This window comes from Patella vulgata, chromosome 1, assembly GCF_932274485.2.
Source record: "Patella vulgata chromosome 1, xgPatVulg1.2, whole genome shotgun sequence".
In the NCBI taxonomy this organism is placed as follows: domain Eukaryota; kingdom Metazoa; phylum Mollusca; class Gastropoda; family Patellidae; genus Patella; species Patella vulgata.
The window spans coordinates 29,465,874-29,610,052 of NC_065879.2; the positions used below are offsets into that span (position 1 = coordinate 29,465,874).

Here is a 144,179-nt window from a genome sequence, read left to right on the forward strand (position 1 = left end):
CTGTTTTATGATGCGATTTTTTGTTACCTAGGGAGGAGTTGGCCTAGTCGTGCCTTCCACTAATTCGTACCACCCTGATGCCAGCGTTACTGGTAAGAATCAGGAGACCGGCGCAACCGGCATATAACTAAAATTAAAATACAAAATAAAATATGGTCAATGATGGAGGTAGACTGATTGCGTCTTTTAAAACATTCAAAGGATAATAGGCATCAACAAAATTTTGGAGAAAAAAATTCGGATTTTTTTTTTTTTGGGGGGGGGTGGTGCTATTTGTAAAACGAACATCGTAATGACCTTGACCTTCCTTCATCGGTGCTCACTTGGTCCAAAACTGCACACAGAGGACCAGGCTCCGGGTTACCTATTTAGGGTGTTTTCCGGTATTTAGGATGTTTTCCGGTATTTAGTTTTTTTCCGGTGTTTTCCGGTATGACCCCTGAGAAATTAATGTGCCCTTTTATTATGTTGGAATTACTATTATTACATTTTGAGTAGAATATGAGGAGATAATAAATGTTATTAGTCAATACGATAAGAATTAATCGCGTCCTATGTTATATTATGATATATTATGTTGATGCCATTGGTTATTTCATATGTAATCTGAACTGTATACCAATCTCAGCTATCAGTTTAATTTAGCTTAAACGCTTTAGCTCTAAAAAACGAGAGGAGTTTAAAGTAGAAATAAATGTGGATGTCAGGTAAATACTTTTATCTTTTAAGCTTAGGTCATACTGAATAGGAGCACCAAATGGGATTCCTCGATATTTTCCGTAATCTGATTTTCACAAAAATTAACATAGAATTGACGATACAGTTATATCCAGATATCCAGGTCTGTTCATTCTAGGAACTATGGTAACATTGGATGTGTCCACAAATAGAACGACCGTATTTGAGTTAAATAGTACATTTATCAAAATTCATGACTTTTCGATGGCAGAATCACCAATCCGCTGTGTGTGTATGTAAATTCTCCAGCAGAAGGCGACATTGTTTATTGCGTTAAAAGGAACTCCAGTATCTCAAATATGTGATTCTTCATATTGAAATTGCGAAATATCTGAAGCTAAAAAGCTTAGGATTGTTAAAATCAAACCATCTGGGAACTGGGTCTTCTACTAGAACATGGTTCTTACTTGCAAGGCGTTGTACATGATCCAATCTCATTAATTTGAATATTGTGATGTGCAGTCCCCCTTTAAAATATTAGTCAGATGATTGTAATAAATCCTTTAGGGACACGTTAGTCGAGTCGGTTGGTTTGGACTGGTCTTTTTACTAAATGATTATGGGTTCGAAACCAGGTATGAGCAATGACTTAGTGATGTACATAACATGGCTTTAACGTGATTATCAATGGAGGGGAGAAGTGTGGTTCGACTCAAATTGTGATTAATAAGTTACCGTCCTTTAGCTAAACGTCGATATGATTTCTGTTGATTTGTGTAATTCCATCACCACAAGCTGCGGGTTTACTCATCACTTGTTTCGTTCACGTGTAATGATTATTCCAATAGCTTATATTAATAATTTACAGCATAGATGACTAATCACATTAAACAGAATACGCCTTTACTGTTGTTGTTGTTGTTCTTAGTGTTTAACGTCCTCTTCCACCGAAGGTGAAATCGCAGACAAGTCTTACTGTTTTTCATTTTATCTTAGCGCACGCGCAGGGGTCTTTCCTGTGGGAGGAAACCGGAGTAAACACACGAGGTTCAGAAGGCGCCACATACGCTCACACCAGGAATTGAAACCACAAACAACCGCAAGCCAGAGGTGCCCCCCACCCCCCTGTAACCTAGATAGCATTGCATCTTTTGTATTTAGCTGTAATTCCTTTCAAATTCATTCAATATCAAATTGCCTAATTTAAAGCTAACTGAATATTTTTAGAATGAGTGTCGAATTTTCAAGTATTGAATTTCCTGGCCACTGTTCAAAAATTAATCATTATATACTCTTCAAAAAAAGTAGGGGATATTCAGAAACAATACAAAACTGCGGAAATGCACTGTGTTTTTATTAGTGGTAACTAGTGTATCGTAATAACAGGCCAATTGGCTAAACATGAACATAAACAGTTCATATGGGCGGCTTATGTGACGGCCCCATTTCACTCGCAAAGAGATACACTGTCAAAAGTGAAAATGGACGTTTTTGATTTTTGTCTTAATAATGAGTACTTGCTCCACCAATCCTCAGGCATTCAGCAATTCGTCGTGGCATGCTCCTAATCAACCGTACCATCACGATTTGGGGAAATTTGACCCGCTCCTCTTGCAGTGCCCTGGCCAATTCTTGCAGTGTTGTCGGTTGACGTTGACGAACACGTCTACCGATCATGTCACAGACATGCTTTATAGGGTAAAGGTCAGGACCCATGGCTGGCAAAGGCATATGGACAATATGGTGACGCTGGAAGTAGTCATTCATGAACGAACGAGGTGGGCACGGACATTATCATCTTGTAAGATGAAACGTCGTCCTGCACGTTGAGCAGGTAGTACACACCAGTGACCCTTCCTTGAACAATATGCAAGTCCGTTCTGCCAGTCATGGTGATTCCTCCCTACACCATAACATACCCACGCCCAAATATGTCATGCTGTCTGACGCTCATTTACACGCCTTCAAACGCGAGCACGCCTATCTGTGAACTCCAGAGTAAATCTGGACTCATCTGAGAACATTACACGCGCCCATCGACGATTACCCCAATTTCTACGCTGCCTACACCATTGACGCCTGTTTGCCATGTGCTGGCGAGTTAATGAAGGCACAACACGCGGTCGTCCCTTTTTCAAATTTCCTGCATGTAATCGATTTCTAATCGTCTGGGGTGTAAGTTTACAGAAAGCTGATTGACCGTTTGTCCTCGATTTTCAGGACATGTGTACGAATGTATCGATCCTTGGCTTGTGCAGTGGCTCTTTGGACGGCCTGAACGAGGTCTATCATCGACATTGTGCGTTTGCTGGTATCGGTTCCACAGTCTACTGATCACACGCTGTGACACATTAAGCATGCTGGCTACTGTTCGCTGTGTAGAACCCATTTGAAGCATGCCAATAGTACGTCGACGTTCATCATGTAGACGACGTCTCATTGCAAATTAAACGTAACAAACTAAAGCAAAGATACGCTAAACAGTAAATCTTATGCAAGAACCGATAGGAAAGCAAACATGGATAGGATAAACCAGCACGTGGCAGTTTTCATCAACCCTTCCTTGAAGTGTCAAATTTGACAATGAACCTCTCCCATGTGTATGGTGCTATTGCGTGTCGTATGTGCAGTTCATTGGTTCTGTTGGGGCGATAAGTTATTCATTTGTGAACGTACTCTCAAAGCATGTCAAGTGTCCAAGACTATTTATCATATTACAACCATGCAGGTATTTGCATTTCAATATCCCCTACTTTTTTTGAAGAGTATACATCAATAATCATTTAACAGTGATCGAAAAATTAAACGCTTGTAAATTGAACACTCATTAAAATTGAATGGTCAGCTTTAAACTGGACACAAGTACAAATTAGATGATGTTAAAGGGCCAATCCCGATAATATTTTGGAGAATAAAACTGGTTAATTTTGTGTTAAAACCACTTAAAATCCTCTACCTTAGGGCCGAGTAACTAATTCAATATATTTGATACGTTTTCAAACAACTTAAACCCGTCAGTCTTAATCTGGAAGTGGGGATCGGTGCCCAAAGCTGTATTATGCGGTGTCTGGATAAGATCAGCCTTTTATTTATAAAAATAATGTGTAGGTGAAATTTACCTTTCGTTATCAAGTACAACACATGGGTCATTCACTGTGTAAACCTCTAAAGAAACGGGAATCGATTATCAGGTCACCCAACGAAAGAACTGACCCAAAATCTTAAAAGGGTTACGTGTCCGGATAAGCAGTTTTGACGTTCACGCCCAAATGACTCAATATTTTGAGCTGACATTTTGAGACAGGGTAAATACACCATTTCTTTATATTTTGGCGCTTAACTTTCATACGTACTCGGACTTTTAATTTTGAGACCTTGTTCAATTCGGGATAGTCCCTTTAAACAAACATTTGATATTGAATGAAAGGAAAAGAAATTATTACTAAATACACAAGATTAAATGATACCATTAGTTCCCGACAAAACGAGCTATTAAATCATTGTAAGTATTTACATTTGTCTATTCATGCACGTCATCGTTTTAGTGTTTTAATTCCGGGATCTATTACTACATTAGTATGAAAAATACTTAATATTATTAATCAATAGACTCACCAAACCATTATCAATTGATATCGCATGCTATATCAGGGTTCGAGAACGTTGTACTAGGATGGATCACGATACATTGGACTGTAAGGAAACGAGTTTAACTGACCACGGTATGAATTGTTTAGACATCACCTTTAAAACATATAATCTCTCAGTTAAGCTTTATATATTTACAATACACCACTGCGATGGTGACAAAATGGCGTGAACTTAACTTAATTTATATAGTGAGAAATAACTGAGAATTGTTCTGAAGATATGATGGAAACTAACTGAAAAGCAACATGAATTTGTGGATTGGAAGTACGTTACTGTTGTTAAGTTGGTCTTCGAATCTGACTGGAGGAGCACATTATAACGACCAGTTAAACCTTCTAAATGACCTCTTTAACTCCAGTAGATATGATCGTCGTCTACGACCAGTGCTATATACTAATACGCCGATAGAATTGTCTGCAGATGTAGCGTATGGTAGCATTGTGGAAATTTACGAAGAATCACAGACCGCCAAGTTAGATTTGTGGTTGACGATGCAATGGAAGGATTCGTTACTGACGTGGAACAGTTCAAACTATGGTGGGTTATCCAAGCTTAATCTACGATTGTCCGATGTGTGGTATCCAGATATGAGTGTACACTTTGTTGTTGGGGATCCTAAGATAGCCACGGATGATACACACGTCACATTATCATCTGATGGCAGTTTGGAAGTTTTATTGTTGACTGATATTACATTTCGTTGCCTTTTAACAATCTCGAAATTTCCCTTCGATGAACAAAACTGTACGTTTTTCTTATTTGCTGAAAATACTTTAAAAGCAGATGTCTATTTTAAAAATACATCTATGAGTGCTAGAGAAATGGGTAGCGGTCAGTGGCATATAACGTCAGCAGAAACAAGAAAACTGGAAATATCTAACATTGCCTTTCTCCAGGTGGACTTTATGGTTAAACGCCGTCCCGCTTTTTACGTTATTTATGTTTTGATCCCAATGATTGCTACAGCTGTGATTAATCCTGTTGTGTTTCTCATTCCACCAGGATCAGGTGAAAAGGTATCTACCGCGGTCACTATACTGCTGTCGTATTCTGTTTTTCTCAGCGTCATCAGCAATGTTTTGCCACGAACTTCAACGTCAATCTCAATTGTTTCTATTTTTGTTGTTTCTACGCAAGTAGTAAGTGGTATTTTTACTTTTTTGTGTGTCCTCCATGTACGGTTATTCAATTCCTGTCACGTACCTCGGCTTCTGTTTTTTTGGATCAGTAAACACAATTCAGTCGGAAACGATCCATCTAGAAAAGAGTCTTGTGAAGGTCTTGTTGATAAAATAGACCGAACTTTGTTTAAAATCTTTTTTACATTAGTGATTGTTGCATCCACTAGTATGGTTATATATCTTGTGTCGTAATTTTAATTATCGTCGCGGAATTACGCTTTTACTTTGCAAGCAACTTAACCTGGACGATTTTTTCTTGTTTCCGCCCACTGTTGAGTTGAGTGGGGTGCAAAATCGCTTTCATTACTTATTAAAAACTATCCTGGATTCACAAAGCATAAATTTGCTCAAACTTGTTGAATGTTGACTGTGGTTGCTTTTTTTTTCTTTTAAATGTATTTAGAAACTTATATGAATTGCTTATATAATACAGTGTTATACATCCCTGTACTATTATTGTACCTTTACTTAAACCCCTGTTACATCCTCCCGCAATGACCTGAAAAGTATGAAAGGGCGACGAAAGCACGGTAAGGTTTCGGAGAACGAATTGGTGACGTACAGGAAACGTTCAAGGGTAGGAGAAGCGCACAAAACAAGCTCAGAATAACGCATGCCATGCGCAATGAATGAATTGCAAACATATTGAGAGCAGGGTGATAGCGCAGCGACTTTGATAAAACTGAGGGCTCAAAGAGCACTGTAGTGACACATTGAGAGCGCACACGATGATCGAACTGGGAACGCAAATGGTCGCAGTGCAGTGAGAGCATAAAAACCGACCTGAACGCACTGTATATGGATTTCACAATTGAGACCAAATATTATGGCAGTGTTTATTATACAGTAAAACGTATAATAATTCTTATAATTGCTTGACTGAGGGGATTTGGGTGGCGTGGGCATTAGATCATACGGTCTGTGTCAAGTGCAGTAGTTTCCATCACCGCTAGTATGTGACAAGGGGTATAGGGCCACCTGTCCAAACTCGTTGTATTTTTTTTTCGGTTTCCTCTGACTGCTACAGACCCCTACACGCAAGCGAATTATTAAAATAAAACTAAATCATGTGTTAGTCCCGAAATTATTTTCTGCCGATTGGGGTTTGTAATACGTTACGTTTATTATGTAAAGAAAATTTATTGTGGATACTTATTAAATTAAGTGGTACTATATTTTTATTTGTATTTAAACCCAAAGGGAGACATGGTTCATGGATGTGTATGGAACTCGCGAACCAATCAAAAAGAAGTTTCCTGGTTGGTTAATTCCCGTGTTGGTCGAGAAAGTTCTGGGGAAGAGGGGTGTCTGGCAAGAGACCGTGCAGCGAAATTTTTCCCTACATAATGTTGAACTCGATAAAATAATCAAAGGCAGGGGAAGAAAAGGTTCAGGACATTTAAAGAAACTTCGCTTTGACATTTTGAAAGAAATTTACACCATCTTCATCAACATATATTACTTTCCTCACTTGGAGTGGGCAATCAACACAGGGGAGCTTTGATGTAACTTTGGGAACAACCCAACCATCAACATATTCTAAAACTCCCACAATGCTTTATCAAAAGTAATTTTGAGTTTTAAGCTGTCATCGTCGTCACAATTTACAATTTTTAGAAGGGACGTTTTGTCTCGAGGTTAGCAATTTCCACTTTCAGGAACATAACTCCAGCATGGCTAAGCCGTGACCTATATGCTGTCCTGAACTGCGGAGCGGAATCATTATTGTTCCAGCCACCACATTGTATAGCTGAAAACAAAGTTTCCAAGTGAGTGTTTGTAAGTGAGCAGGTACCTGCTGCGGAAGGATTATTGTTCCAGCCACGACACTGTATAGCTGAAAACAAAGTTTCCAAGTGAGGGCTTGTAAGTGAGCAGGTACCTGCGAACAGGTGTCGGTAACAATTTTTCGCTTTGGTTCAAGAGACTTGTTATAATACAAAGAAAGCCAATAACACACTGCTTTCTTTTTCCATCACAAATTCTTTCTTTGACACATCGGTCATGATAATAAAAACATACTTGACCTACAGAAGGAAATACTTAATTCTATTAAAATTATCAGGTCTGATAGCAATGGGTGATCGACTGTTGAAAATATCAAATAAGTGGTCAACTATAGCAACAAATAAGACAATGCACAGGCAACTGGAGCATTTAGTGTTTACACTGCTAAGCAAACATTCATTTTCTGCATTTCAAATTTTAATGTGCCTGATAGTCAACTTATTTGCAGCATGAAGTCCTTCTCTGACCTGTACTGTAATTCTCGTAAGTTAACAATGTCTTGCCAAATGTGGTATTAAATTCCCTGTATTTTAGAAGATGACATGCATCAAAACACGCATGAATAACGCTTGAATTATTACATTGTAACAATATTGTTGACTTCTAGGAGAGATACCATTCTCTGATTTGTGCTATGTCCAACCATCACTAAAACTACAACAGATACATTGACTTCGTATAAAGCTTCTATAGAAGGTGGCTTCTTCAACATTTTCAAGGCTTCCGGCACCAATGTCAACAAATCCAGTCATATCTTGATATTTGGGATCCAAAATCAAGATGGTTACGTATTGACAAACCATGAAGCACTTAACTACATCTACTGTTTTAGATGCTTTTTATACGCCCACATTTTCATGTGGACGTAGATTTTCGCCGCCCCTGTCCGTCCGCCCACAATTTTTTGTGGACACTCTACAGGTCACAATTTTTATCCGATTTCAACGAGATTGAAATATAGTGTTATCTCCCTAAGAACTCAATTCCTGTCGATATTAGCATGTATCGGACCGTAACTTCATTGAATATGCCCCCTGATGTACGACAAATCGCATTTTTACCTTGTGGACCCAATAGGAGTCACAATTTTTATCTAATGTTGTTGAAATTTGAATGTAAGTTTATAACCAAACGATCCTGTCGATATTCGCGCATAACAGACCATAACTTCCTGAATTATGGCCCCTGATTGTACGAAAAATCACGTTTTCTAATTTTTGGACCCTATGGAGTTCACAATGTTATTCCGGTTTAAAAAAAACTGTTTGAATATATCACCGTTACACCCTAATGATGGTTGAGTTCGGATTTCGTGAAAATCGCACCAAAACTGCCGGACAAAATGGCCGCCCCTCGTCCGCTAATAGTGTAAAAGAAATATGGTATATCAAGGTTGTGGACTCTCTAGAGGTCACAATTTTCACTCGATTTTGATGAAACTTGATATGCATGTTTTTAGTCAAAAGATCTTGGGTCCTTCCGACATTCGCACCTATCGGATCATAACTTCCTGAATTATAGCCCCTGATCCCGCTACAGGTCACAATTATTATCCGATTTAAAGCGAGAATTTCATATTTTCTAAGAAAGTCAAAACATAATTATTTCTATGTCTTTTGCTCAATAGGTTGTCAACTCACTATTATACGATCATAGGTATCATTCTCCCACTTATAAATCCTTGACTCCGGAAATAATAACACAATTACCTCCCTTGTTTTTCTATTCTCCCCATGGAATAGCTATCTTCAAACGCTTGAATTTGAAGTTGAAAATGATATTTTTGCCAAAATTCTCAACTGGCAGTAGTGAATTATAGGATTAATAGGATTATTCTTTAACAAGGTAGGACTGTTTATAGATACCATCTATTTTAAGGCTTTATTTTAATACATTTTAAAAATATAACTTAAAAATATGAAATTGCAACTTTAACAAAAAGTTTGAATATATCACCGTTACACCGTAATGTTGGTTGAGGTCACAATATTGATTCGATTTTGATAAAACCTGAAATACATGTTGATAACCCAAAGATCTTGGTTCCAATCGATATTCGCGCATATTGGATCGTAAATTCCTGAATTATGGTCCTTGATTTTTTCAAAAAAATCACGTTTTTAGCTTGTGGTCCCTTTAGAGGTCACAATTTTTATCGGATGTGAAAGACGTGTGAATATATCACCATTACACACTAAGATCTTGGTTCCTGTTAATAATCGCGCTTATCCGAACGTAACTTCCTGGTTTATGGCCCCTGATTGTTTGAAAAATCGCATAATTTCTTTTCCTATTTTAAAAACCATTTAAATATATCACCATTCCACCATAATGAAGGTTAAATTCGAATTTCAGGAAAATTGAAATGTTACTGCCCAACAAAATGGCCGCTCTTTGTATGCAAATTGTGTAAAAGGTTGTAATACGAAGGTTGTGGACCATCTAGAGGTAACAATTGTTATCCAATTTTGATGAAACTTAAAACATATCTTTATATCCCAAAGATCCCAGTCTCTTTTTGAGGTAACAATTTTTATGAAACTTAAACATATCTTCCCTAAGATCTCAGTCTCTTTTGATATTTGCGCATTTCAGACCATAACTTTCTGGATTATTGCCCATGATTGTACAAAACATCGCGTTTGTTTTTAGCGTGTTCTCTATCCAACTCTTGAAAAATGTGGGTGTATCTTGCCTGGCAGCCGCTGGTTCTTTTAATATGTCTAATATGTCTAATACTTGATTGGCCAAACCAGGGTTTGATTGCACGTTACTTAGACATCTGTAAATAGAAATTTTACGATTTGTTAACAGTATAGACGTCATTGAGTCGGACATGTTTTCCCTCGTGACCTATGACGTTTCCCGATTCGCATAACCTATGACGAAACTTTGAGGTGGCCTTAAGAAATAGATCTTACCATGTTGAGGCCAGTGAAAATCATGTTTAGCATTAGAGTGTAGCGCATTCAATGCAAAGAGCGAAATTTTTAAACTTAGGTCTGCACCTCTCTGAAATTCCAGCTGCAAAGTGTACATTTTGTGTTTCACCCGAATGAGGCATATTTTCAATATCGGCGCTACAAGCATAGGTTCCCTTCTGTCCGTTCCAGAATGTATAACTCAACAAAGGTTAACGTAATAAGAGTGAAATGGAGATGAATGTCCACTCGACACAAACTAGGTCACACACATGGCGGTTACAGGCGGCTCTAATCCTTACCACGTAGAAGCGAGCAATCGAAACCACGCCATTTGACCCAATGATACACCTTGTGATCTTACTCTCGATTATCTATTTTATCGTTAAATGTTAATAACCCCACATTTTCATATGGACGTACATTAGCGTCGCCCCTGTTCGTCCGTCCACGATTTATTAGTGAACACTCTACAGGTCACAATTTGTATCCGATTTTGACGAAATTTGACATATAGGTTTATATAGATCTCGGCTCCTTTAGATATTGGCATGTATCTGATCGTAACTTCATGATTATGCCCCCTGGTTGTACGAAAAATCATGTTTTTAGCTTGTGGACACTCAAGTTTAGTTAACAATTTTTATCCGATTTTGATGATACTTGAAATATGATTATAACAGATTTAAAAAAAATCCTTTGAATATATCCCAGTTACACCATAAAGATGGTTGAGTTTGAATTTCGTGAAAATTGCGCCGAAATTGCCACAAAAATGGCCGCTCCCTGTTCGCAAATAGTGTTAAAGTATGTAATATCAAGGTTCTGGAGTTCTAGAGGTCACCATTTTTATTCGATTTTCATGAAACTTAAATGGGTTAATATCCTAACGATTTCGGTTCCCTTCGATATTCGCGCATAACCCTGATTGTACGAAAAACTTCCGATTTTAGCTTGTGGGACCACTAGAGGTCACAATTTGTATCCTATTATCAAAATCTTTTAAGTATATCACCGTTACATCCCGGTGATGATTGAGTTCGAATTTCATAAAACTCGGACCGAAACTTCCCAACAAAATGGCCTTTCCTTGAACACATATAATGTAAAAGTATGTAATACCAAGGTTGTGAATCCAATAGAGGTCACAAATTTTGTCCAATTTTGATGAAACTTAAAATATTATATATGTTTATACCCCAAAGATCCTACTTTCTTAGGATGTTCGCACATATCTCTATCAGACCATAACTTTCTGGATTATGGCCCCTGGTTGTACGAAAAATCATATTTTTAGGTTGTGGATCGTCAAGAGGTCACAATTTTTTATCCGATTTTAAAAACCGTTGCACCATAGTGTGAAGGTTGAGTTCGAATTTTGGGAAAATCGAAACGAAACTGTTCAAGAAAATGGCCGCTCCTTGTACGCAATTGTTTTAAAGTATGTAATACGAAGGTTGTGGACCTGCAAGAGGTCACATTTGTTGTTTGATTTTGATGAAACTTGAAATATATGGTCCGCGATTGTAGCTTGTTCTTTATCCATCTCTTGTAAAATTTGGGCGCATCTTGCATGGCAACCACTAGTTAAATCTCTCGGTTGTTCTAATCCAGGTATATCACCGGGGATTTGTGCCTGTCCACTCTTCAGAAAAACATACATGTCAAGTGTCTTTAACGTGCACATTCACATTATTATTAGAACCTCGTTTGTTTTGTTTTTTATCTCATCCACACGTCTACCTGGTTCTCCTTCTCGCACCCCTAACGAGGGACACCAGACTGGAAAATCTCTAGAAAAGCAGCGTGATCTCTGTATTATTTTACATCCGCGGTGGCTCAGCGAGCAAGACGTTCGCTCGCTAAACTGGAGGTGCCTGGGTTGGACACCCGTTGTCATTGGTGCAGGACAAAGGGCCTGTCAAGGGATAACGCCATATATTCGTTCGGATGGGACGAAACAGGTTGGCGTGCACTTAAAAGATTCCTTGGAAGGTGAAATTCGATATAAGAGTACCGTTCCCAGGTAAAATTCCCCCCATAGTACTCTTTGGCGTATGTCCGTCTTCATTATCCAAGTCGAAGCAAAAACGTAGAACATTCACCCAAAATGCCGAATGTGACCAACCGTTGATATTTTAAATGAAATAAATAGAAATGGGGTATAACGTCCTATATCGAATTCCAACTGTCAAGGGATCTTTTACGTGCACGCCAATGTGTACACGTGACCTCGGGTTTTCGTCCCATCCGAACTACTAGTCAGCTGTCCTTGTCAGGCCCTCCGTCCTGCATCACTGACAAGGGGAAACCACGCCGGAAAATCTGGATGAACTTTCTCGGCCAATGCAGGGATCGAACACCCGACCTCCAGACTAGCGAGCCAGCGTTTTACCCACTTGCTACCGTGATTCCCTGATATTTTAAAGGACAATGACATATGTGATAGAACTGGTTAAACAGATCTTTACTACGGTTGATCCGTAAATACGACATTATTATCTAGTAAGTACGACATAGTTATTTCGAAATAACGAGATAGTTATCACACAATTATGAGATAGTTAACTCGTAATTACAACACCATGTTAAGGTACTACCTGTCGTAATAAGAGCATGATATTAAATGGATATTATGCAAGAGCTGAACATGCCTTTTATAGGTCGCAAATGTCAAATCAATTAACCTTTCGTTTTCCACACTAAAGACGTGAGCCGTGAAATGTAAGCGTGGCAGAGGGAGCCTTGACGATGGACAGCGTCCTGGAAGGCCATCAACCGCAACAACTTCACCCGGGTGCATGACAGTTATGGCTGATCGGCAACTGACCACTGGATATATTGCCGGTGTTTTGGGCACCGCTCATAAGTTTGGAATGACAGAAGTGTCTGCAAGATGGGTACTTGACAGCGGATCAGAAACGCGTCCGATTCCTCTCGTCCTGTGACAATCTGCGCCGTTTTGAAGCAGATCCTGTTAATATTTTTGGTACAAGTTATAACCATGGATAAGACCTTTTCCTAAAAATGAGAAAGGAACTAGCCGGTCGTCATTTTCCTAGTAAAGATGACGCTGTCGTTCACTATTTTATGGTGACTGAAGAAAATTTATTAACCGGCATCCAAGCCTCGTTGGCAAAAGTGTGTACAACCATCGACTTTGTGCAAGTAAATCTCTGATCTGTACACTTCTTGACACATTTTCAATTGTCTTTCCTCTCTCACGCTCAAGATTGGTTTCCCCAGTCTCTCATTTGCAACATTTTGATCTGTAAATAATGATGATGTTTCATAGTAAATGATAGCTTTGTTCTTGGAGGGGTCGCGATCAGATGATCTAGATAATGTGACATACTATCGCACATAAGATTTTTTTTTTAAAAGTTGCACAGAACCTTTGTTTACAAACCGATTTTGATAAAACACTCAGAATAAACATCAAACAATTAATTGTTGACCATCACATTTTAAACAGATTTCACAGTTGTACATTTTCTTTTTAAAATATTCAATTTTAAGACGTCACTTTAAAACAAATTTTGGGTACCACAAGTCCACACTACCCAACAAAAGCAAAACAAGATCAGAAACTTATAAAAATAATAGTTTTTATAGTACGCAGTAGTATATAAACTAAAACAAAATCGCTTGGTAGTCTTAACACTTTTGCAATCGACTGTGAAATAAAATATTTTCGATTTAAAATGGATTCGGATTACCTATTTCGAACGCATATTGCAGGGTTATCTTCCAATTCAGGTTTTGACTTTCTCAAGTTGGTGAAAGGACTAAGGAGCAATCCTATCGAAATTCTGAATTAATGTGGACGTCGAGATGTATATTGTCGCCAGCTCTCTCTGAATGTCAGACGTTTCAGGCACAGCCTGTACTACTATGGGTCTTCTGTCAGACGTGGAGAACGGACGCGGGAAAACCGGTCGCCACATCCTACGTATGACCCATGCATCTTTTCTTACTACATATCTTAGTAGCCTTGTGAGCGTCTAAAATTTGTCCCTAGCTGTCTTTGCTTCCCCTTCACGTTGTGTATTTACATCTTACTGTTTTCTTAAGACGTATGCAACAGTTCGATTTTTATACGCCAACATTAAAATGTGGTCGTATATTGTCGTCGCCCCCGTCCGTCCGTCGGTCTGTCGTCCACAATTGCTTGTGGACGCTCTAGAGGCTAAAGTTAAATTTATACAGAGTGTTTGAGGTCGTGAGACGAAGAAGCCTACTGATTTTGAGCGATTTCCGATAATTACTGCCAGAGTTATGGCCCTTGATCACTTCAAAATATCTTGTGGACGCTCTAGAGACCAAAGTTAATATCCGATTGACTTTAAATTTATACACTGTGTTTAAGGTCATGAGACGAAGAAGCCTGTTGATTTTCAGCGATTTCCGATAATTACTGCCAGAGTTATGGTACTTGATCACTTCAAAATATCTTGTGGATGCTCTAGAGGACAAAGTTAATATACGATTGACTTTAAATTTATACAGTGTTTAAGGTCTTGAGACCAACAAGTATATTGATTTTCAATGACTTTTGATAACTTTAACAGCTAAATCCATGATATTAAATGTTTCGTACACTAAACATAAGCATGAGACAGAACTTTATAAAAACCAAACAAATTCTAATGATTTTCTGATATTACTTTATGACTTGATTCTCTTAATCCGATTTTAGTGTAAGCTATTATAAATTTTTCATCACCGAAAGAAAGTAAAAATATGCGACAACTCTTGTTGACTGCCCGGACGATTTAGCTGCTGTGGGCTTATGTTTCGATACCTGGCAACCTATCTTACATTTTATATATATCATAGCCATTAGCCCAGGTTAGGAGCAGAACAGTAGGACGTTAAATTCCATTTCATTTCATTGCATTGCATAGCCGGATATATGGATACAAGCATAGTAAAGATTACAATACTAAAGTCATCCCCAAACACTAGCCAGCCAGACTCGATGGGCCAGTCTGCTGATAGAAATTGCTACATCATTTCCCTTCTGGAATCAAGCTGCGGTCTGGCGATTGCTTACAAATATGATAGTTTTGTAGCTTGGGTTTTGACGTTCAATTATCCAATTGGTCAAATATGATGTAAATTATCAAAGAGATTAGTCAATTTAGGCTAATGACGTTGAAACCCACCCTTATATGGAAAATGGAAATATACCGAAGAAGGATCCCACAAGATATATGTTATCAACCTAAAATTGAATGTTTAGCACATTATGACTCTTTTTTTTATATAACAATATGTCATTCATTCACTAAGTTCATTTAAGTACATACTACATATATGTGAATCTAATAACTTGCCAATGATATTAATTGATACAGTATAATGCCATCATTAATTTCAAGAGCAAAATTTCTACAAAAAGTGTTACAAGCCCCCACCCCTTTAAATTGACACTTTGTATGAATTGACTTGAATCAAGGTTACTATGTTTTAATTTACTCCAGTTAATCTGTATTCAGTTCTATGACAATAAAACACAGCACTGAGAAACGGCAATACTATATACCGGAAAACACCATTTTATACTGAATACCGGAAAACACCCTAAATAGGTAACCCGGAGCCTGGTCCTCTGTGTGCGGTTTTGGACCAAGTGAGCGCCGATAAATGAAGGTCAAGGTCATTACGATGTTCATTTTACAAATAGCCCCCGCCCCCCCCACCCCAAAAAAGAAAAATTCGAATTTTTCCGAAAAATTGGTTTTACAAAAATACATTCCGTAGAAAATAATTTTACAGAGAAAAATACTGGAAAAAAATTTTGAATTTTTTTTTGAGAGAAATTTGGGAGAAGAAATTGTTAAAAAAAAATCTGAAAATTTTTTTTTCTTTGACCGTAGGCGATCGCTCGCTTGTATGTTAATGAACTTATTTCATCAGCGCTCACCTGGTCCAAAGCCACACACGAGGACCAAACTCCGGGTTTCTAAATAGCTACCGGAAAACTTAAAAGAGTAAACTGTGCCCGAGATTTTTTTAGAGAGCGCGCCGCTCCGGGAGGGATCATCGTCAGGGTGGGACGGGGGTGGAATTGTCCAGTCACGTGACGAACATAGATCTTCCGTCCCTCAAACCATATTATTTCCACAGTCATTGTCATTAATCACAAATTACGGGATGATATACGAAAATGCAGGTTTCCTTTGAAATAGGGCAAATGATACTTTTCCATCTACAATCCTCAGATCAAAGGATGCAAGTTCTTACACAGTGCAGCATAATTTGTGTAACAGAAGACATCTCGAATATCGATTGTCGGAAAAAATATTTTCTCGGGGACATTTTTTTCCGAATACGCATTCGATGTAAGTCTTCAGCCACCAGGAAGTGGTTAACATAGTAATGTTTTATTACGATAGTAGTACATAAAACAAATTGATTGCCCGAGGTTCTCGGGGGGAAAGTAGCCTCATCGGCTAGAGTCCTCTATTTCACAAGCAAAAACAACAATTGCTTCCTTGAAAATTTATCGATCAACCCTTTTCACAGACGTCCAGCTTACCACTTCCCGTCAATGCAGTAAGATAGAATATGTAGTTTTCTCATGGACAATTGGGCGAAAGTTGGGGTTTTCTCAAGGAAAACTGGAAGACAAGTTGAGGAAAAAAGCTCGAAAAGTAATCCAGAAAAAAATCCTGTGTGCGGCCCTCGGAATATGATGGAATATGTTGAATATTATTATGGTTCAAGTGATTATATTTGACCCTGGAATGAAAGTAAGCTCAGAAACAAGTAGATTTTTAGCCCTTCCAACGAGATGGATAGTTCTTGGAAAGGATAGACACTTTTCAGATTACAGCCTGTCCGAGAATTGCGTGGCATCCATTTCATTTGGTGATTAGGACACATCGCGGTTAAAGCTGGAACTTCAACTCGAACTATTCAGAGATTTATTAACTCGCTTTTGATGATACTTGCTGTTTTATGATGCGATTTTTTGTTACCTAGGGAGGAGTTGGCCTAGTCGTGCCTTCCACTAATTCGTACCACCCTGATGCCAGCGTTACTGGTAAGAATCAGGAGACCGGCGCAACCGGCATATAACTAAAATTAAAATACAAAATAAAATATGGTCAATGATGGAGGTAGACTGATTGCGTCTTTTAAAACATTAAAAACATAATAGGCATCAACAAAATTTTGGAGAAAAAAATTCGGAATTTGTTTGGGTTTTTTTTGGGGGGGGGGGTGCTATTTGTAAAACGAACATCGTAATGACCTTGACCTTCCTTCATCGGTGCTCACTTGGTCCAAAACTGCACACAGAGGACCAGGCTCCGGGTTACCTATTTAGGGTGTTTTCCGGGATTTAGGATGTTTTCCGGTATTTAGTGTTTTTCCGGTATTCAGTATAAAATGGTGTTTTCCGGTATATAGTATGACCCCTGAGAAATTAATGTGCCCTTTTATTATGTTGGAATTACTATTATTACATTTTGAGTAGAATATGAGGAGATAATAAATGTTATTAGTCAATACAATAAGAATCGACCGTGTCCTATATATGTTATATTATGATATATTATGTTGATACAATTGGTTATTTCGTATGTAATCACAGCTACCAGTTTAATGTAGCTTAAACGCTTTAGCTCTAAAAAAACGAGAGGAGTTTAAGTAGAAATAAATGTGGATGTCAGGTAAATACTTCTATCTTTTAAGCTTAGGTCATACTGAATAGGAGCACCAATTGGGATTCCTCGATATTTTTTCGTAATCTAAATTTCACAAAAATGTACATCGAATTGACGATACAGTTATATCCACATCCAGGTCTGTTCACTCTAGGAACTATGGTAACATTGGATGTGTCCACAAATAGAACGACCGTATTTGAGTTAAATAGTACATTTATTAAAATTCATGACCTTTCGATGGCAGAATCACCAATCTACTGTGTGAGTATGTAAATTCTCCAACAGAACGCGACATTGTTCATTGCGTTAAAAGGAAACTCCAGTATCTTAAATGTTGGATTCTTCATATTGAAATTGCGAAATATCTGAAACTAAAAAGCTTAGGATTGTAAAAATCAAACCATCTGGGAACTGGGTCTTCTACGAGTACATGGTTCTTACTTGTAAGGCGTTGTGCATGGTCCAATCTCATTAATTTGAATCTTGTGATGTGCAGTTCTCCTTTAAAATATTAGTCAGATGATTGTAATAAATCCTTTAGGGGCACGTTAGTCGAGTCGGTTGGTTTGGACTGGTCTTTTTACTAAATGATTATGGGTTCGAAACCAGGTATGAGCAAGAACTTAGTGATGTACATAACATGGCTTTAACGTGATTATCAATGGAGGGGAGAAGTGTGGTTCGACTCAAATTGTGATTAATAAGTTACCGTCCTTTAGCTAAACGTCGATATGATTTCTGTTGATTTGTGTAATTCTATCACCAAAAGCTGCGGGTTTACTCATCACTTGATTCGTTCACGTGTAATAATTATTCCAATAGCTTATATTAATTATTTACAGCATAGATGACTAATCACATTAAACAGAATACGCCTTTACTGTTGTTGTTGTTCTTCTTTGTGTTTAACGTCCGCTTCCACCGAAGGTGATATCGCAGACAAATTAGTCTTACTTTTTTTCATTTTATCTTAGCGCAAGCGCAGGGGTTTTTCCCGTGGGAGGAAACCGGAGTAAACACACGAGGTTCAGAAGGCGCCACATACGCTCACACCAGGAATTGAAACCACAAACAACCGCAATCCAGAGGTGACCGCCCCCCCCCCCCCCCCAAGCTTCAACTGTAACCTAGATAGCATTTCATCTTGTGTATTTAGCTCTAATATCTTTCAAATTCATTCAATATCAAATTGACTAATTTAAAGCTAACTGATTATTTTTAGAATGAGTGTCCAATTGTCAAGTATTTAATTTCCTGGCCACTATTCAAAGATTAATCATTATATACTCTTCAAAAAAAAGTAGGGGATATTCAGAAACAATACAAAACTGCGGAAATGCACTGCTGTTTTTATTAGTGGTTACCAGTGTATCGTAATAACAGGCCAATTGCCTACACATGAACATTAACAGTTCACATGGGCGGCTTATGTGACGGGCCCATTTCACTCGCAAAGAGATACTGTCAAAAGTGAAAATGGACGTTTTTGATTTTTGTCTTAATAATGAGTACTTGCTCCACCAATCCTCAGGCATTCAGCAATTCGTCGTGGCATGTTCCTAATCAACCGTACCATCACGATTTGGGGAAATTTGACCCGCTCCTCTTGCAGTGCCCTGGCCAATTCTTGCAGTGTTGTCGGTTGACGTCGACGAACACGTCTACCGATCATGTCACAGACATGCTCTATAGGGGAAAAGTCAGGACTCATGGCTGGCCAAGGCATATGGACAATATGGTGACGCTGGAAGTAGTCATCCACGACACGAACGCGGTGGGCACGGACATTATCATCTTGAAAGATGAAACGTCGACCTACACGTTGAGCAAAGGGCAGAACTATCGGTGCCAGGATGTGGTCACGGTAGTACACACCAGTGACCCTTCCTTGAACAATATGCAAGTCCGTTCTGCCAGTCATGGTGATTCCTCCCCTCACCATAACAGACCCACGCCCAAATCTGTCATGCTATCTGACGTTAACGTTAGCATGACGCTCATTTGCACGCCTATCTGTGAAATCCAGAGTAAATCCAGACTCATCTGAGAACATTACACGCGCCCATCGACGATTACCCCAATTTCTACGCTGCCTACACCATTGACGCTTGTTTGCCATGTTCTGGCGAGTTAATGAATGCACAACACGCGGTCGTCCCGTTTTCAAATTTCCTGCATGTAGTCGATTTCTAATCGTCTGGGGTGTAAGTTTACAGAAAGCTGATTGGCCGTTTGTCCTCGATTTCGCAGGACCTGTGTACGAATGTATCGATCCTTGGCTTGTGCAGTGGCTCTTTGACGACCTGCACGAGGTCTATCATCGACATTGTGTGTTTGCTGGTACCGGTTCCACAGTCTACTGATCACACGCTGTGACACATTAAGCATGTTGGCTACAGTTCGCTGTGTAGAACCTATTCGAAGCATGCCAATAGTACGTCGACGTTCACCATGTTGAAGACTCCTCATTGCAAATTAAACGTAACAAACTAAAGCAAAGTTACGCTAAACAGTAAATCTTATTGAAGAACCGATAGGAAAACAAACATGGATAGGATAAACCAGCACGTGGCAGTTTTCATCAACCCTTCCTTGAAGTGTCAAATTTGACAATGAACCCCTCCCACGTGTATGGTGCTATTGCGTGTCGCATGTGCAGTTCATTGGTTCTGTTGGCCAAGACTATTTATCATATTACAACCTGCATAGGTATTTGCATTTCAATATCCCCTACTTTTTTTTTGAAGAGTATACATCAATAATCATTTAACAGTGATCGAAAAATTAAACGCTTGTAAATTGAACACTCATTAAAATTGAATGGTCAGCTTTAAAGGGCCAATCCCGATAATATTTTGGAGAATAAAACTAGTTAATTTTGTGTTAAAACCACTTAAAATCCTCTACCTTAGGGCCGAGTAACTAATTCAATATATTTGATACGTTTTCAAACAACTTAAACCCGTCAGTCTTAATCTGGAAGTGGGGATCGGTGCCCAAAGCTGTATTATGCGGTGTCTGGATAAAACCAGCCTTTTATTTATAAAAATAATGTGTAGGTGAAATTTACCTTTCGTTATCAAGTACAACACATGGGTCATTCACTGTGTAAACCTCTAAAGAAACGGGAATCGATTATCAGGTCACCCAACGAAAGAACTGACCCAAAATCTTAAAAGGGTTACGTGTCCGGATAAGCAGTTTTGACGTTCACGCCCAAATGACTCAATATTTTGAGCTGACATTTTGAGACAGGGTAAATACACCATTTCTTTATATTTTGGCGCTTAACTTTCATACGTACTCGGACTTTTAATTTTGAGACCTTGTTCAATTCGGGATAGTCCCTTTAAACAAAAATTTGATATTGAATGAAAGGAAAAGAAATGATAACTAAATACACAAGATTAAATGATACCATTAGTTCCCGACAAAACGAGCTATTAAATCATTGTAAGTATTTACATTTGTCTATTCATGCACGTCATCGTTTTAGTGTTTTAATTCCGGGATCTATTACTACATTAGTATGAAAAATACTTAATATTATTAATCAATAGACTCACCAAACCATTATCAGTTGATATCGCATGCTATTTCAGGGTTCGAGAACGTTGTACTAGGATGGATCACGATACATTGGACTGTAAGGAAACGAGTTTAACTGACCACGGTATGAATTGTATAGACATCACCTTTAAAACATATAATCTCTCAGTTAAGCTTTATATATTTACAATACACCACTGCGATGGTGACAAAATGGCGTGAACTTAACTTAATAACGACGAGAGAATACTCTTCGAAACGTCGACTAAACACATTATTAGCTGATTTCCCAAAGTACGTATATTGTGAAAAATATTATTTTGGTTTTTTTTTCTGAACAGTTTGTTTAATTTATATAGTGAGAAATAGCTGAGAATTGTTCTGAAGATATGATGGAAACTAACTGAAAAGGGTTATAATTGGGCGATTTTGATTAGCCACATAATCTACTTTCGACTAGAAATTAAGCAACATGAATTTGTGGATTGGAAGTACGTTACTGTTGTTAAGTTGGTCTTCTAATCTGACTGGAGGAGCACATTATAACGACCAGTTAAACCTTCTAAATGACCTCTTTAACTCCAGTAGATATGATCGTCGTCTACGACCAGTGCTATATAGTAATACGCCGATAGAATTGTCTGCAGATGTAGCGTATGGTAGCATTGTGGAAATTTACGAAGAATCACAGACCGCCAAGTTAGATTTGTGGTTGACGATGCAATGGAAGGATTCGTTACTGACGTGGAACAGTTCAAACTATGGTGGGTTATCCAAGCTTAATCTACGATTGTCCGATGTGTGGTATCCAGATATGAGAGTAGAGTTTGTTGTCGGGGATCCTAAGATAGCCACGGATGATACACACGTCACATTATCATCTGATGGCAGTTTGGAAGTTTTATTTTTGACTGATATTACATTTCGTTGCCTTTTAACAATCTCGAAATTTCCCTTCGATGAACAAAACTGTACGTTTTTCTTATTTGCTGAAAATACTTTAAAAGCAGATGTCTATTTTACAAATACATCTATGAATGCTAGAGAAATGGGTAGCGGTCAGTGGCATATAACGTCAGCAGAAACAAGAAAACTGGGATTATCTAACATTGCCTTTATCCAGATGGACTTTATGGTTAAACGCCGTCCCGCTTTTTACGTTATTTATGTTTTGATCCCAACGATTGCTACAGCTGTGATTAACCCTGTTGTGTTTCTCATTCCACCAGGATCAGGTGAAAAGGTTTCTACCGCGGTCACTATACTGCTGTCGTATTCTGTTTTTCTCAGCGTCATCAGCGATGTTTTGCCACGAACTTCAACGTCAATCTCAATTGTTTCTATTTTTGTTGTTTCTACGCAAGTAGTAAGTGGTATATATACTTTTTTGTGTGTCCTCCATGTACGGTTATTCAATTCCTGTCACGTACATCGGCTTCTGTTGTTTTGGATCAGTAAACACAATTCAGTCGGAAACGATCCATCTAGAAAAGAGTCTTGTGAAAAACTTGTTGATAAAATAGACCGAACTTTGTTTAAAATCTTTTTTACATTAGTGATTGTTGCATCCACTAGTATGGTTATATATCTTGTGTCGTAATTTTAATTATCGTCGCGGAATTACGCTTGTACTTTGCAAGCAACTAAACCTGGACGATTTTTTCTTGTTTCCGCCCACTGTTGAGTTGAGTGGGGTGCAAAATCGCTTTCATTACTTATTAAAAATGTATCCTGGATTCACAAAGCATAAATTTGCTCAAACTTGTTGAATGTTGACTGTGGTTGCTTTTTTTTCTTTTAAATGTATTTAGAAACTTATATGAATTGTTTATATAATACAGTGTCATGCATCCCTGTACTATTATTGTACCTTTACTTAAACCCCTGTTACATCCTCCCGCAATGACCTGAAAGGTATGAAAGGGCGACGAAAGCACGGTAAGGTTTCGGAGAACGAATTGGTGACGTACAGGAAACGTTCAAGGGTAGGAGAAGCGCACAAAACAAGCTCAGAATAACGCATGACATGCGCAATGAATGAATTGCAAACATATTGAGAGCAGGGTGATAGCACAGTGAGAACGCACACGATGATCGAACTGGGAACGCAAATGGTCGCAGTGCGGTGAGAACGTAAAAACGGACCAGAACGCACTGTGTCGTGGATTTCACAATTTTCGGCGATGTCACAGCGCTGTGATGAAAGGAAAAGTGTGATTGGGGTTATAATGAAATTTGTTATTTATGTTGCTACGATAATAAAAATCTACACTACATTTTGTCAAAACCTCAAACACTCCTAACTTTGCACAGAATAAAGGATATTCATTTTTCATTATCTATTTTAAACTATAGCAAGACAATCAGCTTTTTATCTAATTCTGACACAATGTATTTTTAATTGAATGCTATGCGCCCTATTAATTTTAAAAGGATCTATTTGATGTTGAGACCATGGCTATTTTAGATGCGTGCATCTTTTATAGTTAATAAATCAACAATTAAATAAGCCGTGTTGAATAATATCACCATATTATGAAATCTACGAGAACATTATACCACACATAAACTCGGTGAAATCTATTCTTTACTTTTACTTTTCGTGTCTGACGGTTCTCGTTTCTACTGTAAAATTGTTTGATGTGTTATTTGAAATCGGATATTTTCTTTTATGTATAACTCCATCAAGCATTAATCCCATCCACCAACAATTTAACGGTCGATGTCGAACCGGAAGTCCAATTGAGACCAAATATTATGGCAGTGTTTATTATACAAGTAAAACGTATAATAATCATTCTTATAATTGCTTAACAGAGGGGTTTGGGTGGCGTGGGCATTAGATCATACGGTCTGTGTCAAGTGGCGTGGTTTCGACCATCGCTAGTATGTGACAAGGGGTATAGGTCCGCCTGTCCAAACTCGTGGTTTTTTTCCGGTTTCCTCTCACTGCTATAGTCCCCTACACGCAAGCGAATTAAGTGGTACTATATGTTTATTATGTCTAGAGTTATGGCCCTTGTTTCACTTTGTTGAACCTTGTGAACGCTCTAAAGCTAGAAAGTTAACATCCGATCTTTGTGAAATTTATATGCAATATTTAAATTCGGCTAAAGGAAGAAGCCTATTGAATTTCAGCAATTTTCGTTTATTACTTCTAGAGTTATGGCCCTTGTTTCAGTTTGTTTAACCTTGTGAACGTTCTAACGCCAAAAGTTATCATCCTATCTTTCTGAAATTTATATGCATTATTTAAATTAGTGAAATGAAGAAGCCTATTGGATTTCAACAATGTACGTTTATTACGTCTAGAGTTATGGTCTTTGTTTCACTTTATTGAACCTTGTGAAAGCTCTGACGCCAAATGTTATCACCCAATCTTTGTGAAATTTATATGCATGATTTAAATTAGTGAAATGAAGAAGCCTATTTAATTTCAATAATTTCTGTTCATTGCGTCTAGAGTTATGGCCCTTGTTTCACTTTATTGAACCTTGCGAACGCTCTAACGCCAAAAGTTAGCATCCGATCTCTCTGAAATTTCTACGCATTATTTAAATTAGTGAAACGAAGAACGCACTAACATCAAAAGTTATCCGTTGAACTGTATGAAATTCGCATGCGTCATTTAAATCAGTAAAGAGAAGAATCCTATTGAATTTCATCAATTTCTGTTTATTACTTCTAGAGTTATGGCCCTTGTTTCACTTTGTTCAACCTTGTTAATGCTCGATTGATGAAAGTTATCATCCGATATGTATGAAATTTATATGCATCATTTAAATTTGTGAAAGAGAGGTCTATTGAATTTCAGCAATTTCCGCCAATAATTTCTAGAGTTATGGCGGTTGTGAACCTTGTGAACGTTTGAATGACAAAAGTGATCATCTGATCAGTATGAAATTTATATGCATTATTTAAATTAGTGAAACGAAAAAGCCTGTCAAATTTCAAACATTTCTGTAGATTACTTCCAGAGTTGCGACACTTGTTTCAGTTTGTAGAACCTTGTGAACCCTCAAACGGCAAAAATTATAATCTGATCTGTATGGAACTGTCTTTGACAAAAGTGATCATCTGATCAATATGAAATTTATATGCATTATTTAAATCAGTGAAACGAAAAAGCCTGTCAAATTTCAAACCTTTCTGTGGTTTACTTCCAGAGTTGAGACACTTGTTTCAGTTTGTAGAACCTTGTGAACCCTCAAACTGCAAACATTATAATCTGATCTGTATGGAACTGTCTTGTAAAGGCCCCAAATTACCTACAAAGGAATAAATATGCGACAACCCTTGTCGACCGCACGGACGGTTTAGCTGCTGTGGGCGTATTTAAACCCAAAGGAAAACATGGTTCATGGATGTGTATGGAACTCGCGAACCAGATTCCGGTGTTGGTCGAGAAGGTTCTGGGGAGAGAGGTGTCTGGCAAGAAACCGCGTCCAGTCCGTGTATGCCAATAGCAGAATGTTATTAAGGCAGTTGGAATGTCCGCCTTCAATAATACGGTTGGCCTCATCTGTCTGCTGTACCAAAGTTACATAATCTATTAAGCCACATGTACTATCTACAAAATCAGGAGCAACTTGAATCCTGGTGCTCGGAAACCTGTCAATGTTAATAATTTCTTGTTCATTTCAAACTATAACTATGCCAATTACACATGATTATATCTGTCATCCACTGACTACCGGTGAGAGCTATGCCAATTACACATGATTTCCTCTGACATACGCTGATTACACACGATCTCGTCTGAAATACACTGATTATCGTTAAGAGTTATGACAATTACACATGATCTCGTCTGACATACACCGGTTACCTATCAATGGGTAGTGACTAAGACCGGGCGGGATGGCGTGTTAGAATGACCTAGTGGTCTAGAGTGTCACGTGCTTTGGTAGGCAGGTCACTCAGTGAGTAAGACATCGAACTCTAAAAAATGTTTGGACTGAATATAGTGAGTTTAGTTACTTCCTATGGTTAATAATTTCAATGTTCTACAGATTCCTATTACTAGTTTCTGGCCTCTGGGCCCGCTTGAACCTTTTAAAACTTAATCTTGCTGGTATATTATTTATTTTCCCAGTGTGTTCATAGCGTGCTGTGATCACTGAATTATGAATACTGGGAGAAATGTTGATGTGATATGTAAAAAGCGCTAATGTCAATCAATTTATTGCCTATATAGAGGAGAAAATTGGGTTAGGAAATTGTCTTGATTGCATCCACAGGTACCTTTGAAATTGAGGTCGACTGAGTATGTGACCTATTTTTCCAATGAGAACATTGTGATTGATAACACTGTTTACCAGAGTGAACCGTTGTACTTACCTTTCATTGTTGTTTCAATCCTTAATCAACCAATTTACACAACAGACGAAGGGATTTGTGAGAAGATGTCAGAATTTAAGGTCGAAATATGTGGCCCAGTTGTTAAAAACTATCATAAAACCTTCCGCAATTGTATGGACCTGACCAGACACGTAAAATGCCGCTTTCCACCTGGTCTAAATTCCCTACCTTGGGCACTAGCCTTTAGGGCAGCTGGGGGCCCCAAAAGCTTTAAAGTTATTTATAATAACCAACGAAAAGTATGCTTCTATTGTTACGATAAAAATCATCTCAAACAATCCTGCCCAAAAATCCAGTGTCGAAAATGTAAAGAATACGGACACCTTTCATAGAAACGCCCTAAAATATGGTACCAGTCGTGTAGAAAACTTGACTGACAGGTACATCACCATATTCATTGTTTTATCGAGTTTCTTCCTGTAACCCGGGGAAAACATGAATTAGACTGTTTTTATTGTTATATATCAATTAATGTAAAGACACTAACAATAGACTATATAAAGATATTTGATAATCTTATATTTTTTTTAGAAATCTCTATAAATTATGACAAAAATATGCCAATACCATTAATGCAGGGGCGGATCCAGAGGGGGGGGGGGGGTCGACCCCCCACCCCCTGCTCAGCTACATAATTTTTTTTTTTTTGTAAATCAAAACTTTTTATGAGAAGTTTCTCTACCGTGTCCTTTATCGTCAGATGTGGGAAAGGGTGGGCACTCAAAGCGCGAGATAATGATATAGACATTATGTGTGATATCACAATTGATGCTTTGCGCCCATGAAATTCAATCACAATGTCATTGTATTAATTCATAATAAAAATTGTCGTCAAACGCGATGTTGAATTTCCCTGTTTAAAAAGCTCAATGTGTGTGTATATACGCCATAATGACGATAGAGGCAATGCGTGGGGGGGGGGATACATTGTCTCAGGAACTTGGCAAACCCCCTCCTGCAAAAATTCCTGGATCCGCCCCTGTAATTAGTGATTGCTATTAGTATATATTCAAACATCGTAGTCTTATTTGCAGCCATTTTGTAAACTTTTTGTATAACCTGAGAGCATCTTTATTTTTATCTCATTGTAATATTTTATATCTTTTGTCCCGAAAAAGGTGTTTCACCATGATCATTGTGTTTTTTAAAAAGCACGTTATGTTTTACTAAACATGTTTCTTGTGTCTGATAAATTATAGTCTCAAAATTGAGAATTTATGCTAATGAATTTTGCCAAACATTTCATTGATAATATAGCTTTTATATGTTATTTAAGTTACAACTCATATTTAGCTCATTAATACAATATTATGCTAAATTGTATCTAATTTTATTAAAATTCAAATTTAATAATTAGATTCTAATACAATATGATTGGGTCATTAAATGTGTAGATATTCATAGATAATTAATTGTTTGAATATTAGCGTGTGACACATTGTTTACGCCTGTTGAAGTTGCGAGGGTTTTATTTTATTATAATGATTTCCTTAATGTAGACATAAACTCCGTACAAAATAAAGCCATTAAATTTTATTTGGGCGTTGGAAAACACACATCATATTTAGCAACTCGAGGTGACTTTAACTGGACCTCATGTTACACAAAACAGAAAATAGAATGTGGTCGATTCATGTGTAAACTTACCCGAATTAAAAATAAAGATCGAATAGTGTATCAAGCTTTTGAGGTCTCCAAACGAAATAAGCGAGGATGATATTATTCGGTTACTAATCATCTGCACGATACAGATATGTTAATTATTGAGGATTGTGGAATCTCTTCAAAATCAGCTCTAGATAGGGTCTCTAAGAATCTAAATGAGATTGACTCAGTTGAATGGACAGACAAATATTTGATGATCGTAAAAATGAGATGAACGGAAATATACTCCGTACTGATAGCAGCTTTAAACAAACGCCACGCACTGAACATTATGTGACACACCCCAATATCCCCATAGCAGGTACTCCGTACTGATAGCAGCTTTAAACAAACGCCACGCACTGAACATTATGTGACACACCCCAATATCCCCATAGCAGGTATTCCAGACCCATATTACCGTTATGCGAAAGAAAATGAAACAAAAACGCTCTTTTAGTGTGTCCGACATATTAGATATGATCTAACATCGGAAATCAATATATTAGATCATACCATCATGAAATGAACTGTGATCAAAGATTCACGTTCATAATGAATTGTGACTCGATTCAACAAAGCCTTGGAAATTACTTGTCTAAGATGCTGAACCGAAGGCAATCTCTGAAACGTTTGTGTAACCCGGACAATATAATAATATAGAATATAATATGCGCTGAAGTTTGAGTTTTAAGTGAAAAGTATATTTTATTGAATTGAACTAAAAGAATTAAATATGTTTTATGTAGTCGTGTCTCGGAGGTCAATTATGGCCGGAAATCATTCTAATTTTTTTTTCAACATATTTATTATGTTTTGTTTTAGCTGAATAGAATGATTTGTGGCACTTTAATAAATAAATTATTATTATTATTATTACTTAATGTAGACATATGTTGTCGTCCACTGCGTCCATTGTCCGTTGGTATGTACGGTGTGAGAACACAACTTCTTGGGAACACTTTTAAAGGTCAAATTTTGGCAGATTTTTTCGTTTGTACATGTGGTCGCAAGGACTGTTTTCCATTTTAAATATCAGTTACATCCCTTTCTACGCTAGGACTTATAAAATCTTGTGAATGAGTTTTTGGATTGTATATGAGTATATTTCCATTCACATGGTGGGGCGTGGTATAGTTATGTCTCGTTCACATTTTGTGAACATACAGTACATTTTTTATAAATATTATTTGTTCAATTCCAAACCTGAAAAAATTGGTTGTGAATACATTTTTACGTAAGATGAATATGATTATAATATAACATTGGTTTTGAATAGCCTGAAAATTATTTATATATGAGAGATATTGCGCACATTTGTAGGAAATCAATTAAAATGTTCTTGAAATATTTCACACATGGCTTTGGTTGTGAAGAGCTGGTGACTTCTTTAATTATACAAAAGTTTTTATAACCCTCGTATAGAGTTTCTTCTCGTTCAAAAAACAACAACAAAAAACAAATTATCTGTATAGAACTTCCAGGATTATTGCCCCTAACTGTACGAAAATCCCATTCATGGCATTTTGGGATTTTGATAAATGTTCAAATGTATACGCAAAGTGTGAAATATGTACAAAGTTTGTGGTCCCTCTACTAAAGCATGCCACAACTCACTACAGCTCAGAGGAACCAGGCGCCTGGCCACACTGCCCAAGCCGTTGGCAATCACTTCCAGGTCAATGTTTGGACCATCTACAGGTTTCAGCAACGCTTTCGGGCCACCAACACCACGGATGATCGCCCCCGAACTGGTAGACCAAGGGTTACCACAAGGTGACAAGACCGCCATGTTGTGCGACAGCACGTGCAGAATCCCTTCGCACAGGCATCTGGGACAGCACGTCAGACAGTGGGAACACACGGAAGACCTATCAGTACCGAGAACATCCATTGCCATAGACCTTACCGTCGGCCGATCCTCACGCCTCGCCATCGACGTGAACGTCTCCAGTTTGCCCAATAACACCAGAACTGGCGACACAGGCAATGGAGAACTGTTCTGTTCACAGATGAGAGTCGGTATTGCGTATCAACTGCAGATGGCAGGACCAAAATATGGCGTCGACGTGGCCAGCGTTATTCTGACCAATGTGTTATGGAAGAGACTCATGGGGGGGAGGTCCAAGCATAATGGTTTGGGGTGGAATCGGCCCAAACACAGCCGATGGATTGCGCCAGGCTTTTCTGAGAGTGTGGTTCCATGTGCCAATGGCGTTCATCAATCTTCTGGTCCACACCATGTACAGACGCTACGCTGCTGTTATTGACACTCGCTGTGCACACACCAGATACTAATGTATAGACTGTGTACAGACTCTAAACCTTCTCGTAATGTCTTGGTATTGTCCTGAATTAATCACTAAAGTGTCAACATCCTGTTCACAAAAACTTGCTTTGATCCATATTTAGTAAGTCGTTTTCTTGAATGATTTGATTAAAGTGCCACTCTGACTGTTTTTTATATCCAGGGATGCCGAACGTCAAATTAGTTATTTAATGTTATATTGCGAAAGTAATGGTAACGATCTCAATTTCGTTTTGTTTTTTTTGTTTTGACTATTCATATAACCGGGTTAATCCTACCTCACTGCACTGATTCCTAACAATAGTCTGTTGTACGTAAGTGAAATATGAACCCGGCTCACATTATGGCAGGAGCCGCGGTGGCTAAGTGGGTTGGTCGCTGGAGGTCCCAGGGTCGATCCCGGTGTTGGCCGAGAAACTTCAACCGAATTTTCCCACGTGGTTTTCCCTTTGTCAGTGGGGGAGGATGGAGGGCATGGCAACGACATCTGTCTAGTCATTCGGAATGGAAGAAACACCGAGGTGTCGTGTACACATTGACGTACACGTAAAAGATCCCTTGTCAGTTGGAATACGATATAAGAGTAGGCCGCTTTCCGGGCGAAATTCACCCGCATGGCACAGTCTTCATTAGCCAAATCGGAGCTGAACACTACGACGTTAAACCCCATTTCATTTCATTTCATTTTTCACTTTATATATTATGGCTGTTATTCTAGCAGTGGTTAATAATAGCCCTAGAAATAACACAGTGTGTTACAACATACCACAAACTCACACTTCCTATTTTATTAGCGTAATAAACTTTGTTTACTCATTCCATCAAAATGCATTACAATAATCATAATAACGAGTCTTACTGGCTCCAATTTCTTATGTTATGACCAGTTTAAGTTCACACTGGGTTTATTGATTTTACACCGCCATATTTATCTCTTACCACCAGCCGATCATACATTTTGTCCTAAATGTCATGACTGACAGTACGACATGAGTATATACAATACTGATATAATGGATTTGAAAACATGATCATATCCAGTAGACGTGGTACAAGGGTTAATCAGCGAACTGGATGTATGAGATGTGTTGTTGACGTTTGGGAAAGTAGGACGAGGGGAAATGTGTAGGGAGTGAAGTGCTGTAAATTTTTTTATGAGGGTGACCCTCCCACACACTCCCTATCGAGCTGCCGCTCGGTCTGCGCAGCCTCATGCCTGGCACATACTGTCAACATTGTATATTTTTCCGTTTCCGCCCTTCCCCCCCCCCCCCACAATATATATTTCACGGCTACGTTGCGACGGTACCAGCATACCCAGTTGTTGACACCCATTACATCACTCCTGTCTAACAAATCATAAAGCTGTGGTGTTACGGTGGCGGCATAGTATTTCACCGTAACACCACAGCCACTCTAACATTTTTTTTTAAATTTCAGTTTTCTGTAAGCAGTGAAAACACTATTTTGGCATTGTTTGCGGGGTTAAACCTAAAAATCACATTAATACACCTATTGCACGATATTGTGAAACTAGCTGACGAAGACAGCTCGGGCGGCGATTGTTCGACTCGGGGCTGCTCTGTCAGTATCTAACAAACGCATTTAGTTCGCTTACAACTTTTAAAAACCGAATGTCAGTATGGTATTTCTCACATAATTGGTTATCGCAAAAACAGAGTAAACTGAAAGCGAGTAATCTCGACTCAAACCTATAGTCTATAGCCTACTTACTACACTCGTCACTAGGCTTCCTATATTATTGTTTGTGGACGGTTTACTACTCAGTGATAAGCCTGCGTCGCAAAAAGAGGTCTCGCCTTTTATTATTAGTATAATGACTTCCTCATGTGCGGCAGGTTAATTTGCTTCTAAAAACACTGTTTTCCGTTCCAAAAAATACAAAAGTAATTTTCTACCAGATGACCATGGTTCTTTTCACCGAGACTAGATAATTTCTCTCGGTGTAAGGATATAGCTATGGATAAGTTCATACAAGGTCAATAAATCCGCGGTCACTTCGGGTCACACTGTTGAGAAAATAAACCGATGGGTTTGTTTAGTAGCAAATCGAGCGTGAATCAACTGAGTTTGTACTGAAAAATTTTTGAGTGATATGTATGAACTGTCTTCAAACATTCGGTTTATAATTAGCGATACACAGGTACAGTGGCAAGTGTTGTACTTCACAGACTGTTTACCTCCGAACTACCTCCGCACGAAATCCCCGATTTGGGTACTTGTTAAAAGAAAAAGAAATAGTACCTGTGCGCATGCCAGTAAAAAAACCTAAGAGTTCGCGCATAAAAATGCCCGAACGTACCAGGCGCCAGGTCATCTAGATTTGTTAAAATTGCTTGCAGATTTACACATCCACACGTTTAGACTTTCTTTGATATTTTTATAATGAGGTAATTATATGAAGTAAAACGAAAACAAATTGGCAGGGAGATGTTAATGACACCACTCATTGTTTCAATGAGGCCCATGATGTCTTCTTGTTGTTGTTGTCACACCGGTTATAATATCAATGATCTGTTGATAGAATTCATGTCTTGTCTTCCCAGGGGGCTATCATTTTGTATGTCACACGATTGGTAGCTGAAGTTCATTACTTTTTGGTTGTTTAATAGGGAGGTGAAACATGTAGCAAAATTAGAAAGGGAGCTAGGTTAGGTTGTTTCGAACATCGCCTTCAAAATTTCTACTATACGTCGAGTTTAATTTGACTTTTGCGTACAACGATCAAATTTCGTGCATAAATCTGCCAACCTCAGATTTCATAAAATAAACTGCTCAAGAAGACCCCCCTTAAGAACACCCCTTTATCCCCTGAGAGATGAGTTAATTCGACTTCAACGTACAACATTATTTTTTTCGTTAAAACTTGCACTATTGGTCTACTAGAACATAACACTAACTTAACAACGCGAAATCCCCTTCTATATCGGATAAGTCCGACAGAACGGGGGGTCTAGGGATGAAATGACCCAAACCGACGATTTAATTCGAGTTTTACGTACAACGATCAGCTTTCGTGCATAAGGCGACCAACCACGGATGTCATCAAAACACTGCTTAAGAAAACGCCCGACCCTTCCTTCCTCTCTTAAGAACACCACCTTTAACCCGAGTTAATTCAACTTCTAAGTACAACATTAAATATTTCGTTAAAAGTTTCACTAGAACATAACACTAAGAACGCGTAATCCCCTTCTATCTCGGATAAGAACGACAAAACGGGGTTGGGGGGGGGGTAGTGAAATGGAAATGACCGAAACTGGCGACTTAATTCAGCTTTATCGTACAAATATCATCCTTCCTTCCTTCCTTCCTTCCTTCCTATGTATAGACTTACGTCAGATGACTTAAAAAGAACTCCCTCGTCCCTTAAGAACGCCCCCTCAGAGATGAGTTAATTCAACGTCAGCGTACAACATTCACTATTAGTCTACGAGAATATAACAGTAACTTAAGAACGCGAACGCGAAATCTCTTTCTATCATGGATAAGACGGAAGGCAGTACAGGTAGTAAGAGTATTATAGCACTGCTCTCGGATCTGGGAGCTGAATTAGCTAATGACCCTGAAAGCTCTGAAGTCCATTCTGTTTCACCAAAATACATTCTGTAGGACTTCCCCCAGATGACATCAAAAGCACTGGTTAAGAAGACCGCCGACCCTTCCTTCATCTCTTAAGAACGCCAGCTTTATGCCTCACAAGGATGAGTTAATACAAATTCCGCGAACACCATTATTTTTTTCTTTAAAAGTTTCACTATTAGTCAGTCCACTAGAACATAACAATAACGTTATCCTCTCGTATCCTTATATTACCATTGAAGGTCCTCAATCCCTTTCAATTTCTGAATAAAATATTGTTTAAAAAAAAAAGAGTTCACGTGTTACGTTATGTGGCTTGCAGATAAGGGCGCTATCTCAACCTCGTGGATTTATTTCGGGGGCCCCGCCCCCCCCCCTCCAGGAAAGACCCCTGTGCGGACGCTAGGATCATAAAGATAAGACAATTTGTCTGCGATATCAGCCTCGGTGGAAGCGGACGTTAAATACTAATAGAAGCAGAACGGGTCGGGGTAATCTTCGTATGGAACGTAACAAAATCCTAATAGCGAGTTTCAGTTTTTCATAAGCGATGCACAATATGGAATGTCAATACTATGTCAATTTAAATTTAATCTGAAGGATCCTTATCAAATTTGGTCAACATCTACGTTTTCCTAAATTTCGGGTAAGCTGCTATCTTGTGCAATAGTTTTTTCAAGACATATCTGCTGTGTTGGCGCATTTCAGCGCTTTGCTTGGTAATCTTTTAAACCATGTTGCGTTGAAATCCCTGTCATGTTAGATTATAAAATCCTTTATAAATTAACAAAGACGTCGATGATTTACAAACATGTAAAAGAAACAATTGTAAATTCACCAGTTAAAACTAGAAGTCGAGTTTTCCACCAATCACGCGCATTTTGCTTTAAACGACAAACTGTGTTGTATTTGTTTGTCTACGTTTTATATAAAAACAGCTAAAGTGAATTAGTATACTGTTTGCAAAACTATTGTGACTCGCTTTAAATCTATTATATAGCCAATGGACAAATGGGATCAAACGTAATCACATCATGTTGGAATGGGTTTTGATAGCTTGTGGGATAATGTGTGGTATTATTATATATCTCAATACCTCCATTGAGTAGTGTTTATTTAGTTCTCTACGACTTTTATACAAATATTAATTTATCATTTACATTAACGTGTTTGGTTTAATCAGTTCCAACAGAGAAATCGATATCAACCTGGATAATATATACGATGATCGTGCACTTACATTGTTTCATAAATTTCATAAATTAAGAATATCACTAAAACCATTTCTATAACTTACCGGTAAAGGTTACGGGTTGTATATCTAATCTGGTCTGACATTCTTTCGGGGTTGCTTTTTAAAACACCAACATGTTCGTCAATATGTCATTCGCTGTCTTGTTAGCACAAAAGTCCGTGAGTCTTCTGACATTGATCGAAACGAAGAATCCTACTGATTATTTCAATATCACCTCAAGTTTGAAATTTACATTGTTTGTAATCCTATTGAAAGGAAAAGCTCTCTTGATTTTGGAATATAAATTCTAGGGTTATCCCCCTGGTTTATAAATATTTTGTTGGCACATTCCATTATGATCTAATGTATGGCGGTATATTAGATTCAAAATTCTAACGTGCGATCGTCTAATTTCTAACTTCTATTCTTGCAATTTCATGTAGTTTATAACTTCTATTCATGTAACTTTTAAATTAAGACAATGTATAATCCAACTTCTTTATTTGTTCAGTGTAAATTTTAATTCTATTTCATCTTATTTCTATTATTTAGACGAAAAACGTCTTCTTCATTGATGCTTTACACGTTTAGCATGAACATCAACGAATTTCGAATTTTTACACGTCTGCCTAGCAACCATCATTATGAAATCGTTAAAGTTAGGTTCACACCAACGGCGCTTTTTTGGCGCTTTAAAGCGGCGTGCAAAGCGGTACCAAAGCGTAACAAAGCTCGACTGAAGTGTCAGGGTCGTAATAGATCGTTGGAAAGCTTTGAGCAAAGTGGGACATTCGGCAAGAGCGCCAACAAATTTTAAGACTGTTTCAAAATTTTGGGCGCTCTGTCACGAATTGATTAAAGCGCCGGGAGCGTATCAAAGCTTAACAAAGCGTAACAAAGTTCAGCAAAGCTTGACTCAAAGCGTAGGAAAGCTTAAACAGAGCTTTGTTCAAAGCGGGGATCCCAGTCTTCACGGTCTGTCACCACTTGACACGCTTTGTTAAGATGTCTCAAGATTTGCTACGATCTGGTATAAAGATCTGACAGGCTTTGTTACGCTTTCCCACGAATTGAGACGCTTTGATCAAGGATTGACACGCTTTGCTAGGCTTTGCTAGGCTTTGCTAGGCTTCCTCACGCTCTCCTACGATACCCAAGCTCTGTCTCCAGCGCTGCGACTTGAGTACCACCCATTGCATTGTTTCAAAAAAAGTATCCTGAACCTGAAATTGAAAAACAACACAAAGATGGGACCCATCTGCTAGGCATTCAAAGAGCTCAGCGTCTATGAATATCTGGGAGTCAGACATGTGTCCTTTACCTTGTACTGTGTATCTACCAAGGCCAGCATTGGTATGAAGAAGAACCCCTTGTAGTTGTGGTAGAGACTGCCTGTGTTTGCTGGCTTCTTGATGGCTATATGTTTTCCATCCAAGGCACCAACTGCATGGGGGACATGCCATCTCTGTTCAAACTGCTGGGCAAGGTTTCTCCATGCCTCAGGGGAGGTAGGTGGGTTGAAGACCCCATCTTTATACGCCTGTACAATGGCCCTGCACACTTCCGGAATCAGCTCTTATATGGTGGAGATACCACATCGGAATCCATATGCCAGTGACCTGTAGTTGTTCCCAGTGGCCAGATGTCTCAAGGTGATTGCCAGCGTGAGACCAGTGGACAGCGGGGGGGGGGTGTTGCCTGTAGTTAGTCTGCTGCTTCTGAATGACTGGTGCCACTCTCTCCAGGATATCATCGAACACCTCGGAGGTAAATCTGGCGAAGTTTCTGAAGGCAGCAGGGTCTTCTAATGTGAGTTGTGTATCCAGGAGGCTAGTGTATTGGCCACACTGTTGTCTTCTTCCTCCGCCTCAAGGGCTAGGATGTATTTATACAGTAGGGAGACAAACATCACGTCTTCTTCAGATAGATTATGCTCTGGTACATCTGGAACTTCTGGATCTTGTAGTTCTGCCATCGTGTTGTGGAGTCAAAGATGCAATGATTTTGTGAATCTGCTCTGGATCGAAATCTTAACAATGCACAACAGAGCTTGATAATCGTATCCGATCGTGATTTGAAGCGTCATGATCGCATCAAATCGTAATAAAGCTTATCAGAGCGTGATTTAAAGCGTAACAAGGCTTGATCAAATCGGGAAATAATTCGTCCCCCAAAGCGTAACCAATTCGTATCTGAGCTTATCAGAGCGTAACATTTCTTAGGAGATCGTGATATTTTTGGAAAAGTAAACAAAAACGATGGCGCTTTGCTCGCCGATTTAAAGCGCGACATTCGCCGTTAGTGTGAACTAGACTTTAGTGTCGGCACTGCGTGCTCATTTTGGTGATAGCGACCTAGTCGAAACCAATATGTTGATATAAACGACTCGCTCTTCGTCTGGTTGATGGTTGGCCGGAGTGCTGAAATTTAGAGAGAGAGGGAGAAATGGGGTTTAACGACCACTCTACACAAACTAGGTCATTTCGGGACTAACATATGGTTTAATTTTATTTCAATAATTCGCTTGCGCGTAGGGGTCTAGCAGTAGGAGGAAACCGGAGGACCCGGAGAAAACTCACAAGGTTGGCCAAGCGACTCCTTTTCACGTACAACCGGGGAATCGAGACTGAGATTGAAAACAAAATCGAACGTGATATGGTTGGCAAATACTATTTCAAATATAAGCTAAACAACATGTTCATTTTGATAGCGATGAAGTTGTTATTTCTGATATTCCTTCATCATACCGACCTGACTAACTTTATGATAGTTTTTTTCCAACAATATTTTATTCAAGTTGCATAAAGCGATACGGAAGATAGCGGTGTTAAACCAAAATGAAATGGGATTTATCGTCCTACTTTTCTACACGAACTGGGCTAATGAAGACGGACTTACGCCATACAGTGTGCCATGGGTGAAATTTAGCCCGGACAGCGGTGCCACGTTCTACTTTTATTACGAATTACAGCTGCCAAGGGTTTTCGTCCGATCCGAACGATTAGACACGGCCCCTGCCTACAATAACGGCAGCCTCCGCAAATCAGAGGGACAGAACTAATAATGTCAGAAATATTATAAAGCTTAGTTTTGCCAATGCGTATACTAGCTGACGATATTATATAACCCATACATATATATTTCTATGATATAACCGATATCTTCCGGCGTGGCTCTCCCTCCCTTGTTATTGATACAGGACGGGGGTCCTAGCACGGACAGTGGCTAGTCGTTCGGATGGTATAAAGAGACATTTTTAGAGCAGTAAAAGAATACAGACCAACAGTATTTAATATTAATTGGCTTAACTGTACAAAAATCAAATAATATTCTCCAAATCCTGCACTTGTCTTAAAAAATGGAATGAACAATTGCTTTTAAACTTATATTGGAAATAATATTTGCAAACCATATCACGTTCGATGTTGTTTTCAATCTTAACACGCCGCCAAACCATTCAACCTGACGAAGAGCGAGTCGTTTGTATCAACTGACCAATCGCCAAATTGAGCACATAGTGGCGATACCAAACGACGTCATAATGATGGTAGAAGTATCAAAATTCTAAATTTGATTGACGTTTATGATTAAAGCGACAAAGAAGTAGACATTTTTCGTCTTAATAATAGAAAAAAGATGAAACAGAATTAAAATTTACACTGAGCAAATGAAGAAGTTGGATTATACATTGTCCTAATTTAGAAATAATATGAATAGAAGTTAGAAATTAAATGAATAGAAATTAGACGATAGCATGTTAGAATTTTGAATCTAATGATAGAGTTGTGTTATTGTTGTTAACATATATATCTTCGAGTCTTGTGTTTTCAAATTTCGAAAACGTTAGTGTAAAATTATTGTCACGATTGGGTGGACATTTATGAATGTACCGATTAAATCATAGTATTTAGTTGGATAAATGTATATATTATCATCAATGAATTGCCTCGTCTGTGGTTAGGGCGTTCAACCCTGTAAAAATATTGATAAAAGTTGGGTCCGGGCAAGAGTAAACAGCATTCAAACGAAGTATATATCGTGGCCTTCATCCATATGTTGGTACAGAATAATTGTTATCTCCCCTTAATAATAATCACAATCACCCTCCGCGTTTAAACGCTAAATTATAGTTAAAATGTCTTATACAGATTATTTTTATGATTTTTTCCCCCATTAAATACTTTAATTGAAAATGTCCCATCTTTTTTTCTCGAAACACCATGCATTTCATATCTAAAAAGACCAGCACACACGAAGGATCATTTGTGAGCAATTTTCAATCGCAGGCGAATAATCGCAGATGTCCTTCCAAATATACAGGCCTAGTGACCGTCCCCGCAGATCGTTACCGACAAACCAGCAGAACTGATAACACCATTTCAGAATGTACACTTTAATAACAAGGAATGTGGCTTTTAATTTCACTAGTTTAAACAAATTCGCTACTTGGAGTTTTTTATGTGTATCCATTGCCATTGGAGCAGATTTATACAAGTTTTGGTTTGTTTTCCTTTATCATAATTATATATTGGTGACATTGTATAATTGATTGATAAAATACTGTTTATAGGAACGCAGATATAACAAAACGGCTTAAATTAGATTGTTTTTATTTTTGATCTTGCGAACAAAACAAAAAGAAACAACGAGGCAAAGCATACAATAGATAAAATAAAACTCATAACATAACAACAATATCACAATTTAGGACATTTTACTAGGTACATGTATATTAAATTAACCCAGGTTTCTTTTCTGTTCTTGTAAGTACTTTCACTAAATTTCAGTTTAGTGTAGAAATTAACCACATACGGACACAGGGCACCAATAAATTCCAACCCTACATTCGCGACCACGAATGTAATCTTGTTATATTTTAGTCCGATTTTTGTTGACACTTTGGGGTAGAATCGAAGAAAATTGTTTGAATTTACATTTTGTGCTAAGTTTTGGTGAATATTCATGCTTTGAGATGGAATGTTAAGAGGTTGGTTACGTTGCAATGTTGGGCTAATTGCATGTTTACTAGTGGGCTACTTACAGTTTGTGCATCTCCAAGCTCCCATTGTGAACCTTATACCGGCTATAGACGTTGTCACAAACTGTTCCATCAGTGGTAGAATGCGTTAAACCCAACGAAAATTAAGAAAATGTTAAAGCCGGTCAAATTAGGGTCGGTGGGGAAATTGATGGTGTACTGTGGCCATACGATTACATCATACGTGAATTACAACGTGTATTTGTCGACACTTTCCTTTTAAAATCATATAATCCATTTACGGTTGAGTATGAATTCATCAGCAATTATTTATAAATTGTCGGATCCTTAATTTAGCTTTTATTTTCTTTTGTAGTCAAATTGTGCCTGGAGCTAATATGTTTCCACTATTTTTATAGTGTCTCCATTAATTGAACGGTGTGAAATATAAGATGTATGAAATCAGACATGAATATAATTATGTCTCTAGGCGACCTACATCATTTCTCTTATAATTCTAGAATAATTGGTATGTACAGAATCCCTTTGTTTATAACACTGGTATGTCTCACGTGTACATTAGGTTGTGAAATGTTGATGAAACGTTGCAGTGGAATAAACAAAGTGATATTCTAGTATGATATTATAAGTCAATTGCTATATGCCTCTTAAAGAGTATATTATTTATTTTCTAGCTTTATCACAGAAATACGTATATATAGGAATAACCATAGAATATCGGATACAAATATGCAAATTTAATACATTAGATATACAACTTTCAGACTCCCTAAATCAAAGTGGAAACTTTATTTTTGCGGGACCAAGCAAAACGTTTGTTATTCCGCCCAATTCTGTTCTATCTTTTTTTTTATTAAAGAATAACTTGTGCCGGAAAATAACTGGGTTTGAAGGCAAATAAAAGAGGATTAGGCATCTAACACAGAGAAAGGTGATATATCTTGCTTATCAATTATTTTACAGTTTCTTACCTTTTTAGAATTTTAACCTACAATTTCTCATGCTAAGTATTCTAGATTTACAGTGCCTTACTTTTAAATATTCTATGCTGAAAATTTAGGCTTGGACTTTCCTACTTTTTAGAATTCTAATTCTAATTTTGAGAAATGCTAGATAATGACAGAAAGAGCGCCGACTACACATAACTGAACTGTAATTAAATAGTTATTACATCATAATCTAAAATAAATATAAATGAATATTGAACAAGTAAACCCATTCAAGAACAAACTAATACTACATGTAAATCTGTAGAAATGAACAAATACTATTTATACCGGGGATAATGAACAGATACCAAACTACGGCTTGTATATAATGCATGATATACAACTCCGTCTGTAGAACCTGTTACTCTGTTTACTTTAGTTGTGTGGTGTTTTTTTGTTTGTTTGTTTGTTTGGTTTTTTTGTTCTCCAGATTTAAGGTCCCAAAATGCACCAGTTACAAATTACACAAGCTTGTGCTTGAGGCTATTCTATCGACATCTTGTGGTGCCATGTAAGGTCAATCGGTGATGTTGATGTGGATTTATTGTGTCCAATTAATCCCATGCCGATTCTGTTGACATGCGGAAATCATTTTACGAACATGAATGACATCAATTGATGAATTTGTGTTTCAGACATTAATCAGTGATGCACACGGTACTGTATTACGGACATGGTACCGGAAGTTATACAACACCGATGTACTCAGCAGTACATTCGTCCAAACAAATCTGTTGATTAACAAACCGTTGTTTTAATTTCATGGTTCTTAAAAACAGTTCAGCTTCAATTACACATTCATTGTTCTGGTCGCACAGATAACCGTAGATTTCTCGATAAATATTATCACACCACTCGCTGGTTAGTCCAAAGCTGGCCCCCTGAAAAACAAAATAAGATGGGCGCATTAGCAACTATTCAGTCCTACACATAGTAAGGCACACATGGATAAGAGCCCCATAGACTTCGACCTAACACACTTTTTGAACATTCTGATGATCTAGAAAGATCATCTGATAAAATATTGAAGGATATCGACCATCTCGCTTTTTCGCTACGCGCTAATTCGATTCTAAACCGAAAAGTTAACAAAAATGTCATACGCAAAAGGGACGTGGGGGAAAGAGGCTAACATAGGCAGTGTATCACAGTTATGTGATTACACTTTGGCATGATGAAGATTTCCTAATACATGGTCATCAATAATAAAACGTGAACATTTATCACTTGTTGTGCTATGTTATTCTAGCCGTGGTGTAAAGTACGTTTTGCCGCACTAATCGTACAGCAGTCCATTAACCAAAATGAGAAGTCAAGTAATGTAATCCATTTTAGTAATACGTTAGTTATCCTGTCAGTTGTTAAAAATTCACTTTATTGAGCATATTTTAGATGTCTGATAAAATCAGTTACCTTATATCATGTATACCGTATAGTCATAACAATGACCTTAAAGAGCTACAATTATTATCATTTTATTTTACGTATACCGTAATAACATTGATCTTGAAGAGCTACGGATATTAATATTTTATTTTACGTATACCGTTTAAAGAGCTACATATTTTAACATGTCATGCATACCGTAATAACACTTACTTTAAATAACTGCATTTATTAACATTTAGACGCTTGATAAAATGAGTTACATGGAGTTTAACGTCCACTCGACACAAACTAGGTCATTTTGGGATCAACACATGGTTCAATTTCATTTCAACAACGCGCATGAGGGTAGGGGTCTTTAACAGTGGGAGAAAACCCATGAGGCTGAACAGGCGACCCTACCCCTTATCACGCACAGCCGGGAAATCGAAATCACACCAGTTGACTCAATAACAGACCTTATGACACAACGCGCACGCCACCCCCCTCCCGCGTTTAAGATGTATAATAAAATCTGTTACATTACATAATGTATACTGTAATAACATGGAATTTAAAGAGTTACCGACGCTTTAGATGTATAATAAAATCTGTTACATTATATAATGTATACTGTAATAAGACTGAATTTAAAGAGTTACATGTACCGACATTTTAGGTGCATAATACAATCATTTACATTTTATAATGTATACTGTAGTAAAACTGACTTTATTTATATTTTGTATTGATTACCGCGAAATAATAGGTAGGTATGTCTAAGTTTATTTTGAATAAAATAATTTGTTGAACGTGAAAATGTCTCTTTAAGCAAACATAACAACTACACAAACTAACAGCACAGTCTACAGACTTTATAAATTTTTTATCTTATTTTGAATCAGTTTGCATTGAATATTGGCCCATTCTTTTCTGATATTTGTTCTATCGTGGGAAAGATAATGGTTACATTTTTATCAGATACCGACAGATAAACTGTCCAAAATAATGGAAACAAAAAATAAAATGGAAACTTTTTATCATAAAATCAGTAGCTTTGTTGTAAATGACGCGGTTCCCATGGAGGTTACCATGGTTATTTCATTTTTATCTTTTGATATTGGTATTGTCAGATTTACAGAAATAGGGATATAATTAAAACGCATGTAAAAAAAAAAAGGTTCAGTCCGGTTATAATTGACAGAGATACCACCTGGAGAGGTAAAAATTCTCATGTGTTTTTTTCTAGACCATGCAACAGTTTATTTTATTCTGAACAAGAATATATGAGGTAAACAGTCTGTATCCCGAACCATTTTTCCGTGAGGGCGCCTTTTTTTCAAAATGGCTGACAAAATCACATATATATTTACAGTGACTATGTGGGTTAAATAAGTAACAATGATGCATGTTTGACCACTTTTTGCATTAGTTTTTATTACCGTTATTCCCAAACAAATGGAGAAATCGGCCTAAGTGGATGGAGGCAAGATGCCCGAAGATGTGCAGGAACTGTTTATTGAAAATGAGTGCGAAAGTGCGAGGACTTTTCAGAACGTAGTGATCTGAGCGACTTTGAAAATTAATGATATATCATTGTGTGTGATTTGTCATACCAGGATACATTGTAAGGACAATTCAGTATAAGCCTTTACTCTTTAAGCTCCCTCAAGAATGAGATGTCAAACATCTTTTCAGTGATCATACAGAAACAACTTATCAATTTTTAACTTACTATCTAGACACGTGAACATATTACGGAAAAATGTTCAGGATACAGCCTGTTCTTGTTCGGAATATAAAAAAACTGATCAAGAAAAACCACATGCGAATTTCTACCTCTCCAGGTGGCACCCCCCCCAATTATAACCCGGACCAGTAGTCATTTGTTTAGTACCAAGGGAAGCTAAATTATTTTCAGTAGGGTTCAGAAAGTTGGGGTGCTTATTCCGTATGAAGATGCACATGGGAGAGATGGGACATAGTTTTTGAAAATAAGAGGCGAAAGAGAGGAAATTGGGGTTTAACGTATACTCGACAACAGAAAATAAGAACATTTTTGTTTACTGGAATCTGTTAATCATAACACATGTATTGTTTGGACAGAAAATGATATCGTTCAAAGTTTTTACAAATCTCTACATATTATTATATTATTGTCATGCATAATTATTATTTTAAATTGAAAGTGAAACTGTTTTTTGAAATGCCAGAGTACTTTTTTTGATGTGGCATCGCATACACTTATATCAAATTATCTCGTAAACTGGTAATTACAAGAACTGGTCACAACTAATATTTCGCGAAAACATGCATAATAATTTCACGGATGTCTACTGACAATTCTCAAACGATAAGCATGTATATATTGTATTGTACATTATTCTTCAGAACATTTCTTTATTGAGCACTTTTTCTCAACGCACTATACATATATACAGTATATAAAACAGAAATCCGGTTAAATTTGTAACAGTAATATAGAAGACGAAATATATTCCTCCGAAGAGTAGAATCTAAAACCCGTCGTCTTTTCAATTTCCTGTTCTGCCAATTTTAAATTTTACGTCTGTGGATTCCCCGCGACACAATCCAATAAGCAAAATATGCTCAAAAAACCTTCACAATGGTGAATCTAATGCCGGGTTTTTTTTTGTTTTTGTTTTTTTTTTTTTTTTTGTTTTGTTTTTTTTAAAAGTATGATCAGATTTTATAAAGGAAATCGATTGTGCCGAGCCCGCAGTAATGCTGTTATAAACTGGAAGGTGTCTCAGAGTACTGATTGGATAAATGTTTAGTAGGCTAAGTGATTTTATTGAGTATTGCACCTAGAACAGAAATGAAATGCCTGGGTACACATTTTTTGTATGCACCATTGACTGTTACCATGCTGCTTAGCGGAAACGTTGTCCGGACAAAAACATTGCACAAGTGATTACAGACAATAAAAGTAACCGTATGTTAGTTTCCATATAACTGCAAGATTCTTTTGATGAGACGTTAAATACTGCCCCTTTCTTTTATTAATTTCTTTTGCTCCACTAAACTGTGTTACAAAGACCAATAAACATCCAATTATATAGTGTTTTAAAATGTGCAAATTTTGTCTCATACTTGTTGTCTAGTATGGCTATCTAGTGTTTATCAAGATTTTTGTTTGTTAGTTGTTTCTTGCCTTACCGTACGACCCCGACCCATATACTTTCTATTAAAGCAGGTTTGTCACAAAACAGCATAGCGTATGCCATAGCCATAGCTATTGGTTCACAAACAATGAAGCAGAAACAATAGTACGTTTACTTATATAAGTTTCCTTTGTATCAAGTACATCTAATTAATCCAGGATTCAGACCTCTATCAATATGCTTAATTAATGGTGGATCAATGTATTATGGCTCACAGCGTTTTGTAATTAAAACTAGTAACATGATATGCCTTTATCTTCTATCGATCATAAAGCATTAATTTATGGCAATATTTGATCTGAAATCATTAAAGCTATTAAGGTTCTCACATTTCCTTTGTTTTTATTTTTAATAGTTACTTAGTGATAAAGGCGTACGTTATAATTTTGTATGAATATTTTTAATTTGCCGTAATTTCGCTATATACATGTAATGTACATCAGGACTGTACAAATCAGATTGTACTTCAAGTTTTAGATAGACCTGCAAATCCATTGCCAAGATCCCTTAAGTTAATTCGGCGACCGTTACCAAATCTTAACATTGTTGTATGAACGCAAAGATGGGGCAAATAAACCAGTTTATATACCCCAGTTCACAACCTATATTTCCAGAAGGAATTTTTTTTAAGCTGAATTTGTTCGTCTTAGCGGGTCTGTTTAAAAACGTCAACTTAAGCTAGCTTTGGGCATGCGTAATAAATTATCTTCCTGGAAAAATAACGGAATATACCCATGCATAGTTGACCTTAACCTTGACGTACCCCCCCCCCCCAACCCCGCCCCATTATCTAGCGTTTAAAGCGTTGAACGGTATACTTTTTTGGTTTTTATTATGGGTCCCAACACTGTAGTCTAATAATTTTTACAAGTTCACGCAAAATGATTTATGTTTAGACCAGTGCGTTGATTTTCGATAATTAGGCGGCTCTAGCGATATTTTAAATATGAAGTTACATAAAATTAGTTACATTTATTTTCGGTTTGAAAACGATGCCTCTTTAACTGCTCCAGCTTAACGACAGGATTACTTTACTTGGGGAAAGGGTTATGCACAATTGTATCTTTTTCTTCTAAAATATTACAATTCCCACTTATATAATTTTATCCCCAGTAGGAATATAATAGGAACACCTTACAGTCAAATCACATCTTTTACCGAGTTCTGCCAATTGTCTTGTATAATTCATTGGCGTGCAGCGAATATGAAATAAAATCCTCTTCAATCTCGAATTCTCTGAGCTGTAGGAGGGCAATTTCCGATCAGCAAATTTACATATGAGAACCATTCAATATTTTACTTTATGTATTACATGATGTATTTAATTGTGATATCACGATTAAAAGGAATACGGCTGATGTGTTTGTTCAAAATTAATTCTCGTGCATATGAATCTTTTAAAAAAAAATAGAATCAATATTTAACAGTTGATACACGAAAGAAATCTATCATAGTATTTTGTTACGAAAAATGTAATAAAAATAACGCACTTAAGCACTGGAGTGGTCTAACGTGATGCAAGTCTCGTAGTTTTGGTCCCACGCATGTATTAAGGGGTGGTGGATTGGCGTGCCTGACATATCGAGTTCTACGGTTTTATCTCACTGCTAAAGACCCATATGCTACAGTATATTATTTAAATAAAAATCATATAGTCAAGATATTAATAGCTTTTTCTCGATCCGCAGAACTCTCTTTCCACAACTACATCACGGCTGATTTAATAGGTTTAGTTCGTAAATGGTTTCCACACAGACGTAAAGTTATCAAATACGGGATCTTACTAAAGAATGGGAAGTGTCACCATGAGAAAGGAAATGGATCTTGTCCTATTTTTCTGCACCAACCGGGATAATAAAGACGTGCATACTCCGCCATACGTCATGCAGTGTGATATGGGGGACATTTTACTCCCCCCCTGTTAATGAATCGACGCCCTACTCCCTTAAGCCCCCTCCCCACACACACACACGCGCGCACTCCTAGAAAGAGTAATCATATCATCCGTGAAAATGATACCTAGTCAATGAGTGCCAGTTTGGGCTTGGCTATCAGAAGCAGGGCGCCCGCATCCAGACAATGGCTAGCAATATCTCATTGTGGATTAAACATTAATAAAAAAAAGTACATGTCCTTCTGAATGGTAACATTTCAATACGCGAATAACAGTGTGCCGTATACCTTATAAACGAGATACGATGATTTTCATTTAATACGAAACAAAATATTACAAACATAGGAGTATTATACTTTATCGGAATGACGTCTGTATTACCAGTTTATGTACTGTTACCACAGCGACAGATTAGCCTTGATTTGAAGCGTCTGGTAATATTTACTGTCGCACGATTTCAATTATACGTCCATTTGTCTCAGCTGATTAGCTGGGATTTCTGACTCACGGTGTCTGTCTTAACAGCCGCACAGAAAGTCTCTTAACGCAGAAGGAATAATATACGAGTAATTTTATGGCATTCGTAATGGTAGATATAGTAACAAAAATTGGGTTTTACCTTTATAATGAATGTGGAAACTGTGCCCTTTCGTATTAGGCACGAAAACCAAGTTTTAACGATTATAATTAAAGGTAAAGTATGCTGACTCCGATTCCATGTTGGTTTTTTTTTGGTTTTTTTTTAGGGGTGGGGGGGAGGGGTAATAATACTTCCCCCCTTAGTTTTCTTATTTTGCAGGATTTTCCAGTTAGTATAATATAATTTTTAGGCCATTATGGCATGGTAATTATCTCCTGGCATAGTTTACAATCGGTATCGAATTGTCGTGTTTATCCGGCCACTCGATGATAAATTGCAGGCCACTTTTTTATAAATAATTTCCAAACACCGCTTGTTTTATACGATCGGGCTGTCGGCGACACAATTTCCATGGCGTGCGCAGGCCTTAAGGATGATGACATTAAAAAGACACATTAACCTAGGTTCTGAGGAGTTGTCATTGTGGAAATGACATTTTTTTATAACGTTAGCGTTTCTCTTAATAGCAAATTGCATGTATAGATATCTTGCAAATAGCTCTTTAATTCACTCGCCTGGGATCCATTTCAGCAAACCATATAACGCTATCAAGCATTTTATTTTCAATGTCTTGTGAATAAAATAACGATATTTCAGATCAGTTTTGCGTCATTTAAGCTGTAGTTATGTAAATGGGATAAGATTACTGCAGGTCATTTCTGCTAAAATGTCAAGTTTTATGATGAACATTATTGAAAACTCATGGCTTAGAGGAATTATCATACAAAAGATATTTAAAACGAGATTATATTATGCATCAACTTCTTATGCCCGGAACAATAAAATTGAAATAAATATAAAATTTTATTTCAAGGGATAAAGAATATTTCAAAGTAATGATTTTAACGTTTCTTTCGCTCTTTCTTAAATCATTATCACAAAAAATTATCGCGAATAAGGACTATTTTTTATTGATTATAGTTTTTTTTTTAATTGATTATAGTTTTAATTGGCTATACTTTTTTTTTAATTGATTATAATTTTTTTTTAATTGATTATAGTTTTTTTTTTAATTGATTATAATTTTTTTTAATTGATTATAATTTTTTTTTAATTAATTATATTATTTTAATTGATTATATTAGCGAATATAACATATATGTCTGGGTATAATTTCCATCATACCATATTGTATGGCGTATGCCTCTCAATAGACCGGTTGGTGCGTAATCGCGGGACGTTAAATTTCATTCTATTTATTAATCTAATTAAAATGAGATTACAATTTTTGCACTACATTGTACTCTAGCAAACGTTTTGTGTTTTATCACAACCAAGTTCTGTTAATGGCAGTTCTATGTATATGCATTATAACATAACCGAAAACTCATTATATCTGCTTCGATTTAATATTCCTATCATTCACTACTATACATGTACAAAACTAATCACCGTATACCTATATAGACAACTTGATTGGTCAACAAGTTCACGTGATCTCAACACCGTCTTCACAGAACACACGTCATGTTATGCAGTACATCATAACAAATAAAGTTAATTATTTGGCATCTGTATGTAGCAATCCAACAAAGACTGCAGGATTATATTTTAGTTAGTTGGTAGCTTCAGTCCCCTATTTAATCTGTATATTTAAGAGAGATAGTGAAGTCATATTCAATGGGAAATAGTTGTTGTTATAAATCTTAATTAATGTTATGTTTTGATTGTTATATTGTTTTTATTCATGGATGTACTATAAATGTAGGTTATTATTCATTATTGATCATTGCTTGATAAAGATACCTGTAAGAGTATTGAAACGTTGCATGTAATAAACTAAGAAGTAGTAAATCCATAAAGTTATGTTATTATGAATAAGGACTCAATTATTTACAGGAAGGATGACTAGTTTATGAAAACACCACATTTTATAAATGTAATTCCGCCTAGCACGGGATAAAGAATAATATTAACAGATTTTGACGTTGCTGTTTTTCTTTTAAACCATTGGAAAAATATATCTTTAAATCAATTCTTCTCAAGCCTGGTGTACTATTATCAGATAAAAATATTTCTGCAAATATCAGTCCTTTACCTGGTATAATATAGTGGTTCAATAATACCTTCTTACTCTGTGTTGACGAGAAAGAATAAACTGGACGCGTTGAATATTTTTTTTTTCTTAAAAGTTTCATACTTGGTCAAACATATAAAATGGTCACCATTTATTTTATCTCTGTATGCTAATATTCATATGCATGACATAAACAATCTGGGTATGGGTTGGGTTGAATGTAGAAGGGAGAGAGAAATAAAATGGGGTTTAACGTCCACTCGACACAAACTAGGTCATTTCGTGACTAACAGATGGTTCAATTTTATTTCAATAATTCGCTTGCGCGTAGGGGTCTTTAGCAGTGGGAGGAAACCGGAGGACCCGGCGAAACCCGGATCTAGAAGGAACGAATAAATGAAATAGTGCTTAACGCCATACGTTTATGCCCCAACCGGGATAGTGAGGACACACGCCATGCACCACTGACAAGGGCAAACTGGGGAACTTACACGACCAATGTCGGGGTCGTATCCTGGGCCTCCAGATTAGTGAACCGGCGCTTGAATCACTGGACCAGCGCGGCTCTAGGAGCTAGAAAGTAATTTATACTACAGGTATACTTACACAAGTATAACATATCTGATATCTGTTACATAATTCTCTAGCTTCATTATCTAATGGTAAACCATAATAATCAGCAAAGGCACAACCATCACTATATCTCTCTACTTCAGGACAGACGTCTATAAATATATTGAAAAAAATAGATGAAAACAACATTTGACACGTTTCCAGTGTCTTTCATTAAATTAATTTGCCGTTCTTAAATCCCAATTCTAGTTCATTTGACAAAGGAAATCGCACGAATCCCAAATAACCTCAACAACAAACTATAATGAAACTTTGCTCTTGGCAAACATGAAATCCGTTATAAACACGCACGAATAGTTATTATGATTTTTATTTTAAATAACGTGTCCTTGGTTCAGAAGAAACAGAATACAATTATTGTTAGGTCATGCAGATAAGATACTCATCGCAGTGTTTCGTTTAATTAGACCTAATTCCACTCAAACACTGCCATACTCAGCGCAAATTTCTGTCCCAAATTATGACTGGTTAACTGTCCGATCAACAACCAGTACATAACGACATAAAATCAAACGTGATTAACCAGAGCTCTAAATATGTTACTGTAAAGTGTCTGGTGACAAACGCGGCTACTTTACGTCAGAAGGCGCGAAATGTATTACGCTAAATTAACTAGCACATAAAAGAATATTGCAGAGAAACTAATTGTGTGATAAACGAGGCTATCCAAATAGCTACAATGTAAACATTTGCTAATCATCGCGCACGTGGAATTTTTTTTATCATCTCTTGGACCACGCATCAGACCAAAGAGAAGGGCCATCATGTTACGTAGTTGACTCAATGACAAACCTTATGATATAACGCGCACGCGATAATCATTTGACCATCCAACTCCCATATTATTTAAAGGTAGGCAGTAATAATTGGTACACGTTTATAGAATAAGAATTTATATCGGATATTTGAGTCAAAGAATTTTCGTTTCAATAACGAGTTTCAGCGACGGCCAAATTTACCTATGCGAATATCGATGTTTGTTCCCCATGCATCCAATTCCCTATATTTTACTCAGGAGAGATTTGATTGGACGATGAAAATGGACACGCTCAGTTAAAGTCTCAATACAGCAATAGCTGCCTAGAGAGAGTTTTCTCGGGTCATTGCTTCAGGAATATGTGTAGATAATAACGATATCAGTTCGATGGAAACGGATGTTAAATAAAACTATTTTACATGTAAACGTTACATTCCCACCATATTTATTATCCCGGTTTTGTGCAGAAAAGCAGCCGCTAAACCCCGTTTTATTTCATTCATCACATTTCTAGTCCAGCTTCCGGCAGGCAAAGCAGATTTAGTTTGAGACTTATTGGCACGTACCATATATTTTTTATGTAAAGCATTGGTGAGTAACCGAACCGCAATGAATAGCCAGCCCATCGATAACCCACGATAATATCACAGACGATTGAAATTGGATTCCAATGTGTTTATTCACAGACTCCAAGAAGAGATTAGTATGAGTGCGAAGTGGTTAGTGAAATAATTTAGCCGCATCCGAGGTTGCGGAAATGGCCGATCATGTTTAGATCGACCTTTGTGGAACCCCAAAAGTTTATAGTACCATCGAAACCCTATGTATTCAAATGAATCACCATGGTGATGTGGTTGGGATAGATTGCATATTGATTTTCCGAAAAAGGGTGTCTTTGTCTTCAAATAATGCTTAAAACACAAAACAAGACAGACAACTTATGGCAAAGTCTACCATCAGATACAGAATATACCGGGATATTCATTACCGAAACATACACGGCATGTGGTACTATGTATAAATTTAGAGACATCGATGTCATCTACCGAAGCAACTTGATAGCAGGTAACTATGTTGGAGTGGCGATGGCGATTCGCTGTCAAAATTGCGTCAAGTACAACATAAGCTGTTAACTCCGACAACACACAATGGTGGTATCTAAAAGAAAGGGTAAGCACATACTGCCTCGAGTAAAACATACAGTACTATTATAACTAAATGAGTAATAGATTAAAATGTCACTCCTTTACCCTCTTCTCTAGTATCTGTACTTAGAGCTGTTCTATCTGATATATCTTCTAAAATTTGTGGTAATAAATTATCTTCTTCCTCTTCGTCATCTTCGGGGTTGGCTGGGGAAAAAAACGTGGCCCATTTTATAAGCTTGCGATTTTAAAAAGATGATAGTGGAATTAAAGAAGGCTTAGTATATATTTATCTGGCCTTATTTTCCAGCTGAAAATGGGATTAGATGTAGAGCCCTCTGGCAATTTTACTTTCGTATGTCACATAAGATGCTATCAAATTTTTAATCCGAAGATTGTGTTCTATTGAAATTATCAGCGCATTGGAATTAGACGAGTAATCAACAACAAAAGAACTTAGAAGCTTAACTAATGGGTTTTAGACTAAGCTGTCCACCTTACTGACCGGAAACCGTAAAGTTTATATTCCTGGGTACTAAAATGTACACAGGGCACTGTTTATTCCTCAGCTAGCATGTGCAGGATAAAAACTAGAGTTTGTTAGTGGAAACGTCGCATCGTAATAAAGGGCCATTGAGTTATATAGAGTTACTAGATTTCATTGAAACAGTTCACTGAAATATTAATTTGCTAACATAACAAAGCAATGCAACGGAAAGAAGATAATTTTTTGTCTGAAATCAAGAGTGAAAAGCGCAAACGAGAATTAATCTACAGACAATAAATGCTTTACTTACCCCCTCTTGGTTTGTCTAAATATCCGAGTATTTGTCGAGGTGGGGTTGGTGCCCTTTTATCTTTAACAGCAAAATCATACCACATTCCTTGATTGTCCATTACTGGGGCTCTTTTCTTTGTTGCCCTCTTTCTATAATTTGGGTAATCGTCTTCTAAATCACCATCGTCCATTCTTTTCGACGCCTTCTTAAATACGGGTTCACCACGTTTTAAAGAAGCCCGGGCTATTTCTTGAACGATGAGAGCCAGTTGGGCATCAGTGGGATTAAGTGCTTGGAGAGCTTCTTCAACTTTAATAGCCTTTTCCAGAGACTTGAATTCTTTAGGAGAGACAGTTCCTTGGATCTGAGATTGAGTGGCCTGGTTAAGTGCTTCGGTCAAAGCTTCATTTTCTAAATCTTCTAAATGAGCAACCAGTTGTAATCTACGGATTTCAGCTATAAGCTCTGCCTTTTCAGTATCCACTTTATCGTCCACATATTCTTCATCCATGATATCTTCTTGTTGAGGTTCTAATTGTTGTGGTGTAAATCTCTTTTTTCTGGTATCATCATAATTAAGATAATTATTTAATAACCAGTATTCATCGAGCGGTATGGTTTCCTCTATTTTTTCTGGTTTGGGCGGAGATCTTTTTAGAACATCTGGCTGGTTTGTCTCATTACCTTCATTTTCAGAATCATCTTTTGAACTTTCGTCAAAAACGTCGTTAAGTTCTTCCTTTGACACTTTTACAACATTCTTTGGTGTGCGTCTTTTTAAAACTTCTAAATTATTTATTTTTCCATTGTTATGTTTTTGTAGTTTCTCTACAGCTCGCAATAAAGCTTGATACTCATCGTCGGAAAGCTTTTCATCATCACTATCGTCGTCTAGAACTGCTTCAGGTGACTTCTCTTGAATAATTTCCTCTGTTTTTATGATTTTTTCTTTTTCTGGTTCTGTGTCATCAAAGATATTGTCTAATTCTTCCGTCGAAGTTTCTTCTACGTCTTTCTCTTTACTCATCAAGCCATCATCTTCACCAAAGCTCTCTTCGGGTTCTTCATTTTGAAGTGACTCTGAGAGCCATAGAGGGCTTTCGTCCAGATTATCATCGTATAATCCCAGTGCCTCAAGATTAATTCCGTTCTCAGCTAAACGTCTGTAATCCTCTTCTTGTAGTCGATCTCTTTGTTGCTGTAAAATCTCTAAGGCTCTTGAAAGGTCAACGTCTCTGGTATTTCTGTGTTTGGGTATATTTTTAGCGTATCCCTGGTTACAGAGGATAGCTGCCACCAAAATGGCGCTCAGCATATTCGTGGTTAACATTTGCTTTGCAATTTACAAAAACTGAAAAATATAAGAAAATATATTCAAATTAATTCCGTGGGTTGATTTGTGGGATAGCTTTATTTAACATCTGCTTCCACCAGATGGTATGTATGGTAGATCATCACATATATATCCTTAACACGTTTCCATTGATTTGTTTCATAATTAAAATACATGTAAGGGTTTCTGTATGCAATAAATTGTTGGAAAAAAACCACATTCGACAAAATATTTGATTATGATAACTTAATGAAGCCAATTTTGGAATGTTTAAGAGATATACCACTGAGCATTCAGCCGGAAACATTGTGGGGCGTTTAATTTAGTATCCTTAACGTAATGACGTCAATAACTTCTTACCGGAAACTCTTAATCTCATTACGATATTTCTAGAGTGTGTATGATATGTTAAGGTAGCCACAATATTAAGAATATAAGCTGTCTCTAGACTATATTATATTATTTAATTAATAACCGGCGTAGGGTATCGTTCTTACATTAGGTGTTCACGTGTTACCGATTGATCAAATTTATATACGTTTCTTATATAGAATGTTACAACAGGATATGTAATTAATTAAAATGGACGTAAATGTAATGTATCAATATCATCATAGATTAAATTAAACAAAGAAAGCCCCGACCATCATAAATAGATGGTAAAACCAATCTTAAATTCATTTATCAATGAATAAATGAAGTCAATAATTGATATTTAGAGGGGGTCCCAAATGATAAAATCTCTTTCTGTATACAATTCCATCGCCAACTGTGATTCCAAATGATTCGTCAGTTGGTGTTAATATCATTTGGATTTTTATTTACATTGTATGTGATAAAACCCAAAAATGTGATCGTAACCATATCAGAACGACTTTAATCTAATTCAATGTTTCGGGCATACGCCCATATTCGGATAGTGATCTAAAAGATGACAACGCCAGGCTAACACACCTAATGGACGAAACACGTCAATGCAAAACCTGTCAGAATCTTAAATTCAAACACTTTTTAGTTATTCCAGACCATAAAGTTAAAAATGTTGGCATACAAAATGGGAGAGAAATATGAAGACATAATTTAATTAAAAATAGCTGGACCTAGCTTCATGGGCTAAATCTACTTGTTAAGGCCAGCTCAATTTTTGTTAAGGTCGTTGAGATGTAAATAAGGTAGGACACGTGATTGTTGGCGACATTATAGATTAGGGTTAAGGTAAGCATTGGGCTTCGGTTCACGGTTAGGTTTAAGGTTTGCACTGGGCTTCGGTCCAGGGTTAGGGTTGGGATTAGCGCTAGCGCTGTTTACATCTCGTAACCTATGACGAAAAATTGAGCTGGCATTATTTTAGAGGTGTAAATTCTCTCTTCGGATATAACAGACTTCGAATGATTCTTCAATTCTTTAATATACCGGAACATAAATATACATATATCGTCATACAGTACTGACAGGCCAGTTACTGCACTTAGTAAGGGATCCTAACTAGTGACTGCCTTCAATGTACAAATTTTGTAACATTTAAGGAAAATCAGATAAAAAGATAAAAGTAAATGTAATTAAAACTGACATGTCGATAGATGAACAGTGCATAAAAGATTAAACAATATAATAAATCAACAAAAACAATAGATGGGAATAACGTCGTTACCAATGACGGCTTGAAAAGTGGTGACATAGGTTAACGACTTACTAGGAAGCTGACCTTAAAGTGGTTAATTTAAGAAGCATTAATTATATTAGCGATAGCATATTATCACACCATTATATTATCATTTAGCATTTAGTGCGTAAAGAGGAGAGATAACTGTAGTTTAGTTCCGGGTGTCATTCGTTTATCAGATTTGTGGCTACAACAACGGCGATAATACGTCATAGGTGGTAACAGTATCATTGTTCCTATAAACTAGTAAAATATATAAGACGTTTGAGTTATGTTAATTTCCTACTATTCTATTCTTTTTGAGGAGAAAGAACACTACTAACTTGTCTAGCCGCTTTGCCTAAAGGGCACAGACTAACATGAGTGAAAATGCAGTTATGCTAATATTGTCTGATAATATTACGAATAGATATTTCGGTTCAAATTATCAGATAGCCCCAGAACTAGTTGTGTGTTATCACATATAGCGATTGTATCTTTGTGTATTCAATTATTCAACTTTCAATAAGTGAAGAAAATGGATATCTTGCGTGACTTGAAACCTTCCTTTTTTCTCGTGGGGAATAATTTTTAATTTAAAGGTGCGGGCATTTTTGTAAACAAAATTAATATTAGAGATCTATGTATGTCATCGTTGTAGGATGTCATTACGAATCCACAGAGAAGACAAGCATTTAAGTAAATGGAATGGGATATAACGTCCTACTTTTCTGCCCCAATGAGAGACAGTGCACAATGAGGGACATTTTGCCCGGAACACTCCGCTACGGTCTACTTTATTTTGAGTACCAACTGCCAGGTGTTTTCTTACGTACATACCAACGCGTAACCTTGGGTTTTCGTCCCACCCAAGAGACTAGACACGGTTCCTTATCAGCCCTGCCTCATTAGATATGTAATCACGTGAGGTCGCCGAAGGTGTCCATTGCGCATCGGCACATAGTTGTCTCAACTGTATTTATTTCCCACAAAATTAGGGCTCGCTTTCATTATGCCTTACATGAAATTAAGAAATTTTTAAAATTTGAATTGCATATCATAGTCTTATGTATAGATTACAAAATATTAATACTCATTTTCACACAGTTAACATTACACGAAAATAATAATAAAAAAACTAAATAGTACACTCCCTATCACAACCAAATTTAACTTTCTTGCACCTCATGAACGAAATACAAGAACGAATTAGTAGGGTACCCATTAACTGAGATGATATGAATGTAGATGTTTTTTTTTACAAAAAAAAATAGAAAAGCACGACTTGTCTTTCAGTGCTAAGATGTGGATGGAATTTGGGTTAGAGTGAAACCTAAATAAAACATTGGATAAAATCAATATTATATCTGAAGAAAATGAGATTAAAACAATACTGTGAGGCGAAGACTAGATATAATGATGTGTATCTTGGAGACGAGATAGTTATTATAAAAATATAGATAGCCATGACAATAAACAGCTTATAATAACAATAGTATTGAACACCTTGGCATTAAAGATAGACTGGGTCACTTTAAGGACAAATGGTTCTTTTTTTAAAATATAACATTCTTTTTAATATTTTAGAAAAACATTAACTATATATCAACTACACCTTAGGGGAGAGAGAGAAATGGGGTTTAACGTCCACTCGACACAAACTAGGTCATTTCGGGACTAACACATGGTTTTTTAATTTTTATTTACATAATTCGCTTGCGCGTAGGGGTCTTTAGCTGTGGGAGGAAACCGGAGGACCCGGAGAAAACCCACGAGGTTGGACAGGCGACCCTACTCCTTGTCACGTACAACCGCGGAATCGAAACCCCGCCAGTTGACTCAATGACAGACCGTATGATACAGCGCACGCGTGCTAACCATTCGGCCATCCCCCCCACACACACACACCTTAGGACACAATGGGCAGTCTGATTAAAGAGCATCTTTAATTGGTAAGCTTGGGTTAAAGTTGGGTCATTGTTGTGTTCAACTGTCTAGTGTTATATTTAGAGCTTAACCGTGGTTACAAAGTGTTAAAAAAAACACTAATCTACATTAACCCCAGCCAATGTATTACGGCTACGCGAATTTGGCACGTTATTCGAATAACGAATTACGAATCCGCGCGTTATTCAGGATTCACCAATGAATAATAACGAGCCCGCGCATTATTCGGGATTCGCCTATGACGAATAACGAGCCAGCACGTTAATCGAGATTTGGCAATTTACTCGCTACCTCTGCCGGTAGCGTATGGGTGGCCGATTAGCAACGAGCCGATCGTTTGTCAAGCGAGTAGGGTGTTGACTTGCACGATGCTGTCCCCTCTCGCACTCACCTGCGTTATTGCCATATCCCGAATAACGAGCCAGCAAGTTATTCCGGATACAACAATAAAACAAACCCGCTTACTATGCATCCGACCATTTCCTCGTAACTCCAATCGTAGGTTTAAGTGAACATGTATTCCTACATACCTGGGAGTCCGTGATTTTTGTTGTGGATTCACAAGCATAATATCTCGTGTTCTAATCACGTGTCAAGGGTACAACATATGGGATATACAGGGAAAGACTATCTAGTTCAGATGGAACCAATGGCCGAGGATTCCCTAGTGCATGTGCAATATGCCTTGCCAGCCGGAATTCTGAGACAAGTAGGGGGAAGACTTCCGCCTCGCACTGAATACGTAACTATAGCAATCAAATTATATCTCAAAATGACCAAAGTAGTGGACAATATGTTAAACCCCATTGATAGCGAGGACATCAGTGCATTATCAACTTTCTTATGGTAGGATTTGATCTGAATACAATTTGTTAAAGAAAAGCAAATCTTATCTTTGTAATTTTGCATCTAATCACTTTTGTCCTTAGCATAAGTATTGCATATTCCTTAAATCGTGTTAGATTAATTTTACCAAAGTGTACGACACGGTTAAGTGATGCATTAAAAGTGATGTCATTGTGGTTTGACCTTGACATTTTGAAAATGGGTAGACGGTAGCCGCGGGAAAAGTATACAATATTTATCGTAAATGAGCATGGTATGACATAATATATATATATATACACGGAGAAGCGATGATCAGTCTGATCAAAATACAGATCTATATTTCGTTTCGTTTTTTATACTTTCGATGGCCTACACTACATGAAGATCTGTCTGGTGGTATTTGATGGTCGTGTCAGGGGTCATAGGAGTGGGTTTTACCCTATGACATCAGGCATTGATTAATCAATCAACGTTGATGTTTCTAGTGGTTTACACATAGTTCCGTGCCCAGCACGCCAAGAACTGGCCGTAACAGATCGTTTCATTGGCTTATCCCTCATATTAACCAGAACGCGGGTTATAAAACATCTCTTCCAGCCTGATCCTAGTGTTGTGAACACTAGTAAAACGAAATCTTGAACTATAAAAAACGAAACGAAAAAGGATCTGTGATTTAATCAGATTGAGTAATAATACCCCCCCCCCCCAAAAAAAAAAATAATAATAAAATTAGAAAAATATGAAAGCATATAATTTCAACAATTCAACAGTTTAAAAGCAAATAAATCCAGCAACGATATAATTAAAAAATCCTAGACCATACAAAGTAATATATCGACTATTAAACATGAGTTATCTTTTGTTTAACAAAAAGTCGTTAGCAACTGATATTCGATTTTTGATTAAGTCTGTTGTAAATCAGCCGTGCCAGGTTGTCGTTTATAACCTCAAAGACTTGAAACGTTTCGTGACCCAACTGAAAAGTCACACTTCTAGAAACAACAAGAGAAGCTCCAGAGATTGCTAAATGGGTAGGGCAAATTATGTTTGATCTCAAGAAGTATTCAATTATTGAATTATTTATCCAACGCCCTGATCATGAAACGATATATTGCACTGAATAAGGTTAGACAGGCTGAGAAACCTTTTGGTCTACCAAATGCCTTGTACATACAGAAATCAATAGTTGAGAGCTCTAGTGGGATTTAGTTACGAGTTGTTGTTATTCTCCATGTATTAGATGTCAAAGATAACATTTGTGGTATTATTATCGTACTTGTCCTAACTCTTATCTCAGTCATTATCGTAGCACCAGGAACAACATGAGCTCCGGGACTGATCAAGCTATTTTAAGAATGACACAGACTTACTTTCATTGACGGGGTAAACATTACAGTCATTTTTCGTTAGCTAATGGAATCTTAGTCATTATTCAGTTTTAGCTTCAAGAAGTGGCAATAAAAATTACATGATAAGTGAAAATGTCGTCTTTTCTTCTGAATCATCTATGGGATTTGATTCAGGTACATATCATCTGTACACGGGTGTGTGCATCTGGGCTTTTGTCCCAATCAAACAAGGCACACCGTCTGAAAAGCCTGACCGACCTGTCCGCAGAGTGTTGCCTTTGTAATGTTTAACATCTCGCAAGCCAAGATTGGGTGTACGTACATGAACGAATCTTATTAAAATAAAGTCGTTATGTTTCCTACGGCAGACCGAACTTCAATTGGCAGTAAAATCTAAAATAATTATATTTGTCTTAGATATGAAACAAACACAACCAACAAGTCGGCAAACCTAACAATATATTTATATAAATGTCAGACTGTAATTATAGTGTATTCACATATTCTTCTGATATTTGCGATCAAATACTTATGATTGCCAGGGCTATATAATTTTTCTGTCTTGTCTGATATTTCTTTGAAACAAATGTTTCGGAAAATTTCATTATATCCAGGAATCTATTGTACTCTCATAATAATTACCGTTAATGACGTCCTTTCTAATAACATCACTGAGAACAAATTTAATCTTCGCCTTGCAAAATAGTCTATGTGTGGTATTTAAACCATTATGGCGTCGGTTTAAGTTTTGTTTTTGTGTGCCTTATTTAAATACATAACCATAAATAGACCATATTTACCACCCACTTAGGATTCAATAAGATTTTTAATGACAAACCTTTTCAAAATACGTATATTGAATATTTATACTTTTACTGAAATCCTATACACGGACATTATGTATACGCACTAAAAACAAAGGTGACGTGAAATATGCAATTATTTTCCTCCGCACGTCTGCATTCATAACAGGGAATTTAATGAGATGTAGACACCATATAGACTGTACTTGCATTGAATTCTCAGTAACCCAGACTCCTGTTTAGACAACATGTATATAATATTAATACTTAAATAATTTACTTATGAAGGGGGGAGATGGTGGGTGATTGCTTTCAAATGTTTACGAAAGGACTTCATAGTTTTGAAAATGATGTCTTGATTTTATCTTTGGACATTATATCTTTTGTTGATTTTGTTTTTTGCTTTATTGGCGTTTTGATAAAAATATTGCGTCAAAGTTTTCAGGTCAGAACCTAGAAACACGTTACGGTCATTATATATTGGATTGTTACTATTTAACAAATTAGTGAAATGTCAAATGTATGTACTCAATGAATTACGGTTGATCCAGATTATATTATGTCCATCAGATTTGGCTTTAGAACGGGGGATTGGTGATTGATTTCTCGGCCATTCAAGACTGATTTAATATGAAATGTAATCTACCATATTGACCTTGACCTGTGAACGGCCATTGATCACTTATCAATTAATTAATGGCGTAGAGTACGACATATCCGTACAATACAACCATAGAATATTATAGACAGCTAATCAAGTTAGGAGCATTTCCATTACAAAGCTACTGACATTAATCATGAAGCAGAGATGGCGTGAGACGACATATCTTCCCCTAATGGCGACAACCAATATATTGTTTTCGAGCTCAATATCTCAAAATGCATAGCGATCTACTTTATCCATTCCCGGTGTTGGTTGAAATATATTATACTTTGTGGATATTTTCCATACATGTACATCTGACAGAATCGAATGAACAGATAAAGCAGAAACTATACAGTCTGCTGAAATTCCTTTCTTTTCCCATGATCAATATGCAGATATCAAGTTCATAATATAATCTGGCCATTAATGGTAAATATAAATTACGGAGAGAAATTTTAATAATCAATAATACAAATATTAACAACTCCTTCATATGTTAAATGTCTATAATATTTTCAGACACACAAAATTTCTAAATAAACGAATTCACGATTCGAAGAGACAAGTGCGTTCCTTTTGTCAATAGCGCACAAGGTATTGTAAAAAGTGATCGACAAGGAAAGGTATGTTATAGATATGCATATTCTACACATCATATATAAAATTTAAATGAGCTCATAAAATATGTGAAAAAATTGTGGATAATTAAAATGTTGACAAAACGGTCTTGCTAATCACCAACAGGAGAGTATTGCGAGGAAAGACCACCAAGGAAAGATGTATTATAGATATGCATATTCTACACAGCATATACAAATTTAAATCATTTCATAAGAAAATGAAAATATTTATGAATGACTGTAATATTAACAAAAATGGTTTTGCTAATCACCGACAAGACGTTTTTTTTGTCGATTTCACTAATTATCCATAATTTTCTATATGAAATCCTTTAAATTTTGGATATGTGTAGAATATGCATATCTATAACATATCTGTCCTTGTTTGTTACGTTTACAATACTTTGTGCGCTATTGACAAACAAAACCGCGCTCTTGTCGGTCCTTGTAGCGATTCGCTATATGCTCGAAACAGTCGTCTGTTTTGGTTTAACAACTATGAATGTCTCGACGACACAGAAAATCTCAAGAATAGTGACAGTGATGTGTCGATTTTTATGATGGCCATGTTCGTCTTATGTAGTAGCAACCTAAAAAGCGATACTTTATTACTTCAAGACATGCTTTAGCCTATAAAACCTCGAGCGAACAGACACCCAAACTACTTATTTCGTCTTTAATCAAAATGCATAGCGATCTACTGTACCCATTCCCGGCGTTAGTTGAAATTTATTATACTCTGTGGACATTTTCCATACACGTACATTTGACAGAGCACAAGTCGCCCAAGACAAAAGTTGAAATCTGATAAATTATTTATTTCTATGTACTTTTATCGCCTACAAAACAGTTTTTTGTTGCCATTTTGCTCGTCCAGTGTTTGTCGTTTGTCTTTAGTGAAGTTTAAGACAAAAATTGAACTGTAATTGAACTTTTCTTGAAGAGTTTTCTGTTGTCATTTAGCCCGTTCATTAATCGTAGTTTGTCTTTGGTAATGTTTTACGATTCCTTTTAATGCCTGTTATCTGAACATAGAAGTACCAATGCATTCGATACGATTAGTCAAGATGAACAGCAACAACGTCGATGCTGATATCTTGTAGCCTATTCAGAGCACATTGGATCATTTCGATTGCACATCATTATATGATAGTAATGATATAATACATACCAAAAAGCTAATTTGACATCGAAGTATAAAAAGTATTCGATTAACTTTTTTATCTTAAGTCGAACGGATAATAATATTGGCACATGAAACATAAAAAGAATGTAAGTCATTCCTGATTTGAAGCGAACATAATGAACGACACAAGAGTTCATTGAACCTAAATCTTCCTAATGCAGATCTTTCGTTTGACATTAAATATTATATAAATCATAAATTCGACATTTATTTACGTGTCAAGCCCATGATCAATTGTTTAGAACTTCGGATGGTTGTGATTTTCAACAGATTTAAACACAATTGTCAGTCAATGATTTCATTTAAAAATGGATAATCGAGACAGTACCTTATCGTAACAACGGTATTAAGGACAACGACGATAACTCCACTCAGAATATAGTAATTTGACTGAAACTTTCAGCTTATTCCCTTTTCATTATCTTTGTTTAAACTATTATAGCGAGAACTGTCAGCTCTTTATCTAAATCTTACATAATGCATTTTTAAGTCAAAATAACTTTAGATGAAATATTATAAACATGCTTTATCGATTTATGATATATCGAAGAAAATGTTCATTTCCCTAAGTAATCTGGTGACGGTGAACCCTATATTTCTTTGCATTAAATGGTTTTAGTCATTTTTGATGTAAAAGTGTCGCGCCATAAAGACTAAGTTTTAGGATTATTTACACTTTTGACCATTAAATATCCATCCATTTATTATGTTATATTATGTATTAACCAGTAGTTCATCACATTTCATAATCCGATTCTGATGAGATAATGTCAAAAAATATTAATACCCTTCGTTATTAACCCCACTGAACCTTCCATTGAATAATTAAGCTTTTAGCTAACATTAAGTGTCCTCTTATTTTAGGAGATTACCTATCACGGTAAAATATGACTATCACGATATATTATTTTTGTCAAATAAAACAACTTTTAATAATGCTAAATCCTTATTAATTCTCATTACAAAGCCTGATTTACATGTTTTATTTGCCAGGAAACGTGTTTATCTAACGTGACTTTTTATAGTTTATTTTACGATAGGTCAACGGTAAATAAAAACGAAATGAAAACATGTTGACGTGAAAGGTGGTGCGCGTGAAAAGCCATAGGTCTTTGTATTAAACATGTAATATAATATTTGCGTTAAGTTTAAAGCGAGAATTTCATATTTCCTAAGAAAGTCAAAACATAATTATTTCTATGTCTTTTGCTCAATAGGTTGTTAACTCACTATTATATGATCATGGGTGCCATTGTCACACTTAAAACTCATTTACACCGGAAATAATAACACAATTACCTCGCGTGTTTTCTATTCCCCACCATGGAATAACTATCTTCAAACGTTGTCAATTTCTCAACTGGCAATAGTGAAGTATAGGATTAATAGGATTATTCTTTAACAAGGTAGGACTGTTTATAGATACCATCTATTTTAGGGCTTTATTTTAATACATTTTAAAAATATAACTTAAAAATATGAAATTGTAACTTTAAAGTAACGATAGTGACAAACCCTATGATATAAAGCGCACGCGTTAGACCATTCGACCGCCTTGCCCCCACCCTCCCCTCCCCGAAACGTTTTGTTCTGTTCAGTTCATTGGAAATATTTAATTAAGTGAATGTCTGTATCATTAACACCTAAATCCTAAATATATATATGAGCAAACTTAGATATCTTTCAACCCGCGGTAAGCCTGGATTATTATTCGACTTACCGAGAACAACAAGCTTCGGGTTATATCTTATATAGGTCCTGTCACTCTCAACAGAAAATCACACACCCACGCCGGAAAATCTAAGTATTACGGGTCCAGAGGCGGCCATATTGGATTTATTGGGCGTAATTTGGTAATGTTTTTTTCTGATTCTTTGATAGTATTTACACCCTCTAAACCCACCATTCCCGAGATACTGGAGTTTTAAGGTTTCTTAAGCGGCCACATTGTTATGTATCACGTCATTTGGATATGTTTTTCTGATTCAGCGGTACCACTTTCCTCTACCCGTAATACATTAACGCCCTACAAACTCAACCATTCCCATGATATTGGAGTTTTAAGGTTCCAATGGCGGCCATATTGGATTTATGCTAATTGTTGACCGTATAACGTTATCACGTCACAGGGACGTCATTTGGATATGTTTCTTTTATTCAACGGTACCACTTTCCTATCTACCCGTAATACATTTACACCCTCCAAACTCTACCATTCCCAAGATATTGGAGTTTTAAGGTTCCAGTGGCGGCCATATTAGACTTATGCTAATTACTCAAAAAAGCTATATTTTTATATTGGGAGATTTTCGTTTGAGAGACCTTCAGGGATCCCTCTACCCGATTCCACCAAGAAAAGTTCTGTTGCAATTTGTTCTAGATCAGTTACTACAGTTACCGGACTATATACTGCGAAAGCAATCTGGTAACTACTAAGCCTCTGTTTGCTTGGACCGAGCTAATCGTTCGGTGTAGTTATATTGATTTTTTATTAAGCAGTCTCACGTTCCAATATAGGATGGATATTGGGGCATTATCGACAAGTTATTTCAACAATCCAGTTTATAAGCTACATGTAATCTTATTAACAGGATCTGTGGGCCTCTCTCGTTATACCCTCCATCCAATACATATTAAAAACTCCGTAGTTCAACTGAATAGTGATATGGTAAACAATAGAGAAAGACGCACGGGGCCAGGTGATCTATCCAAAAACACTCAGCGATGGACACGCTACTTGATTATGCGCAATCTAAACATTGATCAGATTGATTTAAAATTAGTTACTCCTTAATATGACTAACTCACGTTATGTCAATGCGCTCTCAAAAGCTTAAAGGGATCCAACGTAGGAATATTGTTTTTAATTCATAAAAGAAATCATGTCCATTTTTTCACGCAATAAAAAACATACTATTCAATGCTGCCAAGACGTCCCCCATTCAAAGAAGCCAATCGCAGACCCAATCTGTTGAACATGGCCAATCTAGTGTGCGGATCCATGAACGCGCAGACAAAAATTCCGTTATCTGTTTTTATGAGAAGAAACCCAGCCGAAGACTCGAATTTGACTTTTAGGCATATGTATTGACCAGTGTCAATCTTGTGCGCGATGCCATGAAGCGAGAAAAAAATCAATGGACAAATGAAAGAAAATAATATTTCCGTGAACTGATCTTACAAAACATCCCTTTAAAGTTAATCTATATAGCCTCGAATATTAAAGTTTATCAATGCACAGCTAAATACACCTTTACTGGCTTTTCACGAAGACCTACACGTTATAAAATATTCCATGATAATCAATATTTATAGCTTTTGCTTCTTTGACTTAAATTGAAATTCATTGTTGAAGTTGTTGATTTAAAAAAGCAATTTTTGTTGAGTGGAATTTTTGCGTTTTCCATTAGCTGTCAAATCGATTTGACGTGAAGTGTGCTCAACTTTTTTAACTTTCTCAGCGTGTTATATCTGAGCTCTGGTGAAATTGAAGGGATGGGGACAGGGCGTTGCGGCTGTCAGCGTGTAACCTGGCATTTTGATCTCTTTATCTAGCAGCCCGATCTTGCATTTGTCAGATGATGTACTTCCAGAAAGATGAAGCGATCTTAAATTAAAACCCGAGAAAGCTAAATGATAGGCGGTGCTTGTAAAAGAAATGCAATAATAATAAGGATATGTGTCACACTAGAAATCCTCGATTCCAATTACGTTCTGGTCTCTTGTAAATTACATAAGAAATCATGTCATGACATGAAAGAAAGCTTTAAAAAATAAAATTAGATGTGATACCACAGCTTCAAAACATACTTAGCCTACATATTGTTACCCCAATCTTTCAATATTTATCATTGTGGATTGAGACAGCCAGTTCAATAACTTGACACACAATCCAAAATAACTGATGACATAATAACGTTTGACATTTAAAGGAAAATAGATCTAGTCATCATTTCCTTTTGTTTTTCATCCAAACTATATATTGATTTAATTAACATCATTTACCAACATCTGTCTGGGTGCGCCGTGTGTTTTTTTAATTTAAATTTTGACTTCAAACTATGCATTAAAGACCGAATGCGATCAAGTATTTTTTTTAAATTGAATGACGTAACCACCCACATGCATTATTACTTTCGATGATGCGTTCTTCGAGAATATTACAAAGTTAATTTACTAAAGAAAAAATGAATCAGCTTTATTTAGCAGTGTCGGAATTAAATGACTTTACCATGTATAATTCAGTGGGCCTACCAGATTAAGTCGATGACACCCCCACTATCACAATAGTTATATCGTTCAAATAACACAGCAGAGCAATCTATAATACCCCGCTGTTATACAAACGAAATTAATTGATCAGCGATCCTTAACTAACTTAATAATTCAATGGAACCTCCAACAAATTTTATGCAAATGGATTTGTGTGTGTGTGTGGGGGGGGGGGATTATTGATTAAACAAAGAACGCAGGCGAACAAACACGAGGGTTGGGTTATCTAACGTACTTAACATAGTAATTTTCGAATAAATAACGGTGTTATTAGTTTATAACATCAATTACCCGACAAATTTGGCTAAAAGGGATATGGTATTACACATACTAACGCGCATTCATTATTACAGAAATTAACAACATTTACGTAACACCTTAATACATACATATAATTTCTTTATGAATATACATATAACTATTAAAAATACTTCTTTGTTCAGATATACATCAAATCATAGTTGTTGCCCTTAATACAGTCTTCAGATGTTAAAATGGTAAACCAACACACTAACCATCCTGATTATTTTTCAATAAGAATGAAAAGAGGGTTAACGTCCTACATTGACTAATGAAGAACTTCGTACGCTAAACAGTGTGCTATGACCTACTCTTATTTCGAATTCCAGCTGTCAAGGGTTCTTTTATGTGCACCCTGATGTGTACACGGTGTCTCGCTTTTTCATTCCATCCGAACGACAAGACACTATCCTTACCAGGCCCTCCGTCCTGGTGGCCTGTCCAACCTCGTGGGTTTCCTCCCCACTGCTAAAGACCCAGGGTATACAAATGGTACCCTGCCCTTTTCTGGGGTATATGTATACCCATGCCCTAATTATGAAAGTTTTCAACCTTTTTACTAGTCTATTCATTCTCTGAATAATCGACTATTTGCCAAAATTCACAAGTTGAGAATGGACGAAATAGACATTGTGAAAATATTTGAATTTATTGAGAAATCTGATCAGCGCATCAATTATTTCGGTCGATTATAGTCTCATTATAGTGTCTAGTCAACATTGTTTCGTTCAAAAAGCTTATTCTATTTTCTTAATGAAGATTGGTGTATTGAATGTCCAATTAAAAATAATTTTTTATGAGATGAATTGCTCATGATACTAAAATTTTGAATAATCAGGCTTTTGTCTCTTTTATTATCATGTATTATTTTATAGGGTTTTATGTTGGAATTTGGAATGCTAGAGCCACTCTAAACAGCGTTCTCGGATTTGACAAATTTCAAAATTTTCTAGAGGCCGGGGGAAAGAGACACCCCCCCCCACCCAACTCTAACTTTTGGTACGCTGACCCTCGCTTCGTTCCTGCGCCCCTGATTTCAACTATACAACAGTAACACCGGATTATACGGTAATATTTTTGGGCACTGAGTCACGTGATCAGTTGACGTAAATAATAGTGAAGATTATGAGATACCACGGACTCGAACTTCAATTTTATTTTTTGTACACACGCTAATTATGCAGTGATTTTGAAAGTTATCTGAAAAATCATTACATGACAGAGTCGATAGAGGAAAGTTCCTACACGGGACGTCTGACATTCTACTTACATCTTAAAAAAAACATCGAGTAGTAGTGAACGCAAAGTTGACAATCTGTCCACTAGTTTCATACTCGCAGGTTACAAGGTCCAACATATATACCTCTTTACCCATAGAACACCATCGATCTATAGCTGTTAAGTATTTGGTGCGTGTAAAAGAAAGCCTACACACAGTTCATTGCCTATGATACCAGTTTTCCTCCCACAAGGAAGCACGCAATTACTACAACTACATACGAAAACATTCAATATCAAATAAGCTCTGAGGCACCACAATTAATATGATCAAAGACAATCCACGCCATTCATCATAGCAACTTCAAATACACGGAATAATTATTTATTTCAGAATCATTTGCTACTAGTTCGCATGATACCAATTAAATATGTACAAAGAAAGAAATCCCCCTCGTCCTTATAGTCACGGAGGTTGCATGCGGGTTGGTGGGGTAGATGCCGCGGGGGGGGGGGGGGGGTCCTTACCCTCATTTTTATTTGGGGTAATTTTGTTATTTGGTGCATTGTATCTCAAAAGGGCTGTGTGCTGTTCACTGTTATTTGGGTGTTTTTCTCTTGAAGCGGAAGTCAACAAATGGGAAGCGACATTGGGTGTTGTAGAACCTGGGAATACCGATTACTCACTATGTTTTGTCCACAAAAATAAAAAGTCCAATAGACAATAGCAAGTTCATTGAAGAAATATGAGTGATTTGGTTAAACAGAAAGGGGGGGGGGTCGACATGTCGTGATCTATTTGATTAGTCCGTAGATTCTTATATTCAGCTATGTAAGTAGTGGCGAAATGAAATGGAGTTTAACGTTCTACTTCTCTGCTCCATCTGGGCTAATGAAGACGGGCATGGACCAAATAATGTGTTATGAGGGAAATTTGTCCCGGGCAGCGGCGCTACGGCTTGCTCTTATTTCGAATTTCAGCTGTCGAGGAATCTTTTACGTGCCCGCCAATGTGTACTTTGGGCAATTAGTCGTGAGTGTATATGACAAGGGCAATATGTTGATTTTCAGAACGAACACGGCTCGCCACCCACTTAGTAAATTGTTATGCCAATACATTTACCACTACTGCGCAGTTTCCATATGTGAAAGACAACCAATACAAATATGGTACATAACTCGCAACATAAAGTCCTAAATTGAAATAAATGGTGTTATTGTTGGCATAAAATCACACCTATACAGTGGTTCTTGAAGATTTTTTTCCATAAATTATGGGACAGGATTCCATCCCCTGTCATGTGAATTCTTCTCTTTATTATTGATAGTTTACTAACCCATTTATCAATCAAATATAACTTATTCATGGAATAGGATTCAAGTTGTTTGTGCGTGTGTGACGTCCAGGAAGATTCGACTCATTAACGTATTAGATTAGATTAGGTCGCCCTGTCTTCATTAGACGATCTATTCTACTACTTAATACAAAACAAGCGCTCTCTAACCTGGAGGTCCCGTGATCAATCCATGTGTTGACCTACAATGTTTCTCAGGAACTTCCGACGTGATTCCTCCTTGTCAGTGGTGCAGGACGACGGGCCTGGCATGGGGCAACCCATAGTAGTTCGGGTGGGACGGAAACCTTTTGACACATTGGAGTGTACGTAAAAGAACCTTTGGCATTTGGAATTGTCTGGGCAACATTTCCCTCATATCACACTGCATGGCGTATACCCATCTTAATTAGCCCAATCAGAGCAGAACAGCAGGACGTTAAACCCCATTTCATTTCCAAATAAGTTTTGGATATCTCTGTGATAAAATCAACTATTGACCTAAATAATTGAAACAATATGTAACATGGAAATACAGTTATAATTAGCAATACAAACCGATCATAATTGGCATTCCATGGTGATAAAATCAAACAATGATATTAATTATTTATATGTTATCACAATGGATATCCTAACTATTAGTGGTGTCCTTGCGGTTCACTAACCATGCATAACATCAACAATCTGGGTCTGATCTGATCTGATCTGATCTGAATAATACTAGCCGAAGCCGCTTTGTAGATGGCATCCTCGGGGCAACGTTAACCACCAAAATAAAGAAAAACAAAGTTGTTCAAATACAGGAGTACAAAAAAAGAACTAGCAATATAAAGCTCCCCAGTATTTTAGTCATTGAGATCACATTATGACTGTGTGCATCCTTATTGGAAACAAATCTTGGCAATCAACCAAATATAAGTAATACGGCCCCCATCCTAAAAAATAGTAGAATTTCGTATTTCTGTGCCTCGATTTAATATTCCATTGTTGTTTTCGTATTGATCAAGGTTTTTTTTTCTTTCTTAATAGGCAATAATAATATTGATATAAGAATCAGTATTGAAAATAAAAAATACTAGTTCGGAATCGAAAAGCGTATCCTGATGACTGCAACAGTAAGCTATGACAATGATACCTGAACTGTATTATTTATCAGAACCTCATAAATCATTCGATCAGTTCTCTAGCGTGATTAATGGCGTCACTATGATAACGTTTCTCGGCACGTTACTGCTGATTTTCTAATGAGAATAGACCATGATTGGTACACTTATAACCGGATATTGCCTTTCATAACGAAAATATATCCAGATAGAGAGCAAAGCTTGTTAAATTTTTATTTTCCAATTAAGTACAACGCTTAATGCATGATATAAGAGATAAATAACGCCACATCTCATGCTCTTTGTCCGGCCAAATGCTTCAAGCTATATCTATTTTCCATTAATTGTACAAAACACAGATGTGATGGACCATTCATAATTAAACTATCCGAGCTACCGGAGTAGTTTGTGTTCCTGCAGAGTTACACAAAACGAATTGTTAACTAATAACTTACCAATAAACCTACAATGTATTTGATTGTGGGACATCCAATTTAAACAGAAATTTGTTAAAACTGAAAATATAAAAAGGATACCAACATTTGCTTGCTACGAACCCAATTTCAGATATTTGAGCAAATTCATAATGCAAATAGCTCATTGCTGAAGTTTTATGTACAAGTTATATGTAATACAATCATACTTTTTATAGGACACATCATGCAGTTAGAATGTTATTCTATTCCACTTTTGTTCCCCACGGAGAAGCTGATTTATTTCATGACAACTGTTAAACAAAGCATGCTTAAACTACTTTATTATAAAACCTTTTGATGTCACTGTAATAAGCAGTATAGTGCCCGAAAACAATCCCATAACATTAATCATGCTTTTACAATAAACGTGTTGTAAAACGACCTTTAGCAATACAAACATAAATAGTGTAAGGAATAAAGCTAAACTAAAAATCAATAGTATGATAAATTCTAAATATATGACAGAGGCTTAGCTGCCTATCTAGGTTTACCAGCTACATATATCTCCATCTTACCAGATCGCAGATACAGTAAGAAGATTGAGAATTGAAGAAAAATACCAGTATATATATACTCTTCAAAAAAAGTAGGGGATATTCAGAAACAATACATGTATCTTTCTACCACCGCCGATACAACCTATCATGTATCTCACTACACCACCAATAAAACCTCTCATGTATCTTCTCACTACCACCACCAATTAAACCTTTCGTGTATCTCACTACCACCACCACTAATAAAACTTCGCATGTATCTCACTACCACCATCAATTAAACCTTTCGTGTAAACCTCTCATGTATTTCACTACCACAACCATCAATAAAACCTTTCACCTATCTCAATACCACCACAATAAAACCTCTCATGTATCTCACTGCCACCAGCAGTATAACCTCGAATTGTCTTACTACCACCGCCGACTAAACCTCTGGTTTAATCTCACTACAGCCACCGATAAAACCACCACCGATAAATCCTATCATGTATCTCACTACCACCACCGACAAACCCCTCATGTATCTATCTCACTACCACCAGCAATATAACCTCGAATTGTCTTATTACCACCACCGACTAAACCGCTCCTATGTAATCTCACTTCAGCCACCTATAATACCACCACCGATAAATCCTCTCATGTATCTCACTACGACCACCGACAAACCTGTCATGTATCTATCTACAACCACGTAATAATCCCCTCAAGTATCTTTCGAAGGTGATTTTTGTTTTTGTTGTCTCTCCCGCTTTGTTTATAGTAACCCATTCATTCATCTTGAAGTATCCCTAGCATATTCTATGAACTTATTACCATAGTCATTCAATTGCATGTAAATTATTTACGTATATTCAGTTGCATGTAAATTATTTATCTACATCAAGGAATTGTGCTATTTGTTTTTAGGTCTGTTTACTAGTTAGTGAGATTTGGTTATATTTTACGTGCTATATAACACTCAATTTCATTACATTATCTTTCTATAACCACCTTTCATTTCTTCGCTGTTGGTATATGAATATATTAACACAAATTTATTTCAAACTATCCATGGTAATTAACAGAAGTGGTAATAGGTATTCTATAAAGTGGAACCAAATCCTGCCCAAATCCTGTATATAATATCCTTCCCAACTAAATCGAGCGGGTTTTGAGAGGGTACAGTGGCGGCACCAGCCACCAGTGAATGGTGGGGGGGGGCGCTGGGGCTAAGTCCCTGTTTGGAGGGAACCCATTTTGAACATTGACTGCCGGAAATGCAGCCTGACAGTATTTCAGTCACTGATCGTCAAAAACACTGAAACTATTAAAAACCACTGAGAACAGACATGCAATAATTCAATAATAAAGTGTGGGCTACTATCAGAATACCCAAGAATAAAGATTTCGATGCAAACTATTGTATCATTATGAGTAAAGATCTATATTCAGCAACATATAATATCATCAATCGTTTTGTTACACCATTCGGCCACCTAATCTCCAAATAAGTAAATTAAAGTAAATAAACAGAGTGTCAGAGAGCAATAAGTCGTATAACGACAGATGACAAAATATATGTAACCAACAAGACTGGAATAGGATCTTGTCATGGAGAAACTGTCTCGGTCTAACTAGAATATCCAAATCAATTATGATATAAATCTATATATTTTTACTAATGGTTCTTGTAGGATAATGTCTTCCGTTTATGAAAAACATGTCAACATAAAATATACGTTGGAAATTTCACGGCGGAAGCGTATGATAATGAGAACATTGGAATTGTAGAGTCAAACAAAGAAACATCCGTCCGTTTCTGATTTCATGTAGTGCAAACATGAGAGAGCGAAATCAACCAGATGCTCAAACATAGCTAGTGATCTGAAGATCAAAAGAGACTTTATAACCACGAACTGTGTACCGCTGACGTTGCATTTTAAGAATCAGGAACATCAGCCGCCTTTTTTTTAACTAAGACATATCAACCAAATCGAAAATACAATTCGTTCCCTGGCTGTTTCAACTGCAGAATTCATGCGAAACCTCCCATTTGTTATATAAAAATTGTAGCTACAGACTTTATAACCACGAACTGTGTACCGCTGACGTTGCATTTTAAGAATCAGGAACATCAGCCGCCTTTTTTTTAACTAAGACATATCAACCAAATCGAAAATACAATTCGTTCCCTGGCTGTTTCAACTGCAGAATTCATGCGAAACCTCCCATTTGTTATATAAAAATTGTAGCTACATATGATAGCTACTTGGCGATAGATTGCACAAACAAGTCTCATTAGCTGGTAGGTGCAAAAAAGATCAGTTCATTTCAATACTTCTAAATTTCAAAATATCATCTATAATTTGCGACTATAAAATCAACAGGCTGTTATTGTTTTTATGAAATAAAACTGGTAAATGCCTGTTAATTAACCACACAATACATGGTTAATAATGATATAAAGCTTGTAGAAGAAATGGTGCTTATAAAATTAGAATTCTACAATGTTCCTAGTATTAGATCAAATGATAATGAGTTGTGCAAAGCACACATAATCACCAGATGGTACCAGTTCTACATGTTGTCAACGTTACCGGGGTATAATGGTTTTCAGAGCACTAATCAAATACAATTACGTGCTTAACTTTACATCTATGACGTCAATACCCTAACGCGATTAAGAGTAGGCCATTATAAATTGTTTATTTATGTTTTTATTATTAATAAGGGTGTCGTTTTATTCCGTGCCGCCATTAACTACCTATAGCATGTGTTATTAGAACATTTTTACAATGTGTCATCATGAATGAAAACAAAGGTAATATGAATGTTAAACAAAGTGTTCTCAATGGACACAAACCAAAATATGAAATTGATGCAGTAAATGAGTAAAAAATAATATGAGATTCAGAAAGAGAAACTTATGTTATAAATGGACATAAACATAAAATTTATTCATGTGTGTAGAAAAACAAAGTATCATATTATACAATCACATCTCTTAAACAACAATTCATGACTAACATAACTGGCAGAACAAGATTTCGGGAATGAAAACATGACTGACATGAATAGCAGAACAAGATTTCAGGAATGAAAACATGGCTGACATGACTAGCAGAATAAGATTTCAGGAATGAAAACGTGGCTGACATGACTAACAGAATAAGATTTCAGGAATGAAAACATGGCTGACATGACTAACAGAATAAGATTTCAGGAATGAAAACATGGCTGACATGACTAGCAGAATAAGATTTCAGGAATGAAAACATGACTGACATGACTAGCAGAATAAGATTTTAGGAATGAAAACATCACAGATATAAAATATATTGAAAAAATGTACTGATGCTGCCACTAAACATCATAATTATTAAAAATATCGATGACGTAAAGTTTATAATTGACTGACCACACAATAAAACGCATTTTAAAACAAATGAAATGAAATGGGGCTTAAACATGCATTATGCAAGAGCTAAATCTGCCTATTGCTGGTCTTTCTTTAGGCCTGAAATGTTTTCTAAAGTATTAATTAAACATTAATTAACTGATCCAGGCCTTAATCAACTCTCGATGGCATCAGATTTCTCCGATATTAAATAGATTAGAATGGTTCAGCGATACTTTGATTTAATCAAATATGGAGGACCGAGACTTAGCTTCGATCAACCAGTACGGTGGTTGAAATTATTGCACACGTCTGTCAAACCTTCAAAGGCTAATATCTTCGCTTGCAATAGAGTAATTTGAATGTAATTTGAAAATTACATTCAAATTACTCTATTGCAAGCGAAGATATTAGCCTTTGAAGGTTTGACAGACGTGTGCAATAATTTCAACCACCGTACTGGTTGATCGAAGCTAAGTCTCGGTCCTATTATAGCAAGAATGGCTAGATTTTTTATCTAAATCTTACATAATGTATCTTTAATGTCCTACTTTTCCGTACTAACTGGGCAAATGAAGACTAGCATAAATCATGCGGTGGGCTATATAAGGGAAATCGGTCACACACTGAGCTTACTCTCTACCCATCCAGTTAATAATATTTTTCGCTGGGGTTATAGTGCTTTATTCTACAACCCGTTATTCCATTCATTGCTCCATTATCCGTTCGTTCAAAGGTCCCCGGTATAGAAGGTTGGGGGATCCGTAAATCTGACAGTGCGTTATTCTGCCGTTTTATGTGCAATTGAGCCGGTAAGAGGGTGATTATTTAAATTACATAATAACTATCAAAACAAACAATCTGCGTAAAATCTTTATTGTTTTATTATTCGTCGTTTATAAATACATCGTGTGCATTCAATATATCAGTATTAATTGTTTCTGTAAATCGAATGGAACGAAATTTTGTCAATACAAAATTTCAACCATTTTCTTTCTCGGTTGTCACGAGTGCAATGTTTCGGATGAATTCATCCAGAACATATGCGTTTCCGCCTACTCTTGATCGAATTACAACTGTCTGGGTTCTTTTACGTACATGCCTCGGTTTTTCGTACCATCTGAACGACTAGGCACTCTTTCCTTGTCACCCCGCATGCGATACACCTGACAAGTAGGAACGCAATTTGGAGAATCTTGAAGGTTCTACTCGTTTTATGTCAGAATTCGAACCAGATACATTCTAGAACCTTACCAGTTGTTCCAATATTTAGTTCTATCCCCGTATATTAGTATAAAGACAGGTTATTATGACAATTAGTAGTATTATATAGGAAGCTATTTCATCTGACTCATTTAGTAAACGCAATCTTTGAGAATAAAGGGGTGGTTATTCATCATCTCAGACTGTTTCAAGGGATGTTGGTCTATTTTAAATCGCGTTATGGCAAAGCATAATTTTCTCCCCATACGCCCAAAGACATTATTAGTAATAATCTACGTAGATCACCGAAGTATAAATCATTTCATAAAATGTCGTTCTCTTTATAGACAGGAATTGAAAATTGTTCTACGCAACATGAGCAATTGGGTCATTACTCTTGGTGCATTGAGGACAACTGAAAAATATGCTATATCTGATCCATTAAATTTACGATCACCACAAAGACGGTAGGGAACCGGGTGTAACGCATATTAGACATGAATTAATGGATATATGAATGCTAGTACCTGGTTAGGTTCGCGAATAGCTTGTATTTATATAAGGCACATCACTCACTCGTTGATTTAATCAGAGGAATATTTTTCCATGTCTGGCTTCCCTTATATTGAGCAGAGCGTATTACAGCGGTTTCATTTATGGATTTATATTATTACAGACCCGACCCCTTTCTTTTCTAGATATCTAATTAATCGGATGGCTGATTTCAATTGGGGGGGGGGGGGGGTCGCGCTACTTTGATCTCGTAAGTTATACTTATTCATTCTGATGTGGCGAAAACCTGAATACCCACGTCCTGTGAACTACTCACTACACACTCGGTCATAGAAACATAAAAATAAACGTTCTCGGAAAGGACCGAAGTATTGTGTTTACCAGACACTAAACTCGAATCATCCCATTTCTTACTTCAACCTTAAACACTATTCCCCCGAGAATAATTAGGTTATCTCTTTTAATCTGTATTATTAAATCAATATTTAGCACGCGGATTGCAAAACAAAAAAGGATGGTATTTGTCATCGTCTACAAAAATAGAAACATTCAGAAAATATTTGCCACAAAAATATAAATTTAGAAAATCAGACGATTAATAGCAGTTAAGGAAGCTTATAGGGGTCATGCAAAATTTTGTAGAAGACCTTGAGATCCTGTGATACTTTTTCGAGATCTCAATTTAATGTTCTCAAAATCCCGTAATAATTTTCTCGGGAATCTCCCATCCCGTGTTAACGATCTTGAGAATTCGAGTTAAAGTTTTTGGGAATCTTGTCATCGAGATCTCGAGTATTTTTATGTGTACGCGTAATTTTTAATGTATTCTCAGCGCTCCGCGACCAGTCGTTTCGGAGTTTATCCCCCCCCCTTTCCCGAAAACCTTAATAGCACTATAGAGCTTACAGTTTTTGACGGATGTTTAAAATTTGGTGTGACGCATTGGGTTAATCAGAGAACGGTCCCCGTCGATTTTCAGGGCTCCTCATCGTTCTGGAATTACCCTCCTTTTCCGAAAACAGTGTTAACGCAATAAAGGCTACAGTTTTTAACTGGGACCTTTCGATTTTCAGCACTCCACAAGCTTCTGTGGAGAAGACTAAACCTATCGATATTCAGCATTCTGTGACTTTCTGTTCCTTACACATCCCCTCTCCCCGAAAGCCCGGTTAACGTCCCAGAGGCTTCACTTTTTAAATTTTGTGTGAAGCATTGGGGTCATAAACTCTTAGCGGTCTTCCATTATGGAGGTATTCTCCATTCTTTGAAAACCTTGTTTACGCGATAGAGATTTCCGATATTCATGTTCCACGACAAGGATGACCCCTGCTAATTTTCAGCAATATAAAGTTTTCTGTCACAGAGATATAACAAGCACATGAACACGATAGAGATTGGATTTCTTGAAGGATACTATAGACCCTTATTCAATTAAACACCCAAGTTTCCCTTTCAAGTAATCTGCTGTTGAGACATAGATGTTGCGTATATTTATTTTGAAGTATTGCTGTCATGAGCAGAGGAATCATATTTATTTTCAGCGTTCCATGGGATTTATCCTTGTGAACAAACAGAATCTAGATTTTTGGAAGGATTGTTATGAACTTATTGATTTGCAGCGCTCCCTGACTTTTTGTAATGGCGTTATTCCTGTGTCTAGCTTTATTCTAAAAGAAATATGGTCATAAAATAAAATAAAACGTAACTCACACATTAAATTGAAATAATTTAACAAGCATGTCTGTAATTCAAAGCTCCACACATTCAAAGCTAACGCGGTAGGGTTTTAAGTTTCAAATTTGGTGTGAAACATTGGGGTCAAAATTTTTTATACTCCCGACTTTCAGCGCCCCCTTCGTTCCGGAGTTAAGCCCCACCCCTTTGTTAGCGGTGGTGGAGGCTGCAGTTTTTTTCAGATTTTTTTTTTAAATATGGGGTGATGAGAGGATGGACCATATCAATATTCAGCGTTCTGCTACCTTCTGTTCCTTAATACACTCACCGCCTTAACGTCACGTTTTAAAGCATTTATTCCAAAGTGCTCAGCGATTTTCTATTCCGAGTTACTCTCCATTTTCCGAAAACCTTGTTAACGCGACAAGGATGAACATTGTTGATTTTCCGCAATGTAAGATTTTCTGTTACAGAGATTAAATATTATTTGTCCGGAAAAGCTTGTGAACACGATAGAGATTAGATTTCTTGAAGGATGCTATATCCTTATTAAATTTAGTCAACAGCCAAGTTATCCGTTCGGATAATCTTTTTTTTTTGAGATCTCGAGAAAATTCACACAGGATGTCAATATCTCGAGAACATTAACTCCAATTTTCGAATCGTTAACTCAGGTTGAACTATCTCAGGAAAATAATCAGGGGATCTCGAGAAAATTACCAGGTGATCACGGGATTTCGAGAACGGATCGCAGGATCTCGAACCCTTCTACAAAATTTTGCATGACCCCTATACGCTTCCATATTGCAGTACTTAAAGGACAATATTGGTGCCAGTCATTATCATATATGTGATAGAGCTGGTTAAACACATTCCAAATATAATTTTAACACAGAGATCATTGCTACGATAGCTGAGTAATACAGGTTTCCTGAATTGGAAGTGACGAACGCCAAAGGAAAACACGAGTCATACCTCTATATAACTGACTGATGTGACGAGTGATAACAGATACACGGCCGAATTTCTGCTCACTAATAATTCCTTCCCAAGACCAAAAGTAAGGGGCTGTAAGAGGATACCTGACAATTCAATAAAGTAATTGAATGTCATTAGATAAGAAAACACGAGAAAAATAGAAATAGTCCGTACATTCCCTTGTTTATATTCATTCTATACCTTATAAAAACATGGTAATGCACGGACTTTTTCTGTTTTTCTTTCGTGTTCTCTTATCTAGTGGCAGTCAATTCTTTTTATGAATTGTCAGATATCCTCTCACAGCCTCACACAACAACTTTTGGTCGTGGAAGGAATTATTAGTGAGCAGAAATTCGGCCGTGTATCTGTTATCACTCGTCACATCAGTCAGTTATATAGAGGTATGACTCGTGTTTTCCTCAGTCATTATCACATAATGTTCTATCACATTATGTGATAATGACTGACACCAATATTGTCCTTTAAAAGGAAAACAGTTTGATAACCGACATTAAAGGCTATACCTGTAATTATTTTATTAAAATGGCACGGATTTGGAACTGGCGATTCTATATTAATAAATAAACGCTTTTGGCGCAGAAAACAAACTGGCGTGTTAATAAATTGTTTTTAGCACGCAAACAATTTACTGAAGGACGCGTGAGACGTCTTTGTTTTAAACCATTTTAGATAATAGTTGCTATAAAGGATATCATTATCTTTATTACGAATTTTATTACAGTAATTTTTTGGCCAAATGTGGAAGGACAATCTGTTTGAGAGAAATTGTTGACTACACGTTAATAATATAACAATTCTTGAGAGTGAATCTTTTGGAAAGTGTGCGTTATCCAAATTATCCGTACAAAAATCCCACGTGCCCTTGACGTGGACTTGACAGAGGTAAACACGCTTCACGTTTTTAATATTAAGATTTTTGATTGCATTTCGCCACCTTAAGTCAATATGATTGCTTACAATCCAGTTCTATCGCGTTCATAAATTAATTTTAAGTCAATATTTTTGTTGAGAACAATTTCTGTCAAAATCCGCAGCGTTTGAAAGTTGTATCACTATCAAAAAAGTGTATCAATCGACAGCTTGTCATATCTTTGGCATAATTCATAAGAAATCTAATGCTTAGCAGAAATAAGATTTGTTTATCAACACAATAGATTAGAAATATGTTATATACAGTATGTGCCAACCCGTCTAAAACTCTATTATATTCAATACAGTCGATCAAAAGAGATGAAAAAAAATGGAACTATTTTATTCAATATTATAGGCAAAACACGAATTTTTTGTCAGTCTAAATCAATATTGATGTTGTGAGCCATTTGTAACAAGGGACTCGAAGACCGAGGCTAGACATATTCCACAAGTCATGTCAAACAGTGACGCCATATTCTTATCTGGAGAGCATGCGCAATAAATACTATCTGTGTAGACTGGAATAACCAGACGCTAGAGATTGCCATTCGATTGATACTTCTGGCGTATTCCGTTGAACACAACTGATTAGAAATTACAGTAAAAACAGAAACGATTGAATGCAAATCAGTTTATATACATTCATATTACATTATATGCGTTGCGACACATTTGCGTCAATTTCTGGGTCCAGAATGTTTGTGTCCAATAAGGTACCAGTATTTAATGTCGAACATTAGTAATAGGTCGATTATGATAGCATTATGTTTTTCGTCAGAGGTTACACTTCATCGCTCCATTTGGCTTTGATTAGCGGTTATTAACGTGCATGAGACAGTGTATGTGTGCTATTCTAGCATCGCTGGTATACATTCTACAGGTAAGTAATTTATATAAACATTTGTTACTACTGGATATTATTATTTTGATATGTCCTCTTTAGCGAGTTCACTTTTTGAGACAAACCCGTCAACCTTCGCCGTGTTACATGTTGTTTTATGGACCTTTTGCCCTTTGATTGATTACTCGTTAGAATTTATTACGTACATTATTTGTACCGTTTTGACGCGAAAATTGCTTAACTTGTAAAGGTGATTAATGCTAAAAATCTGTCATGTGTAATTGCCGACATGTGTATCTGTACATAGAACGGATGCCAGCATAATGAGGAACATGGATAGAATACTGACATGCGGAAAAGCGAGCTGTATGGTGATGAAACCTGATTTGGTTTTCTTTCTCTGGAGAGGTATTTTGGAGATCTGTTTCTGACACTTCTTTCCTCCAACGACAATACTTGATGTCAAACCAGACAAATAAGAGCTATACGGAGTAGAATTACAACAACTTCCGGTTTTTTCTTATTGATTTTTGCACGTTCGTTTATTTTACTGTAGACGTCTAGTACAAATTCAAGTGGACTCGAACAAATTCTATCGCACTTTAAGGGATATATTCATAGTATCTACCAGAAATTCAACGTACATCTTTCAGTTTTGTCTAAAAAGAATTTGTGTCTGGGAATTATATTCTTTTTTTGACGAGCTTTGTTCAATAGCTCATCACTTTCATAACAGCTTGGGGATCCGAAAGCAGACTTTATCCAAATTCTTCTAATGGGAATTTCACTCTTCCTGGAATCATTGGCCTAACTAAAGTTTTTGCTGCGCGTCTAGAAGACCCCCCCCCCCCACCTCCACACACATACTTATGAGCCCGACGAAAAGCACAACACGAGCACACCAGACCACCAAACATACATTTCGGCAATAGACGGGTTGTTTTCAAAGCAAAGTCTTGTAGCCTTCTACTGTCCCGACAGCAAAACAAATATTTATTTTTCTAAAGTAGCCCCACCCCCCTACACACACACCCAAGAGTAAGTCAAAATTCACATTAAAGCGTAAAGGCAGTTATAGATTCCTAAAATTCACCGATGTCTAGATACAGGTCCGTAACATCAAAAGCCAGACGATAATTTAAAGTATGGGAATTTCACTCTTCCTGGAATCATTGGCCTAACTAAAGTTTTTGCTGCGCGTCTAGAAGACCCCCCCCCCACCTCCACACACATACTTATGAGCCCGACGAAAAGCACAACACGAGCACACCAGACCACCAAACATACATTTCGGCAATAGACAGGTTGTTTTCAAAGCAAAGTCTTGTAGCCTTCTACTGTCCCGACAGCAAAACAAATATTTATTTTTCTAAAGTAGCCCCCCCCCCCCTACACACACATCCAAGAGTAAGTCAAAATTCACATTAAAGCGTAAAGGCAGTTATAGATTCCTAAAATTCACCGATGTCTAGATACAGGTCCGTAACATCAAAAGCCAGACGATAATTTAAAGTATTCTCTCTTAATTAATTACTTTTCAAAACCCACAAATAGTATATCTAAAAGAAGCCACGAATGGCTTAGTACTAATAGCTTTAATTAGTCTTCAAAATCGTATCTGTTAACAAGAATTGAATGATGCCGAGCGGAGCGAGCTAAATTTTTTTTGTTGTTTTTTTTGCTTTTGCCCAACTAAATAATTTAACTCTGGATAAAGGGGTTCACTTTTCATTTTCTTATACTAAATACTGTTCAGTTGCTTATATTTAATTTTTTTCAATCGCTTATAATTATTACGACTTTTAGGTGAGATGGGTTATAACGCAATATTAATTTCCATATTGTTTTATTATTATTATTATTAAGCTCCGAAAATAAAATTTTAAAAAAAATATTTTTGTTTCCTCAGCTATTCTAATCATATCGAATTAATTAGTTTTAAAACTGTTCGCAAATAGATGTTTTCTGGATAGTCTATTTTGGTCATAATTAACTTCGCTAATTGAATAAATGGTTGCTATGGTTATAACGCAATATTAATTTCCATATTGTTTTATTATTAGTATTATTAAGGTCCAAAAATAAAATTTAAAAAAATATATTTTTGTTTCCACAAGTATTCTAATCATATCGAATTAATTAATTATAACCGTTCGCAAATAGATGTTTTATGGATAGTCTATTTTGGTCATAATTAACTTCGCTAATTGAATAAATGGTTGCAACAAATAGAGACGCTGAAAAACACAACATGCGTAACATTCATTTCATATTAGACTATAGACTATTGTAGGTCTTTTTTCTTGCTTCAAATGTTGTATAAATTATTATTTAGACATTCATTCACATGATCAGCACATAATCAACTCTCTTGTAAAAACTTCAAACTTACCAATTTTTAAACATACAATATGCAAGAGCTAAATCTGATTATTGCAAGTCTTTATTTAGGCTTCAGATGTCATAGAAATTATGAATTAGATCTTTATTTACACAAGCACAAAATCAACTCTGTAGACCCACGGATGGCTTGGATTCGGCTTGGATTTAAACATGATTTCGTTGATTGATTAAATTTTTAAATGGCGTCGTAAGCGAAGATTAACCGTTACGTTGACGTCATACTCCCGGAAATAATTTTAGATCGAGGCTAAATGATAGATTGTACGAAGCGAGGCCGCTGTTGAGTGAGGCCGCATGTCAATCAATTTGATTGAAAGTTCGATATATACGGCCTTGATATTATGTTTAGTTGTGGTTAAAATGAGAGTTTGGATGTCAGTATCATACGCTCTTTTGTCACTTGCGTTTACAGAAAAATTATAGAAATTGATAAACATCGCAGTTAACATAACCCCAGTTGAATTGCAGCTCCATTGGATCACTGTTCGGGAGTTACGTAGGCCTACCAGTTACAGTACAAGAGTACACGCAGGCTAACAAAAAGTCGGCTATAATTATGCCTCATTGATTGGGTCCATTCCTTTCAAACTTTCGCTTCTTATCTATATATTAAAAGTCTTATTTTTAATTTGTAGTAAAAATAAATGTGATACGAATTGAATTGCAACCCCGTCTCAAACCACAGCCATTGAAAACGTTACTTGATAATCGAGATTATGTAGGTGGAGTTAACGCCTGTCAATCAAAACGATCGTCCATTCTCGGAGACGGTGTAGAGAGAGTTGACTCCTATTTCTAGTCAAAAATTACAATAGTGATAACTTTGTTCACAATAAAGTAATTTGACTGAAATTTTCAATATATTCTTCTTTCATCATCTATTTTTGAACTGTTATAGCAAGAATGGTCAACTCTCTATTAAAATCTCCCATAAGGTATCTTTAAACTATTATAATAACAAGAAGAGCAGCTCTTAATCTAAATCTTACATAATGTATATCTTTAACTTCGATAATCAGCCCTGTTTTCAGCTACCGACGTCATGGTTGCCAAGGTAAGAACAACATATCTGTCGTTTGAAACCTCGAAATAAATAGTTGATAGCTTTGAATATTTCTCAGTATACATATAGCAGACGAATCAATCGGAATTATGTTATTTGATATAATAAAGCATAAAGCAAAGGAGTATATTTTAGCAAGAATTACAATCTAGCAATGAAATAATACGATTTCAAACACCATTTTACTCTTCTCTAACTAAACACATTAGTTGTTCAAACAGATCTTTATTTGGTTTCCTTTGCTAAAAATGATAACGCATTCTGTTATAATTACTATCATAACACGGCACGATTTTGAAGAATTTTATGGCATTGATAGAGCATGCAAAGATTCTTTGACTACTGGAATTTAAAGAAAAGTAGGCGGAAACCCCACTGCCCCAGCAAAACTAGTAAACAACTCAACTTTCCTTCTCAAAACAAAAACCTAACTTTAATTTTGAACCTAGTCATTCGGATAGGACCAATCAGATTAAAACACAGATCTTATTTCGTTTTGTTTTTTATAGTAGGTCTACAAAATTTTGTTTTACTTGTCTTTACACAGATCCTGTTTCGTTATGTTTTTGTTTTTTTTATAATTCAAAATTATGTTTTACTTATCATTACTACACTATTATCTGGAAGAGTTGTTATATAACCCGATTTCTGGTTGATGTGAGGGATTGGCTAATGAAACGGTCTGTTGCGGCGAATTCTTGGTGTGTGGTGCTCGGAAAAACTGTGAGTATCCCACTAGAAACATTAACGCTGATTGGTTAATCAAATGTCTGACGTCATAGGCTCAGAAGTCGCTCGTATGACCCCTGATGCGACCCCCACACACACACACACACACACTACAACCGGTCAGATCTTCATGCACAATTTGTTTCACAGAGGATTACGAAAGTCTTCTAATATCTCTGTAAAAAATGACTGCCTTCAACGCGTGGCGTCACATCACGCGGCGTCAATCATTGGCTCAATTGTTACATAAGACGTTACTGATTCGGGCATAATGGTGTCTTTTACTCATTTTAATACCCATTTACACTAAACGTCTTTATTTATTTTTCTAATAAATAAAAAATGTTTTAGAATTTAATTTGTCGGAGGAAAAAAGTTAATTTGTGGCTCCATTCCATCCTTATCAGTGATTGTAGCGGCCTAGCGAATATTCACTGCTGATTAGTGTGCTTCATGCTGTGAAGGCCGTCGAAAGTATAAGAAAACGAAACAAAATATAGATCTGTATTTTAATCAGATTGAGATAGGACGAAATGTGTTTAATGTACATTTTAAACGTTTAAAAAATGAAATGGGGTTCAACGTCCTACGGGCTTACGCAATACAGTGTGCTATGGGGGAAAATTTACCCGGACAGCAGCGCTACAGCCTACTTTTATATCGAATTCCAAATGTCAAGGAATCTTTTACGTATACGCCAATGTGTACACGGGACATCGGTTTTTCGTCCCATCCGAACGACTAGACAGCTGCCCTTGTCAGGCCCTCCGTCCTGTACGACTGACGAGGGAAGACCACATCGGAAAAATCCCGATGAACTTTCTCGGCCAACACCGGGATCAAACCTCCGGGCTAGTGGCTCCCTAAACGATTGTAATGTTCTCTTTAATTTTGATCACTGTACGTTTTAAACTGGCGGTCTTCAAACACAGACAAATTTTCCGTTATTTACTTCAAATTTTGCATATCTGCGTATTAAAGGAACTAAATCGCTAATATTTGGGACCTGGAAATTGACACAAATAGATAATTATGTAATATGAATGGATACAAACTGATTTACATTTAATCGTCTCCGTTTTTACTGTAATTTCAAATCAGTTATATTATGTTCGGCGAAATACGCCAGAAGTCTCAATGGAATGGTAATCCCTAACGTCTGGTTATTCCAATTACACTAATAGTATTTTTTGCGCATGTTCACCAGACAAGGATATGGCGTCACCGGTTGACATGACTTGTTGAATATGTCTAGCCTCATTCTTCTTGTCCCTTGCTACAAATGGCGCTGAAACGCATTATGGTACACGATTGGTGTTCCAATTGTAAAAAGTTTATTTTGTCTTAAATATTGGATATAAGAAGCCCATCTTTTCCCGGTAAGATCAAAACATCAATGTTGATTTAAATTGAAAAATAAATCGTGTTTTCAATGTTGAAGACTTTGGATGATGTTAAGTTAGAGACTTAGCTACATGTACTTTAAGGAAAATGTACTTGACTAAAACCAATTTGAAAACCGTAATGCATCAATTTATGACATTGTCTCTATTAAATATACATCCCCTATCGAATTTGGAAATTAACCTTTAGCCTCCAGTTGTATTTTCTCTTCGGGAATGAAATCACATTATATTTCTCGAGCCAGTAAAATAAACATTCACGTCGTGATTCAATCTTCATTCCATTTGATTTACAGTCGGATTGAACAGGGAATATTGGAAGTTGATTAGTTATAGCCTGTTTCATGATTCTGTTACAGGAAAAAGCAACTTGACAATCAAGTGTAATTTCAATTCAATTTCTAGCGTTCAGTCACCTATATGGATTGATTATAAATAAAATGTCTTTCACACCTACTGCAGGGTGTGTTGACACGAACTATAGATTACTGAATTCCGTTACAAACAAAACTTAAGTCACGCTTAAAATAAAAACTATTTTTTAGTGCTTTTTCGGTTTCTTGTTTAATTATGTACAGTTTCCTGGACCTCATTAAAGAGTTGCTATAGTCGCGACTTGAATATTCAGGGGGTGTATCAGCCTTATGATTATTATTAATAGGTAAGTTCTGCATCTTCCCTGGTCACTTATATATGAGAACGTATGACCGATACTTGACTATCTGATTTCTGTTTTCAGCACGCGTACTTACTATTGAAATTACTGTAGACACAATTTATAAATCTAGCATGGATGGCCAATCTCCGTCACATCTGCCAAACGTGGCGCACTGGATGATTAGAAGAGACGCATTGCATACATCTGATAATAATAAGTATTGCAGTAAGCCTACAAATCATTTTTAGCCATTTTATTGTTTATTACAAATATTTTAGCGAATGTTATAATCTTCCAAATTAATCTGTTTTCAGTTTTAAAAATAATATTCTTAATAAACCGAACTATGAAATATGGACGTTTGGACTTTTGTTCTGCAATCGTTCCTTAACAGTATGTATCTAACTCATAATCACGTCCGTAAAAAATCTGCACAGCATTATTCAGTATTCTTCAGAACATTTTTATGTAGATCTAAATTTCTTGAATGGTTATCTTGAATGCCACATTTCTTTGACAGCTCGCTAATATCCATGCGTTCAATGGTTCTGTCATTCATCTCTATGGTTGATAAATCCTGCAGGGAAACTTGTTGAATCAACATAGCAACGCGTGTCTTAATGATATGGTCCAGTAATGATCCTCCGAGGTAATTATTTCCTTTATTAATGTTCCCCGACTTCTACTTGATTCTGAACTCCCGTATGTATGTATATTGGGTCAGACTGTCGTTTTATTAGGTTATTAACACGGTAAAGACTAGGTTTTTGTGGATATAATAATAGATGCACCAGATCCGGTGTCGGGACATCTTATATTAATGTAAAAACACATCAATGTATCGATCTTTACAATTATCGGTCCGTGTTGGCCACCTGTGTAATATTCGGTTAAACTGAGATATATTAAGGCGGTAGAAAGTAGGTTTTGGGGATGCGAAATAGATGTACAAAATAAGGTGCAATATTACCGATTATCGCCCGGGATGTTTTTAATTCACCATGTATATTTGGGTCATATTATGTCTTCATCCATATTGGATTATCATAACGGTAATGAGTAGATTTTGGAGTCATATAATGGGTCTATAAATTTAACCAAACGTCGGGACCGCAATAATTAATGTAATAAAATAAAGTAGGAATTGTTTACATTTGTGATTTATCGAGTATCGACCGATTACTTTTCTTTTTTACATGTCTGTACTGGAGCTCGTTTAGATTATCCGAACTTTAAAGAGTCGGTTTCGCAGATACGGGTTTATTAGACCCTAGACCAGGGTCATTGTCATTAATTTAAAAAGTAAAAAAGCAAAGCATCGAGTGTGTTGCTTCTAACGTGATTAACCGATTATCGACCGATTTAAATTTCTAATTCCGAGGATGCGTATTGGATTACATTGTTTAAATTGCAATGATATTAAATGACATTAAGATGACTGTATCCTTGTTTGGAATACAGACGCAGGGCCTATTTCAACGTGCTTTGAACAAATGTTATGTAGCCATGTGAATCTGGCAAGATTATATGGGGAAACTTAGCTATCATTATGATCATCGACCACTTTCGATTTCTATTTCAAAGTTTTGTATTGTTGGCGTATTCCCACCACTACTTAAAGCACGAAAATTACATAGCAGAACATTGTCCGGTGTAGGTGACAGTGAAGATACGTTTGCCTTTGGATCGACTTCGGATGATTCTTTGGACTGTTAATGCTACCCACACACGGTTATAAATATAAATATGTTCATTCTGATATATTTTGCTTATAAAAGGATAAGCGTGATATCGGAAGTCAAATTCTGGTAATTTTTACGGAACCCCAAAACACAGGAAACCGTGCTCCGCCAATAAAACCTTGAAATAGGCCATGTACAGGCGTCCGAGCAAATGTTTGGAAGAAAGTACATATCATAGAAGTGGCAAATTGAAGCGATTAAAAATAAACATCACAAACTCTACGAATCTCTGGATACTGTAGTTTACTTAAAAATACGACCTTTGCATAATGTTAAATTCAAAAAGAGAGTCGATACTCAACCGCACATGTTATATGTAGTATTGTATTCAACTGTACAATTCAGCTGTACAATATTATGCTGTAAATTCTACAATTCCATGGACAATCTTCGGATTTGTTATGCCAACCAAAGCCTATAATGTTGCTGCCTTTAACACCTCTGGCCAAATTTGATGGCGTGTACTATTGTTTGAATTATAGATAATTACTCTGCAGTAGAAATATTGAACAGCTTATCCCGGAATAAAGTTCTTCACACTATTTGCTTTTCATTCTAGAAAAACAACAGATTGTCTTCTAGCTAATAATTGATTTACTTTAATGGTATTCCTGTGTATATACGTAAATATTGGCCTTCCTCTTGTAAAATATATACAATAATAGAAGACAAAATCATTGTTTATTTTGTATTGTCTTTCAGCTATACATCAATCTTTCAGAATCAATTCATTAGTAGTAGATTCCCAGCAGTTAATGGGGCTTGGTTTAAGAGATAGTGAAGTAATTGTTCATATTTGTAATTTTCATATTTAGAAGTAGGTGGGGCCTGGTATTACGGATGGTGTGGTAATTAAAAGTTCTTACAACACTATGGATAAAATAGAACCAATGTATAACTTTGCAAGCGCATTTCGAACTCATAATACAAGTATTTATTGCGCTAGACAAATTAGGATGTTATGTTATGCTAATATGTTATGTGGTGTTAAATATTTTCGTGAAGGATATTTCAATGAATTAAAATTCGATAAATGCCAAAATAATAGGGGCATGATTTCGCGGGCGGGTTTGTTCATTTGTAGGGCTCGACGTCCGCTTGCACCGAGGGTGATATCCCAGATACGTACTCGTGAGGTGACTCTTCTCCCAATTATCAATGACTTCTAAAAAACATGCCGCTGTCATATTGCTACTGAAACTTTCTGATTTGGTCAGTTTTGAGGTCACTGGTCTTTTATTTCTAATAAATATTGTCAGCTATTTTTAATAAATAATGTTAGTTACCAGGATAAAGACAAAGTAAGTATCCATTCATGTCTATAAAATTTCATAAATTACCAATGAACTCCCAGTCAATATGTAAGACACAATGTTATGGACAAAATTTCCTCGGAACCTTTTGTCTTAATGGAAACATTTAATCGATATGACGAGTTGTATAATCAAGTCAATGATAGACCATGACATCATTGATTTTCCTGAAAAACATTGTATTCAAGTCAGGTAGTTGCCATTGTCGTTAACAAAAATCTCTTATCTTCAGAATGAAAAGAAACGTAGTTCTGTGGAAACTTAGTTCATTATAACATTAATATGACTTCATACAAACGCACTTTACTGTATAAGGAGAGTTCAATGAGTTCAGGCATGGAATATAGACACATATATAGACACTCAAACGTTTAATTAACAGCAATGGGGGGGGGGGGGTATTCTCGTTAATGACATCTAAGTACTTTTACCTTCCGCGACTAACATAATATTTCAAGACAGAGAACGATATGGTGTGTGTGAGAGAGAGAGAGAGAGAGAGAGAGAGACGGGAGGTAACGTCCGCTCAACACAAACTATGTCATTCCGGGATTAGTAAGAAAAGGTACAATTATTCGGTAATTCGCTAGCGTGTAGGTGTCTTTAGCAATGGAGCGAAACAGACCTTATGATGTAAGGTGCACGCGTTAAACTATTCGGACACCCAGCGACCCAAAACCACCGCCCATTTAACAAATCTGAGTTAATATGATTTTCATTATTCCTTGTGGACAAAAATTAGATAAAATAAGCTATGGTCGTCTCGAAGGAACTGTTGATTGGGTACACCATGCCGGTGTCTTCTATTGTCACAAATCTATGCATTAATACTGTGTTACTTAACTTAGGTCTTTGTAAACAACAATACTGGTCCCCGGGTCATCTTAAAACCTGGAAATCGAATCACTAGACGTTAACTGGGATTTAATTGGTCCACAGCATTATTAGTCCAATGGTGCTTCGAGTCATAAAAGTAATTTAGCATGTCTGCCATAGAAACATAACAATGAGCATAATTAACAAAATATTGAAGAAACCAATTAATGTTATCAGGTGCATTTCGGACTTTAGTGAAATATTAAATAGCTGATTGTGGTCTTTAACCGGTTGGCGATAAAATATCCCTCAAAGCACCCTCATAGTGTATTTCAGTCTTCATTAACACGGTTGGCGCAGAAAAGTAACATGTTAAACTTCATTTCATTTAGATACCTAGCAAAGACTTTTGTCAGTATGTTGCCTGCCTTGAGAATTTTTGATTGGTCATAATATAGTATTGTATAAACAGATATTTATTCTAAGTGACATTAGTAACACCCTCTGAGTTATACGATTTATGGCTTTTATTTCTAGAAAAAGTAACGCTTCATCAATCATCAAGGTTTTAGCAATCGTGAAATAACAACGAAACAGTTTGACTTGACACCCAATAAACATCTATCATCGTCGATTAAAAAATTCTCCAATCTAAACAGGTTGATATGACAGATACTAAGAGTACCTGCTATCTGGTCGGTGCATCATGATCATGACAGATTGTCAATTCATTTAATGAAGAACTTGAATCGAGCAGTTTCTGGATAATGGACAATTCTTTTGCAATGGTTAGTTACTGCCTGCAACTACACAAATTTCAAAGCTATTTCCCTTTTTTAGCATGTACATTGAAATTAACAGGTATTGAAGGAATTTATATTAACATCTTCAGTGATCTTTTATATCGGCAGAGCCAGGGCTTTGAACTGATAAGACTGAAAAGAATCGTATACTATTATAGCCCTCTGAGATACAGAATCTACAGTTGCGATAGTTATTATTATCAAACTTATTATCACTTTCTGTTATGTTACTTAATTCGTGGTATAGATCAAGTCATTAAAAAGTAACATGTTTTGTGTCATCTGACCCTGTCCCGTAATCGGTGCCGGGTTTACTTATAAGCTTGACAGGCTGAAGGCTAGGGCTTTGCTCGATTTTTATAAAACACAAATTCATCTTCCTCGTCGTGAGGGTGGGGTGGGGAGATTAGGAGGGGTCTCAGAAATTGGATAGCCCAGGGCCTTTCTTCATTTAAATCTTGAACGGTCCATAATATAGACAAAGTATGATCTCGTTTTAGATAAAACTTGCTTCCTAGTACAGAAAAGTCCGGATTTATTTTAAAACATCTTATATAATCTTTCGTGACAAAAGCATTTGAATCTTAATACGAGAATGAAACCTTAATAGAAAAACGCTATCTACTTCAAAATTATTTATAAAATTTCGAGAATATCTACGAAATCTAAGGGATAAAATCCTGATTGAAAATCAGTTATTGAATAAGAATTTTTTTAAACTCGGTGATAAGGAATTGATTTCCTTGTTAACTTTAAATTAAGACTACATGGAAATACTAAACTAGCTTGCCGGTTTCCACAATGAGATACACGTACTATCAAAACTACGCATTTTCCCATTGATCTGGAAAGACTATACTCCCAAAATATATTCTTGAATACAACATTAATGTAAAATAACTGTTTACTTACCATCTACAATAAGAAGTTAAAATATGCACTAATCTAATGAGCCAGAAGACTGGCTACGAAATCAACAACACTAATAAGTTCTAATAAAGAAAACTGACAGCAACCGACTCTTCGGCTCTCTTCAGTATGACGATTCCACACGTTACTAAAACCACAATCATCGATTTGTCTTCAGAAGAAAGATGGTTCTTTGACAACCAGTCGTCAACAATCCTTCTGAATTCATATCCTCGTTCTCGAACTGGATGAACAAGTCCAATGATGTCATCGTGCCTAACGTATTGCTTCCGTGATCCTTGCAGACGGGTCTACTGCACCGTACCACGTGGCTATTGGTATTGATTGGTTACCAAGGTGATGTCTCGCAGTCATGATTGCTAATCCAAAGCACTATCTTTTATATCAAAATTCGCTATTCCGTCCTTAAATTTACGAGCTTGCAAGCAAGTATAATTGAATTAAGCATATTTTGAGTATCTTATAAGAAGAAAATTGCTTATTTCCAACTTATACAAATTGATTCCCGGAAAAAGACGATTCCTTTAATTTTAGCTGGCAACCATTTATACTCTCCCGGGCGTTAATATCCGAGTAAATATGAATCTATGGATACCGGTTTCTAATGTATGGAATCCCATCATTATAGCCTTGCAGGAATCGTACAAATGATTTTAACTGGGAATATCATTGAATTTACCAATTAGATTTATTACATTTGTATTAAAATAGTACAAGTGATATGTAAAACAATGCTGCGATGGATAACACTCATTTTCACATCACAAATTACCAAATGTGTCGATGGCGTCATTTAAAAGAACATTAAAGGGACAAAAGACATTACATATATAAAACTGTTGACAGCTGGAAGCTGGAGAAAGCATTGATTTATACTCAAGTGTTTGAAAAAAAAAATAGTTAGATCGTTAAATTGCACGAACTCTTTAATTTTTTTTAAAACAATTTTAATATTAGATTACGCCGCTGGTTCCAAGGAACAATAAACCAATTAGTGATCAAAATATAACTATGCATTCTCCACAAATAGTACTAAAGAGGGCAGGGTTCATTTTCAATATGGCTGATACCTACAAGGTTTTTTCACTGTCAATCTGATTCACTATTTTCAAAGAAAATACAATTGTAAACGTAAATGTTGCTGGATATTTTGTTGGGATTTGCTTAATATTTTCCTTATCATATTACAATCTTTAGTCCCATTTGATTACAGCTACAAATAGTTTTAATATAATAGAACACAAAAAGAGCGATTATATGATTAGTGAAAGTCGGATTGGATGATTCTAGAACGAGTCCAGCTCAAAGTATATCCTTCTGTTCAACATCCATTCACTTACACGTTATTAATATCTTTATTTTTGATTCTGAAAGTAAGCCTTATCTCGACAATAAGTTTATTTTCAACTGAAAAAGATTTAAGTTGCCAGCAAAAGAAACAAACGCCCACATGCAGTTATATATGGGGATTTTCAAATGTGAGGAGGCAGGAACGCAAAAGGGCAAGGGTGGGGACGCGAAAAAACGGGGATTTTCAAACCCGAGGAAAGGAGAAGTCGAGTCTGGAGGCGGTATGACGATTGAAGCCTGTTACGCCATATCGATTAACCCAAAACATTATTAATTGGTTTTGTTGAGTAAATGAAAAATAAATGTTACAAGTGACCACGGAATCTGGAAGGTCGGGGTGGAATGCGTGCCTCCCAACAACATATAGGGGATATTGAAATGCAAATAGATATGCAGGTTGTGATATGATAAATAGTCATGGACACTTGACATGCTTTGAGAGTATGTTCACAGATGAAGAACTTATCGCCCCAACAGAACCACTGAGCTGCAAGTGCGACACACAATAGCGCCATACGCGTGGGAAGGGTTCATTGTCAACTTTGACACTTCAAGGAAGGGTTGATGAAAACTGCTGTGTGCTGGTTTATCCTATCCATGTCTGATTTCCTATCGGTTCTTGCATAAGATTTACTGTTTAGCGTATCTTTGCTTTAGTGCGTTACGTTTTATTTGCAATAAGACGTCTTCAACATGATGAACTTCTACGTGCTATTGGCATGCTTCAACTGGGTTCTACACAGCGAGCAGTAGCCAACATGCTTAATGTAGAACCGGTACCAACAAACACACAATGTTGATGATAGACCTCGTTCAGGTCGTCCTAGAGCCACTACACAAGCTTAGGATCGATACATTCGTACACAGGTCCTGTGAAATCGAGGACAAACGACCAATCAGCTTTCTGTAAGCTTGTACCAAGTTACAGGAATTCGCGTTACACACCAAACGATTAGAAATCGGCTACATGCAGCCCATTTGCATGCGACGACCGCGTGTTGTGCCTCCATTAACTCACCAGGACATGGCAAACAGGAGTCAATGGTGTAGGCAGCGTAGAAATTGGGGTAATCGTCGATGGGCGTGTGTAATGTTCTTAGATGAGTCCAGATTTACTCTGGATTTCACCGATAGGCGTGCTCGCGTTTGGAGGCGTGTAAATGAGCGTAATGCTAACGTTAACGTCAGACAGCATGACAGATTCGGGCGTGGGTCTGTTATAGTGTGAGACTTGCATATTGTTCAAGGAAGGGTCACTGGTGTGAACTACCGTGACCACATCCTGGCACCGATAGTTCTGCCCTTTGCTCAACGTGCAAGTCGATGTTTCATCTTTCAAGATGATAATGCCCGTGCTCACCGCGCTCGTGTCGTGAATGACTACCTTCAGCGTCACCATATTGTCCATATGCCTTGGCCAGCCATGAGTCTTGACCTTTCCCCTATAGAGCATGTCTGGGACATTATCGGGAGACGTGTTAGTCGACGTCAACGTCAACCGACAACACTGCAAGAATTGGAGTGGCACTGCAAGCGGAGTGGGTCAGATTGCCCCAAATCGTGATTGGACGGTTGATTAGGAGCATGCCACGACGAATTGCTGAACGTCTGAGAATTGGTTGAGAAATGACTCATTATTAAGACAAAAATTAAAATCGTCCCTTTTCACTTTTGACAGTGTATCTCTTTGCGAGTGATATGGGGCCGTCAGATAAGCCGGCCATATGAACTCTTTATGTTCATGTGTAGACAATTGGCCTGTTATTAACATACACTGGTTACCTCTAATAAAAATAGCATTGATGAAATTTAATTTATATATTGGTGCTACTTTGAATTTGCCCGTTCCACAGGTTTCTAGATGACTACTAAGCGGAATTGTTCTATTTTCCGGATGTGTAAGTTCATTCGTAGATGCAGCTGTTGGTCGCTTTTGCCAATATAATAATCCTTATATCCCGAGCAAGCTAACAAGTAAACCACATGTTTGGTTTTACAGTTCATGTTTTGTTTTACTTCGAATACTCGGTTATTTGAAATGGGAAATGTTGTGCCTTCCATTATGCCTTTACATGTTCCACACCGCTTATCGCCGCATTTTGAAACGCATGGTCTTTCCGTATTTTTATCCAAGTTGGTGTTAGAAACAATCTTCTTCATTTTGGGGCATTTATCCAGCATCTATTTATTTATGTCGATGAGGTTCATCGGTCTATTGTGGTGTGTATTTATTGTTGTGACTTAAGTCATGATGCTATTGTTATCCTTCTTCTGTTTTGGGACGTGTAGGGTATCTTGGTCTAGTGTTAAAGCTCTCTTTATGGCATTATCGATCAGCTTTATTGGATAATCTTGTTTTATAAGAAATTGTTTTAGCTCACCAAGTCTTTGATTCTTCCACGTTTCATTCGACACAATTGTACAGACCCGTCTTGCTAGATTAAACTGGATATTTCGTTTTGTATGTGCCGGATGACTCGATTTGAAGTTAAGATATTGGTGAGTATCTGTTTTCTTATAAAATAAATCCGTTCCGATAACACCATTTTTCGATAAATGTACTTCAACATGTAAGAAGCTCAATTCGGATTTGCTGCTTTCCATTGTGAATTTCAGCGATGAATCCAACGAGTTTAATATTTCGTGGGTTGTATCTAGGTCCTCTTCATCCGAACGGATGTCAAAGTAGTCATCTAGAAATCGCCTCCAAGACTTTTCTAAATGTTGTCGTTTATCGAACCCCAGTCTTCTCCCTACATCGTTATAAAATAAAACTTCTAAATATCCAAGGGATCACGTTGCATAGGTCGTTGCACAGGTTGCATGAATGTAGATTGGTCAAAATGTAACATCCGGTACGTTATTATGCGTTCCAAGAAAAAATTTAAGCACAATTTCGTTCTTAAACATTGTCATCTAAGCACAAGTCCCGACCAAAGTATACGGCTTGCTTGCCATCCTTAAGCCTGTTTCTGCTTCAAACAAGATGGCTGACCGTAGAGTTATTCGACGGCATTTACTACATCTTTTGATGTCAAAGAGACAATTGAAAGACAAGAGAAAATCCTCTAGAAACATATTCTCGAAGAATGCTATAGAAAATTTCGCTTCTAGTACCCTGAAACCATTTTATTTATTTACAAATTAATAAACAACACAAACAGGCGCTCTCACAATTATTCCGTCTGTTTGCATGTGCTTGCGTTTGTTTTTTTGTTGGTTTTTTTTGGGGTTTTTTTGTTTTTTTTGAGACGGTATTTTATAAAGTTTCTTACGTAAGCAAAAGTGAAGCATGACTTTGTGCTTACTTTTAAGAATTTTCTAGGAACCGGGCCCATTCCCACTAGCGAAACCACTCCGTTCTGTTGATTGTTGAAGGAAATTAAGAAGTTCGCACACCTAAGGACATGTTGTTATGGTTCATCCCGACAAAATAGCCTGGTTGTCACTATTAAAATTAAGACAAATACTGTAAACCGTCCTGTATAAATAAGTTAAGCTTGCGGTAATTATAGGAGCATAGATGTAACTATCGGTCCGACTTTTCAACGTTGCCAACCTATTTAATTAACGCTCTTATCCTTCCTCCTCAAACTCATGAATATCCACTAAAACCTGACAGGAGAAAAGGTATATTCAAACCCTTTCTTCGATTCTACATTAAAAAGTCAACAAAAATCGCCATGCAAAAGCACGAAAAGGGGAAATGAGGATAAAGACTATTAATAACGTTTGTACTATGTAACCAGCGTAGGAATTAATAGTGTCCTGTGTCTTATATATTTGATGTTTAGAGGCGTTCCTTGATTGTCTATGATATCACCCTTGGTGGAAGTGGACGTAAAACTCCAAGAACGAACGAACGAACGCGTTTCTTGAAAATGACACAAATTCCAAGAAGAACAGGGAATTTCTTGCGTACATAGTGGACGTGTATTGTTTTACGAATTTACATCGCATGTACTTTATACGTTCTGGGAAAAAAACATGTAAGAGGAATAATTTTCAGAATAGGCCTACTGTGTCGATTTTCAATCATTCAGGCAAACTTTTGCACACTGTAGATCTCAGTATATATGGTGTAGTTATTATATTGGGCACATACCGCATTGCTGAAAGTTGGTATCCCTCGCCACCTCATCTAATCTGTCTATAGCCTGGGTTCCCTAGTTCAGGGGCGCAACCCCAGTTGGGGTGCATGGCATGGTGATGGCTGATCGACGATTGACCACTTGAGATATTGCCAGTCTTGTGTGCATCTCTCATGAGAGGGTTGAGCACATTATCGCCAACGAGTTAGGAATGGCAAATGTTTCTACAAAATGGGTGCCAAAGCCCTTGAATGTGGATCAGAAATGTGTCAGATTCCTGACATCCCGTGACAACTGCGCCGTTTGGAAGCAGATCCCTGGTGTATTTTGGGCCAGATTTGTAACCATGGATGAAACCTGTTTCGAAATATGTACAAAGAACCAGCCGGTCGTCATATTCCTATTAATGATGACACCATGTCAGTTATGAACGACTTTTATAGGGTGGCTGGAAAAAAATTCTTCCTGACCGGCATCCGAGCCTTGCAACATCGTTGGCAAAAGTGTACACCTCGAAGAAGACTATGCGGGAAAAAATGGGAACCATCGACTTTGTACAGCTTAGAACTTTTCAGCCAGCCTTCGTTAAAATCTGAACTATACACCTCTTGCCACATTGCATATCGTCTTTCCCCTCTCACGCTTTCCGCAGTCTCTTATTACAACATTTTGGTCTGTAAATAATGATGATGTTTCATAGTAAAAGGTGATTTTGCTCTTCGGGGGGTCGCGATCAGATGATGGTTTCTTGAATGGGTTCGCAACCAACAAAAGGTTGTCTGAGTATGGAATTTATTTTACGTGCAAACTATGTTATTCTAATAATTGACCCATAATAATTGACACTGAGGTAAAATTCCCTCGATTTGAACATGTGGAAGGGTTCATGCTTGTTTATGGCTGAATTATTTGGTCAACGTTTCTGGAATCTATTATGCTGGTCATACGCATTTGGGTTTTAATCTGATTTACTTAATAGTCAGGTCTACAAAGTTACCGAGTACTTGAAGTATTGCATTGCATATAATATATAGCATTTTACTCATAAAAGATAGCATTTCTTGATAATAAGAAGATCAAGGTACCGTTCCAAACTGGGTACCATGCCAAGACGCGACATTCTAGAACGCTTTATTTTCAAATCTAAGATAAATAATTTAAGAGTGTGTTTTATCTATAATCACGCAGACGGCGTCATCAGAATTCCTTATATACCGTTGGGATTTGCTACCTCAGTCGCATATATCATACCAGCTTTCGTTGTTCTAAAGAGACCGGAAAGACGAATGAAGACTGTTGAATTGTAATTTAAAGGAGTGGCCAGAATCCAAATTGTTAGTTAAATATATCTCCAGTGGCAGAAACGGCCACATATGCCAACCAGTTCTTAGTTTCTATCTCAATTTCTGTAGATTCAACGGTGATCATTCAATGAAGTTGTTAAATGCCAGATGGGACCTTGCGTCTTTAAATCAAGCCATTTAAAGCCCAGGCTTAGAAATAGACATTTCACTTTGAGTGTGATTGATTCCCCTGGATTGCTTGATATACATTCAAGAATTTGAGCTGTCATGAAATGAAAGAGATATAGTTTAAATTACACTTGACATAAACTAGGTCATTTCGGGATTAACATTTGGTTAATTTTATTTCAATAATTCGTTTGCTCCTAGGTATCTTTAGTAGTTGGGGTAGGGGGCAGGAGGACCCGCAGAAATCCGCGAGGTTTAGGAGGCGACCCTACTCACTGTCACGAACAAGCTTGGGATCGAAACCACGCTATGTAACTCTGTGACAGACAGTATGACATACAGCGACCTCTTATTTTGTAAAATCTTGGTTGCATATATTTTTGATTTCTCATCTTCTCACCTTGGATGTCAACTAGGCTTTACCCAGCGACGTGAAGTTAGCTTGTGGTTCGTTGTTCGGTATTCGCGAATAACGAACAACGAGTCAGTTTGTTGTTCGTTATTCCCCTTATATGGATTTATTAATATAATATAGACAATATTATAGGGAATACGCCGGAAGTGGGTTTTTATGAGCTTAATTGGTTTATAACTCTTCAAAGTTTTGGGAAACAGATTCTAACAACATGCCTTTATACCCGAACAGTGAGCATTTTAATATTAGCTAATAGCGAACAACAAGCCAGTTAGAATCTATTTTCCAAGTCTTTGAAGTTTTATAAACCAATTAGGCTTATAATCCCCCCCCCCATCCGGGTGTATTCCCTATAAACGTACCTTTATTAGATTATATCTGGTGGATAACGAACAACAAAATAGGTCGAACAACAAGGTAACTTCACGTCGCTGCTTTATCCCGCATGTACACGTCGGCATTATTTATTATAATATGAAATAATATATGGTTGGTTGTGACGGCTAAAATTTAGATCTTTAATACGGGTAGATTCATGTTGCTTAGCCTGAAGAGCTAAGATGTCTTCTTCTAAGTTGTAGTTCGTATTTCATCTTTCTGAATTAACATGTATCGATTTACACGTACATAATCACCATGACAACAAGAAAAGACCACGCTACCCGCACTTGAATTAAATGTGTGTGTGTGTGGGGGGGGGGGGGGGGTCTGTAACATACCGCCAATGCTATACATGGCAACTCAATTTCGAAAAGTTTTGTTTTTTAAAAATGTAGGATTCTTTGTTGCCTGTGCTTCAGATCAAAAGGTCTGTCTTTGAGTCAAGTGTTTGTGGTTTCGATTCCATAGATGGACGTAATAATGAGTAGCGTTGCCTCGTGAGTTTTATCCTTACTCTCCTCTTCCCTTCCAATGCTAAAGACCCCGTTAAAAGAGAGATACACTATATAACCAAGGTAGTTTCTCTCTCAATTTGTTATGATTTAGAAAAACTAAGAGACTGCTCTTTACGTTTTAGTTTTCCATTTACAACTTTACACTTGCTGTTCAATATAACTGTTAATTTCAATACGTTAAGATATCAAGTCACCAATGCTGTATTTGTGTTCTGTAACCATCGTCACACAACCAAATAATTCAATATCGAAACGTTGAAGTTGCTATAAATGGGGAACACGCTGTTTAAAATGAACTCAGTGGATTGAATTCTCGCATCATATTATTTTAATTGACATATCCTCTGCTATAAATAATATTAAATAGCTAAACTTTTACCCCGATGAACATTAAAGCCTAAATATCAATAGATACAAGTATATCGACTTTAATAATTCCCCCCTCTACCCGATCACTTCTGCACACGCTCGTGTACATGCAATGGCAATAATATATGGAAACATTTTAAGAAGTGAGTATTTTTCTAAATTGTCAGTGATTCAATTGTTATTAAGAAGTGGCTTCATTTATTTGTCATAGTATTATCAAATTTTGCTTCCCTTTTCAAATATTAAGTTTGATGATGAAGGGGAAATAACTCAATACAGATTATAATTGTCTAGGAGTAAGGCTACATTTGTACGAACAACAAAGTTCTATATTCGACCAAAATGCTACGGTAGTCGCATGTTAAAGATTCGATCCCTGACGAACGTTTGTTGTATTTGTTATGGCATAGAAAATTGACCGAATGTTTAGATGAACACATATTTCTTGCATTTGCTATGACTTTGTCATATTTTACTTTGTCATAAACACTTTGTTCAAATAGACTGATTTGAATTGGGCAAAGAAAGATTATGAAAATTATTATTATTTGTTCATGATATAAATTGATTTATTTTTCTGAGAGAACAATTTTTTTTTATGGAAGATAGAATATTAATATTTCTTTTAAAATCTCTTGATAACTGTGGCCTCTATCTCGTTCACAAATTTTCCCGTGCAATGATCATGTAATCTTATTCTTTAGTGTAGAAGTAAATAATTTCAGGAATGTTCGGTGCTTCTTGGAGCAGAAAGAAGGAGGCACGTGTGCACGTAAAACAAACAATGACAGTTAAGAAACCTGGAAGAGTAGACGGAAAGGTAAAACCCCTCCACTTTATTGCACGCGTGGTCGTAGAATGATAAAACTAACGGAATATTACGTTGACGTTTCCCATCAAGATTTGAAACCAGGTGCATGAAGGGAGGCAACTCTCTCTCTCTCTCTCTCTCTCTCTCTCTCTCTCTCTCTCTTCTCTCTCTCTCCCTGTTTAGCATTGAAAATGAAATGGAATAGAGTTTAACGTTCTATTTTTCTGCACCAAACAAGTTAAATAAATGAAGACGGCTGCATTGTGCTATGAGGCCCTAGTCTCCATGGAAATCTAATTGTCAAGGGTTCACTTGCACGCACGTCAACATGTACACGGAACCTCCGTTGTTCGTCCCACCCGAACTACTATACAGTGGCTTGTGTTTGGCCATTGTAGCACTGACAAATTCCGATGAACTTGCTTGACCAGCAGCGGGATCGAACCTGAAACATCCTGATTACTAACCTGACGCCGTACAAACTGAGTCGCCGTGACTCCGATTTGGCATTGAACACAAAACGTTTGAATGATACCTGTTGACTCAGAATGTCTCCCAAGAAAAAATCACTCCACTGATATCAATGAGAGGTCTAGTCATTTTAATTATATGAATGAATTACATGGGGTTTAACGTCCTTCTTTTTCGCACCGACTGGGCCAATGATGACAGACATACGTCATGCAGTGTGCTACGAAGAAAAGATTGTCAGAACAGCGGTGCTATGGCCAACCCTTCTTTCGAATTCCAACTGTCAAGAGTTCTATTACGTGCATGCCAATATATACACTGGACCTCGGTCTTTTGTCCCATCTGCACGACTAGATACTGTACTTGCCAAGCTCTCCGTCCTGTACCACTCACAATGGAAACCATACTGCATAATCCCGAGTTTAACCAGCCAGCAGCTTGTTCACTGGATCACCCGGGCTATTGAAGACGGCACTTTAATTGAATCAAAATAGATGTAGCCTAAACATGTATTGAATTATGAGTAAACCAGCAACCAAAGTCACCTCTTTAAGCTGGGAAAGTATGCACCTACATGTACCTAAAGATCGCAATCGGGATGTCAAAGCCCATCGCTTTCGTTACGCTTTTGCGTGCAGGGGTGTTGAAATTTATGTCACCTTGATCAGCAAGCTTTTGTAAACTAGAAAACCGTGTTAGTGATCTTATGAATAGTTTGATATGAATATCTCACACATTTTTATGAATGAAATTTAGTGACCTTACAAGAGGTGAGAAAACAATCTCGCGCAGTCAAAACAGCGAGTGTCGCTTGCCACATGTTGTCAACGCAATATACAAAAGGTGGCGGTTCAGGGCAAGATATGATTGGATGATAACAAAACGAGAAGATTTTTCATTCATAAAGAAAGAGTTCTTTCCCGAGCAAATACTCTAAGTGAACATCATTTACGAGAGTTCTGCATTCAAAGTTTTGAATGAATATATTTTTTTATCTCTTCAAGGGCCAGTGATTTTTCAGCGAGTTTTTCATTCATAATTTCGATGCAGCCGCCCGGGAAAAGCGCCAGTTTAAAAAATGTGAACATTGCGCTACATCATTTAATTGAGTCTATACAGTAAAATTAAAAAATTAAAGCCAGTGGGCGACATTCGCATTGATTGAACAATATCTAATTTTTCTCGTCTTGTGCTATGCTAAAATGTACTCATACCCAAAATAGCAACAGTAGATAAACATCCGACTTGGATTCAATCGTATTAAAAAGGCGCTGATAAAAAATTTATCTAACACTTATATTATGCGGCGAGGGGTTATTTGTTATCGAACGTTGCGAAATCTTCAATCCGTCATATCTTAGTAAATATAGAACGGAATTCTAACATTTTTGGGGTGATATTCCTTTTAGAAATTTAACTTGCACATTATTGTAGTTTGGAAGGAATTCAAAATTCCTCAAATGACGATAAGCTTCTTTAAGCGACAAGTCATTTTCAACACAATTGTAGGGATCACGGTGGCTAAGTGGGTAAGACGCTGTCTCGCTAGCCTGGAGGTCGGGTGTTCGATCCCTGCATTGGCCGAGAAATTTTATCCAGATTTTCCGGCGTGGTTCCCCGGAGGGCCAGACAGGGACAGCTGTGTAGTCGTTCGGATGGGACGAAAAACCGAGATCCCGTGTACACATTGGCATGCACGTAAAAGATCCCTCGGCAGTTAGAATTCGATATAAGAGTAGGCCGTAGTGCCGCTGTCCGGGCAAAATTTCCCTCATAGCACACTGTATGGCGTATGTCCGTCTTCATTAGCCCACTATAGGAGCAGTTGACTCAATGACAGACCGTATAATATAGCGCGCGCACGTGCTAACCATTCGGCCATCCACCCCACCCCCCCCCCCCCCAACTTAATTTCAGGGACCAGTCGATCCACTTATTTCACGGAGTCAGTCGATCCGCTAAATTTCAGTTCCTCGTAGGACCACTCAAAAGTGTTCATGGTTCTTTATTTTTAAATTTGAGAACTTTGACGATTTGGGCAGATTATTATAAACCGCTATAAATCATTATCACAGACTTCGTTATTGATTGTGTAAAATATTATACTAAGTCAAAATAAAAAAATAAAAAAAAAATACTTCGTGAACAAAACTTAACTATAAAGGTGCAACAACTCCGTAAATAATTATATTAAATATTTGATAACATCATTCTTTGTCTAATTTGCTACTTTTATTTGAAGTGTTTTAAACAATAGATGGCAACTGGATAACGAAATAATCGATGCGCTCCATTTTATAATGTACCTGATTTTTTAAAAAATGGGTATTGTTTCAAGACTGGTTGGGTACGCAGACCTTACTATTTGGTAGGGTGTCTACAGACCCCCCCCCCCAACAAATCTAACTTTATTAGAGAACTATCTTTCCCTCGTTTTAAGTTGTTCCATTGCCCACAAAATCGACGCCTGCCAAACAAAACTGAAATCCAAGGTTGTTTAGGTGGTTCAACTAGCGATTCAAATTTTGTCATGCAACTCCTGTGCATTTTTATGCAGAATTCGACTGACACTAGCCTTTGGCCCCTAACTTCCAAAATAGCACACTCAAAGCAAAGTAATCGCTAAAACAATGAAGTATAATGAATCTATACTGGTTTGCAAAAGAAAATGCAAAAGAAAAAAACCCCACAGAAATAGTAATTTTCATCCAAGAACTTGAAATATTTTCTGGCGCAGTTAACAATTAAACAGTTTAAGGCCGATTTTTAGTGTCAGTTTTTTGTAGTAGGTAATGAAGACATGTTCACTTCCGCACATTGGGTATGTCTTTTCTGTTCTTTTAAAATACCTGGAGCAGATTTTTGTAATTTTCCTCTCCTGGCAGAGACTAAGTAATACGAGCTAATTTTGACACCCTTCTCAGCACAGTCATTGACTACGTTGATGACTTTCACATTGTTGACGTTTTCCTTGCAGTGCAATCTGATTAAAACACAGATCCAATTTCGTTTCGTTTTTATAGTTCAAAATTTCGATTTTACTTGTCTTTACTACACTTGGATCTGGAAGCGTTGTTATTTAACTCGTGTTCTGCTTGAAATGAGGGGTCAGCAAATCAAATGGTCTGTCGAATCGAGCGTTTGACCTTTTTTGCGCGGAACTGTGGGTAGACATTAGCGACACAAAGCAAAAGTAGATAAAAAATACATGGCGGTCGCTAATTGGTAAATCGAATGACTGACATAATCGGGTCAAATGTCGCTTGCTTGGTACCAGACGTCATAGAACGTGAACTCCCACTATAACTTGTTAGATCTACATGTAGTGTAGGCCATCGAAAGTATAAAAAACCAAACGAAATATAGATCTATATTTTAATTAGATTGCTTGCAGTGCTGCGAGTCTTCCCACTCTTCCAAATTCAAAGATAGAAATCCATGGTCCAACTGCATGATCCGAAACAAAATAAAGACTCTGGACCAACAAAGTCTGCCAATGTAGAAGCCTGCGTAATTTCGTTCGGGAAATTTGGTTTCCCATATCCGGAACCAAATTGATTCACAGGTAGCTGATCAGGCTTTACAGTATTTCAAGAAGTTTTTGAGCAACGCCACGTTTTTCTTCGATGAGAACGTTGCTGCTGAATAGAACTAATGCTACCAATTCTTGAGTGAGATACCAGAGGTGGTGATCAAAAGCCTTAATGGCTGAGTCGGCTATAGGCTTACCAATTTCTTGATATCTGAGCAGATTTGTGTGCAACTGCAGATCCTTCAAGGCAGTTTCGGTACTAGAAAGACACTTTACCCATCAAGTGTAGTACACGAGCACAATAAAATAAACAAACCTCCTAACTTTTTTAACCTGCTGAAGTGATATATTGTTACCTGTCGGAAGACGCGCTATCTGTCGCTCGAAAATTCTGATATAGTACAGCAGCTTAACCATCCAGAAAGTTTTCGGTAGTCATCTCGCACATTTTTGTTATTACATGCATCCTGGCAGTTTTTGGCTTTCCGAGTCTACTTTCGGTAAGCTTTTGCTCCCAGCAAAACATCATACATCGCAAAACCTGAGGGAAGTTTCAGTCCTATAATGTCCCAATCATCTTCCGTGATCATGTTACCCACCCCAAAGCACCACTAACTAAATTTGAGTTCGTTTCATTTTCGTGATTTCTTTTCATGAACATCCATTCTATTTTGTCTTCATTTAACGTGAAGAAAGTTTGATTCATCCATTGACTTATGTCTCGGATAAAGGATTCTAGATTAGGTGCAAGATTTTAATCACTGGAATCAATTTCAATATACAGTTGGGTGTCATTGGCATACATTTGATGTTGAAGACCATAATTGCTAATGATATGTTCAATCGGTATTAAATAAGACGTAAAAAGTAGAGGGCCTATCACCAATTCTTGTGGAACACCGAACTGAAGTGTTTCGGGTTGGGATTTCGAGCAGTTCATGATGGTTTCTTGGGCCCTCTCTATTAAGTATAACTTAAACCATTTTAGTACTGCCTCACCACTACTTAGTCGAGTGTTAAGACGTTTCAACAGAACTGTTTGGTTTATGATATCGAACGCCGCACTCGGTTCTAAAAGAACAAGAACTACGGTTTACGAGTGTCAAGACTGGACACAGCATCACTGTACACTCGTAGCAGTACTGAGTCTGTACTCTGACATTTGCAGTGGAATTTTCTGACAGATAATTCACATCAAGATGTTGACGAAAACGACTAGCAACTGTATTTTTCAATAATTTTAATTGTGAAGGAGAGGTTGGAAATTGGCCGATATTTTTTAAATTCTTCAGGATTCAAGGGAGGTTTTTTTAGTAATGACTTTACGAGTCCTGGCTAAAGAAGATGGCAGAATGATGAAGAATATAATGATGTATTGATGATATGCGTTATTATCGACAGCAGTGCATCTAAGCATTGTTTTAATAACAATGTCGGGATGGGATCCAAGGAACATGTCTTTGACAGGGGAAAGACAAGATAAGACGTTTGATCTCAGCTTCAATTGCTGGCAAGAAGCTGTAGAGGCCTTAACCATTAAACTTCAGACTGTGTCAGACTAACTCTGTGGAAGATGACCGACCTTTAAGTTAACGTGCAGTATAGGTCTACGTGTGACGCCACACCATACGGCGTTGATAACGCGTGCATTGTTTACATCGGACGTAGTAACACAAACTGGTCCGGGCAGAATTGGCGCCTTTTAGTCATTTTACACCTTTGCGTACAATTTTATGTACCCATTTACATTAAGTAGGGAAATATTTGTTATCCATATATATTTCGAACACCTTTGGTGGGTTTTTTCTCAATATTTTAAAAATTGTTTTGGAAGAAGAAAAAAAGTTAATATTATTGAGAGTTAATTAAGGCGGTCTGATGTCATCCTTTTCAGTGATAGTAGCGATATTTTATTGCTGATCTGTTTGCCCCCGCATTGCTCCGTTAGACTGGGATAGCTCGACTGAATGTTTTTCAAGAGGAAAACGATTAGGTCTAAAAATTAAGTCCAACTGCAGATTTAGTCAAAGCTCACTAAATGTAAACAGACTAGCGCAAACCGAAATCTCGTCAACAGTCATGTGCTCTACCCCTCTTTGCATCTCGCGATCTTGACGAAATCTGCAGTTGGCTGGCTCTTATTTTTAGACTTTAAAAACAACAAACCTAGACTCAAATATATCATTAACATAATGCCCTGCCATTGGCACGGACAATTACAATTGGTATCTGTATCAAATTTTGAGCTAACGAAAGGGATTTTTTAAAAAACTGTTTTAGGTCTTGTTTTAATAAAGGTTCACAGATAGACTAGTACTACATAATTTACCTACATAATTTACACTTTAGCTTGTCAAGTAGAACACAACAAACTCCCTGGTGAGTTAATGCCTATTAAATTTCACAAATAACAGAAGATAAATGATTTATTAGAATCATTTGATATGATTATGCAGTATTCATTTGATGACTATACTTTAAAAAAAATAAACGTGAAATATAAGACGGATCTAGGTTGATGTATAGATGTAAGAAAATTCAGTTGACTTCATTGTCTGTAGTGAGACGAAGCGTTAAGAAGTACTAAGATATTTATAAGGGAATCAGCAATCAGAGTCCCTAAACACACGATGCATGGCAACGAACTAATTATCTGAGAAGAATTAGTAGCATTGATCGAATTCGAGATATTTACACATAACTTATTCTATCGAGATTTTGAATCAATTGTAGCGGATACTAAAATTATTGAAGGGGAGAGCAACGCTCATGAATACATAGTCATTAGCTTCTTTTTTTTCATGCGTACATTTAAGTTGCATCCAGGATCTAGACTCGGAAACAAGCATTACTAAAATGCTATAAAATGTGGTATTATGGATGACTTTGTTTTAAGGGCGTATTCCTTAGACTTCCTGTGTCCTAATTATATAGCCACCAATATGCAAATTCAGGATCCGCAACAGCGACATCTGGGCCCTGGGACAAGCAACGCGGCGAGAGGGAGTCGGCTGGGGGGGGGGGCGAAGACACGAAATGAACGACGCGAAGCTAAGAAGTGACCGGCGGACTTGATATAGTCATTTACATCCAAGTCTTACACAGTTACCTTCTAATAAATAAACAGGATCCGCCATTAAACTGTCCTCGGTACATTCACGAACCATGTACTTTTTCTTTACGCAGCAGTGAGCATGGAACAAACAGACCCAAGTGATTAGTATCTATCAGTGGGTAGGATTTCTCTTAGGCAGAACTAGGTTCAGGTGGAACGAATGTATTGTCTCTCATTTTTGAAGCGACTGCAAAGAGTCTAAAATATTTATGGTTGAGATCTAACCAGGGTTGTTATGTTTATAAATGTCAGATGAAGCATATAAAATTGTTGTAAGTATTATAAATAATAAACTATGGCGCTATAAAAGTGATTAAATGGGGCGCATTGTTTTATCGAGGAGAACTTTCCACATTGTTATTCTATGTTGATATCAGCCCACGGAATTATTCACTATTTTGTGTTTTAAATATTAGATTTGATTCTTCTTATCGTGTCATCAATGTCAATGATCACGGGAGTCACGATGTTCCATTTAGTATGGTGTGGGCACACTCACCAAAAGTACCGGGTTCAGTCCCGGTACTAATGGGGGGGGGGGTTGGATGGCTGAAAGGTTAGCGTGCGCGCGCTGTATCATAAAGTCTGTCATTGAGTCGACTGGCGTGGTTTCGAATCCCCGGTTGTACGTGGCAAGGAGTAGGGTCGCCTGTCCAACCTCGTGGGTTTTCTCCGGGGCCTCCGGTTTCCTCCCACTGCTAAAGACCCTTACGCGCAAGCGAATTATGTAAATAAAATTAAACCATATGTTAGTCCCGAAATGACCTAGTTTGTGTCGAGTGGACGTTAAACCCCATTTCTCTCTCTCTCTCTCGGTACTAATGAGCAGTCGACCATTGTTGACCGAGAAAGTTCCTCGGGCTTTTCCAGCCTGGATTCCCAATGGCAGTGACGCAGGGCGGCGAAAAATTAATACATGGGAAGCAACAGTACACCCGTTGGATCTTTGGAAGAATTCGGCCACGAGTGTGTGGAAACGGGCAAAAATTCGGCATATGATTAGATGATACAACTTGAAAATAAAAATAAAATTGTTTAATCTTGCAAGGGAATCTCTAATTTTGCAGATCTGTCTTCCAGCATTAAGTGGAAGTCATGATGACCGATGAACAGAATGGGAATTCTTAAAGGGACAATAACACTCTTGCTGGCTTGACAGCTCCAGAAAATTTAAAACAAGCCGTATTCTAAGTACTAGATGTGTTCGTGTCTTACCTGTTGTGTAAATTATCCATTAAATCCTATTTTACTTGTCCAGAGGGTTCAAAAATATTTTTAAATCCAAATCACATTTGAAATGCTTTACGTCAGGCTTTTCTAATCATTTAGTTGAATTTTTCAAATTTTTTAAAGTGTTAAGATGAAATTTGTATCATCAATTAATTGGAATCTTGTAAAATTGTACAATTTGTTGACTAGAATAAAGATTGGGACATATTATTCAGTTACAACAAGATTGGTATTGAGCCTTTAAATTGTACATCCCCTAGGTTTAGGGGCTGTACGCCCCCGAAATCGCGGAAAAAGTCGGTTTGATTCAAATTTTTGCCTATAAGGTTAATCTTCGCTACATGTATTCACGTTGCTAAATACAATGTAATATAACTTTCCAAGGACTCTTGATTCGATGACCATCGGCGAAAGTTTCGAGTGGCAACAGAAAATCGATAAGGCCGCCGTTTGTAAAAACGCTCTACTATATAGGTACCTAATTATATAATAAATAGCAATACAACAATGGTTTTATTTATCATCTTTAAAGCCATGTATTTGTCGAAGTATTAAACGAGATAGTGTAAATGGGGTTTAACGTCTTACTGTTCTGCTCCGACAGTGCTAATGATCACGGGGTAAAGACATAAAGACATAGATAAGGTAAATGCATCGTCTCATTCCTATAGGGAATGTAAGGTGCGACAAAGACGACAAAAAAAGTAAAGTAGGCTGGGTAGCTTACCCCCTCGGAAAAATAATTGCGTGATTACCACCAGATAGATAAGGTAAATGCATCGTCTCATTCCTATATAGGGAATGTAAGGTGCGACAAAGACGACAAAAAAAGTAAAGTAGGCTGGGTAGCTTACCCCCTCGGAAAAATAATTGCGTGATTACCACCAGATATGTATAATATATAGTATACTATGCGTATTTCTACGAATATAATAATTATAGAAAAACCTCTATCCGATGGAGGTTCGTTTGATAGGCCTACCGAATTGCCGAAATGGACGCAGACATCTATTCTGCAAGTAGGGAGTTGCAGAGATTGTCAGGAGAAATTGATCTCATACACATTGACGTCCTGTTGTGGTGTTCAAAGATTATCATCACAGCAACAATGCCATGTGAGCCATATAGGTTGCTTGGTTGCTTCACCCCTGAATAGGTACTATTTGTTGCAGTATTCTGAAGTAGGAACCCAAGGGATTTTTTTGTTCTGAAGTGGTATTTTATTTACTTTGGGACAATACCCTATCAGCTGAAAAAGAAATCAAAGTTGTCCGTCACCGTCATATTTGAGCGGTGGCTCAGTGAGTAAGACGCTGGCTCACTAGCCTAGATGTCTAAGGTTCGCTCCCGATGTTGGCCGAGAAATTTCCTCGAGCAAAATTTACCTCATACCGTGTGCCTATCTTCATTATCCCAGTTGCTGCAGAAAAGTAGGACGTTAAACCCATTTCATCTCTTCTAATTAGTGATGTCTGAGCTCTAAGTCACGTGCAGCTTAGGTCTACGTGTGTCGTCACATATAACGGCGTCGACAAAATGTGCATTGTTTACATCGGACATACAGTATACAAATGTATATAGTAACTCAAAATGATCCAGGAAATATTGGTGTCTTTTACTCATTTTACGCTTTCGCGTACTATTTTATGTAACCATTCACACAAAATTGATATATGTTTCCTCCAGATATATATTCCGAACCCATTTATTTATTTTGTTCTTCATAATTTAAAAATTGTTCTAGAATTTAATTTGCAGAATAAAAAAAGTATTGAGAGCTGTACTAATTAACTCGCTCCAATGACATCCCTCTCAAGTCTCAACGGCCAAACAAATATTCAGTTTGATTACCTGGTGTGGGATCGAAACCACATCAGTCATCACTCGAGTCAATGACAGACCTTATCACCTATAGCGCACGTATTAGACCACTCGACACCCCCCCCCCCGCCCCCATGTTACTTATGAACTTTGAATTAGAATCGTTTACGATTATATATATTATTTGAATTCTAAAAAAAGGAAAATACTACAATAATAATTGTTTTAATATAAGATAAACCACAAACAAAACATGCTTATCGCAAAGTTTATAAAATAAAAAATAATGTGAATACTATCACTTGTAAACACAGAGATATCGAAAGCACTAATGTGTGTGGGGTTTTTTTTTTAAAAAAATATGAAAAAAAAATGGACGGATTTCATAATCAAAATTAAATATGCAAAAGAAAATATCTTAACCAATAAATGTCCGTGTTACCAAACACGCCAAATTCCTAGTTTTTTCTCCGGTGGTCTGTAGTGAAAATCCTGTATGACTGGGGGCATCATTGGCGATTTCCTTCTCATAAAATGTTCGTATTCTGAAGAAATGTTTCCAGGGTTTCCAGTGATTTTAGGTGAAAATGTTTCTATCTTCTTCTTGGATACAACATTTTCAAAGACACTTCTGGAATTAAGTTTGGAAAGCGGTTGTGTGCAATCAAAATACGAGAGCACTTCTGGTCCAAATCTTGGCTTGACCGTCGGAGATAAGAGATTCCTAGCTCGTGAAAATTCGTCGAATTCGCAATTATCTACAGGAAATTTTCTTTTTTTAGTCTCATTCATTTGTCCCAAACAAGCGACAGTATTTCTCTTCTGACAAATTGACATATTTGTTTCTGACATGCCAGAATTATCACAATTGGTTTTGTTTTTCTTAGCTACACTAACTTTTGATCCTGGACTGTCTTTGTACGTGCTATAATAATTTTGAACAGCTCCCGAGTGGGGAAATTGAACACCGCCTTTGATATTATCAGACGAATCTGGGCAAAGCTCAGTGGCGGATAACATCTGTTTTATTGTACCTTTCTGAACAGCTGTAACTATGGGCACTGATGGCTGACACTGAACGCTGGGTGTACACTTATGAGTAAACAGTTCTCTCTGATGCGTAAAGCTTTGTTTACATTCGGAACACTTATAGGAATTTCCATACATTCTGTTTTTGGTGTGACGGATTTGCTTTAGATTTTTATCTGGATATTCTAATTGGATATCGGACTTAAATGAATCGGTATCCATGATTTTGTTGTCCATTCGTTCTTCCATCTCATCGCGCATATCATTAGTAGCGATTTCATTTGGACAAGAAACCTCCGTTGATTTTCCATATGTTTCTGACAGGCGTTTTGGTAACAGTAGGTAACAACGAGGGCTCCGCTTCAAATGTTTGAATTTTGATAATTTTGGTGACTGAATATCTTTAAGTGTAACTGCTCTGTGATGGTCATCAATTGGTGGTGAGTCTTCGGATAGGGCGAAATCTTCATTTCCGCGCAAATGGACCTTTTGGTGTCGCTCAAGGTTGCTTTTATGACTCGTTGCATATCCACATAAATGACAGGAATAATCTTTCTGTCCACTGTGTACGGTAAGATGGCGATGAAGAAGCGCTTTCCTGCAAAAATTACGACCACAGATCTGGCAACAGTAACCTCCTCGGTGAAAAAGACACACGTGATCTCGCAATGATGCCTTACTCTTAAAGATGACTCCACAACATTCCAAAGACTTGGAACTTTCTTGGTGCATGGTGATGATGTGTCTTTTAAGATTGTTCTTTCTATCAGTGACATACTTACACTGAGGACATCGGAATGATTTCCTCTCGTCTTTAGAATCTGGAGACAAATTTATTGAAATATCTATAAGACTTTCCATTTTACAAAACTTCATGGACACAGTGACTCTTTTTTATCAGTCAGACAAATCTCGATAACATGTTATCCATTGAGAAAAAATCGTGAGCACAGTTTTCATGGATATTACAAAGTAACAGTTTAGAGAAAATCCTAAAACAATTTATTCGACTTCCACAGTTTGTCTACTGTAACTTGATTATTTAACGATTCCACGGAGGCTCAATTGTGAAAGAAAAGTAACTAAAAGCCGAATAGTCTTTTCACAATGGTGTATTGTATTTATGTTCTTTGTATTTTTATGAAGAAACCTCAATCACTTTCAAAACGAACAAATTTATTTTTTATTCTTTAACTTCAAATCAAACGGGGATCATTTCACTCCGATCGCAGTCCCATAGAAATAACATTTTAAATGAACCACCTGCTTATAAAATCTGTAATATTGTCTTGGGTTAATCGTATGTTGTTGGCACGTGTGCGTGTGTATTGTTCTACACAAACTGAAATGCAATACAAAGTGAATGATTAATTTGTTGATAAACACATATAATATATAATGATTTTCGTCAATTCCCAAAGCTAAAATCGTTCACTATTTTTAATAATGCAAGCGTTAAAGTTCCCTATTTCTCTTTATCATAAATTTGTTTTGGGACTGACAAAAAGTTGATAACCTTTTGAAATTGAATTGATTTACTTTGCGCGCTCGGGCGAGAGATTTGAGCCGTCAAATAATTCATAAAGCTCCGCTCTGTGATTGTTGGTCGGTCATCTATGCAACGTGAGTTCGATCTCACATGATAAAAATGGATATCCAATGGGTTTTCACAGGGTTTTGAGGTTCACCGTTCACCCTGCTGCAAACGAGCACTGACGAATTTAGGAAATACAGATATAGCATAATATGTCAGTCCCGAAATAACCTTGAGGGAAGGGCTACAAAACAGTTAATATTTTAGTTTTAAAATTTCTTAATTTAGCAAATCAAATTCGTAAAGATAAAAACAGATTTTGATAAACTATTTTATACATAGAGCATAAATAGAAAAATCGTTAATTCAGAACCTCACCCAATTAAGGCATTTACATTTACAATATTGATTAAAAAAATAAAAGTTGAAAAGAAAACAATATAGAAAGTCGAAATTTAGCAATTTATTTTACAATTATTAAGAGACTATTGATAAAAGAGCTATGCATCATTTCTGTTAATTAAATAAGAATTAATGAATGCCGCAAACTTACCTTAATCATGTGATGTATCCATCATTGTGACTTTTTATCATTCCTCAACTCATTCCGTTACTGAAGCTGTAACGATTAATTTTTCTTTTATACGCATCTTATTGCTCATTAAAAATTCTCAACAATTATAAACCAACGGGCAACCTGAGCACATTGACTGTATTTACATTATCATCACGTGATTTCAGAAGACGCCCAATCAGTAACCGTGATCGGGTAGTTTGTGCTAAAATCTGTGAATGAATTTTTCACCGCAATAAAGATGTAGTAAGGAGACGTAGTGTAAAGAAATTTGTGAATGAAACAATTTTAAAAAATGTGAGAAAGCGGGTATTTTCAGTGGTTCAGTGCACACGTCTGTGACGTCATGAACGGAGTATCGTGTATGTTTTTCAGAGAAAGGGCGTCATCCATGACGAGAGACTTTATTCGACAAATTATTCTGAATACAGATTCTCATACATTATTAATGGAGAGAAATTACCTCGCAGATTCAGTTCATTATACATATAATACACGCAAATGATGCTGACATCTTTTGAGGCATTTACGAAGTGTCAAATCCCGTGCATGCGCGTGTCCGTTAGCTTTTTGCCAAGTTTACAACTGTTATGGCGGTTTTGACAGTTAGCATGGGTTTTAATATTTGATTTCTAGAACAATTGAATACATAGGAATGTAAAAGGCAGAGATGTTTAAACAATGTGTGTCACCTTGGCGTCTTTTATGAATATTTTAAGATATATTTTGATGGCTGAATTTCTAGGACAGGTGTATTTCACCGCTATTTTTTTTTAATTTGTTTGTCAGATTAAAAACGTAATTATTGCGCGACACTTGTTAAAAAGTATTATTATCTTGTCATTATTATAACAATATTATATGATGACATATTCTGTATTATATTTTTTTCTTAGTCTTAATATTATTTAGCTTATTTTAGAAAAGATGAGCGTATCAAATACTTATACAATATAATTCCATTGTGGTTCTCTTTTTCTTTTAGGGGTGGGGTGGGGGTGGGCAGGCTGGCCGAATGGTTAAAAACCGACTACACAACCAGGCTAAAAAGAACACAGGCACTCCTGTGAAACAGAGTCGTAACTGGTCGAACTATGATTCCATCACAGGAAAGTTAGTGACAAGGGGCAGGGTCGCCCGTCCCGAACCTCGTGGGTTTTCTCCGGGTCATTCGGATTCCTCCAACTGCTAAAGAACCCCTATGCGCAAGCGAATTATTGAAATAAAATTGAACCATGTTAATTTGTGTGTGTGACGTTAAACCTGGTGGATATAGATTACCATATCTTATGACCAAATCCATCTAATTTAAGATTTAGGTATAAAACCGATTTTATATTAAAAGTTCCGCTAGATGTCAGATATGCGACGTTTATATGTGAGGCGACAGCACGCTATACAAGCCAAAATCAACTCGAAAATAGGAAATTAAGAAATAATACACCCTCGTTTTTCCTAATTTCTAATTTTCGACTTGCATTTTGACTTGCGTACTGTCTTGTCGACTTTCGTATTGATCATATTTTTGTATTTATTAATGCTAGTAAGAAGGCGCCAACATGCAAAGTCGACAAGACGGTATACAAGCCAAAATGCAACTCGAAATTATTAGGAAATTAAGACATCGCGCTATTAGCTACCTATAATTTTGGCTTTCTGTCGTGCTGGCGCATTTCGAGTTTTGCCTCGGAAGTTGTTGTTGTCTTAATTTTCCAGGTCATATTTGAGCTCACACTGGCTTTAATTTCTTTTCACACCAAAATGAATAATAATTTTAAAATAAAAGAATTGTTCATATTACTGGATCATTTCATTTGCCAAAAATGTCTGATAAAAAAAGACAACTTACAACAATTTAAATTATTACGTAGGCCTGAAAGAAAACAATTATCCCGTACATATACAATATACAACAACTTACAAAATCTGTCTTAAATGGGGGTTGGGTGGTCTAGTGGTTTAACGCGTGCGCGTGAAATCACAAGGTCTGTCATTGTATCAAGTGGCGTTGTTTCGATTTTCCGCTTAAACGTGACAAGAGAGTTGGGTCGCCTGTCCGGGTACCTCAGTTTCTTCCCATTGCTAAAGAGCCCTAAAATACACACTTTTAGAGCATTTTGACGGCGGTAATGAAATGTCGCTATTCGACTCGTTCTTACGTTTCCTACCTATGGTGTTAATATAATTTTTTTTTTAAAAAAAAAAGATAATATCCAATCGGGAAAACTTGTATATTTTACATGCTGTACGAAGCCACAGTAAACGAAATTCAATTATCAATGCGCGTATTCAAATGTGACCTGGAATGTAGAGACTACATCATTTCCGAGGCGAAACTCGAAAAGTCGACAGCACGACAGCAAGCCAAAGTTATAGGCCGCTAATATTTTGTTAACGCGAATTGCGAGTATTCAAATGTGCCCTGGAATGTAGAGACTACAGCAACTTCCGAGACGAAACTCGAAAAGTCGACAGTACGACAGCGAGCCAAAATGATAGATCGCTAATAGCGCGGTGTGTTAATTTCCTAATTTCTACTTTGCATTTTGGCTTGGTATGCGTGTTGGTGCCTTCTTACTGCCATCAATAAATACAAAAATCGAGTCGATTTTGGCTTGTATAACGTGCTGTCGCCTCACATTTTGTCGTAACTTCTACTTTTCGTTTTTTCGACTTTCGCGTTCTGAGGGGGCGAAAAGTAGAAATTATGAATGGTAGATATAGGGTTCCATATATATCAATTTTAACCACATTGTTAACTACTAAAGGTCTGTCATTAGATTTTCTGGTATATGAAAATGAAATAACATAATAAAATGAAATAAAATTGGGTTTAACGTCGTCTTACTTTTCTGTACCAACCATGAAAACGGTGTAATAACGGCGATTATGTTTGATACGACTCCCTTTTTTAATCAACGATATTTCCACTATAATCCTATCCCTAATCATAACCCTAGCCCTAATCTTAATCATAAATGGGAGATAAAAGTGTGTAGGAAATTATGGCAAAGAAAGGTGGAATAAAAGTTGGAAAAGGGGGTTGATAAAACATAATCGCCGTAATAACACACCCATTCAAACCACAGAAAAAAACCCCAGAAATTTAAATTGAGGAAGCGTGGAAGAAAATACGAAACAATGTCAAATTGGGTTCTCAGATTGGTTTCATGGACGCTGCTGTTTCGACGTTCCTGGCCACAGCGTTTACAAAAATATGGCGAGTGTAACTAATCAAGCTCAGCAACAGTATTTCTCGCATAATAATCATTATTTGGATGCTTTTAACGAAACGGTGTGGTTTCCTGAAATTAAAAGAAAGTGAACGTGATGAAAAATGGAGGATCGTTCTGTCCACAATGATACAATAAGCAAAATCTGTCCTTTCCTCCTGTTCTCTGTTTGATTAATGAGAAGTCTGCTTCTGTTAACATGGCGGTGTAAAGATCGCCCCTATGTTTGTTCTTCCATATGCCAATTATATGATAGAAAAACTTTTACGTGTTTCCGTATAACTAAACATTAATAATGATTTTCACACATCGGCCTGAAACGAGCGAGTTTTAGATGAGTTGGAAACGAAGGATACAAACTATTTAACAATAGTCTATACGTGAGCAGTTAAAGAACAGTTTAAAGTGCGAAATCAACGTGAATATCTGTTATAAACCACAATTTAAAAATAACATTGCATCTTCACAACACATTCAGTATCTTTTTCTGATTTTACTATTTTACACAGTATTACTTTTATTCCACAACAAATGAAATGGGGTTTAACGTCTTGCACCGATTGGGGTAATGAAGACTAGCATACGCTATACAGTGTGCTGTGAGGGACATTTTGAACAACACAACGGCCTACTCTTATCTCGAATTCCAACTGTCAAGATACACGGGGCCTATTTAGAGTTTCAACCCCTTATACCGAAAACTTTTTTAACGCGGTGGAGGCCATAGTTTACTACGGGTGTGCTTCTGATTTGGTGTGAACAATTGGTGTCATGCGAGGACGAACCCTATCCATACTGAACGTTCCACGAGATTCCGTTCCGGAGTTATGGGAGCGGGGATGGCCGAATGGTTAGCAGCGCGCTGTATCATAAGGTCGGTCATTGAGTCAACTGGCGTGGTTTCGATTCCCCAAACAGGGGTAGGGTCGCCTTTCCAACCTCGTGGGTTTTCTCCGGGTCCTCCGGTTTCCTCCCACTGCTAAAGACCCCTACGCGCAAGCGGAGTATTGAAATGAATTGTGTCGAGTGGACGTTAAACCCCACTTATTAGTTAGACATTAATTAACTTATACAGAGCATAATCAACTCCCGCTGTCAACGCTAGCCTGCGATGTTTTCTGGATTAGGATACCATTTGCTGCTTCACTTTCATTCTTGATTTAATCATGAAATGGATAACCGAGACTATGTTTTTATCGTACCGACTTTAGTAATGATTCAATCGCTAAAATCTCGGATAAGAGTGGATCAATTTGACTAAATCTTTCAGCAAATTCCCTTTACATTATCTAGTTTTTAACTATTATAGTGAGAACTGCCAGCTCTTTATTTGATCTCCCATAATGTATCTTTAATGTTATAATCTAAGTTTTAAACGGATGTTTTTCATGACATTAAGCTTCCATTACCTTACCCATCCCCTTCCAGAATTTTTTTTAAGATGATATAGGCACAGTTTTTAGAGAATTTATTTCAAATTCGGTGTGAAGTATTGCGGTTATGTGAGCACAAACTACGGCCTTCAATTGGCATGTTACCTACCTTTCCCTAAAACTCCGTTAACGCGATAATGTTGATATAAATGCTTTTTATACGCCCACATTTTCATGTGGACGTATATTGTCGTCGCCCCTGTCCGTCCGGACGTCCGTCCGTCCGTCCACAATTTGTTTGTGGACTCTCTACAGGTCACAATTCTTGTCCGATTTTAACGAAACTTTAAATATAGCTTTATCCCCAAAAAATCTCGGCTGCTTTCGATATTGGCATGTATCGGATCGAAACTTCATGGATTATGGCCCCTGTTTGTACGAAAAATCACGTTTTTATCTTGTGGACCCTATAGAGGTCACAATTTTTATCCGATTTTGTTGAAACTTGAAATGTAAGTTTATAACCCAAAGATCTCAGTTCCTTTCGATATTCGGGCATATCGGACTGTAACTCCCTGAATTATGGCCCCTGTTTGTACGAAAAATCGCGTTTTTAGCTTGTGGACCCTATAGAAGTCATAATTTTTATCCGATTTAAAAAACCGTATTATTATATCACTGTTACACCCTAAGGATGACTGAGTTCGAATTTCGTGAAACGTATTATTATATCACCGTTACACCATAGGGTCGACTAAGTTCGAATTTTGTGAAAATCGGCCCAAAATTGACAGAGAAAATGGCTGCCGTTCGTTCTCAAATAGCGTAAGAATATGGTATATCGGCCCGTAACTTCCTGAATTATGGCCCCTGATTGTACGAAAAATCACGTTTTTAGCTTGTGGACCCTATAGAGGTCATAATTTTTTATCCGATATAAAAAAAAAACGTATTATTATATCACCGTTACACCATAGGGTCGACTGAGTTCGAATTTTGTGAAAATCGGCCCAAAATTAACAGACAAAATGGCCGCCGTTCGTTCTCAAATAGCGTAAAAATATGGTATATCAAAGTTGTGGACCCTATAGAGGTCACAATTTTTATCCGATTTTGTTGAAACTTGAAATGTAAGTTTATAACCCAAAGATCTCGGTTCATTTCGATATTCGCGCATATCGGACTGTAACTTCCTGAATTATGGCCCCTGATTGTACGAAAAATCGCGTTTTTAGCTTGTGTACCCTGTAGAAGTCATAATTTTTATCCGATTTAAAAAAACGTATTATTATATCACCGTTACACCCTAAAAACAGCTGAGGTCGAATTTCATGAAAATCGTCCCAAAATTGACAGACAAAATGCCCGCCGTTCTTTCTCAAATAGCCTCAAAATATGGTATATCAAGGTTGTGGACCCTATAGAGGTCCGATTTTGTTGAAACTTTAAATGTAATTTTATAACCCAAAGATCTCGGTTACTTTCGATATTCGCGCATATCGGACCTTAACTTCCTGAATTATGGTCCCTGATTGTACGAAAAATCGCGTTTTTAGCTTGTGGAATAGGTCATAATTTTTATCAGATTTAAAAAAATGTATTATAATGTCACCGTTACACCCTAAGGACGACCGAGTTCGAATTTCGTGAAAATTGGCCCAAAATTGACAGACAAAATGGCCGCCGTTCGTTCTCTAATAGCGTAAAAATATGGTATATCAAGGTTGTGGACTCTATAGAGGTCACAATTTTGATCCAATTTTGATGAAACTTGAAATACATATTTATAACCCAAAGATCTTGGTTCCTTTCGATATTCGCACATATTGGATCATAACTTCCTGAATTATGGCCCTTGATTGTACGAAAAAAATCACTTCTTTTTTTGAGCTTGTTCTCTGTCCATCTCTTGCAAAATGTGGGCGTATCTTGCATGGCAACCGCTTGTTTTAACTTTCGCGTAAAGCATTTCGACTGTGTGGAACATAGGAATCGGAGAAGATGAATTTCTTTTATTCTCACCATTCTATGACTTTCTATTTCAGAGGTATGTTATGGTATGTACCAGAAAAAACTTGTGAACACGATAAAGATTAGATTTATTAAAGGCATATCCTATTTGGTCTACATCAAACTTTTATTTGGGGGAGATAAGCTACGATCAATGCTTATATTGTTTTCGAGACAAAGCTATTGTGCAGTGACCATATTTTCAGGCTTTGCCTGACTCTCTTTAAAAACATAATGGGGGTTATTTATTAAAACTCGATTAGAATATGGTGAAACCCTATTAGAATTATCAACATTTCTACCTTGAGGTGTTGTCTTATATGAAGTTTACGAACAATCAACTATTCGCTTCGAATTTTGTGCGCTCACTGATTTTATTTGCATCAAATGTATTGCACTTAACGTAGACCTGTTGTTATTCTTTGTTGTTGCATGCCCATGTCATAAAAGATACCGAACGTGTTAAAAGATGCTTAAGGGGGGTAAATATTTACTCACTCTTAACGAAAGTTATACCTATAAATCTTTCATAATGCTATTGTTTCCTCGTATAATTGATATAATTATCTGTATCAGTTTACACTATACATAATGTTCTTAATTTCTATAAATATTATATTTCTCCACAATTCAATTCTATTATCATACTCCTATTATTCTTGTACAACATAAATGAAATGGGGTTTAGTAGCTTACTTTCGCGCACTGGCGTCATGCAGTGTTCATGAGGGGTATTTTGCACCACAGTCTCATCTAATATCGAATTCCAATTGTCAAGGGTTAATTTACTCGGTTTTTCGCCCCATCCGAAAGACTAGACAGCTGTCATTGTCAGACCCTCCGCCAAGCACCACTGACAAGGTTAAATTACACCGGGAAATCCTGAGGAACTTTCTCGGCCAACACCGGGATCAAACCCGAGACCTCAAGGATAGCGAGCAAGCGCCTTACTCACTGAGCCATCGCGGCTCCCGTGCACAATGGCTATAAATATTATTAAATGCAAAAATAATAATAAAAAAATATCCTATGATGATTTACTTTTCATTTTTTTTAATTAAAAATTGTATTAAAATATCCTATTAATGTCTACGTTTTCATCGAAACAAATTTGAGAAAATATACATGATATACCATTACGAAAATGGGTTGGGGGCACATATGCGTTTTTTTTTTCTTTTACATTTTGTAATCTGAATTTTTAAATTTTATTAATATTAACGAGTATAAGTGTCGAGTTACGGTTCTTTTATTGACTGCATTGGAAAACTTAATTTTTCATCAAAACGAATAGTGAAGGGAAAAACTATTCCATTTTAATCTAAAGAAATTTATTAACATTTACGAGTGAGGGACGTTTGCTTTAATGCCTACATGGAAAATATTCTTTCTTGTCCGTTATTTATTTTAACATCGATCATAGAAAGTGAGAAGGGAAAAACAGACACGCGCCATACCTTAAACGTGACAAGCTCACGCAAAAATCTAGCGTCGTGTTCAAATTAATTGGTTGTCACAAATTATCAAATTTTCCTTGACAATACACATGAGTGAGAAATGAGTTTGTAATGTTATAATTGGTGTGGTGATGTTATCTTTGTATTTATTGTATCATGTAAACTATTACATCTGTTCATATTATATTACCTGTGATTCTTGTTTTCTTCGTTCAAATGTTAAATATTTGTAAAATGTAGAAACTTTTGAAATATAAAACAGAATAAATGGATTATCATTATAAAATTAGCATGTATAAAAATATTTATTTCATACATAAAGTAATTAGGTAATATGACATTTAAAACGATAATATTAATATAAACGATAAAGCGCGACAAATGAATTGAAATTTGGGTTTAGCGTCCTACTGTTCTGTTACATCCGGATAAAGCATTCATAACACAGGTATATGGAATAGGTTAGATGGATGTTTATTTTTGTCGACGTTTTTAAAATAAAAATTCATTAATAGTCCTGAATCATATTTGAACTCCGGGATATCAAATGGAATCGGTTTGTTTTTAGATACAATCGAATTAAAATTAGATTAGAATTTGGTTTCGTTTCGTTTTGATTTTTTTTTTTTTTTTTTTTTTATCTTTTGTCAGACCTCGTACATTCAATCAGCAGATAATTTTTTCCATTCTAGGTCAAAATCAAATTTGTATTTCTTTCACAGGATTTCAAAAATAATGGAATGGAGGTCGGGCTTAGACCGGATTCCTCCTTATATCCCAATTCCCTAAATTCTGAATTTCCACAGAGTCCTTCGTTTAGTGCTAACGGCATCCCTGAAACTATTAGAAATATTATAAATTGTTGTCGGATTATTTAGGCCCATGACGTACGCTGTGTAGTTGTTATTGGAACTCGTTAGCGTTCATGGCAACTAAATAATCTCTAAATTTAATAAAAGGGTTTCATCATCAATATACACGCCTTAACCACTGGTGTTCTTTCCTCAATGTGACTTTGTATAATATCGGACATGTTCGCTCTGGATATGTACGAATATAATGATACATGGTACAATAAATATATTCGAACACATGACACAATTAAATAGGATACAGGTTACTTGAAAGATTTATTTCTGGCGACGTTTCGACGAGGGTTCTATCGTCTTTATCAAGCAAAGAATGACAACCATCAAAGGTGGGGGGGGGGGGGGGGGAGAAGCCATGATGGGTAAATGATTATCTCTCGTTGTACATTAATGTTTTTCTTTGTTACATATTATATCTTCACTGTACTATATATAATTGTATCGTGTGTTATTCTCATCCAGTTACTAAATGCCGCTTAAACAATAAATATATTCTAGTTCCAGTTCAGTTTTGTAAGTCTTGGAAGTCCAGGGAGTGAAATTTGACCCAGGGGCTATCTCTATCACCACAAAAAAAACCCTCACAATGGTAGATTGTGGCTATTTCATTCTTGTTAAAAAAATATCTGCTTACAAAAGTCTTTGGATAAGGATCAATTCTGAGTCGCATGGGCCATATCTCCTCAAGAAAGGACACATTCACCAAGCTCATTATTATAAGGCCCCCGAATATGACCATATATTGCTTAGATTCCTAGCCATATTTTACAAGAAAAATATAACATAATAAATTTATAATAAAAGTTTATTTATGCAGCATTAGCTTTATGGAATGTATATATACAAACATTTTTCTGAACATTCATTTGAAAGCAGATACATCTTTTTTTTTATTTCTCAGATTTTATCCTCTTGACAGTTCTATATTAAAACAGACGTAACACATTTTTTACTAGAAATCAATTATGACAGTATTCTATATCGATTCACCTTGACTTGATATCCATACTTTTATACAAGGCATAATATTCCACAATAACCATAATATTGACTTTAAGTCACTAATTGTCATTTGCATTTTTCGGCCGAAATGTACTCAAAATTAATTATTTAACATTTAAGTAAGAGAGAGAGAGAGAAATGGGGTTTAAAGTCCACTCGATACAAACTTGGTCTTTTCGGGACTAACATATATTTTTAATTTTATTTCAATAATTCGCTTGTGCGTATGGGTCTTTAGCAGTGGGAGGAAACCGGAGGACCCGGAAAAAACCCATGAGGTTGGACAGGCGACCCTACTCCTTGTCACATACAACCAGGGATTCAAAACCACGCCAGATGACTCAATGACAGGTTTTATGATACAGCGCGCACATCCTAACCATTCGGCCATCCCCCCCCCCCCCCATTTAATTAAGAACACAAAATCCAAATCTCAAAGGTCAATAATCTTCCAGCTTCAATTATCTAAAATTATAGATGTTACTGTCCTGTTTATACCTTTAAGTTAAGTTATGACCATCTAATTACTTACTAATTTTAACTAATCAAAAACAAAAAACATCGTTCTGAAAACTAGACAAGGTCAGTGGACTGGACTGCATACACCCTACATAGTAATGATTATCACACATAGCTGTATAAACACTCAAGTCCTTGCAATAATCCAGACCAACTGATCTTACCTGGTTTTCAAATTTGAGAGCAAAATTATTTGTATACTGCTATAATGAATTTGGCACCATTGTTTTTCTACTAATAATAGTCCATCTTACAGAGAAATAATATATATCAAACCACCTAAAATATAAATACAATATATATACAATAAAATCAACAATTGTAAAGCTATATATAACACTGTACAGTATTATAACACCTCATTTCTTTCAAATCTTATCATAAAATGAAATGAAATGGGGTTTTAATGTCCTACTTTTCTGCTCCACCTGGGATAATGAAGACGGACATAGCCATGCAGTGTGCTACGAAGCAAATTTTGTCAGACAGCGGATCCACAACCTACTCTTATTTCGAATTCCAACTGTCAAGGGTTCTCTGACATGCATGCCAATGTGTGCACAGGATCTTGGTTTTTCGTCCCATCTGAAAGACTGGACACTGTTCCTTCTACCACAGACAAGGGGGAAAAGACACCTATTATCATTAAGACACTAATCCTGGCATAATTTAATATTTCTCTGCAGATTTCAGTTAAAAATAAAATTCTAAATTTACATACATTATATTAAATAAACCCTCAACCTAGCGCTAATATTATTCTATTCAATTTCATTACAATTAACTTCAGTAAGATTATATTTTGTTTGGAAATAAACTTTACGCATATCATGGTTTGAATACAATTTATCAGGAAATTATCTTCCATTAACACCATTTACACTCATCAGGTCCAAGGATAACTCACTTTGGTTCCACAGTTCTGAGTGCAGTTCAACCAGTTAACATTATTTAGACTTGAGCATTGCCGTTTCCTTAGAGAAGCCTAGCCAAAACCTCACTCAGTAACAATAACTGTATTCCATAGACTTGTGTCCTGTCTTTCTCCAGTTCATTTACTAAATGCCATTGAAACATTTTATACTAATGATTATATTAATACTCTTGTTATTTTACACTCATAGAGGTACATCACAAACTGTACATACATCATACATCATATAATATTATGTATCATACATTAATATATTGAACATAAGCTTAAATAAAAAATAAATATTGTGCAAGTAATGATAATAAAGAAACACATCAAGTAAGGAAATATTCACAGGCACATTAATATAGCCACATATAAATAATAGCATAACATGTTCATAAATCTTGTGATCAGCCTCAACATGCACAGAGCAGGCCTAGCTTTACCCCAAGACTCTAAATTCGACCATATATTAGCCACTTCTGTCATGCGGGTAATTGACCGTCTGGGGAATTTACCAGTCAGTCAAATTAGTTATATTAAAGATTTTACCCTTATAACACAATAAATACAGTCAAATCTATAGTTTTTATGTTTATAAACATTTTAAACTGAGATAAGGCTCAAACTTGTCAGTGCTAGATAACAGTGAAAGTAACCTCATTGAAATGTTGCAGATAATAAACCTAGTGAATGATATCCATAAAGCTGTTTACTGTCATTTCCATTAGAAGTTCTTACAATTCATGTTCGACACACTAAATCAATAAAAAGAATAAATATGTCATAGTTTCATTAAAAGGAACTCTTATGTTTAATCAAATGCAAACAAGAGTGATTTATGTTCTTGTCTGACAGAACCACAGATACATAAGAATTTAACTATAATTCACAATACTGATCTGATTGAGCAAAATCATTATATACACAAAGGAATTATATATTTTTATTATATTTATGACAACAATCGGTGCATAGAATTCAAAATTTGTCTGCCACATATTCTGAACTCAAACCCTCATAAGTCACTGACATCTTGGTATCTTGTCCAATATGAAACACAACTATTACAATAACCATAAAATCATCAACAATTGTTCCTCTATATATAATAGTATATAATAGTGTAGACTAAAATGAATGAACTAGGTATACATGAACCACCGACTAGATACATATCTCTAAAATAACACACAGACTAGATGCAGCATAGACTGAGCTAATGTGGCCAAATGGGTCCAGCAATCACCTTCACCTGAATATAAATCAGTCTCAAACATCTTAATTTGTGTTACATATAACCCTTTTACAGGCAGATGTCATATTGCTGTAGTCCAAGGCATAAATGGCACATTTGACCCATGTGGCACATTGCATATAATGATAATAGTGCTTAAAAAAAGATGTGTGATTTTCTTTGATTGTCCATGAAATTCCCCTATTATTGAACTAAGTGGTATCACAGAGTTTTTCAGCAGACCAACTTTTTATGGCCACAGAGGTTAAGATTAAGGTAAATAATGTTTTAACATGCATCTCTTTTATCTTAATTTAATCTGTTTAAGCTCATGAAGTCATACCAACGGGAACATGCCTCAGGGAGATGAGTTTTACGTAGGCGAAGTCTGTTCCCCAATCCCATACAGATATCTTGAATAAAAATATGATTTAAAAAGAAATATCTTTGAACTGTCTAAACATCCATTATAAATGAATGCAGATATTGTACAACCGTAAATAGTTTACTTTAATGATTAACAAATTTAAGTACTACACCTCAACTATGCCTACCTACACAAAAAATAAACATATCAATTGTTTTATAAAATACAACAAATGTCAAGCACTTTTGTTTTAGGCATAAATAGTTTAAAGCTTTGCTGATGATAATTTATAATTATATACATCACAAAAATATAAATTACAATACAAATTTTAAAATTAAAAGCTCACAAATTTCTGCACTGTATTATCATTACTATGTACTAATCCTAAACACAAAATAATAAACCAAACCATTTTGAATTTTAGTTCTTAGAAATCAAGATTAAAATCCTTACAAATCAAAAACTGTATCTAAGAACTTTGGAGAAGAGCAAGCAAGTATGTTTTGTTTAAAAGAGTGTTCATATGAGAGAAATGTATGGCTGTCACTCACCGAAACAAAATTAAAATCTTATTTGGTTAACATTAAAGAGTTTCCCCGTTTTCCGTCATCTAAAACGCAAATTTAAAGGAATAACATTCATATTTGTAAAACACCATTAACAAAATAAAAAACAATATCACACAGAAAACATATACTAGTCATACCGGTAAACACTTACATATTGGTTTATATTTAGTACGAATAGTAAAATGATAATACAACATGAGAATAATAATAGCACATATCACATAAAACGCCATACACATCCCTAAATCTACACTACTTAAACTCCAATTAGTTCTTAAGCGCGGAGAAATATGATTACTGATTATTTCTTTATCAACACTCTCATTTTTAAAATAACCACTATTTCCAGACAATTTATTTTTCTTTCTTTCTCGAATTTCGCGTAATTTTTTTAAGTCTTGACCACGTAGTCTCTTTTCCCACCAATCCAGAGATTTTTCTTCTGCAGGTGATTTAATACCCTTACGATATGATAAACGATTTAAATCGGCTTGGTCATCCGGTACAGATGTTATAATATTATTGGCGCGATACATTTCTACTAAAAATCTTAACACTTCATCAGTTTTCCATGTGGGATTCCATGGTTTGCTGTCGGCAGCGTAACATTTTGGACATGCTTCTGGTGATGGGAATTGGATTTTGGGATATTCTGGATCTTCGGACAAATCTCCATGCAGTCTTTTGTTGGCCTTATTGTGAGCACTCCACAGCCAAATAACCATGTCTTTCTTCTTCCGCAGATCTTTATCAGCAGAAGCTGCCATTTTCAAAAAGTTTTCAGTACACTCGGCACAACCAAAAAAATATTTCATATATCCAGCTATAGCATGGATGACTTCTTTAACATCTTCAACTGTAAAATAATAAAATATATCATTTAAAGATTAACAATCCAGCCTCAATCTCAAAATGAATCTTTTCACAAAGCATCGAGCAAACAAATAACTTATCTGTATAACAAAATGAAATGGGGTTTAACGTCCTACTCTTCTGGTCAGACTGGGCTAATGAAGACGGGCATATGCCATAGTGTGCTAGGAGAGAATTTTTGCCCGGACAGCGACACTAGGACATACTCTTATATCGTATTCCAACTGCCAAGGGATCTTTTACGTGCCGGCCAAAGTGTACACAGGACCAATCTGATTAAAACACAGATCCAATTTCGTTTCGTTTTTATAGTTCAAAATTTCGATTTTACTTGTCTTTACTACACTTGGATCTGGAAGTGTTGTTATCTAACTCGTGTTCTGCTTGAAATGAGGGGTCAGCCAATCAAATGGTCTGTCGAATCGAGCGTTTGACCTTTTTTGCACAGAACTGTGGGTAGACATTAGCGGCAATAGAAATCAAAACAAAGCAAAAGTAGATGAAAAATAGATGGCGGTCGCTAATTGGTTACTCGAATGACTGACGTAATCGGGTCAAATGTCACTTGCTTGGTACCTGACGTCATAGAACGTGAACTCCCACTATAACTTGTTAGATCTACATGTAGTGTAGGCCATCGAAAGTATAAAAAACGAAATGAAATATAGATCTATATTTTAATTAGACTGACACAGGACCTTAGTTTTTCATCTGATCCGAATGACTAGACATCTGTCCTTGTTAGGCCCTCTGTCCTGCACCAATGACAAAATGAACTTTCTCGGCTATCTCTTTAACATAACCAAAAATTTATAAATATATTAATCATCTGTATACTAAACTATTTTGAGAAAATTTAGCATTTCATATCTTCTGAGGGACTTTCTTAATTCTAATTTCTGATCATACCTTTTTCATTTAAATATGCATTGACTGTAAGGGTATGAAACATTGTCCACATACTACAAGGATAACCTCTATATTCAGCAGCACTACCTTTACATCCTACCCATTGTACCTTATCAGGTAAATATACTAACTCATCCTAGAAATATAACATATATCATATAAATTTACTAATTCATCATACAAATATAACACATAATATCATACAAATATACTAATTCATCCTAGAAATATAACATATTATATTATATAAATATACTAATTCATCCTACAAATATAACATATTATATCATACAAATATACTAATTGATCCTGCAAATATAACACATTATATCATATAAATATACTAATTCATCCAACAAATATAACATATTATATCATATAAATATACTAATTCATCCAACAAATACAAGGTAATGCAATTTATCATGGGAGATGACTCCATTTAGTAATTACTTCCCCATATTCATACAATCTCAGTTGAAAATACAAAAAAAAGTTAACATAAAATAAAAGTATTTCATGCTCTAAATGACAGCCAAGCTTGTTATTTGGCCTAATCATAATAAATAAACTATTAAAAAAGGCTTAGGTTTTGAAAAGTTAAAAAAATATTTAAAATTAAGGACCAAAGATAGGCAACAAAACATAAGCCAATAGCAGCTAAATCATTCGAGCGGTCGGCAAGGGTTGTCACATATTTATTCTTTTGTAGGTAATTGGGGGCATTTACAAGACAATTTCATACAGATCAAATTATAATTTTCGTCTTTTGAGGCTTCAAAAGGTTCTACAAACTAAAACAAGGGCCCTAATTAACAGAAATTGTTAAAATTTGGCAGGCTTTTTCGTTTTAATAAGTTAAATAAAACAAAAATTTCATACAGGTCTGAATGTTCACAAGGTTCAACAAAGTAAAACAAGGGCTTAGAATTGGTGGAAATTACTGAAATTCATACAGGTCTGAATGTTCACAAGGTTCAACAGAGTAAAACAAGGGCTTAGAATTGGTGGAAATTACTGAAATTCAATAGACTTCTCCATTTCACAAATTTAAATGATCAATGCATATAAATTTCATACTTATCGAATGATAACTTTCATCAATCAAACATCAACAAAGTGAAACGAGGGACAAAACTCTAGAAGTAAATTTACTGAATTTGAATCCGATTTGCTGCTCAACGCTCATTGATGATTTAATCCAAAAATGGATAATCAAGACTATATTGTTTATCGTACCGACTCTAACAATGATAATCGAGGCTAATATCTCGGTTCAGAGTGAAGTAATTTGACTGAAATTTTCAGCATATTCTGTTTTCATTATCTAATTTTTAACTATTATAGCAAGAACTGTCAGCTCTTTATCTAATCTTATCTAATGCCCCTTTAACAAATCAATTGAATTCACATAAACAAGTCACATGGCACAATTTATTTTTTTTCCTTTTTGCTGAGATTACATTAAGAAACTCAATTGTAATTGAAACTCACTACAGGGATATAGAGAGATGAGGTTTGATGTCCACTCATTAGAGATTAGGTCATTTCGGGACTTACATATGGTACAAATTAATTTCAATAATTTGAATGTGCACAGGGGTCTTTAACAGGGAAGAAAACCGGATGATGACCAGGAGAAAAACCATAAGATTAGGAACCGCAGAACTTGACTCCATGGCAGACCGTATGAACTAAAGTGCATGTGCTAGACTATTTGACATCCCACCCACCCCTCACTACATGTATATATATATATAGGCACCAACTTAACATTCTAGAAAGAAATAAATCCAATTTGTGCAGTTATGCAGATTTTTAAAAAATGAAATGAAATGGAGTTTAACATCCTACTGTTCTGCTCTGACTGGGCTAATGAAGACGGCATATGTTATACAGTGTGCTATGAGGGAAATTTTGCCCGAACAGTCTACTCTTCTATCAAATTCCAACTGCCAAGGGTTCTTTTGCACATCTGATCTACTATACGTTGTCCCTTGCCAGGCCCGCTGTCCTGCACCACTGACACCCGATGATCTTCGTGGCAAACACAGCGGCTACGATTTTTAAAAAATGATAATATATTACCTGTAGACCATCTATACCATGTAACCAATCACCACCAGATAATGGTCTAGATATTGTAGTTAACCAATCATTTACTTGTTGTAAAAATGTCTTAATTTCATCTCTACCTGGTAAATACTATAATAAATAATACAGGTATTTATTATTATCATTTATAATTTTAGTTTTTATCAGGTAATTTTAATTGAGAAATGGGTATATTACATATTAAAGTCATATTTGTATTAAGATTTTGATTCAGATACTTGGTAATCTAGCTCTATGACCATACTGGTATAGAAATTTCTTAGAGAAGAAAAATGTACAATTAATAGAGACTTAGTAGATCATATAATCAACAGGGTCTTTTGGATTAAAAAATTCAGTATAAAGCTAGTGCTTTATTTTTGTAGAAAATGGCCATGATAATTGCTACTGGTTACCTACTTTCCACAAACATATCTTGCATTTTGAAGTATAGACAGTAAAACTGAAATACACCATAGATTCTAAACAAAAGCGTAGTGATATTTATCAATATTGAATACCTTAGATAAAACAGTGACATAGTTTTGTAGAGCTATCATATCATCTCCATCTATCTCTCTACGAAGAGCTATTTCTTGTCGGAATGAAACCTGAAGTGCAGATTCTAAATCCTGCATATATATTCTAGGTCTGTAAATTAAATGAGAAATAAGAGGTTTTATTATATTCAATTTATTACAGTTCTAAAATGTCAATTATAATTTGACGTCCAAGTGAAAAAACATTTAAAGATACTTTTCCGCATACAAACTGTGTGATTTGATGATATATTTGGACTAAAAATATATTTAATCTAATTAATCCATCAAAAATTTTGCTTCAAATACCTCTCAAACCTTTGTATAGCTAGGGGATACCTCAAGCTATAAATAAACTGATGTTAAAGGCCATGGCTGTCTCATCACTTCATTGAGTGAGAGTCTGTCTTTTTAGAATGCATTTTCCAATACTTCCTGTCCATTTACCATACATATTGAGGACTAAGTAAATTTTTAATTATTCACTGTTAACTTCTTTTTCCGACGTTTAATTTCAGAGTCTTCTGTATATTGACACTTCTCAATGTTCCCCAAACCGCCTAATCACTTGATCAAGAAATAACAACCACTCCCTCAGTCAATCTAGCAAACAATAAGTTGGCAGACAATAGCCGTGTTGCCAGTTAGTGATACCCTGACATTTTTCCCCAGCGCTTGCCCCATGAGTGTTATTCGGGCAATCCAGAATTTTTCTAGTTAGATTTGGTGTCTATACTTTCCAATAATAAATTTGCCATAATTTCATTGGAAATAACCACCCAATAAATACTTTCAGGACAATGTATCTTTAACACTAGTTCGAAATCTAATTGAACTTAGTTCCCGCAACTCAAATACATTAAAAATCTGAAGTAACCAGGGAACTGGATGAAATTTTTTTTTCAAGACAGGTATTATGGTATAGTCCTCAAAATCAGTGTTATAGCGACCGCTCTAGTTCACATATTATAACTTACCTTTCTATTTCTTTTATTTTACTATCTTCAACCTTGTTATTGTCTGGTCCATCACCTGCTCCAGCATTTTCCTGACTTTCACCCTTTTTATCAATATTCTGATTTACTACATTTCCTTCATTAGTTCTGTTTTCGTGCAGCAAAAATTTCTGCCCATCTTTTGTTTTAAACTTATTGGTTAACAGAAGATTTATAGCCATTTGAAATCCAGTTCTGTCTGTATCAAGGTTTACACCACTACCACTGGAAAATACAACATATGTTGCTGTTATTATTAGTAATAAGGTTTCTGGTATTCAAAACAGTTGTACTAGAAATAAATATTAGAGGAAGCAAAAATATACCAGAACATTTTATAGTTTCTCTTTTATGATAATTTTGGAAAAAAATTAATTCGATGCTTATATTCATTATATCTATTCTAGTAGTATCTTGAAGATAATTTATTCAATATATTCCAGTAATTTCCAAACTGGAATATATCTTGGAATGAATGAATGAAATATTGTTTAATGGCACATAAGCTCCAACCGGCTAATATTGCACCAAACATATGGTGATGTTAACTCGAGACAAACTAAAAACAAATAATCACAATAAATATTTATATGTACATAAGAAAAAACCCCAACAAATATCACAGTAAATATCAAATAAAATAAATGTCACAAACTTTATGTATATACATATTTAAAATATGAAATAGAAAATCAGATTATTATCAATTGCTTCAAGAGAGGACAAAAAATCAGTAAAGATGACCAATATGCTTCAATACTGATGATGAATGAATGAACTCTAAGGCCAGAAGAATAGCCTGAAGTTCAGCTGTAAAAAAAGAAGATGAACAGATATGGTCTCAGATGGTGTGACGGCAGTCAAAGCTATCCGATCACCATCCTTCGAAAAATCTGTGTAAATAGGAGCATAATCACCATACATAGACCATAGGTCTCCAAAGAGAGACAGGAACACCATAGTGCTAGTATCTTTCATTTTATTGTGGGATTATAGCCCACGGTGGTGTACTAAAGAAATGGGTATTCTCAATACTGTCATTGCTGATACCAGCCTCAGACAATTGGGATTGTATGCGAATCCCCAAAAATGGAATAATGTTAGTTTTCAGCAGATATAATTGCTCATGAAAGGGTCTAAAATATGGTGTTCAGATATGATTCAATTTTCGTAGCATACTACAGGTAAAGTTTATCACGTTTTTGTGCAATGAGGACATGTGCATCTCAATGTGTAAACTATCCACTGGAGACGTAGGAAATGCTCCTAAACTGATTCTAAGAATCCATGACAACTAGGATCAAAGACCACTTGGACCAAGACCAGTCGGACCAATTGATAAACCACTTGGACCAAAAAAAAAGACCACTCGGACCAACCAAAAAGACTACTTGAACCAAATAAAAAGACTGCTCGGACCAATAATAAAGTGTTGCTTTAGTAAATTGATAATTGTGTTTGTTTTAATATACATAAAAAAAAGAAACAATTATCAAAACATCACCAACTAAGTACTGATTAACTCTTATGTAAATGTACCAGCCCTGTGTTACAAGCTAATCAAACTGATGAAGTACATCAAAGAAATCAATTAAATTTTAATCAGAATGATTGGAGTAATGTCAAAGCACTGATACTGTACAAAGTATATAAACGCTTAAAATCTATATTTCGTTATCATTTGTCACAATGTCAGATACGTGTATGATATTGTTAAGTTAGTCTTAATTATTATGATTTAAAAATACATAAATAACAACGTATTTATTGTCAGTATTTTTTTTTTTATAAATGAATTAGTCAAGCTAAATATTGGTCCCAGAGGTCTAACAATATAAAATAATTGGTCTTTCGAGTTGGTCTCTCTTTTGGTCCGACGGGTCTTGGTCCGAGTGGTTTGTTGTCCGAGTTGTCTGGATACCGATACTAAGACTTGCGGGCTGACTCATACAAAATACACTCATTATTGAGTTTAAATCTTATTAAAAATAAATCTTGGACACCATGCCCCTGGAATGATGAACACATCAAAACTTCGAACTGGATGATTTGCAAATAATGATGACACTTTCAGGGAAAGCACAGTTCTATGAAATAAACGACATGCTGTTTATTTTTTTTTTTACTATGTTAGGGTTTATTTATATGTTATTTGACGATAATGTATTTTTTAAATGATTCTTTTCAGTGTACTCAAATTAAAGATCTTAGAGATGTGCAATAGTGTTGCTGGTTATAAGTAAGAATAGAATATAGCGATGAGATAAAACTTACGTAGCAATATGACTATATGTTCCCTCCTTATTAACAATATATAATGATGGCACTTGTGATATACCATACTTTATTACAGTTTCTTTTAACATTCTTCTAATTAATATATTCTTCTGGTCTACATAATCTAAAATTAACTGTAAATAAACAAACAAAAAATAATAATCAAAGGGAATTAATATAGGCATTGCATATTACGAAGATGAAATGAAATGGTTAAATTGAGCGTGAAACAAGCACAATCATGCTTAAATTCAATAGATGTATATAAATTAAAAATCGAGCATTAACAAGGTTGAAAAAAGTAAAACATGGCCCATAACTCTAGAAGTAATTATTGTAAATTTCTGAAATTTAATAGGCTTCGTCATTTCACTAATCTAAATGATGCATATAAATTTCATACAGACCGGATGATATAAAGTTTTGGCTTTAAGAGTTTTCACAGGGTTCAACAAAGTGAAACAAGGACCATACCTCTAGATGCAATAAACGGATATTTTGCAGTTTCCAGTTTTTGCATGTACAATAACATATTTTTTCCAGATATTTTTAAGGAGGTTGATTTCCAAAATTTCTGAAAACTGAGATGACATTATGTTCACGAGACATTGTGGACAACCTATGGATGTATGGGGGGCGACGGCAATATACGTCCACATTTCCATGTGGCCGGATAAAAAACCAGACCTGCAATGCCTTCTGACAAGTGATTAAGTTATCGATGCAATTGTAAATTATCTTTTTATGAGGAAGATAAACATATTGAACTTTTCTTATCACAAACTTTTTTTAACTTTAATTATCTATGGAATAAACGCAGACTGTCACTTATTCAATTCATTAATATTGTTGACATGAACATAAACTGGAAGACAATACGGTAAATTAAATATGGAATATATCAAGCAGGTGGACCTATTTTCACGTTAAATATGCCTATTCAGAGTATATTGTGCTACATAACAAATAATAAAGAACCATTTATGTTGAATTCTGTACAGTTTTGTTCTCTGACCAGTTTGTTTCAAAATCGATTAGTAACTTTGCTGAGTACCATATAGCCGACCACTGCTACAAAATGGTATTATAGTATTATACCTTATACATACAAAATCTGCATAGAATTGTTTAGATATAATTAATAATTTTGTATACTTACCTCAAGTCCCAGATAGGAATATGCTTCTTCAAATATTAATAGTACATGTTTATGTTCAGCTGTAGCTTCTTCCCAGATTTCGTCTATAGATCTATAAAATATACATACAAGTAAGTAAATATAATATTTCAATACTAACTGGACAAATGAACAGATTACTTACTGTTGTGGTGCAAGATCTGAGAAAATTAATAGGACTCATCCTCTCATCATCCCTCAATCATTAGGTGAACACCTTGATGGAGTTCGAAGATGAGCATTTTCTGCTCAGGGTAAGCAGAGATAAGCAATTTGATTGTTTGATGCTTTGGTTCTAATTAAGTGAGAGTGATGAAACTTGGTGTATAGTTTTGTTACAATGCTTCACAATGGATATGAAAAAAAGTCTGATAAAAGATGTATCCTCTAGAACAGTGGTTCCCAACCTGTCGTACGCCCACCACTAGTGGTACGCGAGGGCCTTTCAGGTGGTACACGAGCACTTTCGGGGTCATAAACGATTTTTAGTTATTTTTTACTTCACAAAAATGTTTACTGCCTAACACAAGATAATACCCATTATGTGTGTATGTTACTATTCTTATTATTATTTTGTATACTTATTTCTATTTTATTTCTATACTTTATTGATTGATTAATCAATTATGCAAATAAAGTGATATTTGATCGAATTGAGTTTCTCTGGAACCAGGTGGTACGCAGCGACTGTACGGGACCACAGAAAAAGACAAATGTATGCCCTGCAAAATGACTGACACTAAAAGGATTGTGATTGAAAAATCTGAATTTGTGCCTGACAATGTCTGTGACAGGTTCCTTACAATACGTTTTCCATATTTTTGACTGTTAATATACATGTGGACGATCTGGCTTTGTTATGCATTTAATAAACTGAGATTTAGTTCAAGATACATTATGGGAGTTTCGATAACAAGTTGGCAGTTCTCACTATAATAGTTAAAAACTAGATAATGTAAAGGCAATTTGCTGAAAATTTTATTCAAACTAATCCACTATGAACCGAGAACTAAGCTGTTGATCATCATTACTAAAGTCAGTACCATAAACAGCATAGTCTCGATTATCCAGTTTATTGTTAAATCGTGAAGGAAATTTATGCAGTAAATCGGCTCATAACCCACTAAAGACCGCAGGCTAGCGATGCCATCTAGAGTTGATTATGGTCTGGATACATTGTAGGTTAATTAATGTCTAATTAATAATTAAGATAACATTTCAGGCCTAAAGAAAGACCTTCAATAGACAGATTTAGCTCTTGCATAATGTATGTTTAAGTAAATAGAAATAGTTTTGATAGCCTACTCTGGTGTATGAATATAGTAAGACATACTTTAATGGTTTTAACTTGGGCCAGGATGGTGGAGCAGGTACTGTTTCATTCACAAAAGAAGCCATCTTCGCTCGCATTTCTTTAGGGTCTTGTGTAGGAAGACTTTCTAGATTGGTCTTGTTGTTTGATGTAGTACATGGTGGAAATAACTAAAAGTAACAGAGTAATATACTTGGTTAATACTATCAAACCTAAAAGGCATTCAAAATCTGAATATACAAAAAGACAAATTAGCATAACAGTACATAGAATAAATTAGGGAAATTTGCCCAGGTAACGAGCAAAGTAGTATCAGGTGTTTTAAAAAAGAGTAAGCATACTCTGCCCATGCATGACACTCACTATTAACACTATAAGACTGTCAATCAGCCAGTAGTACACTGAATTCAAGAAGCATGTGATCAAAGGGTGTTTTTTTTTTTTGTTGTTTCGAGAAAAAAGATTGGTTGTGACGGGCAAAGAAACCTATGCCCACAGAAGCCATCAAATTAGTCCACAAAGGCTGTCGCATACAGTATTTCTTTTGCACATAGTGGGAGCTTTGCAAGACACAAACTAAAAACCGAGCAAGACTTCTTCCAGGGGTTTCATTAAGAGCTGACGGCCGGTGTATTTTCCCACCTACTTTGCTCCTGGCGCCAGCTATAGCTATATTTTATATCCATCTGACAATTTGTTAAATATAAATGTACTGACAGTACAGCATTTTGCTACGAACATGTAATACTAAACACGTAGCTGGTGAGTTTACAAACTGCACGCCCAACGTTAAACACAGTACCGGAAAATCTGTAGTCAAGTTAAAAAGTATGACGTGATAATCAAGAAACAGACAGTATTCTGTATCTCCTTTCAAAAAGATTTACTGGTGTAGTTTAATATCATGCATGAAAGTGGTGTAAAATCAACCACATTGAATCATCTTCCATGCCAAAAACGCAAAATTTTCTCGGGACAGGGTGGGCATGCCCCTGAACCCACTAGGTTATTTTACATCTTTTCCGTTCAATTCAAGCACCTGTGGCTCTATTATCAACCTTTCGTCTATGAAATTAGCCACCTATTTTAACACATCACCCACCTACACAGTAATATTTAGTGAAACCCCTGCTTCTTCACTCATCAACATAAACACTGTGTATAAAATTTAAAATCAATTGGATAACTTTTTCGATTTTGATCAAAGGCTATAATGCTGACATTAATATGATTCTTCCTTGTCTAATGAACTTAATCAAACGATAACTTTTAAAACTTTAGCCTCTACAGCATCCACAAGATTTATCAACTTTTATCTACAGGGACAGGCCTACTGGGGTATTGGTTGTTCTGTTTGTGTTTTGTTCACCAGTTATCCTACAGTGCATGTATCTATTAGAAAAACATAACCTAGTATTTGCCATGACTATTAAAAATGGTTATCTTTACAAGTAATAAAATAGTGAACAGCTGTACGTAGTGACACCTGTAACAGTAATAACCACTAACCAATAAATCTAAACATCAGAATCATAAAAATATATTTTTGTGATCATTAAACAATAAATCTAAACTATAGAATTAGAATCATAAAAACATATTAATCACTAAAAAAATAACAATTTTATTTTCCACCTATGTTCCAAACTTGGCCCAAAAGCATGATAATAAAGGGTGCTGATTACACTATAAACCTCAGAATGCCTCGTTCGGCATTTTTGTCCAAACGTGGCAAAAACGTATTAAAATTTTTGCCATAATTTTGCCAAGTTGTAACGTGGTAAAAACAAAATGCCACGTTTGTCTGGAGTTCTAAAATGTGTTTTTTTTTTTTTTTTTAAATTGACATGTTTTTGGAACGAGGTATTTTGTCCAGAGCGAGGCTGATCACAAGGTCGGATACACGATTTTTCAAAATTTGGTAGTCTTAAAGAACTTTTTGTGTAGATCACGAATCAAGCTGCAATCAGATCACAGGTGAGTGGTAGGGTTTGCATGCTACTTGGCCATGAAAACCGAAAAAAATTTGGTGTAATTGCATATTTTCTGGATTTTGTATAGCTCCAGGAGATACAAAGTAATAAATATAGAACCAAATTTTGGCCTATCCAGAGATTGCCAGTAGTACTACATAAGAAACATGAAAACGCATGAGCCTTCACTAGATTCCCAGAAAATTGGCCCCGAATATGGTTTCAGACACAAATTTTAAAAAATTGCCTTGTATTTTCGAGCCGTATGAACCAGTTAGATGAGCACCTAAAGATCTTGAACTTGGTGTAATTATAGTATGTACTAATGTCACCAACATATGCTAAAGCTATTCTTGTCCCATGCCAGAGTTATTTAATTCCAAGAAGAGTGACGAACCGACAGCTGCTTATATTGGCTGTCTCCATGAGTGAAATCGCTTATCTCTGCACAGACATAGACTTCATTCACAAGTAGTATCAACTATGGAAGTTACCAGGCCGTGACTATCAAGATATTTTGAAAATCAATAGGATTCTCCTTTCAATAAGCTAGGAAACCCACATCAATGTCTAAAAAATGTATGGATTAATGTAGCCTCTATTGTGCTAACAAGAAATGTGTGAACAGCTTATAAAAAATATAACTTAGTTCTGACATTGATCATTAATTCAATACAGGAGACAGCCATATCTTAAATAAGGTCACATGATTTATAGTATGTATGCAAAGTCATTTTATGCATTCTAGTACATACACTGTACTAATACATAAAAGAAACACAACAAATATTTGTTTGCATGAACTTAAGAAAACTGGATTC

At 36.3% G+C, this 144,179-nt stretch overlaps 3 protein-coding genes across 3 annotated transcripts in view; 1 reads left to right on the forward strand and 2 right to left on the reverse strand.

Annotated features, from left to right (window-relative positions):
* The first annotated feature begins 4,442 nt into the window (after nt 1-4,442).
* Nucleotides 4,443-5,758, forward strand: LOC126827088 (neuronal acetylcholine receptor subunit beta-4-like). Its single transcript, XM_050556287.2, has one exon. The coding sequence runs from the start codon at nt 4,575-4,577 to the stop codon at nt 5,700-5,702; it is 1,128 nt and encodes a 375-aa protein (XP_050412244.2). The 5' UTR covers nt 4,443-4,574; the 3' UTR covers nt 5,703-5,758.
* A 34,432-nt stretch (nt 5,759-40,190) lies between these two features.
* On the reverse strand, nt 40,191-95,119 carry LOC126827026 (centrosomal protein cep290). The gene is made up of 5 exons (XM_050556182.2): nt 94,927-95,119; nt 54,019-55,351; nt 53,327-53,428; nt 51,293-51,411; nt 40,191-42,466 (listed from the first exon to the last, which is right to left on the reverse strand). Exons 2-5 carry the CDS (start codon nt 55,328-55,330, stop codon nt 42,272-42,274), a joined length of 1,728 nt encoding a protein of 575 aa, XP_050412139.2. The 5' UTR covers nt 55,331-55,351; nt 94,927-95,119; the 3' UTR covers nt 40,191-42,271.
* A 35,592-nt stretch (nt 95,120-130,711) lies between these two features.
* LOC126826990 (sulfhydryl oxidase 1) overlaps nt 130,712-144,179 on the reverse strand; it is a 16,818-nt gene continuing 3,350 nt past the window's right edge. The window contains exons 3-10 of the mRNA XM_050556145.2: nt 141,407-141,555; nt 140,056-140,146; nt 138,894-139,030; nt 136,602-136,844; nt 135,607-135,736; nt 135,080-135,196; nt 132,992-133,127; nt 130,712-132,065 (exon numbers count right to left, since the gene is read on the reverse strand). Of these exons, the coding sequence (XP_050412102.2) occupies nt 131,341-132,065; nt 132,992-133,127; nt 135,080-135,196; nt 135,607-135,736; nt 136,602-136,844; nt 138,894-139,030; nt 140,056-140,146; nt 141,407-141,555 (1,728 nt within the window). The 3' untranslated portion in view covers nt 130,712-131,340. The remainder of the gene's footprint in view (nt 132,066-132,991; nt 133,128-135,079; nt 135,197-135,606; nt 135,737-136,601; nt 136,845-138,893; nt 139,031-140,055; nt 140,147-141,406; nt 141,556-144,179) is intronic.

Coding starts and splice junctions, on each gene's coding strand:
- LOC126827088 (XM_050556287.2), top strand. CDS start 4,575: ATGAATTTGTGGATTGGAAGTACGTTACTGTTGTTAAGTTGGTCTTCG.
- LOC126827026 (XM_050556182.2), bottom strand. CDS start 55,330: ATGTTAACCACGAATATGCTGAGCGCCATTTTGGTGGCAGCTATCCTC. Junction 53,429..54,018: donor TTTAGACAAACCAAGAGGGG/GTAAGTAAAGCA, acceptor TTTTTTCCCCAG/CCAACCCCGAAGATGACGAA. Junction 51,412..53,326: donor TACAGATACTAGAGAAGAGG/GTAAAGGAGTGA, acceptor ATATATTTATAG/ACGTCTGTCCTGAAGTAGAG.